Source organism: Columba livia, chromosome 14 (assembly GCF_036013475.1).
Source record: "Columba livia isolate bColLiv1 breed racing homer chromosome 14, bColLiv1.pat.W.v2, whole genome shotgun sequence".
In the NCBI taxonomy this organism is placed as follows: domain Eukaryota; kingdom Metazoa; phylum Chordata; class Aves; order Columbiformes; family Columbidae; genus Columba; species Columba livia.
Genome location: NC_088615.1, coordinates 2,391,853 through 2,513,748, shown reverse-complemented (window position 1 = coordinate 2,513,748; position 121,896 = coordinate 2,391,853). Strand labels below are relative to the sequence as shown.

At 51.8% G+C, this 121,896-nt stretch overlaps 2 protein-coding genes across 9 annotated transcripts; both read right to left on the bottom strand.

Annotated features, from left to right (window-relative positions):
* Positions 1-377: 377 nt before the first annotated feature.
* Positions 378-71,488, bottom strand: SH3PXD2B (SH3 and PX domains 2B). 7 transcript variants are annotated; one of them, XM_065029511.1, is made up of 16 exons: positions 71,199-71,488; positions 57,850-57,930; positions 39,221-39,296; positions 30,055-30,131; positions 25,959-26,050; positions 16,891-16,916; positions 16,491-16,526; positions 12,916-12,984; positions 12,541-12,675; positions 10,912-11,016; positions 10,147-10,230; positions 8,721-8,838; positions 7,230-7,456; positions 6,640-6,689; positions 6,045-6,170; positions 378-5,115 (listed from the first exon to the last, which is right to left on the bottom strand). In XM_065029511.1, exons 1-16 carry the CDS (start codon positions 71,268-71,270, stop codon positions 3,619-3,621), a joined length of 2,871 nt encoding a protein of 956 aa, XP_064885583.1. In that variant the 5' UTR covers positions 71,271-71,488; the 3' UTR covers positions 378-3,618. The 7 variants fall into 7 exon arrangements, with proteins under 7 accessions (XP_064885583.1, XP_064885585.1, XP_064885584.1 ...); XM_065029513.1 differs by lacking the exon at positions 71,199-71,488 and adding an exon at positions 70,210-71,181; XM_065029512.1 differs by lacking the exon at positions 16,491-16,526 and having other exon boundaries at positions 71,199-71,473.
* Positions 71,489-76,417: 4,929 nt separating this feature from the next.
* STK10 (serine/threonine kinase 10) lies at positions 76,418-120,694 on the bottom strand. Of its 2 annotated transcripts, XM_065029509.1 has the most exons (19): positions 120,362-120,694; positions 109,546-109,710; positions 94,599-94,647; positions 92,125-92,274; positions 90,673-90,745; positions 89,764-89,958; positions 88,764-88,845; positions 87,925-88,059; positions 86,632-87,135; positions 85,216-85,346; positions 83,116-83,239; positions 81,683-81,862; positions 81,348-81,440; positions 81,061-81,190; positions 80,528-80,652; positions 79,811-79,999; positions 79,373-79,498; positions 78,988-79,101; positions 76,418-78,872 (listed from the first exon to the last, which is right to left on the bottom strand). In XM_065029509.1, exons 1-19 carry the CDS (start codon positions 120,515-120,517, stop codon positions 78,732-78,734), a joined length of 2,862 nt encoding a protein of 953 aa, XP_064885581.1. In that variant the 5' UTR covers positions 120,518-120,694; the 3' UTR covers positions 76,418-78,731. The 2 variants fall into 2 exon arrangements, with proteins under 2 accessions (XP_064885581.1, XP_064885582.1); XM_065029510.1 differs by lacking the exons at positions 109,546-109,710; positions 120,362-120,694 and adding an exon at positions 94,936-95,001.
* Between the last annotated feature and the right edge of the window lie 1,202 nt (positions 120,695-121,896).

The window sequence follows — 121,896 nt, the reverse complement described above, 5'->3', positions numbered from 1 at the left end:
GGGCACAGCAGCAATGGAGGAACTGGACTATTTGTGGCCATGGACCATGAGACTGACTTGTAAGCATCGCGACTTTCCCCAGCCCCATTGCAGGGGATGCTGTGGGTAGAAGCTCTTGCTGCAAATGAAGCCGGGCAAACACAGCACTGCCCTGTTCACCTCCCAGGGGACAAAAGCATTCGCGGACAGAGAAATGTCTCACCTGGGGATGGCTCCTCTGCAGCACAAGGGAGCAGCTCAGCAGCTCAGGGCTCCTTGACCGTATCAACGTTATGGCAACAAGCAGCACATGCCAGACCCTGAACCAGGTCAGTGGGCAGAGCTGCCATCACTCTGGACAGGAGAGCAGCACATCTCCAGAGACAGCCAGACACAGGTTCACCAGGGTGCTTGAAACCAGTCAAGCAGTTTCTTTTTATTTCTTAAAAAAAGAAAACCAACAAACAAAACACCCCCCCCCCACCACAAAAGCCCCCCAAAACACTGACAAATAATAATAATCAATAAAAATCGGTCCCCTAACAGTGAAAGTATAGATATGGCATTTACACAGCTATATCTATCTTCCATTCTCCCCCCCACCACCCACCCACAGTAATGTAGATTTATACGCGCTTACATAATATCGTGACACACGGACAGACAGACGGGCTTTGAGAGCCTGCGGGAAGGAGCGGGGCGCAGCGGGGGCCTCCAGCCTGCCGGGATCGTGCCAAACTGCAGGACCCCCGAACACCCAGCTCTTCTGCCCCAAGCCACGGTGATGCCTCCCCCACCAGGAGCCCCGGCTTTGGGGCTGCGCTGGTGATGGACAAGGAGGGAGGTTGATCTTTGGCTGATGGGGTGATGTGCCCTGCGGTCAAGCTCAGCGTACTGAGCCTCCTGGCCACCCTCTGCCTCCTCACGAGGTAGTCGGGGAGCTTGGCCACTTCTGATGCGATACGAACAGAGATGAAGAGCATCCTGGCAGAGGGCACATGCGGCCTCCAAACCGGGGGGCATGTGTCTGATAGGGGTACAAAGCCCTGCCAGCCCTACGACTCTTGGCATCTTCCCGAGAGGAGCCGCTGTCCAGCCTGTGGTCCCTTTGCATTTGGAAGAGTGGTAGGAAGGGGTAAGGCTGTGGGTGTTGGCACCCTACCGAGGGTCACCCCCTCCTCGGGCACCCACCCTTCTTGGAAGCTCTTTGGGAACAAGGGAGCGATCCTGTCACACGCTCAATGAGCCAAATACAGTACTTGTGTCAGCAAAACGAAGCACTACCAGTTCTGAGGTTCAGTCTGGGAGGAAAGCAGAAATAGCCCTCATTCATAGTATTGAGGCCACAGAAATAGCATTGTCCCCTCTGAGGAAAGCTGAGGGCAGTGAGGTCTCTGAGACAGAGAAAGGAGAGACTTTTCTGAGACATTCAGCAAAGAGAGAGCAAGGACAGTGCCATGGAGAAAGGGCACACAGCCCTTCCACACCTTGCATGAACCTGCCAGAGAAGGGGATGCAGGTCCAGCCCCCTCCCCAGATACGGTGGGGCTGGATTTGGCTGCTGGGCAGCTCTGATTTAACTCATCCTGTCCCCATTCCGTTCCAAAGCAAAAGGGATTTACTGGCCCCAGAGATGCGCCGAGACAAGGCAGCGTTGTTCGCCCAGCCCACCCTGCGAGTCTCCCGGGAGCACATCAACACCTTGCAATGTGCCATGCAAGAAACTTTGCTATGGCATCAGGTTGCAGATGTATTGCTTATTGCCAGCTCAGGTGAGTCAGCCTGATGAGAGGCTGATGTGCCACCGGAGAAAACCGCAGGTGGGAGGGAGAGAAATCAGCAGGAAACTGGGGTGTACGCGTTCCCACAGCTAAAAATCAGCCTGGGGGCTTTGTGGTTATGAGGCCAGACTGGGATGGGTCAGGACTTCTCCATCAGATCAAACCAGGGCTGTGACAACCTGCCCCATCTCCTTCCAAGACTGACCCTGGCCTGAGGCACCAACATTTTCATTCTGTACACAGAGACATCTTCAACTCCATGTTTCCAGGGAAGAAACTATGGGACAGAGAAAGAACTGAGCACTTGGGGGAGTTGAGAGCGCTCCTTTAATTCTACCAGCCTCAAATTAGAGGGAAAACTGTATTTTTTTTCAGCAGCAAAACAATGCGGCTGTGGAGCTGCGGCTGCAGCACTTACACTTGCAATTAGACTAGAAAGGGCAAAGGGGTTTGGTCAACAAGAAACCATGAGAAGCACTGGGTTTAAAGCTCTTCCAGAGAGACAAATGTGGCCCTGAATCTGCAAGTACAGAAGGGAAGAAAGCGGCAATGGGGAATAACAGCTCATCCACACTCATCTTCCTGCTGGGTTAAGCAACACTGCGGGCAAGACGAGGCTTGGCAGGAAAGTCAGCATAGAAAAACTCCAAGTCCTGCTTGACCTGGAGCCCCCCAGCCAGCCCGCCACGCAGGATGAAGCGAAAGCACCTGGAAGACAGGCAGATGGGGTGATGAACAAGGCAGGGAGCCCCTGAGCACCAGACTCACCTCACAATTGGTTGTGATGAGGAGCCAAACTCCCACATTCTGGATTGCACTTGGTAATATCAGCACCTACGGAAGGACCCACCTCCTGGCTGCTGCCCGTCAGCCCAGGGAGCACTGTGGGTCCCAGGAACGGGTGGTCCCCCTTAGTCCAACAGGCAGGGCAGTCTGCGTGGGAAGGAAGGCAAAGCGGCACCTTTCCAGGGCTCTTGGGGGTCATTTTGGTCCTCTGTGCTTTGCATAGTATTCTTCAGCTACCAAAGCAAAACGCCTCTTGTCGTTTGGCTGCAGCACTGCAAGGGAGAAGCCTGCATAGCGCCCTGGATCAGCACAGAGAGGACCTGTTAAATATCTGTGTGTGTATTTTTCTGCATCATTTTTTCTACCAGGAGGATGTTGAAGGTAACACTTGTCGTAAAGCAGGGAAGGATCAAGGGATCGTCCCGTGGCACGGACAGGGATAGGGAGCAAAGCGCAGCCCTTAACCGGAGCACAACGCCTGTGGCTGCACCAGCACAGGGAGACACAGGGACCCTGTTCTCAGCAGCCACTCCTCCTCTGTGTCACACTCCCCACGGCTCTGCTACACACCTGGACTAAGCAACATGACCTACAACCTTTGACTGTGACCCTGAGCCTCAGGGAAAGGCAAATCATGTTGTGCAGCCAGATTTCCTTTGCCGGTACCATGCCACGCTTCACTTCTCTCCCTGGTTACTGCCGCATTTCTTTTTAATTCCCTGTACGGATGGAAAAAGTGTCTATCAAGGTCCATCTCCCCAGCACAGAGAACCACAGTAACCACTGTATGCCACGAAGCTTGGCCAGAGCATCCCCAGCTGCATGGCTGGGCTGCCAGCACGGCCACGGGGATGAAAGACTCGGGGGACATGGGGAGGAGGGTGGGTTGGAGCACACGGGTGAGAAGGCCGAGCTGCCTCCTCCAACAGCCACCAGCTGGGATGTGTGGGATCTCAATTATTATCTTTTTTTTCTTTTTTTTTAAGCCAGCCTCATGTAAAACTATAAATTAATCTGCTAATTAAATAGGTGAGAGACCAGGGAACCTCTAGCTGTGCAAGCAGAGGAGCCGCTATGGCTTCTTCCGTAGGTAATTGGAAGGGATCCAGCCCTCCCAGCACGGCCCCCCAGTCAGGACCTTGCAAAACCACCAGCCACTGCTGTTCTTCTCACGAACTTCAAACAAAGTCCCTTCTTTAAAGCTGTTGGTTTCCTCATCACCTTCAAAATCCGCCACTGCCACATAGAGAGCATCCCTGGAGATGTCCGGACTGGGGACAGGGGCTGAGGTCCTCTCCTTGGCTTCCCCTCTCTCCACTGGCTTAGATATGACCTTTGGGCTTATGCTGCCTTTCACTTTGGCTTCGTCTTGGATGGAGGCAGCGAGGAATGGCTTGGCTTTCGGAGGAACCAGCATGGGCCTCCCCGGCACTGGGGATGACCTGATTTCGGGTGCTTCCCGTGCTGGGGCCCTGAGCTCCGCCATGGGGCCAGAGGCAGGAGCCCCTGTTTTCTTGGGAGGGGGGGGTCTGCGGGGTGGCACAACAGGGCGCTGCGGCGGGGGGTCCCTGGCACCGGGGGTGTTTGCTGGGCCCAGGGGAGATTTGGGCAGCACCTCTTTCATGGCGTGGCTGTCCACCTTGGGCAGGGGTTTGCTCTCCACGCTCGGTCGCTCCTGAAACCTTCCAGAAGCCTCTGAAGAGACCGTGGCATTAGCCAAGGAACTTTCGCCGGCAGCAGCGTCCTGCTCAGAAGGTTTCTCCGGGCACTTTGCAGGTCTGAGCTTGCTCCGCAGGCTGCAAATGTCAAGTTTATCATCAGCTGGGGCTGGGTCAGTCCGGGGGGCTGCAGCAGGTTTTGGCCTGATCTGCGGTCTTGACTTCAAGAATGGATTCTGGGCAATGGGCTCAGGTTTCTCCTCCACGGGCTCAGCTTTTGGCTTGGTTGGCTTGACAATGGGCCGCAGGTTTGGCTTCTTCACCTCCTTGGCTGACACCTTGTGTCCGCATTCCAGCCCCATTTCGTTTTTCAGCTGGAAGAGTTTACCCTTCTCTGGTTTCAGCTCAGGCTTCTTGCTGTCCTTTGGGGCCACCGATTGCTTGGGTGGGATCATGGGCAAAATCATGCCTGGGGGCTTGGGGGGAGGCCTCTGCCTCTCCAGTAACTCGCCTTCTGATTTAATGATGGACTCCTTCCTGGGTGGCAGGCTGGGCTTCTCCTCTGCGTCGCGGTCCAAGATCTCCTCATAGCCACTGGTGAGGGCCAGGTCCCCACTCTCGGGAGCCTCCTTCCCCTTCCAGTCTTTGGCCCACTTCCCACCGCAGTCCGTACCATTAGGAGGAGCCTCTGGCAGGGGACGGCATGGTCCCGTCACCTCCTCGCCGGTGCTGCTGTCAGCCGTGGCGTCGCCGAGCCGGAGCTGGGCCATCTCGTTGGGGAGCGGGGCCAGGAAATTCGGCCTCGACGCGTTGCTGGTTTTCTTGTACTTATCGATGAACGTGGCGGGGGCCCAGCCTTCCTTCTCCTCAATCTGAATGTACCACCAGCCGCTCAGGTTCTTCTCAATAACCTGCCGAGGGGAAAGGAAACCTCAGACATCCACACAGAAGCCTCCTCTGCACTAAAGGGGATGCTTGCTGGCTCTGACATGATGTCAGGGTGGCATGTGGACCCAGCACCTCCCTGTCCTGGTAATCAAAGGCCATGTAATCACAGGACTGGCCTCCCAGCAGGAGGGGAACCTGCTTATGACCTCTGCCAGGGAAGGAGACCTGCGTGCCATGGGGTCAAGGAAAGACACGCCAACATCACAGAGCTGTGGCTGAACTGTCACCATCCCGCCCAGGAGCCAGGACCAGGATGCCGGCTGCTGGCGGTGGCCACTGTGCGGCACTGTTGGAGTGATCAACCGGCAGTGATGCTGCACGGACCAGCAACCGTCCAGCCTCTGTGTGCTCCAGAGACAGGGCTGGGACCTGGGAGGAGCTGACTGGGGCAGCCGTAAAAGAAAAATCCTCTTAGAGAGGCACAATTTACATTTTGAAAAGCAAAATCCCATCTGCAAGAGGGATTCTGCCAGAAAAAGTGGGTGTGCCAGAAGAACAATGCTTGGAAGGGCTTTTAACTTCACACCTGGCCTAATTAAGTAAAAAAAAAGCCATCTCTACCCCCATTTGTGGTGTGGTTTTAATTTCCATTAGCTCAGACAACACAGCAGCCAAATACCTGGGGTACAGGAGGCCACCGAGAGCACCAGGGACTCCAAAGTCTCATGAGCTCATATGGGTTTCTCTCCCACTCCAGGAAAGCTTTGGGATGTTAACAATCCACGGAGGCAATGAGATGCACCACCATGCCCAGTTCCCACCCAGAACGCCGTGGTGAGCAGATCTTCCCTGCCTGGCAAGGGAGCTCCTGCCTGAAACAGGCCCCGGGGCAAAGGGAGTCAGGAACGCTGTGCTGACAGGAAGATGCAAGAAGGGAAGACGACAGTCTCACCTCTACTTTCATTCCTGCCTGGAAGCTGATGCCGTCAGGGATGGTGGTCTGGAAGTCAGCGATGGTGTAATATTCCTCTTCCACTTGAGGAGGGACAGGAGGTTTAGGCAGGTTCAAACCACGTGGCTATGACAAGAAAAGAGAAAATCCACCAGTGTGTTTCTGCACAAGGTGTGATGGAACATCCGCATGACCCACCAGCCTGCAGGGACACCAGCCAGCACGGCCAGGCCAGGGAGACCAGCTGTGTCCATGCTGGTCCCTCACCAACACAAACCAGCAAACTGTTTCCAGGCTGAGCAGAAAACTGCTCAGCACCAGAGCTCTCGCTGACAGCAGAATCACCCTCCCTCTGCAGCCTCCCACCCAGCCTAGTGAGACAGACTGGCCAAAAGTTCATTGAAAGATCACATGCAAAGAGAGGAGATGTAAGGCAGCAGGGGACAGCAAGTGTGCTCCAGCCTTGACCAAGAGCAGAGCCCATGGCACAGGGGCAAGATCCCAGGCGAAGAAGAACCAGCGACCAGAGGTCCTTACAGCGCTCCTCTCTAATTCCCTTTGCCACTGCTGCTCTCTCACATCAGCTGGCACTTACTATGGTGAGGTCTCGGCGAGGAGGGGGTCTCTGCCTCATCTTTGGTGACTCTGTGGAGAAAGAATTTCAGATACTGTTGAGTTTCTGGCATTTGGTTGCACGTGTGTTCATGAAAGACGAGTGCAAAAGAAAACAGAAAGGCTAGGACCAAGCCTGACCCACGAGCACAGAAAGCAAAGGAGGAACCTGTCTGCCTGCTGCCCTGATGGCATGGGTCACCCAGGTTTTGAAGGCATCCCAGCTTTGCATCAGGTGCTGCTGTGGTCACCATGTGAAACTGGTCTTTAATTGCAGGCCTGACCCAAAAGACCTGACCTGCAGAGGGGTTAAAATGCCCCAGCTTCTGAGAGAAGAGCATCTCCAGCTGAATCTGCAGTCAGGGAAGGGTCCTCATCACATTTGCTGATGCTCAGCAGACCCCTGGGCAGCACCGTGCCTGCACAATGCCACCTCCAGACCTTGTGGCAGAGCTCACAGCGCCTGCAAGCCTTCTGCCGCCCTCAACACTGCCTTACATCGCCCAAGAGCCTGCAGGAAAGGCTGTGCTCACACCCCAGCCACCACTGGCCTCCTCCCAGCTGGTCACTTACTGCGTCGGATGTCAGCATTGGGCAGGGGGCGGCTGTCGAATCTCCCATCCCTTTGGCCAGCGAGCCCATCCTTCTCTCGGCTCACCACGACCTGCTGCCGGGAGATGCCATCCAGATCCAAGGCACACGAATGAGCGGAGGAGCCTGACCCCAGCTTCGGCGAGAACATTTCTCCATTCCCCTTTTTGAGGTAGGAGGCGGGGGCCCAGCCTTCCTGGCCCTGGTACCTGCGGTGACAACACAGCAGCATCACTGCACAAACCCCCGTGCAGCACCGGTGACATGAGCCCTTCCCAGAGGACTGACCCGCTGCGCTCGAGCAGCACCGAGCCACCAGACATCCTGCGCCAGAGCTGGCCGAAGGTACCGCATGACCTGGGCAAAACGAGCTTGCCCAGTGTCAAACTCTATGGCCCGTGGGCACCTGGAGACCTCCAGCCGCCACCAATGCTCCCGTGCACGCCGGCTGCAGCCAGCGGGCCGAGGGCTGGGAACGACGCGAAGCCCAATTTCCTTTTGACCTCAGCAATGGAACCAGTTCAGGAATGAAGCGCACTGGCATGGGAAGCAGAGGGGAAAACCAGAGGGCTGCTGCTGGGATTGATGTATCTGTTGTCTGGAGAAAGCATAAGCCCTCTTGCCTGCATTGGCAGCACAGATCCCTCCCCTGAATTTGCACTGTTTAGGAGAGAAACCAGCCCCGTGATCTGACTGAGAAACCACATCGGCAGAGTGTCCCTGCCATGCTGGAGGGTCCTGCGCCAGTGTCAGGAACCCTCCCCGCTGGCTGGGCTGCAGACGCTACGCTGAGATGGCACCAGCTACTGAGCTTGTGTTTGCCTTTAGAGCTCCCGTGGCAGCTCTCCTCTGCCTCTCCTAAAAAGTCAATGGACGTTTTTCTGGAGCTTTGTTGCTGCCAAGACCACAGGTTCAATGTAAGGTTAAGAAAATTGCAGCATGTGCTCCCACCCTGCTCAAGTCTGGCCATTTGCTAGACCACAGATGAGAGAAAATGAGCTTCCAGGAGAAAAGAAGTACCAGCTTGGGACAATTTGGTGTCTTTGGTCTCAGCACACTCTTCACAGAGCAGAGCTGGCCAGAACAATAGTTGTTCTCCACAAGAGCCTCCTAACACAGCCAGAGGGTGCAGCCTGCCTCCAGGACACTCGCTGGTTTTCCTATCAGCAGCACACGATGTAACAGAAACGTTCACACCAGCTCCCTTTGCACTGCTGGGGCATGTGATGCTGTGATGCAGTCTGCCTCCCAGCACAGGAAATCAGGGGATTTTAAAGATGTTTAACCACAGCTGAGCTTGGCCGAAGCCCTGAGTGTCAAGTAGCCTTAGTTTTAGGGATGGAGAGCAAAGAGTTCTGGTACTCTGCCCTTCCCAACACTCGTCTTTGGAATGAACATCCCCTGTGCATCAGGTCTTTGCATTGCACAGCCCCAGCTGCTGTGCTGGGGACGAGGAAGAGGTAGGGACGGTACCTGATTTTCCACCAGCCCTCCAGGTTCTTCTGGATCACCTCCACCACAGCCCCTCGGTCCAGGTTCATTTCATCCTGGTCTCTGGCGGTGTACGGGTAAATAACGGTGTACTTCTCCTCTGTCGGAAAGAAAGCGCCGTTTCACAGAGATACTCTTTATGGAAACCTGGGCTCAGCTGAATGATGGTTAAGTGCTTTATATAAATGATAATTCTTGTTGTAATACAGGTGCAAACACACAGAGAGACACAACCATTCAGAAGAGAAATGCCAGTGAAATATATTTCAAAACAAACTCAGCTGCATTTTGAAGTGTAAGCTTTGGTGAGCTAGTCTGGCCCAAAAAGTTGTCTAAACCAGTTCCTCCTCTCCCTTAGGACTAAAGACTATCTTATATACAGCAGCTCTCTTTTCACCTGCTCTTCACAGAAGCCCTTCCACTCATCCATTTCATATTTCTTCCTTGGAGCCTTTAAAGAAGAATTGTCTTCTATACAGGGAAAGAAATCCCACAGACATCAGGAAGTGACCCCACACACACCAACGTGCTCTCACACACAGCTCTCAAACCGCTCTGCAACAGCAGCTCTAATGTGAACTTCCCCATTCAACAGTTTGATCCGCCAAGACATTGGTGGTGAGCCTAGAGGAGAGTCTGATGTCCTGTTCACTGGACTAAATGATGGTAAGCAGGGACATGGATGCTCTTCCCTTCAAGAGGAAGGGGAAACATCTTAGCAGCCATGCAGACAACATGTCAAACAGGTCCGTCCGTCCATCCATCCATCCATCCCTCCCTCCTTCCCTCCCTCCCTCTCCCTCACCTTGTTCTGTCCTCTCTGGAAGAAACCCAGGAAAGTAATTGCCTGAGCTTAAGCAGTGCCACAAGAGCATGACGGTCATTTTGGCTTTCAAAACCCACACCTCTGGATATTTATATATCCCCACCATGCAGGTTTCCTGGATTTGCCTTGTTGGAAGAGCACAGCTCTTGAAGGGCCTGATCTCCCACTCCCTTCATGCAAATGAGTCAAAGAAGAAAATATCCTGTCACGTCCAGCAAAACCAAGCTGGCTCTTCTCCTCCTGACCCCATCTGAGCCTCCAACCCCCACGCCATGGCTCAGGATTTAGTTACTCTTACAAGAACTAAGGCAGCAGCTGCAAGAAGTTTGCATACTTGTGTTGGGGGAAAGCAGAAACTTCATTCTCTGTACCCAAAACAAGCCTGAAAAAGTGAGAAGGAGCAGCTGACAGAAGAAAGAGAGGTGGACGTGAATGGATGTAATGGAAGGCTGAGGAGCACGTACAGCACACATTGAGGACTGACACAAGCAGGATTCATGACATGCAGAGCAACCAAACATGCAGGCAACAAGGCTCCAAGCACAAAACACGGGCAGCCAAACAAGTCTCTGTGTAGTCCACCTTGACCCCATCCACTGGTGTACAAGTCCCCAAGAGTCCGACGGCAGCCAACGTGCCTGGGCAGAGACCAGTATCTCCGTGGGACTGGGAAGAGCATGTTGGGGAAGCAGGAGAAGGACAAGAGAGGACATAAGGAGACAGCACTTCAGGTCCAAGAAGAGACAGGGCTGACACCAGAGAGTGGCACCGAGACTGTACTCACCTGGGGCCCTCTGAGGGTCCTCCCCAGCCTGAGCCCCCCTCCCAGGTCCATGTCCCCAGGCCAGGGGCTGAGCCAGCTACAGCTTTGAGCGTACAGTGATCAACGAAAGGGATGTGTTCTCCAGGGGCACGTCAGATCTGCTCTAAGCAAATCTGAAAAACTTGCTGTTTTCCTAACGTGAGCTCGTGTATGCTCTTTGTTCCACATGGGTTTAGAAGACACATGAACTGTCCTAGGACCTGAGCTCTGCTCCTCCGCCAGCGCAGCTAAAACTACTCCCTGGGGCTTAGAGGAGGCACTGGGACGGCAGGGCTGAGTGTTCCAAGGAAGTGACACCTTCAGCCCCTTTGTGGGAGAGAAGAAAGGCCCAAAGAGACACCCCCAGCACCCAGGTGGCCCACTCCTGCTGCAGCACTGGGCAGGCAGGACCATTACAGACATGACCCCACAGCACACGTGGGTCTGTCCCCTGCCCAGGTCGGGGAGCGCTGTGCAGTCCTGCCAGCAGCTCAGCGCAGCTCAGCACAAAGAACCTGGGGCAGATGTCTCCAGCGGCCTCTCACCTTCATCAGGCTGCATTGAGAACTCATCCTGGACACCATCCTGGGCCTCCAGGCAGGTCGCTGGCACCCAACCTTGCTCCTCCGACGTGCTCACAAACCACCAGCCTGAGAAGAAAACAGGAGGCAGCTCAGTCAAGGGCTCCCAAGGGCTGAAAACTGCCTCCCTTCCTCCAAACCACGAGCCTGGGTAGCTTGGCCCTCCCCTTGCTGCCTCCATGGGAAGCTGGGGTGACCCCAGAGCAACAGAGCCAAGCGCTACCCGAAAGGGAGCACGGACAGTGGCATGGGAGAATCACTGCTGAACACAACTGAATGTACAGCTCCCTCCCCGGGAGAGGCTCTGAGATCTGAATGGCTCCACAAATGGGAGAGGCTCTGAGATCTGAATGGCTCCACAAACGGGAGAGGCTCTGAGAACTGAATGGCTCCACCAGCCACGGCATTTGTGTTCCTTCCTTCATGGTTCATTTTCCCTCAGCCTGGGTCAGCAAGCCCAGGCTAATTAGCAAAGATGAATACACTGTCTGCAAATCAATACCTGACTCCTGCTGCGCCCCCAACTTTGTTACATTTGTGGAAATGGCAGATTTTAAAAGCTAGAAGCAAATGCAGGATTAAAACATGAGCTCTCCCAGAGGAAACCCAGCCAGCCCCACAGCGGACACAAGCAATTCCAGGCCACCCTGGGTGTCCAATCAAAATAAACACGTGCTCCTCAGTTATTAAAAGCACAATCTATTTGTGTCTTTAGGGTGAAAGAAATAATGGCTAAATATTATCCTCAGAACCTCACCAGTGAGTCGTTTAAAAAGGCAATTAGATTGTCAGGGAGGCAATCAGCAGCTACCTGCACAGAAGGGAAAACCAGAGCTGACGTTTGATAAATAAATTATTTGCCACAGCTTTTGCACTGGCTGTGCTAATAGGTTTCCCTTGCTTCAGGGTTGCTTTTATTTTCCCCATTCTCAAACATAGCTGCTGGTGCAATTAATCCTCCGGGGACCAGGTTTCCAGAATTTTAAAATCTATTTTCATTATATAACTTTAAACCCCTCTAAGCAACTCCTATTGACTTCTATTAAATTCCCCTTTACAACACAGTCCAGAAGTTGGACCCTCAACTTGATCCCTTCGCAGAGGTTAAGAGCAAGTGTAAGTTTTGCAGTGAGCGGATGGCTCGGCTGCCTGTCCCGCTCCACGGCCGCCGTGTTGGAGGCAGGAATGGCAAATGCACAATGGGGCTTTCATGGGCACCCCAAGAGTGTCCCCCGCTGTCAATAAGCAAGCCTGCCAACTCCAGGAATGGCTTTTGTCCTCAGGACCCATTGGCTGAGTTTTTCAGCCCAAAGAAGCGCAGAGTAGAGACTGCAAAAGATGGATGGTGCCTGGTAATCAGACCCTTCATTAGCAACAGCCCTGAAGTCTTGTCCATGCTCACACAGCCTGCAGCTGCTTCCTCCACATCCCACCTCAGCTGGCCATGCAAGGACATCCCTGTGAGGTGCCTGGAGACTGTTTCACTTAAGGTCTTATTAAGAAAACACTGACAATACAGGATTATTATAACCCACCCCTGCTTTGCAACAATGAGTAGACCCAAAGCCCTCTGCCAAGCCAAACTCTCTGTACCTGATTCATTCTTCTCGATGATATCCACCAACTGGCCCACGCACAGGCTGATCTCAGAGCTCTCCTGCTTCTGGTAGTTCGCCACCACCACATACTGCTCCAGCACCAAGGGGTCGGCTGATGCAGAGTCAGCTCCTGCACAGGGGGGACAAGAACCAGCCCATGTGCCGGGGTCAGCGCCAGCTCCCGAGAGCACAGGTCACCGCTCCCGAGCAGCTGCTGGCCTGCGAGCAGCTCCAGGACATCCTGGGGACCCCAGCGTGAGAGACGTGAGCCGGAAACTTGGGCAGAGCGAGGAGGAGAGGGACCGAACCAGCAGCCAGGTGAGAAGGTGAGATGGGTACAGCCAGGTGAGACCTTGCACTTGCCACCCACCTTCCTGCTCACAGAGCCGTCCAAACAACTCCACCACCGCCACGGATGCGCACAGCAGCTTGGCTCCTGCTGTTGGAGATTGGGGGGGCTCAGGGCAGGCTCCTGTGCACTGGCATCACTTGCCCCAATGCACAGACCAGACCCCAACTCAATGCACACAACCTGCAGTAAGTTTTGCTGGTCCCGGCTAAACAACCCAGACACCCAGGCAGAGGGGTGTTTGTAGGACAGAGCCGCATCCCCCCGTCATCATCGCCCTTCAGTATTTCAGTCTCCTTATAAATTGCCAGCAGAGTTTGCTCTCTCTATTATTTGCTCCACTAACTCTGCTCAGCTCCTCCTGCTGGAGATGCCAATTTCATGTCAGAAAAGAAAACAAACAAAGAACACCCCAAAGAGGAGCAAAGGGGCAGGATCCACTGTAGGCAAAGTTTTCCTTAGACCAGAAAGGGTCTGGGCACGCAGAGGAGAGCCGGGCACGGTGGCAGTGGCTGCGCAGAGCCCAGGCTGGCTGGAGGTGGCACTGTGGGCTAAGGGGACACCTCCTCTGCCAGGGGACCCACAGGGAGGCGCAGCAGGGCAAGGCTGGCTTACATTTTGCAAAACATTTTCATTTAGGAGAGTGTTCTGGCTATAGATGCACCCCCTTCACTTAGTGTTGCTGCAGAGGCTTCCACTCGCATGTGTCTCTGCTTTAGAAACGTGGTCCCAAGGTTGTCACTACCCTAACAAGCAAAGCCACCCTTTTCCCACACGTGCACAGAGGTTTGATGTGTACAGGGACACATGAAGCGATGCAGGGCTTTGTAGGCCCCAGGAGCAGACGCTGCCTGTGCTCAGCGCCCACTCCAGCCCACCCAGCCCCACTGAGCAGGGCGTCTGCTTGGGCTCAGCCTCCTGCAAAACCTCAGAGGAGCAAAATGTGCCAGAAACTCTTGCCCATGACTCCCCACCACCCCAAGACCTGGCTCTCGCCTCCAACACAACATTTTGCCTTGCAGCTTCAGTTTTGGGCTCCTCACAACAAGAAAGACCGTGAGGTGCCAGTTGAGAGAAGGGAATGGAGCTGGTGAGGGGCTGGAGCACGAGTGTGATGGAGCGGCTGAGGGACCTGGGGGTTCAGCTGGAGAACAGGAGCTGAGGGGAGACCTTCTGATCTCTGAACTGCCTGAAAGGAGCTTGGAGCATGGGGGGTGTTAGTCTCTTCTCCCAAGTAGCAAGTGATAGGATGAGGGGAAATGGCTTCAAATTACACCGGGGGGCATGTTTAGATGGGATAATAGGAAACATTTCTTCACTGAAAGGGGTGTCAGACATTGGAACAGGCTGCCCAGGGAAGGAGTTGAATCACCACCCCAGGAGATGTTTAAAAGATGCCTAGATGAGGTTCTTAGGAACACGGTTTAGTGACAGTGTTGGCTTAATGGTTGGATTCTATGATCTTGAGTGTCTTTTCCAACCAAAACAATTCTATGAGGACACTATTATATCATCCCGTTCTCTCCAGGCATGGTAAGAACTAACTGATATTTGCCAATGCTTTAGAAAGGGGATAATGTTAATTATTATAGCACGAGGGATACAGAAGAATCACAAACTGGTCATGGGTGTTCAGTGGAATTTACGGGGGCTGTGCCCTGTATCCTGAGCAGAGAGGCTCAAGATTTGGGTTGGGGCAGAAATCCCATCTGGCCCATCTCCCTATTGGCTACAGCACGGCAGACACATGGGACAATTACCTCCCAGCCTCTGAAGGGTTTGAGAAAGAAATTGCATAGAGAGTTAGGGTTCCTTGGGACAGAAAGGCAGAATGCAGCAAAGACAAATTCAGGCCATATACCAGGAAGTTTCTATGGGCAAGTGCACCTACACTGCAAGAGGATCCAGCGGCTCCCCCATCACCTGAGAGTTCTCAGCTTGACAAAAGATCTTTCCTACAGGGAAATCTATTGCAGGGCACGATCCTGCCATGACCAGAACAAGAAAGATGAGTGGAGGCGGACAAGATCTAGCAGGTCTTCAGCAATCCTAAAATGCTCTGTTCCCCTGCAGAGAAGTTCTCCTGTGCCCAAGGCAACAACCCCTCAAACTGGTTCTGAGAAAGAAAAGACTGCGACAAAGCTTTACATGAACAACGTATCTTCCAGACAGTCTTATTTAAAGGAACAGCAGGCAAACTGCCCATGCTGTTCTGCTATAAACAGCACTCTGCAGAGCTCCAGGTGAGCTGGCCCAGTGCAGAGGATCTGTTACCACTAATGAAAGCTTCCTCCACACCAAAACCCAGAGGTGGGGCACCAGGCAATTAAAAATAGCCCTCTATAAGTGAACGGTGGATGCTAGGACTATCTGTTCTGCTAGCTCAATTAAAGGTTTGTGCTTCAAGCAATCAGAGGATCTTCCTAGCCCCTGAGAGAAGAATAACAGCTATAGGAAGAGATAAGTACTCTTCTTTCTGCCTCCCTTGCTATGATTACACCCATTGCTCTGAAGTTATTTGTAGTTTCAGCAGGCAATTCTGGATCCTCCAACGTACCTATTAAACCAGCAACAGAAGTGGTAAACCGAGCTTGCAGGAAGAAGTAGGAGTTAATTTCAGGAGCGTCTTCACCTGGCATAATTGTCCTCAACCACAAAAATACACCCTGAAGTTAACAACAAAACATCCTATTTATGGGCAGACTTGTTTTCTTAAAAATAGCAATGACATAAACCTTCCCATCTCAGATGAGAGACAGCACTAAAGCTCTACAGCTGGAGGGGCTCGGGGGAGCATTCGTCCAGTCCAGAGCCCCCAATAGAGTGAGTTTTGCAGGCAGCTGTAGGCGGGAGCACAGACTGTGTCACCTCAACACCCCTCCCTTGTGAGCCTGCTTATGCAACTTATGGCAGTGCCATCTCGCAGGCCAAAAACCTTTCCACAACCTATTTCAGCAGAATCTCCATCCAGCAAGGAGTCAGACCTTCCTTCTCAAAGACCCTCATGCTATGTTCATGCCTTCTGCAGCTCCAGTAGCTGATATATGCCCTCCCTAATCCACAGACTGATGGCTCTTACCCTCCTCTCTCCTTCTCCTCTCTCTGGGGAGCTCACATAACCACTAAAACACACAAACTACGATGATCCCATCTCATGAGGAGCAGGGGTTAGAGCATCACAGATCCAGCCACCCACCCAAAGAGTCCCAGCTGGTGCAATCATGAAGCAGAACGTCCCGCTGCATTGGGAGACTTTCAGCCTCACGCTGACCACCACGCAGCTCAGACCCTCCTCTGGACCTGGGAAATTGTGCATCCCCATCCTCCTGGCTGCAGACCAAGCCTTGCCCTTTGCCCAGGATGTGTGAGCCAGCCCCCACGAGCCACCAGCGGAGCTGAACCCACAGCCAAGTGCCCATCCCGAGCCCGCCACACCTCCTGTCCACCGCTGCCCCACGTCCACCAGCCACCACAGAAAGCTATGGGTGATGTGACAGCTTCTTGCAAGGGGCTTTGCCCACCCAGCCCCAGCAGGTGTCCCTCCCAGCGAAAAGCAAAGCGAGAGCAAGGTCCAGGTAGCGAGCGGCTGTTACTACCTCTCTGCAGGAAAGAGGCCGTTCTCTGGATAAACCCTGATGGAGGAACAAAATGACGGGAGAAAAGGCATGAGGCGGGGAGGGAAACGAACTTGGATGTGGCAGCAATGGTGGCAAGGACTCGATTAACGAGCAAACAGGGCGGCCAGCACAGCACAGAGAGCTGCAGGTGTCTGTCCCACCTTTGGGAGCACCGCGGGGGGACCTGAGGTCAGGACTTGGAGGCTGCAGTGAAACCTCAGGTGGACAGAGGGGGCACACTGTGTTGGGGAGCCCTGTGGGGGAACACAGCCAGAGGCCGGCTTGCCATGGGGCCAGACCCTTGCCCCATTCCAAGAGACCATGGTTGTTGGTAAAAGGAGGAGCTGGTGGAACTGGCAGAGAGGAAAGGAGTCCTTACCAGACCTCTTCTTTCCAATGGGCTCCCTGAAAAAGAGAAGGAAGAGCGTCAGCAAAGGGATGGAGCAGTTGGGTTGTTGGCCAAGTGACAAATCCACCCAGAAGAGCATAGCAATGATGGCCCTAGTGGGGCCGCTGACCTCCCTCAACCAGCTAACCTCCCCACAGGTGACATGGGCCATCACCCGCCTTTCAAACAGCCTGTTTCTCCCCTCATTTAGTAACTTAATGCTTTCATCTTTCCTGGGGTGAGGCTTGGTTCCCGGCCTGGCCTCCTTGGTGCCTTGGTCTGACAGCCATGACTCCCACCATGTCACTTGGCAAAGGCAGGCAAATTGAGATGATCTGGCAGCAGAGCCAGGAGCAGGGGAAGCCCAAACCCCCAAAACTGCTCCCAGCATGGACGACAGATCCCACAGAAGTGGGCACCACTTCATAGACAGTCAAAGAGGGAAATACTGAAGTTCCTCTGTGCCCTGCACCTCTCTCATGGCCAAGGATGGGGAGTGGCTGGGGAAGGGGCAAACCCCAAAACTAAACAAGTCATGAAGGTGTTGTAGAGAGGACGAACACCAGGGCTGTGCAGTAGAAAAAGTGCCACCAGCACAGAGCAAGCAGGAGCTATTGGTGGTTACAAGGAGGCAATGAGGTAGCTCCAGCCAAAGTCCTCCCACTATGGCCAGCACTGGCCACACTGCTGATGAGATGGGTTAGAAAACACAGGTCCTGGGTCCCTTCTCTTACATGAATTTTCCCAAGAAATAGGGTGGCTGAACAGCCTCAAACCCACGGCATAAACCCAACCTTCTTCAGGCACAATGAAATGTGGGGCATTTCATGATCCAAAACCAAGCACCAAACCAAAGAAAATACGGCCAAGACAAGCTTCAAAAAATCATGGGTAACAAACCAAGACAACCAAATGGCCTGAAAACCAAACAAATGCACCAAACCCATTCCCAGCCCAACCACAGCGGCCCATGTTGTCGCAAAAGGGCTCTCAACACTTTAACGTAATGCTCCACTGTGGCCTTGCAACGCTGCTGCAGCACAGGGTGGTGGAAACCTGTGCCATGGTCACTTCCCGAGGAGCTTTGCCCGCTCCTCATGCTCACACACATGACAGATCAAGACCAACTGGCCAAGATGAAATATTCTGGTGCCAGAAGATACGCATTGATCCTTGTCACCTCCAGCAAGAATAACAAGCACAAAGCAGGCTCTGGAGCTTCCAAGGAGCAAAACATTCACCTCACGGTAAGGGGACTTTCCTGAGGCTGCAGAGCTGCTGGCTGCTACTTGGATCAGCCCAGATGGACCTCAGGAGCCCCTTCATCTGCTTATCAAGTCCACTGGCAAAACAACCTTTCCCTTTCCCCTCTCCCAGCTTTGTTTTCAGGCCAAGTAAAGAAATCCCTCCATGCTCGGCAAGAAAGCCAGCCAGAGCTGGGCTGCTCTTTGTTCTCTTTCAAGCTTATCTGTGTTTTCAGACCATAATGACTGCAGACATTGTATTCCCCTGGAGCGATGGGTGACTCTGCCCACCACCCTGGCAACACATTCTGTTCCTAATGCCTGAACCTCCTGGTGCCTCCCTCTCTTTGCACCTTAAACCTGTGGTACTCATCCACGCAGTTATCAATAAAATTAAATAAAATGCAAGAAAGATGGACTAGAAACAAATGGGACATTGTTATCTAGAAACTGGGGACTATCTGTTAAGTTCAGAAACCACAGCACTGTGCAAAGACCTGAACACCATCTCCCAGATGCAGAGAACAATGAAGGAATCTACTAGACAGAACAACCCAAAGACATTTCTAAGCAGAGACTGCACAGCTGAGCTAAATCAGAATTTATCAATATGCCCCATCCAATTTACCCCCGCTCAGCGGTGCGGTGGGGAAGTGAGGTGAAGCAAGGCCAGATGAGCAAGCTGGGCATGGCACCCTCGTGCTGACAGGAGGGTGCTGATGGAAATAACTGTTCTTTTCCCCCTGCCATCTGCTAAACCCATTACTGTAACTCATCCTCCTGTTTCCTTTCACCGCTCCTCGGTCTGAGTGAGGGGGCAAGGAAAGACCTGCAATTTCACTTTGCTGCTGGCACAGACACAAAGAGCTGCAGGTCTGAAGACCAGCTGCACCAGCCCACTGCCTCAGAGGGGACGAGAGCTCAGACAAGACAGGAAACAGCAATAAACTCCCGGCAGCATCTCCTCCTCCTCCATTCCCCATGGAGCAGAGAAAAGCACGCAGCAGAGCCTGCATGCACAGCCTCCTGGAAACCGGTGGCTCCAGAGGAGGAGAAGAAGAAAAGGCCACTCTGCCTTCCACTGTGAAACTCATTTAGCTCCCACCTCTGCAACGGCCAGGCCGTGCACATGAACCAGGCAGTCACAGCACAGTTACAAAGCACCGATCCACAGCTGTGACTGCGTGCCGCCAACCAGCCCCACAAAGCTTCCCAGGCGGTAAAACCCAGGACCCGTTCTCCAGCTGCTTCTCAGGACTTTCCCAGCTCCTGGTCAGCAACACTGAAGATAAAAGCTCCTGTGTGACCAGAGTGTCACTTAGAGCACAGTCTCAAGGTGCAGCGGCCTCAGTTCACCATCCTTCAATAACCCAGTGCAATCCTGAAAGGAAACTCTTACACATGGAGAACTCCTAGCACTAATTAACACTCCCCACGGAACTTTTTCTTTTAGGAAAAGAGAATCAGGTTTCTCAAGCATCTTCTCTAGTGTATCAGACAGCATCCCTCTGGATGCAGTGATGGGAAGGAGATGGGAGAACAAGCCTGTGACAAGGGCTTGAGGCAAAGCTAAGAGAACAAACAGAGACTGGCTGTTCTTCAGCAACATGTAGGTGAGCTGTTGAACTCCTCACTGTAGGATACTGTGGACACTGAAAGTCTTAATGGACTTACATGAAGCAAGAGAGGGACAGTGAAGCACCAGCAAAAGGAAGACAAGTCCAGCAGCTGCAGAGCCAGCCACACAGGAGCCACAATCAACACACAAGATGAGATGGATCTGAGGTCACCATTCCAAGAAAACACCTCCCACACAAAAAAACTTTGCTCTTGTAAAAAAATATCCTTCTGTAATACAGTAATGCCTTCAAAATAGCTATGAGGAGGTAGTTTATCTTCTAAGTATTCAGCGAGCTTGGAGATGTTAGAGGTTTTAGCAAAGTTTATGCAGATGAGACATACTGAGAACTGGGGTACAACAGAGTTCTTGTTTGGGAGAACTGATGGTTCGCAAATGCTCCACCGAGCGCTGAATGGAGCCCCTGTCCCCCGCACGGCAGTGCCGGTGCTACCCCTGTGTTTCACCACTGGGGAGTCGCCCAAGCTGAACCTTTGGTTTCAGAAAGCTTCCCCGTTAGCGCAGAAAATCAAATACACTGTCCACGTAAAGATCTTGCGCTGGCACAAAGTGTATTTTTGGAGATTGGCTTCAAGCCCTGTGATGCTTCTAACCTGCTGTCACCCAGGAAAGACAGCTATCAGTCAAGAGGGAGGGAGATCACTACTTTGGAGCTGAGATCTGGCCCAGGCTCCTGGTGCATCTGCATGTAGGGACGAGGAGAACTGCAAAACAAACAAGTCATTATACAAGCTGCCATTTGTCTGGATAGCAGGACGTGGCTCAAAAGCCACAAGCGTCCTTATCCAAACCAACATCCATCAACTCAGGGATCTCTAGTTTACCAGCAAAAGCTCCTGGAATGGCTTCCTAGAAGGGGCAGCTACTCCATCAGGAATGCGAGCCTCCCCTTTATCTATTAAATCCCCTGTCATCTGGCCCACAACTTCACGTCCCTATTACCCCCCAAACACCACACAAGGGTGACAAAGAAAACTTCTGCTCCTGGCACAGCCCAACGACAAAGAAAGGCAAGCGCACAAAAAGCTATGGGGAAGCAGGAGGAGAAGAGACTTGCTTCTGGAAGACACTGGCTACGAGTTTGCACTTCTCATTTATGGAAACAAGGGAAAGGAGTAGATTTGCTCCCCGTTGCAATGATGGAAACATGCTTCTCTCCAGCATCCTCTTCTGGCGCTTTGGACCAAACAGAAATCTTTCACCCGCTGATGGCTGTGAGCACGACAGCTCTCAGCAGGACCTTTCCATCAGCCCACACGGGAAACAAGCTGGCACAGTCAGGTCCCATCAGACCTAAGTCTTATTTTAGCCCAGTTCTCCCTGCTCTGATTTATTGGGGCTGGTGCCTGCCTGGAGTCCCTGTCAGTCTGTGTGAGGGAAGCAATCCATTACTGCCACTGCCACCCCCACCCAACCGCACGTGGCCAGGGCTTCAATTAATAGAATAACGATGGGCTGCTGAGGCTGCTGCAGGCATAACCTCGTTAGCGGCGTATGCTTTCCTCATCTGGTCGGGTCCCAGCTCGTTATCATTCACCTCCCAGGCTGGATGGCACAGGCAGCCTGCAGCCATCACAGCCCTTTGCTGATTCAGCAGAGCTGAGATTCAGCCCCATGTGGGACCTGGGTCCTGCCGTCCCCCTTGTCCCACCAGCGGTGCTTCCCCTGGCATGCAGCAGGAGCAGTGGGGATGTTCCCCTGTGCTTGGTCCTCCACTCCAGCAATGAAAACATCCGCAGCAGCAGAGCTGAACTGCCCTTCAAACACCCCCAAGTCCTCGCCCTTTAGCCAAGGGCTGTTCGGGAGAAATAGCAGGAATGCAAGCTGGGGATGCGAGCTCTGAGGGTGCCCGCATGTACAGAAAGGAAGGAAGGGAATAATTTTTAAACGCTGTCCCAGGCTTTGGCTGCCATGAGCAGCCCTACTGCAAGTGGGGTTTGCCCAGAGGAGCTGCAATGCTGCAGCCAAAGTGACAGGGACATTTTGCTGGTGCCACAGGGGACCAGAGAGCTCCGGCAGGCCAGGCTGGTGGGAGCAGGGAGAAAAGGAGCCATTCTGCAGCAAACTGGGAGCAAGAGGGGAGGAGACGCAACCCCCATGCCGGGTGGAGGGCAACTGCAGAGAAACCTTTGCTGAGAGTGCAAATAAATCTCATCCTTCATAAGAATGAAGATGCTTCAGAGAAGAGGAATTTAGGCCTTTTAAAGACATCAGGACCTCCTGAAATTGGGTAGCTTCATACTGTGAATCCACTACCCCCAGAAGGAGCAAGGAGGGGTGCTTGAGGGCATCTTTGGAGCATGTTAAGAGATACTAAACTTGCTCTCCAGGTACCTGTGTCACACTGGAAAAAAAAATCATGTTCATAAGCTAAAAGGTTCAAAACAACAACTTTAAGTGTCTTATGGTGTGCTCAGCTACCAAAAAGAAAATAATGGAAGGTGCTTTTAATGAAAGAGGCTTCTCACGGCCGGGGTACCTCCCATACAGAGAACAGCAGCACGATGACGGCTCCTTCCCCAGCGCACCCCGCTTGCACACCGTGGACAATTATTCAATAACCACCTAGGATCTTGCTTCACTGTGGAGTTAACCCGGGCTCCCGCATGTCGCAGAGCCCAAATTCAGTTGGCGAGGAGAGCCGGCAGCTGAATGCCTTGACTCAGCAGTGGCTTTGTGCCCAGCCATTCAGACTTCCCCAGCCTTATTCCAGAAACACTCTGCTGCCGCTAAAAACAGCTTTACATTGAAAAAGGGTGGATGGGGGGTAAAGGGGATGCACACAGGAACTTCCCACCTCAACAGCCGAGCATCCCGTTGCTGGGCAGATCTGCTGAGATACATGGGGAGCAGGAATCTGATGATTCCTCTCCTTTGAAATTAGAGTCTTCACAGGGCTTCCATCCAACACCAGGCAGAAAAATCCCACATCCGCACAGATTGCTAACTTTCCGGAAGACTTCTCTTTCTATAACCATTTTTCTTCTCCCTCCACCCCTCACCACTGCTCTGCGGAGTCACCGCTTCCCGAAAGTAACCAATGTTCGGATTACAGCTCCACTCTGACCCACCACCAGGCAGCCCCTCGAGGTGGGAGCAATTGCGTTATCCAAGTCCAGAGCTTGCTAGATGGGGATCCACATCACAGAAGCCACTGATCATCACTGCCAGCAGAAACAGCACAGCCTCAACCCGCTCTCCTGTTTGAAGTGGTAGCTCCAGGCAGGAGGATGCTGGAAAGTTGGTGGGTGTGTGCAGAGAGGATGGAGAAAGGGTTTCACCTCCCTCTTCCACTCCCCGACAGCTGGAGAGTCGTGTCTCAGCTCTGCTTTCAGCTGTGATCTACCACCCAACTGGAAGCGATGGGGGAAAAAGGATGCACAAAGTCAGCATTTGACTCTTTCCCTCTCCGCTCAGTCCTTGTCCATATTTGCACACGCCAGTGGCAGGGCTGGGGCTTGCAGTGCAGCCGAGAGATGGGGAAGGGCTGGAGAACTCAGGTTGCAGCCCTGGTAGCTCCAGCAACCTCTTTTTCCTTGGTGCTCCCAACACTGGCAAAGGGGCACTGGAGGAGCTGCAGTACGGGGATGCAGAAGGAAAGCCCTGGCCCAGGGAGAGCTCCAGCGCTGGGGAAAGCAGACAGCATGGGCTGTCCAACCTCCTCTTCCCATTCCCAAACACTGCCAGATCCAAGGACTAAATTCATCCTTTGCAATTGAACTCAGAACTCCACAGACCACAGTCAACTGTGGCTCCTGAAAGTGGTTTCACATTTTGGCGTGGTGCGAGTTGGGTGCACCATCTACCTGTGCCCCAGAAAAAAGCAGAGGGTGCATCCAGCAGCACCCAAAGGCACATCCCTTTCCCACCACCAGCCCAGGTGTCAGCAGGAGAAGCCAAGGCGAGGGATGGGGAGTTGTAAGGGTCACAGCCACAGCTTGGCTTGGCACCAATGCTGACCAGTCCTTTCTCCATCCCTCATTCCCTCCTGTCAGCCACCAGGCACAAAGAGCTGCTTTTTTTCTCTTTTTTCCCCTCTGTTCATAGCCTGGCTCCCTTTCAAATTCTGGGAGAAAAGTATTTATCTGCCGGATGAATGATGACATCCAGCCAAACCCCAGACACGCCATCACGTCTCATCCAGTCCAGCCGTCTATCACAGCTTCATCTCATTATTGGTAAGCAGGCATCCTGCCAGCACTCGGGGCTCAGGAAAGGGCTCCCACCAATCTCTCCAGAGGAGAAAGTCAAGGACTTTTATTAATTAGCATTTTGAATTGTGGCTAATAAATACCCCTCTGGCATTCAGGCTGAGATAGGAAACAAAACAGAGGTGTCCTTGAGATGCTGTAGCATTTTGCTGCTGGAGGCAAATGGACAAGAGTTACCTCCTAAGTCGTTCTGTGTGCTGCAAGCTCACAGGCAGCAGGAGGGAGTGTGACCTGGTACTGGATTCAGTGATGCACCACCCGCTCTCCCATCCGGCACTGCCATCGCCACACTCACAAACACACGGCAATTTTGCAGCGAGGGCAATTTTGCACCCGGGAGCTGCTCAGCAGCCCCAAAGCATTCTGCGGGAGGTACCTGAGGATGGACCCACAACACAAGCACATGCTTGGGATTGGACTTCACACTGGTATCTCTGGTCCCCTTGCCTGCTGGACTCAAAGCAGAGGGACAACAAGAGATACGGCACCGATCACGGCTTGGCCAGTGGGCCAGGAGCTACAGCTTCAAACACTGCAGAGCTGCACCGCCCTGGGGCTGACGCTCAGCACCCGAAGGTCTCCACATCTGAATGTGCTCCTTGTTCTACCCACAGCCCCCACCCCACCTGATTTCTGGCTCAGCCTATAAGACAAAATAAAGGTGAGGAAACTGGGTATGAGCCTGAAACGGCCCTTCAATCCACCACGTATGACGGCACCTCACCTACAGGCAGGTTCAAGCAGCGGCTCCCTTTGCAATGCAGCTCACCACCCTCTCATGCAGGACTCCAAAAGTTGTGCACACGCAGCCCCCCGCATCCCAAACCAGCCCCAGGGACTGTCCATCCCATGACAAACCCCCACCCAATGTCCTTGCAAGCTCATCTTCTTCTTGTCAGACTCGCTTGCCCCTACGTGGCTGCCTTTGCTGAGGGATGACCGCCAGGGCGGCAGGTTAAGTGGTGAGCAATAGCTGGGCAGGATGGATGAGAGCACCAGCTGACAGCAAGCAATTAGTTAATGGACTCCAGGGCTCTCAGACCAATCTCAACGAGTGACTGCAAGTGGCAGGACGAATGATAACAGGACAAGCAAATAGAGACAGGAGCCCACAGTGGAAAGCAGGGATGGGGGGAAGGGGGAATTAAGAGAGGGAATGAAAAAAAATGGAAACCTAAGGAGAAGATAAGTCCTCAGGAGCACAACACTTAGCTGGGGACCTGAAAGGCTCAGTGCTGCTGCTCAGAGCAGAAAAATAAAATCTCTTTATCAGCCTCCACACCCTTCCAACACAGAATTATGTCAAATCAGTTTACTGCCTTTCCTCTTGCAATTAATCAAGCCTCTTCCATTGCTCAACCTTCAGTAGAGCCGCACATCATGTCACATGCAGCATAAAAAGAGAGAGCAGCATAGCAGGAGATGGAGGCGGCTGCTCAGATTTATGCTGCTTGTGATTAGTATGAGATGGGTGGCTCCTGGCCAAAGTAGCTCATAGTCACAAGACTTATAACCACATCAAGTTGCGTAAGGCACGCGAGATTCCTTGCAAACGTTCCTTGTTTTGCATGGAAAGACTCTGGAATGTTGTTACGGATGGGGCTCATGGACACAGCTACGGGAAAGAGCCTTTCGAAAGAGGCAGAGGTCGTTAGGAACCATGTGAATGAGGCTTTTCAGACTGACCACGTTTCTGAAATCAGCATTTGTGAGTAGAAAGTGGCTTGGGATGAGACCAACATTTCATGGGGTCCCTGAGAATTGTTTCTACTTTTCCGAGTGGGCAGAGGTGCCCACCTCACGCTGCGCAGCCCCCACTCCCTCTCCAAGAAAACCTCCAAATCCCAGACCTGTGACTCACGGGGCAACCACTGATCAATGTCAGATTCTTATGGATACCAGCAAGTCCAAGGCAGTTTGTGTTTCATCACCACTCTGGTGGTGGCAGCCACTCAACCCACTTACTCTTTGGGGGGTGTCAAGTCGTCCGGTCGTGTCTCAAAGAACTGGAGGACCTCCTCACACTGGGAGATGTAGGGAGGCAGCTGGATCAGAGCCTGTGGATGAAACAAGAGACACCGGTGACGGGAAGCAGCAGGACTGTGAAAGGAGCCCAGTGAGGACAGGCCCTCAGAGTACAGGGGACCATGCCGTGGCATCAAGCTCAGCACCCAGGTGGTGCCCAGCACACAGGAGTGCAGAGCCAGACTGGGGACAGCTACTGCAAGCACACACTGGAGCAAGATCCAGACAGCCCCCAGTTACACCCACCGCACTGCCCCAGCTGCAGCTGAAGACTGAAGGAGAATAAGCAGAGACTGCCCAGGCCCTGCTGAGCCCAACTCCAGCCTTTCGGACAGATGTGCCCTCGCAGGGTAAGAGCCACAGGGACATCCATCCCAGCATCCAGCCTCGGCAGGGCTCAGTCTCCCAGCCCTGCTGTGGGCATGGAACCACCGTTCTCAGGAAAGGCTGGGCAGTTTACATGTGGCAGACTCTCAGTGCCATCAGTCCTGACCTGCACAACCCCAAAATGCTCCACTGGGAAACAGCAGCTTGGGAAGAGGCAGGGAGAGAAGCAACAGGAGGCAAAAGCATGGACACACCAGCTTGTCAGGGCAAGGGCTGGAAGGCTGCCACGTGTGCTGTCAAATGGCAGCAGCCAGAAGCTGCCTCTGCTTTTCTCCCTCCCCTGTTGCAAAAAGACAGGCTGCCACGGTGGGGCTTGCAGGGTGAGAGTGAGCATGTCTGGGAGCTGGGGGCAGAGTCTGGGACAGCAATATTTGCCATGGGCCAGAGCTCTTGTAGGTCCTTTCCAGCGTGGGCTGCAGTGAGGGCTGGGCAGGGAAGGCACGATGGCAGCTGCCCGGCTGAGAGCCCTGCCCTGTTCTGCCCTCTGCTCGGCGGTGATGGAGTCACAGATGATGGTGACTGCAAAAAGTAAAAAAAACAACCCATGCAATTGAAAAAATGATGATTTGAAATCAGGGAGCAGTGCTGCAGCTCGATCCGGAGCAGAGGTTTAACCCATTCTCTATATAATTCCCCCTCTTCTCCATTTGCTGTCACAGCAGTCTCGTGACAGCAGTGTGGGCAAACCAAACCTCCGCTCATTGCTGTGTCGGAGACAAAGCCACATCTGCAAAGCCCCGGGGTTACCACACAGATCAGATGTGGCTCCATACTGACCTAATTGCTGGTCCCCAAAAGCCCTTCCAGCCGTTCAGCACAGTCACTCGCTGCCAGCACAGCAGACAGTCAGACCACTAATCACAGGCCAGCTGCGATCGAGATCATGTGAGAGACAGGCGAGACAAAACTACTCGCACCATAGCTTTTGGGTCCAGAGAAGGGCTATTCAAAGACCTAGTTTTGCGTGGATGCCATTCCCACGTGGGTACCACTCCCCAGTCCTAGGCATCCCATGATCTACACCATTTCTCCCATGCCAAAACCACTCTAATTTTGTGGCCTGGAGAAGGTTCCGTGTCCTCCGATAGCAGGGGATGATCCCAGAAAACACCCCATGCTGGAAGGATGAAAGGCAAGACCCACAGCTCATTTCTCAGGACACCATGAAGGAAGCCCACCTAGAGCTGGTTCAGCTGGCATGGCGGTGGCCGAGTCAAACAGGCCACCCTGCAGTCTAGCTGGCCATGGTCTACAGCAGCTACGGCCACCAAATCAAAAACAGTGGCACAAACAGTGTGACCGTCTGTCCCACCTCTGGCTCTTCCACCCAAAGGAGTGAACTGGGGAGGGCCTTCAGAACGCGGCTTCAGCCCATGGTGTTGGAGCCACAGCAAGTCACCTTACCCGCCCTGCTGCCTGCAAGCCTGAGGAGAAAGGTCCTTTACCAGGGACAGATAAGCCTTATTGCATTGAAATCCATTTCCCAAGGAGCGAGAAAGGATTATTCTCTAGCAGCAATTTTTTTAGTGGTCCATCCAGTCTCGTTCAGGTAGAACATCACAGCATCTCAACTTCATCCACCCTCCAACTAACACTTTCTCAAAATCCCTTAGCCAAGAGGAAGGCGGTTCCCACACCAGGGGAAAGACCAACAGATATAGAACACAAAGAGAACAAACTGGAGAAATGAGAAGAAATTTAAGGCCTCCGCTCCCCCTCCTTGTCATTCCTGCGGTCATCTGAAGTCTCATTTGGTGAGTGGTCGCTCTTACCAGTTGCTCTGATTCTTTTGCTGCTTTTCTTGCACCTTACCTTAAATTACCACATTTTTCAGGACGGTGGGACATGGAACAGAACCCTTCAGCAAGAGCACTGCCTTGTGGAAGCAGTGGCTCCCTCCCTTGCTCCTCTAGCCTACTTCCACCCCAAATCTCACCCACCTCCCCAAGGATAAGACATCCTACTTCTCCCACAGGAGATGACAAGTAAGCAAAAACTTCCTTACCCAGAGGAAACCTGTTCACAACATATTCACCCAACCCTCCAATCTCACTCAGCAGGGCCAAGCTGGAGGAGATATTATGTATTTCTGTTCTGCACCACCGCTCTCCAAGTACACGCGACGTCCACCTCCAATGACAGGCATGTCAGTAAGAGCCTGCTGGGACGCTGCGGCTGCCATCTGCAGCATGATGTGCCCAGGAGGGACATCTCTCTGCTCCTGCTGACTCCTTGCTCATTCCACGTCTCTGCAGCCTTTGGTCCCACATCGACCTCCAGCTCAGCAGCTTTACAGTTAAGCAGCAGCAACTGGAAGGCCAGGCACAGTGTGTGGGTTATTACTTGGTAATGCATTAGCAGGGGGAGGAGATAGAGGCTCTCTAAGTGGGTCATATAACATCAGCCATTATGTTCCAGTTGTAAAATCAAATGGATTTGTTATATTTTATGCCACTAATGGCCTCATTCTGAAAGAGACAGCTGCAGCATTTTATCACTTCGGGACTTTTTCTTCCCAAAAACGAAAATTTATGGTTGTGTGTGTATGTATGTAGCTGGCGCAATTTCAGTGACTCAGAAGACAGGGCTGGATCACACCTGGCTAAATTCAAGCTGTTACTTGCACCATCAGCCTCCTGCACACTCTTTGCAGCACCCAGTCCACACACCTTGCACTACATCTCCATCACTCTGCTCTCATCTGCTGTCATGACCCACAGTGGTTTTCACCCACAGCCCCACTACAGAGCTGTCAAGATGCATTTACTAATTCACCTTTATGCTTGTGCTCGTTATTGCAGCCACGACATCCCTTCCATAGGCCTGGCTGAGTCCCAAAACCCACAGACTCTCCTACCGTGCAAAGTCCCAGGACACAGTCACTGCTACACCTCTCACACATAAGGAATGTGATGGACATTTCACCATTTCTTCATCTTCTCCCTGGAGTTTTGCAGTCTTTATAGATGTTTTCAATAGCACTCAGACTGGATTTTGGAGGTAGCAGTCCTACCTCCAGACCATTTCATGGCTGCTGCAAGCACTAGTGCACTTTTTGACATGAAAAGATGCAGCATACTTGATTTTTGTGAAAATAATTTTTTGTGGACTTCAGCATTCTGTTTCCCACCCCACAAAGAATGCCCTAACATCATAATTTGCTTCCCAGAAAGTTCTGTGTTTTACATAGAACAGCAGGTCCGCTCCCAATAGACAGGAAAGGAAAAGCTCCCTGAGGAACCGAGTCCTTCAGGACTAGTCCTGCACACAGCAATTTCGCCCCAAACCACCCACCAGGCAGGACACAGCCAAGCAGCCAGGTCCTTTCCAGCCCATTTGGAAAGCTGGTTCTGGTTTGCAGCTTAAGCAAGGAGAAGAGGAAGGGAAAGCACAGCAGCAGGTGCAGGCTGGTGTGGAGTGGGGCCACCCTGCAAGCCCAGGACCCCAGACCCTCAGCATTCATCACACGGAGTGAAAAGCAAATCAGTGGGTGGGTTTTCATCACAGAAAGGATTTGGTAGTGAGGGACGGCCCACACTCCCCATCTTCCCAGCACTGCTTGGCACACCACTATATATCATCGGTCAAATAGGACTGAGCATGACCAAGGTGGCTTCATGACTGACTGACACTAGAAACCCCCCCTTACCTTGCAGTATTCATCAATGGGTATCAGGCGCTTGACCGCAACATCACGGATGTGACTCCGGCGGAAGAGGATCTTCCCTAAAACAGGAGAGGTGGGGAGAGAAGAGCAGGTCAGCACAACGCCCAGCAACACTCTCTTTTGCATTGCTCTGTCAGGAGCTACTCCCTGTGCATCCTCTTCTTGTCAAAAGCCCGTTCCTTCCCATAGATTAAACATCTTATTGGAATAAAGCACATTTAAAGCAGCAAGCATGTTCAAGGAAAGATAAGAGGAAACAATTATCAGCAAGCTGCATCCCCATCTTCTCTCACCAATGTGGCAATGACGGAGGAACAGCTGCTATCCAAGCACATGCCTGATCCCTTACAGGCTGCCGGCATGCAAGTCCTGGCTATGCAGGTCCTAGGCAAACACCAGCAGTCACCAGAGAAGCAGACATCCCTGTGACCACAGGTAAAGTTAAAGAACGGACCCTTGTTGCTGGCCCCATGCTGCTCAGCGTACCCGGCTCTGGTGCAGGCAGAAGCCCAGCCAGAGGGTTTCCTTCTGTGCAGCTCCCATGTCCAACAGGTCCTCGAAGCCGCAGTGTCGGGACTGCAGCCCTGAGTCAGACCTGTAGGGTTTTCCTTCCTGTCTGGGGTTTACTTGTGTTCTCCATTAACCAAATCCTCCTGCCACTCCATTTCCTCCCCTCTGGCTTGTGGCACAGGCCTCTGTTCTTTGAAGACTAATGGGTCCTAAATGCTTCAAGCTGCTTTCACAGAGAACAGCTTCTCTGGCATTTAAGGAGACAAAAGCCATTTGCAGACAGTGAAACACACACCCATAGAGACTTGGTGATCAAAAGCACTGGTACATGGAAGGATTTCCCACCCATACTTCCCAAAGCACCAAGAACTGTCACTGCTTTGCAATACAATCACCTGGAAAATTGGGTTTTGGGAGCAGGATAGGTGGTAATGAAGTTGCCTCAAGTTCCTCCTGACATCTTCTGTATCACAGGAAAGTCTCATCTCTTTTTGTCCCTCCTTGGGTTTCCAATCCCACCACCAAAGCCAGGGAGAGCAACTGATGTCTCTGTCCATGCAATCCCTTCACGTACCAAAGGGGTTGCCATGAGGCAATCCAGAAGCCAAACTTGCCACACAACCAAATACCAACACACGGTCTTGGAAGCAACAGAAGAACAGGGAAAAGCCCTCTGGAGAGTGACAGAGCCCTTGGCCACACCATGGCCAGCTGCAGCCCCACAGCAGCACTGCTGGAACCAGAGGCTGGATGCTACCAAGCTAACCGAGAACAGAGCGTGTTAAAACGGCCACACGCTTATCACAATTTTAAAACCAGGGCTGGATCACCCTCCTGTTTCTCCCTGACTTGTCCAGGATCTGGAACACACATGACTTGCACAGCCTGCCAATGCATCTTTTAAGCGGAGATGAACTAAGCCAACCCAACTTCAGCTTGCAAGGAACATGAAGGAGAACCTTATGGAGGAGCCAAATCTCCTGCTAGGCTCAGTTAATGCAGAATGCCTTTGAAACTGGACTGTCCAAGGGAGCGCACAGCAATCACGCTCAGTACGAGCTCTGTACTTGCCCTCCAGTGAAATGCGAAGGGTCAGACCAGTTCATACCAGAAGGATTGCTTCTGATTTACATCCTGCTGACAGCGAGGGGCTGAGACATTCATGGTGGGAAATGCTCTGCTCTGAAATGCATTCCTTCTTGCAGCCTGCCAGAGCCAAGCCTGGCAGTCTTTACTATACAGTGAAAAAATAAAACACCCCTCTATTCAATCTGTCTTTTAGATGTTGAGGGTGAATAGCCTGGGAACACAGAAGTCGTCGGGAAAGACTGAGAGCAACAACCAGGTCAGAGCTCCTTTTCCTGCCAACAGCAATTATTTTCCATTCGACGAGCAAATGATCAACAGTTTTCCCTTCTCATCAGCAATCACAGCATATTTGCTGCACAGGGCTCTACTTGAAAGATGATTTTTAATAAGATTAATGGATCACAATAGTTTCGATGGCAATTGTAAGGAATAGATGTTTTGGTTTTATGTCTGTCAAAATGAAATCACTAATGGGTGGGTACACTACAAATGTATGAAATAATCAGCTCTGGGTGTGAGAATATTTAGATGTTTAACAAACAGATGCTAGTGAATAAGAAAAATAATATAGTTTTGGGGAATAAATATATCACAGCAATTGAAGGGATCTTAAATTAGCCCAGGCACAGAGCACATGAAATCCAGAGCAGGAAATCCAGCTCCTCTCTTGATCTGCTCTAGATCTAGTATTTTTCAACAAGGAAGTTTATTTTCTCACAAAAAGCTGGGTTTTTTTTAATCAAAATGCCTAATTAACACCATTGCACACGTTTCAGTGCTGCCAAGTAGGGCTATATGAATCCTTGACTTGAAAGGCAAGAGAGAGCAGGAAACCACTTCCCTCTGGAAGAGAAAGATGGGCAACTTGCTGGGTCAATGAGATGCAACGTTTTCCTGGACACATTTTCCTTAGACCATATCTGCAAAATGGGAATAACGGAGCTGCCCACGGGGGCTTTTCACATGGCTAAAGACCATATAACGCAAGAGAAACACATGACATTATTCTTGTCACATCTGCATCCCTTGCTGCTGCAGCTCAGGGGACACAGGGCAGGCAATGCTGCCTGTCACCTACACCTCGTTCTAAGTGTTCTTTGCTTTACACTTTCTTGGCTGCCTCCAGGAGCTCGTAACAACTCTTAGCCTGGGACTGGGTTACTGTCCTGCTAATTCTCCAGGTGGACTCTCCTCCTTCCCGCTGCAGATGCTCCTTCATGCTGAAGGGGAGGAGAAGGCTCAGGATTAGCTCCTAATGGAAAGACATGGCAAAGAAATGGATGGATAGGCCAAAGCAAGAGGGAAGTTAAGTCTGATGACTGCGGTGGGTAACTGCTGTGCTGGTCCCTTCCAAGGAGCAGCCTGACACACAGGTACTGTGCAGAGAAGGGCTCGGTCGCTGGCGCAGCTAAGGCAAGATGTGCACAGCAATGAGGAGAAACATCTGCACAGAAAGATGCCAGCAGAAAAGAGGGGAAGGTCTCTGGGGTTTGGTTTTCCACACTGAAGACTCCCAGTTGGCTGGACTGTTCAGTCAGTAGATCTGCAGCATGAGGGATGCAGAGCGACAGCAAAGGGGGAGCAATCTCACTGCCCTTGTGGTATCCAGCAAGAGCAAGGACAGCCTCGGTGCAGTTTGGATCCTTGACTCCTGGATGCCTGCAAACTCAGCAAAATTTCCTCCAATATGAGAAAAACAACTACCACCTCTACTTTTTGTTTAGGAATATCATTTGGAGAGACTCACCTTACTCCTAACATCCGCATGGCAGTGCTCCTGCCCTCAGCCTCACTGTCAGCATGGGGAATATGAAGGGGAAAACACGTGAAGGAAAGCAATACCACACATCTCACTGTTTAGGGAGGTTTTCCATCAGCTGGTAAGGTCAGCACTGCTACAGGCTCCACTTCACCAGCTTCTCGCTCTTGCCACACACTGAGGCACTCAGAAATTATTAGATTTTCTTCTTTACATACATCAGGTTATGCATGAGCAAACAGAGCGGTGCGTCTCCCTCCCCGCTAGCGCAAGAAAAGTCACTGCACAACTAAGAGCAGTAAAATACACCGTCCTTTATACACACAAACACAGCTATGAGTAGACTGAACATTTGTCACCTGGGAGTATGTCAATTAAGTTGATTTTGAAAAAAGAAGACAGAGATAAGGCAGCACTATGGAGTGGCTGCCCTGGCAAGTCTCCCTGTGCAAGAAGTGCCCAGACTCCAGGATGTGCTGCCTCAACCTCTTAATACCTCCAGGGAACAAGTGGTGCCTCCAAAGAGGACAACGGCTCTGAGCACACTCTGTGTACCAGTTACAATTTAGAAAGTGTTCTTTCTTCAGTACAATACACAACACTTTATTCCAGTGAATATATTTATTATACATTACAGGAACATAACTGGAGGTGCCCCAAAGCATTGCACGTGCTTTGCTTGCTGTACCTTTGTCACCCCACTTTCTCAGCAGAAGTTAGGAGCTCTGCAAGCATCTGCTCTTTCAGCACAACCTGGCAGCACTATTCTTCTTCACCAGCATTTTGACTGGAGAAGTTTGACCAACATAACCTATCCTTTAGAGGGAATAAAATTGAGAGAGCCAAAATAAATGCAACTCTTTAAAAATCAAGGCAAATGAAGTGTCTCTGGAAGCTGCACTGAAGATGCTCTGTCTGTCCACTTTCCCCTGGAGCCAGAAAGCTTCTGCGCTCCCTGGACTGGAAGAACCCCTCCTTTGTCAAGGCTGCATTGCTTTGTCTGATCAACTGAGAGCACAGGGTGCAGCGGCAGCTCCGGAGCGGGGGCTGCAAAGCGACACGGCCCCCGCTGCCTCAGCCATTCAGCAAGGTCTGCAAAGTGTCAGGGGAGAGCTTGGGGAAAGGGCTGATAAGGAATCGGGGTCTCCGGCAGTCTGAGATAGAGCAGGCAGGCCACAGGAGGGGTTAGTCTCTCCAAACAAACAGGTAAGGCTCTGCAAATTATTCCCTCCTGTGGGAATTCTCCAGGCAGAGCTGAACTTATACCGGGGAGTAACGAGCTGAAAAAACCAAGGCAGAGGCACCTCGACAGCCAAAAGCTGTTACTGGATATCCAGCATGTTGGAGGGTCAGAGAACCTGAAAAAAATCACCCTGCTAAGCACAGCCATGAACCAAGCCAGATATTTCAAGAGTGGAAAACCGTCTGTGCCTCTTGCTTTACCCCGAAGGACTTTCCCCCACTCTCCTCCAGCTCCACAGCCACGGAAAGAATTCACTTCTCTGCACCTTTCAAATCACATCCAGATTTTCCCTGGCACAGGTTCCAAACTCACTTCAGAAAAAGGCAGCCCCAAATGTACACATAATTAATCCCAGCCCATGGAGCAGCCAGCTACGTGGGCTATTCCTAGGATGGGGAAGCAGGCGTGGGAGACGTTTCCAGGAGCCCGGCACTTCACATCTGTTTGGCAAAGTCTGTGGGCAAACCCGGGTGAAAAGGAGAGGGACCAGCAAAGTGCCTCTGCGGCTGCCCTGGGTATGGTGCAAGCATGGAGTCCCATACGTTGTGGAATGAAGCCAAATTAAACAGTGCCCCTATCGAGACAGCCCCTTCCACTCTCACAGTTTGAGATCCTGCTGGGGCGGGAGCAAAATGTTCCCAAGGCCTCTGCTTCTCTGGCCTACAAAGCCATGCAATGGAGCAAAACAAAAGGCGGTTTGTTTAAAGACAGCTCAAAGGTCAGAAGCAGAGCATTTGCTTCAGTGCAGCACTCTGCCTGGGTAATAGTGTCTGCATGTCAGCAAGGTTAGCTGAAACCCAACAGACGAGGCAACCCTACTGATGATGGGCTGCCAGCCAGCATGGGGCTGCTCACCCATCAGTGCTGCAGCAGAGATGCCTCTTAAGGCATCTTACCAGAGCAGAAAATAGTAATTAGGACTCTTGCCCCATCTCCAGCTCTGATGAAGACACAGTGGGACTGGGGAAAGTCAGGTGCTGTGGCTGAAAGGGGTAAGTTGTCCACTTGCTTCAAGGGGTCTTTGTGGGGAGCTATCGGCAGCCCCACAGCTGTTCTGGGAGAAAAGCCCCAAAGCACGTGGGCAGCACTGCTGCTCATGCTGAGCGGATCAGGTGGCTGGGAAGGGTGTGGAGAGGAGGCATCACTCTGCTTTTGGAAACGATCTCACCGAACCCCCTTTCTCCTCCTCCCTTCTTGGGAGTTCACTATTGTCTGTAACTAAAGCTTCCTAAAAAGCAATTTTACGGCCAAAGTTATCTCAGCCTCAGGCAACCCCTCCTTGCTGAGGCTCACGTTCCAGCGAAGCAGACTGGCCAGGATCTGCTCCAGGCCACTCGGGCTGTACGAAGTTTGGAAGGCTCCGCTCTCCTTATAAAAGCTGTTTCCTGAAAGATCTGGCACAGCCCTTAGGCGGCAGGCCCAACTGAGCTCATTTGTTTTCTTAGTTCATTCTTTCCTGGGGTCTCCACACCATCATCTCCCTGCCAACACGCACGTAACCCTTGGTGTGAACTCCTGCAGGCGAGGACGGAGCTGCCCAGAACCATGTCCCCGGGGCCATGCAGTGACAGGTCTCTTCTCTCTCACAGCTGCTCCTGGGATGGCAATCGGTGCCGCGCATGGGCTGGGTGCCACCAGAGCTGTCCCGGGGACTGTCCTCAGCACCACACAAAGCCAGGCAGGTTGTGCCGGTGGCTCAAAGCCAGCAGAAGTAGCCTAGAGTCCACTTCAGATCCCACTCTGTGGCGGCAGAGGTTTTTCAGGCACGGGGCAGCAGCACCACGATGTCCCGTCAGGCCAAACTGGACCCCACCAAGCCGTGCTATGGGATGAGGGTGGTGTCAACACCTGGGAAGGGACAATCCCTGGCCCCAAACATCAAGTGCAATTGCTCTGCTTTAGAGGACCCAGCGTTATGACTCCACTTCAGAAGAGCTGAGTGGGCTGAAGGACTTGCACTTACGAGAGTATTTTCTGATACCATCAAAAACCTACTTCAAAAGATCAGAAGTCTCTAGAAATTTCCAAGAAGTCATATCCTTGAAGCAAACATTAACAAAGCGAATCAACACAAAGCAAACAGAGTTCTTTGTGGGCTGGATGTTGTAACTACAGAGTAATCATGGAACTCTCTTCCCATTCCAGGAAACCAGCCTGACAGACAAACCCAGATGGCACCTTCTCAGGTCGCGGTGGTGACTCCGAGTTTGGGACACTTAGGGGTTTGCTAAGAAAGCCAGAGCTGCAGGAGTTACAGGGTCACAGGAGACGTTTTTGAGAATTGTAGTGGCCACAACTCTAATGTTACATTACAAAGGGCTTCCCAGAAAGCAGCGTACTTTCAGTAAACTACTGGAGCCAAATCTCCACTGGTAATGAAATTCAGATGCTAAAAATGTTGTTCAAAATGGGACTGGGAGCAAACTACAGTACTCTCAGAAGCTGAACACAAAACTCTAGCAAGTCTAAGCATACCAGAGCCATGTTTTGCAGCGTAAGAGACCCAGGGTGTTTGCCCTGAGCTCACCTGCACGGCACTCCCAGGCAGACAAAGTTTGGGTTCAGCTCCAAGTAACAAAACCCATTGCCATTCCCAAACCAGGAAAGCCAAGAATGCTCCAAAAGGGAACCATACTGCTTTGCACATCCTCGAGTACAGCCAGCAACTATGAAAAGAGCCTTCCCTTACCCCCAGGTGAAGTCCTCGTTCGGAAGCAGGCACAGCTTGCGAGCCATGTCACCGGGGAGGGCCGGCTCGCTGTCCTGCTCCGCAGGAAGCCACCAGCTCCTGACAGCCCTGTGATGCGCAGCAAAGGCAACACGATTCCCACTTCTTAATAACACAGCCTTCCTGAAGCAAAAGGACTTCTGAGGCTGCCCCGTGAGGACAGGCAGATGCAAGATTATCTGTCCTTCCAGTGGCTACCTCCTGCTCACAGGTAGGACACCATCCCGTGCTGGAATCTTCTCCCCACAACACCCCTTGTCCTGTGCTGGCACCTGAAAGTACAAGTGGTAAAGCTGCAGGTGCCAGTTGTTATGTATTAATAGTCTCTCTTTAGCTATCACAAGCCACCACAGAAATGAAATGTCAAGAAAAGTATCTGGAAGAAGCACGGACTAGCAGTTTTCCAAGCAAACATGTGACTGAAAATGGTATTATTTAATCCTGTCTCAAAAGGGCAAACGTCTCTGCAGAGGACACGCACAAATGCACAAGTTCCCCTAGAGGATGGTCATCCTAACTCCCCAAAACTGCTTTCTTACACAAGAGCCAGGCTTCTCTTTCCAGCAACTCCAACCCCTATTTTCCTCCAGCGGAAATCCCGGTGACATGCCTCTTAGCGAAAGGAAACTATTTCAACACCAAGAAGAAGGAACAAATATTGATGAGTGTGCTGCAAGAAGCAGTGCTCCGACCAGGCCGCCCGAGCACGACTGCTCCTTCCAAAAATAGCAGCATTTTGGTGGGAATGTTCTGCAAGTGCAGCACGGCCAAACCGTATGTCCAATTTTTCCAAGTTATGCCCTTCGCCAATTTGGCTTCTACTTTTTCTCCCCACTCCTTGCTGGCAGGAGCACTTGCACAGCAAAGGCTTTTCTGCTGTATTTATGTCAGGTGTGCTTTGCTTTTGCTGATGTTACAGTGCAAGGACATGTTCAGAGTTCGAAATCCCTCCACGGGATGTTTCTAGAAAAGCCAGGAAGCAGAGCACAGCACAAAGAGCTGCACTAAATGGATGTGACAGTCGCTGGAAGTGATTATGGTACTATGACATTTCTAAAAATGCCCATCAGCTACTTGAGGGTAGGCATGAAGACAACTGTGTGGTCAAAGCCATTAGGGATGGGTGCATGAAGCACCCCCAAGGTCCACTCAAGCCGGGTATTTTTGCAAGACACATTCGGGTTCTGTTTTTCCCCGTGGCAGCAGCACCAAAGGGCTGCCACAAGCAATCCCTTGCACCACAAAGTTTGCCATGGACCGGTGTGTCTGTTCCTCGGGCACACACACGCTCAGCCACACGCTGGGCTGGCACGGCACACGTCATGCCCCAGAAATCCTGGCTGTAGGCAACCAGTCCCCATCATCAAGGGAGGAAGCCAAGGCTTTCAATCGTCTTGATTTAACGTGTGGAATTAATTGTTATTTCCTTCTTTCTGGATGGCCCTTTGAGTTGCACGGGACAGGAAAAGCAGCATATGAGCAGTTCCTGGGGAGCCTCACACCATCCTCACCCTGTGCTGTGCTGGCCTGGCCCCTTCCGAAAACAAGCAGGGTGCGGGGGGTTGCCACTGGCAGAAGCTGCGCAAGGGGGGCTGCTCAAAGTCCTCCACTAATGATTTCTGGAGAGACGGAGAATAACTGAGGAGTGTAACACTCACTGGGCACATTGCTAACAAATACAGATGTCTTAGTGGACATAGCACAGGCCAAGAACTCATTATTGCTCAGATGGTTCAGGAGATAAGAGCTAAAGCACGTGATTGGGAAAACCTCCTGCCATGCCACAACCAGCATGGGTTTTCTGAGCCCACTTGCCTACCTGGCAGAAAGGGGATGATCCTTTGCTTGGGGTCCTTCTGCCCTCCTTCCATCGGAAACTTGTCCAGCATTTGCATCTAGAAAAGGAAATGCAAGAGGGGTGATTAAAGTCAGTGATTAACTTGCACGACACAAAGTCAGTCTCCCCAGGAAGAGGTGAAGCCCCTTCCCCAAACCAGTGGTGTCCTGAGACAACAGTACACGGCACCATCAGCTGGGGCACAGTGACCTGCAGCACCAGGGGAAACACATGATCTCAGCGTCACCTCCACTATTTTCAAGACGTTTCTCACCAAGGAGGTTTCTCATCACTGTCATTCTGTTCAGCACAGGTGATTTATGGAACCCGCACTTCTCCAACTACTAAGTTGCATCCTGATGGACCTCAGTCACTAGATCTCATAAGCTCCCAAAAAAAAGGAATATTTTAAGCTCATGAACTCAAGCTCGCTTTTGTGACATATTCACAGAAACTACTCCATGAAACTACACCATGAAATGATGCCACAGAAACTACATCAGAAACTAGTTTCTCCAAACTAGACACACACAGAGCCCTCAGCTGCTCCTCACAGGACGCTCCTCCCAGTCCTTTCACCAGCTTTGTTGCCCTCCTCTGGGCGCATTCAAGGACCTGCACATCCTTTCTAGGCATGAGCCGGTGGTTGAGGAACAACTGAAAACCTACTCCAAAGAAAACAACGCCAGTGCTGGCTGTCACCATGGCAGGCCGTTTGCATTAGCTGACTTGGACCCACAGGACCAACCCATGTTTGCCTGCAAAAGGCCATGAAGTTTTGTGTCACGTTTGGGGAATGCTTTGTGCTATGCAGGCTTTGGGAGATATTTTATGGGATCTTCAGCATGCAACCAATAATTTCCTGACTGATGCGACTGTACTTAGCACATTTAGTCAGCAAAGAGTTGTGATAACCAGCTCTTGCTCTTGCTGGGTGCCTGCACTGGTGCTTCAGCACATGTACACAACCTCCTTTCAGCTGCTATGATGCTTAATACCAACGCCCTTGCAGGATCCATGTCCTCAGCATTTCCTGTACTTGGTCTTGCTGGAAAACACCATTTGGATTTGGTTTTGCACTTTACACAGAGCAGAAAAGAGCAAAGAGCATGCCCAGTCATCCATCCAACTGCTCAGATATTCTCTCCTTTGGAAGGAAGGGGAGGGAGATGCAAATTCTCCCTTGTTTTCTCTGGGGTGTGGATCTGAGCTCTGTTTCCCATCACCTGAAGAGCCGCCTGGTCCACTGGGTACCTGATATGGGTCTTGCCCTCTCCCATTGGAGCTATTGCAATTGCACTCCGCGTAAATAATTCAGCACTTCAGGAAGCACTGGAGACAACCTGCCCAGGGAGTGTCCTGAGCACCTACAAAGTCTAAACAGCCATTCTCCTCTGGCACAATTAATATTTGAAGAATTCCATGCAAAGAAGAAACTGTGCAACCAGAGAGCCCCAGCCCATCATCCCATGAGAGGACAAGCACCACCGAGCAACCGGACACACCAGCCATGCTCTCCCTGCACCATCAGGAGCTCCAGCACCACGGGGAGTCCCCACACCCCCAGGGATGTGTCCCCACTGGGCTCCCTGCTTTTCATGGCTCTTGTTCTTTGGCATTTCCATTTCCACATGCTTTTTACAGGTGGTCTCTGCTCCTAGCTGCGGGCTGTGGACTCCTCTGCTGCTAGGTACGAGCTCATTTAAAGCGCTGTAATGCTAAAGCTAAGCCCTTCTTGTCAATACAGTCCTCTGCACACGAAATATTTGCCTTATTTTCTCTTCTTGGATCTCGAATGCACCAGGATAAAATTATTGAGACTTGGTGGAGAGAGGGCAGAAGGAAGGAAGTATTTTTCCCACATTTTGAGATGAAATAAAAACCTCCCTCAACACTCCCAAAGACAACAGGAAAACCAGAAGAAGCTCTCAAATATTCCCTTCAAAATGAAAACAACTCGACACCAGGATGACACTAAGCACAAAAACACCCTGTTTGCAGCTTCTTATCAAAACATGTTTTAAAGGGTTTACAACAAAGAAAATGAGCACAGATTTGGCAATAACTGGGGACTGCGGTGACATTAGCAGCAGCCACACAGCGAGCTCAAGCATGTCCGAGGGGGGACTCGCCTCCCCGGGGCACCACGGGCTCCCAGGACAGCACCACTGCCTCCCTGGGCACACAAAGCCCTCCTGCTCTTCCCTCAATCCACTAAAATAAAGGATGACACCGCATCCTTGTTACCCTGCAAAAGCCCCGTGTTGTGCCACGGCGGAGAGGTGCCTCTGGCCCCGCTCCTCCTGCTGGGAAGAGCTCGGGAAAGCTTGTGACTGGCGAAGGGCGAGCAAAACAAGTCGCAAGCGCCGCACATCTGATTGCTGTTAAGCAACACAATGCTTGAGTCATTGGAAGCTTTCCCTTCCTCTCCGTTTTGAAGGCAAGCGGAGGATCTCGCGCTCCCGGGAGCACTGGGAGCCTCCAAGGCACAAACGGTGCGAGTTGTTTTCTCCCGTATGCACGTGCCTGGGCTGTGCCTGTGGCCAGATCTGTTCTCGACCATGTGAACCCACCAAACCCAGCCAGAACTTCAGCCCAGGCGTTTTCCATTTCCTTTTTCTTGACTGAAAGTGCTTCTTGCGGTGGCCGCTCAGCAAGCCAGAGGTGGTGTGGGGACCCTGCAGCCCAGCCTGGAGCCACCAGCATCACCCCAGCCTGACCAACCCCACATCACCCTCCACAATCGGTACCACTGTGCCCGTGCACTCACAAGCTGCTATTTTTCTCTTGTTGGATAGAGGAAAAGAGGCCTCAAGGTGCCTGGAGCACCCTCTGTTACGCACAAAACAAGGAGAAGGTGAGAAAGGAGCAAGGCAGAGTGGTCGGTCCCACAGATCCCACCCAGCCTGGTTGCCACATCATGCAGTTTCAGAGAAGGCACAAGCAAATACTAGTTCATCAGTTTTCCTAAGCATAAGCCTGTGGTTGTAGAATAGCTAAAAACCTACTCCAAAGCAAACAACCCCAGCGCCGGCTGTAAGCACGGCAGGCAGCTTGCGTTAGCAAGACACAAGAGCACATGTCTGCAGAAATCCAGCCTGTGGGTCACGGGCTGACGGTTCTTCCGTAGCGCTACACGCCATAAAGCTGCAGTGAGGAAAAGCACAGAGCAGCAATGGGAAAAGGTCAAATCCAGAGCTCAGAGATGTTCAATAGACCTGAAGGAAGCCAGCTGGCGGGTCTCCAGTTTTTGAGGCTCCTTGTACCCTTCCTGGCCCATCTTGCCCCTGCTGATTTTGCAGGATGGGGACTACAGCACAGGTTGTTACAGTGCTCTGGACCAGGAAAGCCAAGGAGAGCACGCACAGCTGTGGAAAAAGGGATAGGAAATGGGTAAAAGTGCAGCAACCCCACAAGCCCTGGAGGAGGGATGCACCGACAGGCATCAGAAGATGGTCTGCAGAGACACAGGCAACGCCAACAACAAGGCAGAGCAAATTTCCTTGGAGACCATCGTTCTTCCCAGCCTCCATGGGGAAACGTGCTCTCCAGCAGGTGAGGAACTGAGGAGGGAAGGCAGCTGGCACACGGAGACTCCCACAAATCATCTCAGCAGCCAGGGTTTCCGTCCAAGCTCCAAACAAGCCCGCTCACATCACAGTCCCAGAAGTGAGGACTTGCCCAGCCACCTACTTGCCCAGTGAGAGGGGGAGATGAGGCAAGAGGGAGACAGACACACAGCCCTTTGGAGCACTGCAGACAGACACACAGCCCTTTGGAGCACTGCAGACAGACACACAGCCCTTTGGAGCACTGCGGACAGACACACAGCCCTTTGGAGCACTGCGGACAGACACACAGCCCTTTGGAGCACTGCGGACAGACACACAGCCCTCTGGAGCACTGCAGGCAGACACACAGCCCTTTGGAGCACTGCGGACAGACACACAGCCCTCTGGAGCACTGCAGACAGACACACAGCCCTCTGGAGCACTGCAGACAGACACACAGCCCTTTGGAGCACGGCGGACAGACACACAGCCCTTTGGAGCACTGCAGGCAGACACACAGCCCTTTGGAGCACTGCAGACAGACACACAGCCCTTTGGAGCACTGCAGACAGACACACAGCCCTTTGGAGCACGTCTTTCCTTGCCGAGCATGGGAGAACGCAGAGAAGCCAAGTCTGGCTCTCAGCAACACACTCAGCCAGATCAGGAAGAAAAATGAAGGAATAAAGAAACAATAACCCTATTGTTTCTCCCCTTCCAATAATATTTTTTAAGCATTTATGACAGAACCTTAAAAAAATATATATATATTGTAGCAGATGCAGTTTAAAGCATTCTGCTGTTCACTTATCACGCAGGAAGCGGTTGTCTCACACTTTTCACCCTGAGCCAGGACGGGGCTCGGATGCCCCAGCAGCACATCCAACCTGCAGCACATCAGGATAAAGGATGTTTACCTGCATTTACGTCCACTGCCAATCTATCCTATCAATCAGCTGTTTCTCATATTAACCCAGAAATGTATGTGCAGTGGGGCTTTCTGCAGTGAGCCACGGCAGCGGGTCTGTGGGAGAACACTGTCCATTAATGGGACAGCGCTAACGCCGGCGGGGCCACCCGGACAGAGGGAGCCTTTCAAAAGCAGCTTTGTATCGACAGCTAACACACTGGCAGACAGCTTCTTCATTAACAGGAAACTCATGAGATAACATCCTAATTGGATCAATTAAGAGTGCCGAGGGCTGCAGGGGATTCCGGGGAGAGGGAATGCATGTGCTCAGCAGTATTCCCGGGAAGCAGAACGTTCAGGAAGGGCTTTGCCCAAAGAAGAGCTGATGGCGTAATGCCAGAGGGATACACCAGGTCTAAGAGCCTGTGAGTGCAGCCTATCACTACCCAGCCAGAATCAAACTCCGGGAAGCGTCTGAAATAAAACCAAAAACAAAATGCAGCCCTCAAGACAAACTCCCGTAGGTAAGAAGGTGTGTCATCACCTTGCCTCTTTCCCTCTGCTTTCCACAATAAAGTGGGAAAGTTTTCCCCTCCAACATATAAAGGTGAGGAAAAAAAAAAATATATTCTTTTTAATATAATCTGATCTGGTGGAAAGAAAATGCCCGGCTGAAATGGTAAACACAGAGGTCCTGCATTCCCCCAAAAACAATGAGCCAGAAGGGCGCGGGATTGCTCTTGCAGCAAGTCCTCTGCACTGGGGGGACTGTGGATTTGCTTTTGCCAAGCTGCTCTAAAGCCCAGGCCCTCCCTCCATTAGTGAATGTCAGGGTTCGCACGGCACGAACCAGGGCTGCAGAGGAGAACACGTCTTTGCCAGCTTGTGGAGGGGATGGTTGTTCACGTCACCGAAGAGCAAGATGTACCAGCACGGGCTGGGGGCTGATGAAATACCCAGGTGAGGAAAGCAAACTCTGCCACTCTTGCACAAGAGCCAGGCCATGGGCTGTGATTGCAGGCACGGGCTGAGGGAAGCTCCTCTTGCTTTTATCAACAGGATTTGCTTTGCCTGCGTGATGGAGGTTTGGCATAAAACCACATTCTTCCTTCTTGGTCTAGCAAGCAAGAGCTGACCTAAGCCACGTATCCACCAGACATGCCTGTTATCCAGAGCAGAGAAGTCAGCTTTTTACACCACCCGAAGAGAAAAGGGAAAGAGGGAAAAAATAAAAAGAATTTTTGAAATAAAAATAGTTTGACAAAAGGCTTCACAGTCCGGCTGAGTGCGTGGCAGGAGAATCACAGGAGGCTCTTTGTCCTCCCCACTGAGAGAAGGCAGCGGCTTGCCATGGGGGAAAGATGGGTCCCAGCCATGCCTGATCTCATCCCACACTCCCAAACTCCCCATTGACCCCGTCCCTCCTGAGACGGGTAATGTGAATGCCCTGCTGTCCCCATAGGGACAGGGATGTTCACATGCGCCATTCACCCTGATCTCCACTCACTGGGCACTAGTCAGGTCTCTTATAGGAAGAAGAGTCCTCTTCCAAATTTGATCCACCAAGGGACAGCATCCCACTGATCTGCAAATGCAGTGGGAAAGGGACGTGGGTCCAGCAATAATCTGCCATCACAGCAGCACCCCGGGGATGTGGCAAGGGACATGGCTGCGTGCTGAGAAATGGAGACGTTGCAGACGTGCCCCTGCAGATCAAAGCAGCCTTGTGCCCCGAAGCCAGCTGGTTTGGGGAACATCTGCCAAGCAGATCGTCTGGGAAAGACAATGACATCTGGCAGCGGCTCACAGGCTACTGATGTTTAGGCTCTTTACGATCATACAAGAGGCACCTTCCCTGCATCCACGTGGAATGTCTATGAAAAAGGGGGAATGAAAACACAACAGCCCAGAAGACAGAAGGAACAACATGGAGCAAGCTTAGACCCCAAATGTTGGTGATGCCGAGTTCAGGAGATCAAGCCAGGGGAAGGACTTCACTGGTGTGGCAGCACATAAATGCTCGTTCCATGGCCAAAGTGAGCTGTTCAAAGACAGTAATGAGAGCTGAAAGGGGGCACAACTGAGCGGTCTCTTGATGATCACAGTTTCTCCCCAGTCCCTGTTTTTCTGGTGCAAGGGATGAGGAGTTCAAGTGCATTTCACGCATTACCAGGCAGAGGCAATCCTGACCTCCTCAGCACTAGGAAATGGCATTACAGAAGCTGGATTGTGAAAACTCAATAGAAACTTTAAGCATCGCCCAGCAACAGACAAAAAAGAATTAACGGAGGTCGGAGAAAAAAGGGCTGCACGACTTGGCAGCAGCTGCCACTGCAAGAGAAATTTCCTATGAAATCACAGGAAGCGTTTGGCATCAGTGTCTGTGAACGGCTCGTGAGAGCGGGGAGGGCAGGAGCATCATCCCCCCGTGCCGCCCACAGCCCCGGGACCGAGGCACCTCCAGGTCTGGGCCACCCCGGGGTCCCTCCCGTAAACTCCACGGAGCAGGTGAGCTCTGACAGCATGTGGGGACTTGGAGGACATGGCAGCTTCACGTCCACAGGTTTGGTCCGAGTGCAATGGTTCTCCAAAACCAACCCGGCAAAAAGCTCCCACTGCCCAGGATGGGAGATCTTTCCAGCCCAAGCATTTGCTGATTCTCTGAGAAGAAACCTCAGCCATGCTCAGCTTCAGCAAACACAATCGAGACCGCGATGAGCACCGCACGCTCCCCGGAGATGCCGGGATTCCTGGCCAAGGAGGCACTTGGCCCCAAGAGTCTAACCCTGAAAAGCCTGTATTAACCTCAGTGTAATGAGCCTCCTGTTTTATAATTACAGCCTTGAAACTTAAACTCCCAGAAATCACTGAAAGATCATAATGTTTGTTTATCTGTGATGAGAGGATGGGAGTTTCTAGTCACCGATATCACCCCTGCAACCAAAGCCATGTGCTGTTTGCAGCAGATGGGGAAATGAAAGAGTCATGGAAGGAGAAATAAGCTCATCTCCATCTTCTCCTATCTGAAATAAGCTCAGCTCATTGGTATCTCTCTGGTTAAACCAGGCCCTGCTCCTGTAGAGATTTCTGTGTCTGTTTTGTGCTCATCTACAAAGTGCATTTCCAAGAGCTTTAAATTAAAAAAAAACAATCAAGTTTTAAGACACTCAAAGTCTATGTCTTTTCAAAAGCATCAAGCGGCTCCGGGTGCCCACTCTGAGGCACCCAGAATGGAACCAGAGGGCAGACAAAGCTGCACCTTCCCAAAGCCCAGCTCCAGGAATCAGGTGAGACATCCAAAGGTGGGGGGATCCAGAATCATCTCCCATGTTTAGATGGCCCAAACAACTCCTGAAAACCACTTATTGCTTCCCCTCCTTTTGTAAGCCTGTCAAGAATATACTTGGAAGAGACTAAGGAGAGAGTTTAGTGTTCAAAAAAGAAAAAGCAAGCATTTAACTTGGAGAAGAGCACCAAAAGATCTCTTTAACACAGTCACCTCACGGAGCTGCAGAGCCCTTTTGTCTGCTTCTTGGGTAATTAAAATATACTGCTTTTTACATTTGATTCATCGGTGCTGAATCCTGGAAATCATCATTCTCTTTACAGTACTTTACTAATCCATTTTCCACTTCATTTCTGATAATTGCAGCTTCTGGAGGGCATTAAGCCAGGTAGGCAGGCCCCAGACTGCACAGATGAGCACTGAAAGCTGCAGCTGTCCACGCAGGCACCAGGAACATGGCATTAACACCATCAACCAACCAGCACAGCATCCATAATTCACCATGGCGACCCTGCCATAGGAAATGACTCTTGCTGGTAGACGTGCTTGGGAACAGAGCAGCAACTCCCGGGGGGTGACGCTGGTCTCCACCGCTTCCTCTTCCCCATCCCGTCCATGGGAACGTCCCTCCAGCGCAGCTGGGGCTGTGTCACCCTGGGAAGTGCCCCTGGAAGGAGCTGGGGAAGAGCTGTGCCAGCTGCCCCACAGAGCCACCATCACAACCACCCATGGAGCTGTCACGGCAGCAGCAGCCCTAGGGAAGCTGCAAAGATGGTTCAGGTTCACCCACATCCTCCTCTCTAGCATCCCAAAGTAGGTCTCTGAAGTCATGAGATTTACATTCTATTGTAGAAATGGAAGCAACAGTGGAGAAATATCAATACTTCTACCCTGTTAAGCAGCCAAGGGATGGGGCTGTGCAACAACGCTCCAGTCAGATTTTGTTTCACATCTCACACGGTGCTTCACACCAAGAGGCAACCTTCAGTCAAGAGTTTCAGTGACCGGTCACGGAGAGACTCCATGGGCACACCACCCCAACCCAAGCTGCACGCTTGGCCAGTGACTTGGCCTTTGCTTCGCCCCCAAATGATCCCATTTCTCTTCAACCCCTCCCTTCCCAAAACCCTTCTCCACGCCAGAGGAGAAGCAGACCAGCGTACATTCCTTCCCCGAAATTAATGCAAAGTTTTAAATCTGTGGCAGGCCCAAACGTGATGAGACAAAGGAGAAGGTATTTGAGCTACAGGCAGGGTTGCAAGAGCTTGGGAGAGAACTGCTGGTCAGAAACACCAGCCTCATGACCCTCTTCTTGCATCAGACTTCTTGCTAACCATCTGTTCTCCCTGTTGTCCCTTCCCTAAATACAAACCCCATCTTCCAAGCAAGCACAGTCAGCAGAAAGGGCAATATGGAGAGACTTCTGCTTCCATGTGACGGAGGACTTCATTCTGCTTGGCTTCATGGGGGTGCCCGTGAAGAGCAGCTCCACAGCAGCCAGTGCAATTATGCAGGTGGAAAAGGAGACACTGCAAACCCCCAGGGTTTAACTGGCAAAACCAGGGTCTCCATATGAAACAGATACGCCTTAATCCTTAGCATGACCATGCGCCTTTTCAACCTCTCCCACCTGACAATAAAACTCCCTGTCTAACAGAGACAGAAGCACTTTGCCTAGTAAAACATACGTGGTTTGGGTAATTTAATATGGTATCAGCACTGAAAAGTGACATTTGAATGAAATATTTTTCTTGCCCAAACCCTAAATATCCTATGAAAGGCAGTATTAAAACAATACATTCACTGGCCTTAAATACACCTCCAAAATTTAATCTCCAAGATCTAATTTCCATGCTGCCAAGCAAAGACAGCCATAAACATCATTTGGAATTCACTGCTCGGTGACTCACTCCTGTTTCAACGGCCTGGAGATACCACACCAGTAAGGCAGAAAGGCTCAAGGAGGTGGAATTAAGGCAGGGAAAACTCCTCATGTCACCAGAGCACAAAGGAGAACGTTTTCCAACACAGGTTATCACTCATATTGCAGTCATATATAACACCAGAATATAAAAGTTATGAAAAAAAAAAAGGGGGATACAGCAGCAACCCAAGGATGTGCTGGGAAAATGAGAGGAAGGGGTGCCACGCATCCCACAGCACCCCAAAAACCCCATGGTGCTGAGAGGCAAAGCCTCAGCTGCTTGAAAGGAAACCGTGGAGTCACCACGGCAGGGACGGGCCGGCTGCCGGAGCCCTGCAGCATCCACCCGCTGGCACCACGTCGTGCTTTCCACTCTCCGTTTTCTGGTTAACGAGGTTCCCTGTCCCCAGCTGGAAGGCGTGAATCACGGAGGAAGGGCAGATCCCGCACACCCATCCTTCTGATGGAGCAGCCTCCTGTGGCTGGCACAGACCTGCCTCCCTCGTCCCTCCTGCAGGACACCTGCCATGTACCCGGGAAAAGTCTGCGCTGGATCCCAGGGGTGGGAAGGAGGAGCCAGGCGAGCCTCGGGGCACAGACCATGATGGGGCAGAGTGCTGGGAGGGGAGAGCGGGTGGTCAAATTCTTCACTTGTCCGCAGGCTCGCTGAGCCCCAGGGAGATCACTGCAGGACAGCCCCACAAGCACATCTCGCTCTGTCTCTCCCAGCTCTTCATTTCATCTCCCACTCACCATAAAACTGCACAGATGCTTCCCCTTCTTAGATGCTCACAACGTGTGTATGGCACACGCTATGGTCAGTACTATACTGTATGGATTTAGTGATGTAAATGGGTCCCGGACACTTTACTAAAAACCCAGCACTGTGAGATACAGACTCCTTTGTGCTGATTTACTGTTATCAGTTCCTCAGCTCCTCCTCATCAGTCAGCTTGAAACTGGCTTGTTTCAGACCCAGGGCTGATGCCACATGATACAAATTGCAAATCTTTGCACCAGAAAGCTGTGCCACATTTCATGAAGAGCACAGCGGGAATGCTGGTGTTCATGGCAGCCCCCAAACCCATACAAACCTCATCAAACCCCCGGCCATAGGCTCCATAGGCACCTCCCCAGGGACACAGCCACGGGCAGGAGGGGTCTGCCCATGAGCTCCTGCCCTCCTGGGGATCCTGCTCAGCCCTCCTAGGAATGGGGCACCTGAATTTCTGGGCCTTTTTCATTAAATAGCTGGAGAGTGGAAGGGCCTTGGCTCACCCGTGAGACAGGGAGAGGAGCGTAACCCCTTGCCTCACGTTACAGGATGACTTTTAACACATTGCCAAAAGCCTCATCAAATAAAACCACCCTGGATTATCAGCAAGAGATCTTAGCTCTGTTCCTGAGGAGTTGAAATTGTTTTAACTGCTCCATCTTCCTGCCTCCACGGGTTACACTCGGCAACGGGTCCCCTTAGATGGCGCCCACCAAACGACGTTACGCGTGGGACACATGTCCCCCAAGGCAGGGAAGCAATGGCTGCAAACACCGAACACGGTCTCCTCTGACTGCTCTGCCAGGTTTCCAGAGGGAAGGAGATCAGGGGGTGCCAACAGGGATGAAGGAACGGAGCGTGAGCTCAGGAGCCGGTTCCCCTTCACCGTGGGGCCACCATGGCAGGGCCAGGCGATGAGCCTGGGAACAAGAGGGGACTGTCTGATGGGAGCAGGCGGAGATGAGAGCCGGGAGCTGAGCAGGAGCCCCCGGAGCTCAGAGCAAAGCAGCAAGAAGCAGAATTCAACCAGAGGCAAGGGTGGGGTGCATCACAGAAACCTGGCGAGGGTGCAGAGACACCCTGCAGAGATGCACGCCTGGAGCAAAGGGCAAACGCTGGCCCTCGGCTAGGAACAAACCAAAAACCATCAAGCACCATTACAAGCAGCTGCTCGAGAACCAGAACCAATTTCCACCACGGACACGCGCTGGCCGTGCCGCCGGGTGTGCGCTGGCCCTGGGAACTTCCATCCCACAGCGGGGCCGGCGGCGCCGTTCCCCGGGGCAGGGGCGGCTTTGGGCAGCTCGCAGCCCCGCTCGGCTGCCGGCACAGACCGCGGCGGCTCGGCGGGTACCAGCCAGAGCCAACCGTAACTCCGCTGACCTGCCTTGGCAACAGCGCGCACGGGAATGTGCTGGCTGCTGGCTGCCAAATGCTGGAAAGCTATAAATGGGAGACATTTGGAGAGGGGAAAAAACGAAGGAGCCAACTTTTAACTGGGCTGAAGTGCATTTGGCTGTACGTGTTCTTTGTGGAGGGACTGAGGAGGAGAATTATTAAGATCTTTGAAGCACTGCTGGAAAAATACCGGCTGTTTCTTCTACAGAGATGAACATTTAGTGGAAAGTGTTTCTTCTCTTGAGTTACATTATGGCAATTCACCTTTTCTATAGTTCTGCATACTGCACCTAAGCTCACAGCTCAGTGCACAGAGGAAAGAACAGTCACTGGTGTTTTGTAGCAGCAACCTCACTGTAGAAAGCTGTGGGTTTTCTCTTGTCCTTGGTCACGCAAGGGCCTGTCTCTCATGATCCAGCTGCCTAATAGCAAGATCCTGGTGATTTATTTTTGTGTCGGGGTGAAACCACAAAGTACATTGCGCACGCAACTACACAGAATTTTGCTGAACTCTGTAAACCCTGGAGGAAAAAAGAAATCCCCGAAGTGTTGAAATAAGATCCCTGTTACGAAATAGCTATGGAAAGCCCTGTTTACAAGCCCTGGACACAAAAGACATCCATCTCCCACAGACACAGGGTAGCTCAGCTGCCTCAGGGCTTTTGTCACCAAAGATGCCATCAGGACTGGGCTGGACCCAGAAAAGGGGTGAAATCCAAGTGGTGCCTCCGCTTGTGTTCCCACCTGAAGGAGCCTTGTGCTGTTTGGGACACGTCACTCAGCACCTCTGCCCCTTGCTTTCCACATCTGGAGAATTAAGATAACACTTACTTCACCTTTGTGAACCACAGGTCCAGCTTAAAGAGCAGAGGAGGAGGAGGAGGAATGCAGGCAGAGGAAGGCAAGCACAGAGCTTGCAGTACTGGAAGCAACACACAAGGCTCCTTTTAATTTTACAAGAGTCCAAAGGCCTGAAACAGGCTGATGAGAACAATTCTCCTCTGTGTGCCAGCTAGTGTCTTCTGAGCCCATTTTAACGTAGCGCTTTGCTAAAAAACAGTCCAAATAAATAAGATACTGACTTTCCCCCCTTCCCATCTTTGCCTGGTGGCTGCACACACACAGCAGGCGAAGAACCCCCTCCAGAAAGGGCTAACCTGCGTTCCATGTCGAGCCGACACACACAGACCATTGCCTTTTGCCAGCTTTCTCATAAAAGTAGAGGCACCACTTCAACAGCCTATTTTCTGTGCGTTTGTGTTACACACAAAGCTGTTGGCCCGAGCGCTTGCAGGACGGTCTCCAAGATGACATCGCTCCAGGTGGGTCAAAGCTGAAAGTTTCCAGCTAAGAACCTGACGGATTTGTTAAACATATGGAAGAATGAGAGGACTGGGAAACACACTCAATGCATGTGCAGAAGGGAGTGGGTGAGAGAGCCAGAGCCGTTTTTAAGGTTGCTCAAAATCCTCATTTTTTCTGTCTCTGAATTGTGCAGCAAGCGTGCTTACTCCAGCCTACGGCACGTCTCCATCCCTTGGCTCTAAATTAAACAGCCGTGCAGATAAGCAGCCACACAGCATCACCCTCTCCCATTCCAGCCTTCAGCTGGGACAAGGACTGAAGGCAGAACTTCTGACTGCAAGGGGAAAGCCCTGGGGTAACCTGTCCCCAGGGAGGATGCTCCTGAATAGTAATTTCATTGTTAAGGGCTTGCAGCTGCCTGCCAGAGGACAAAATACTGCTTGGGTGGTGAGAATGCAGGACAGGGTGTGAATGGCAAAGCCTGATCCAAGGGGGAGGTTTCAGACCCGGTTCCGTCACAGCTGGTGAGTTTTGCTGTCCAGGATGCAAAATAAAGCAGGACTGAAAAGAGCCAGGGAAAGACTCCTGGTTGAAGAAAGAGCAGCTGCAGTAGAAAGGAGGGGAGGTCTAGGACATGGAGCTTCTGCCCGGGAAAGCACGGGGGTCTGGTAGTAGCAAAAAATGTGCAAAAAGGTCTGGATTGGGCATAAGGACATTTTAGGAGCAGAGTGAGACAACAGTGGCTCTTGGTCACATGAAGACTTGAAATGACTACCATCGTGGCTGATGAGCTCATAATTACAGAGTGGGGAAAAAATGTTTCTTTTTTGGGGTTTCCATAAAAAACACAAAAAAGAAACAAGCCAGTATCTGTTCTTTAAGTAACAGCGTCTCTCCTGACAGCCAATGGTTTCAAGAGGATCCTTCCAAAAGACGTGTTAATCCCCCGCTGGGAGGTGCATCCAATGCGGTCCAAGGGAGCCCCGCAGGCACTGCACGGCTCTTCCCGCTGGCGGGGCTGGAAACATCTCTCAGGCACACAACACCCCATGTTCCGCCTCTGCCCCCTGAGACGGCCGCTCACACATCTGATTAGCAGCCACCATTTCCAGCGTACCTGCCAGCTCCAATTACTGTCCAGAAGACAACTGGCATCCTTGCGAGCATCAATCTCACTGCCTTTATTTCTTAGGAACGGCATCCATCTGCTCCCAATAGCTCACATCTGGCATCCTGAGTGTTACGAAAGAGCCTCAGTCCTATTTGAAGGAAATTATTCCTCCAGTCAAGAGATTCATGCAAAACTGAGTTTAGTATTTGTAGTTAGAAATTTACTACCAATCGTACAGTTACCCCCGGTTTCAAACTTCAGAATTACAATTTCATCTAGGGTTTGTTTCTTAATCCCTAAAAAGTTAGTCTTATGTAAATTGCCATGTGATGGAAAATGCTTATGGAGAAAGCAAGGGAGAGGAGAGCAGGCAGGAACCCCAGCTCAGAGGATCTACAGCAAAACCGCTCCTGAGCACCGCCTGGTCCCCGCAGGCATCCTGCTGTAACAAGCGGTGTATAGGAGGCGGAGGAATTCCTTATTTTAAGCATTCCCTTCTCAATTTCACTGCCTGGCCTGAGCACACCGATCCTTAGACGTGAGCAAAAGGTTCTTCACCCAGAGGTGCTGGACACTGAACAGGCTCCCCAGGGAGGTGTCACGGCCCCAACCTGACAGTGTTCAAGAAGAGACTGGACAACGTCCTTGGACCACAGTGTGACAGGGTGTCCTGTGCAGGGACAGGAGTTGGACTCAATGATCCTTGTGGGTCCCTTCCGACTCAGGACATTCTATATTTCTAGATATAATTTCCTGTGATGAGCCCAGAGCAGGAAAGGTTACAACCCTCACGTTTCCCAAGGGATGAGAGAGATGAAGGCCACCACTTTGTCTGCAAAAACTGGACCAGGAAGAAGCAGCTTGTGCCTTGTGCTGGGACACACAAGCTGAATTGCAGAGTGAGTGTTGGTCACCAGCCCTTAGAGAAGGGGTGACAATCTTCTGCATGACCAGAGGTTGTGGTCAAAGGAATTAAAATGGGTAACTCGGCAGAAAAAGGAGGTCTTGCCACCCTTGGAAGAGAAAAACAGGACAGTGCCTGGAAAGGCTGCGACAGTGATGAGCTGTAAACCAGGACTTATGCAGAAGAGGGCCAGGCTTGGGTATCAATGACGGCCAAAGGGAAGAGCTCTGGAAGCTCACAGCACTCAGATAAAACCTTGAACACTCCCAGCTGACAACAGCACAGCCCACGACATCACTGCGACCAGCACGGTGGCTTTGACATTCCCCATTCCAGGATGGAGGACACGCTGGTCTGACATCTCCGCATCCAGAGGCAGAGCCCAACGCTGGGAGAACTCCAGGCTTCACCCGTTTTGGCTCAGCTTGCGGTTTGTGTTTCGAGTGTCATTCCTGCCTGGCTGGGGAGGGAAGGACACTCTGCCCTCCGGTTGCACTGGGAACAGGCTCGACAGCGAGGCCATCGGGAGAAAGCACGCACGTGTTTTACTTGGCCCTACTCCTAAAATAATTGTTTGGCCACAATGGAAGGTGACAAGCGATTCAGCTGTAGCCCCACAGGGAACATCAGGAGAAAATCCCCAACCGCTTGTACGGCCATGGTTGGGCTGCTCCGAACTGCAGCATCGCAGCAGCCCCCACCTGGTCCCACCAGCCCCTGCTCCTGCTATGAGAAGTTCTCCTATCTCCTACTTGGACCAAATGGCTTCCTGGTCCTCCTGCCCAGGCTTAGCAGGAGGGCCACCAACAGCAAAAGAGGGTGCACCAACCTTCAGCCATATGTGGCCAGAGCTGATATTGGGAAGAAAAAGAAAATGAATCTGCTCAGCTTCTGGGAGGAGCACGGAAAGCACAGCCACAATCGCTGGGAACATAGATGTTAAGTTAACAAATATCTCTACCCAAATATGCGTGTACTGAGATTGCTCAAGGTTCTAAGTATGAATAAATCTGGATGGATTTTCACTGAATCACATGAAAGATTCTTGACACAGGGACCACCTGCAACTCAAGTTTCCAATTCTTCCTCCAACGCATCAAAAAGATCATCAGAACTGGACCTGGGAAAAATATTCTTCCCTCTTACTATATTTTCAGAAGCAACCGAACCATTTTAGCCAATCGGCTGTTTTGTGGGTTTTTTTGTTGGGTTTGGGTTTTGTTGGTTTATTTTAAATAACCAGAGGCACGAATAATTTCCAGCATGGAAAATTTCTGCCTAAAGAGCTAAAACTGGCATAGAATCATCCAACAGTCATATACCAAAGGCCTCCAGCAATGGCAACAGTCAGTGCTACCAAGCCTACCTAGAGCATTTTTTCCACTGTGCTAAGAGGATCTGTTTCACTCCTCGCCTTCCAACCCAATTTCCAGTGTACTGCACCGCGAGTTTAAAAAAAGGACACCAGGAAGCATGTGCGATAAGGGGGAAGGAAGGGAAAAACCACAATTTCATTCATTCTTTCAACAGAGCCAAAAAGGAGTGGTTACTTTTTGTTTTCTTTTCTTTTTTTTTTAAAGAAAAAGCTGCAGGGAACAGGGAAGGGGGGAAATGTTTGCTTCAAACTTTCCCATCTGCACAATGAGATATATGAGAGATATAGATATAGAGATGATATAGAGATATAGATATATAAAGTACCTTTGCTTCTAAAGGTGCTCCAGATTGTTTTGCAGAGCCAGTTCGAGTCGCTGGCTCCACACAGCCTCCAGTGATGGTGCTTTCCATCTAGGAGTGTGCACAGCTCCAGCCACCATCGAAAGGGAAGAAGAGAGGAAAAATGGCCACTATTTCCCTACATGTCCTTCCACACAAGGAGCAAAGCAGCCCAGGGAAACAGCACAACTGGAGGCACCAGTTTATCACATATAAACCCCGAAAGCCTGGCCACCACCTTGGAGCACCAGCGAAGACAAGATACTGCGGACAAGGAAGCACCGAGCTCCATTTCCTTCCAGCCCTGGCTGCTGCCCAACAGCTGTTCCCTGTTTATTTACTTTACTATTTCCTTGGTTACACAAGCAGCTGCACACAGCTTAACCCCTGCCTGTGCCACCCCACCTCACCTCGCCTGGCATGATGCTGTGGGACAGCAGCACGGAGCAGGGTAAGGACACCCAAAGCCAGGCTCTCGCTGGCTGGCCAGGGCTTACTCAGTGTGGTCGCCCTCATGGCCACGTCCACAGCTCCGCAGAAGGTGCCTTGTGGCACAAGGGACATGGCACCATGGACGTGAGCAGCCATCTGGCACAATCCCAGGCTTCGCTGGCTGACCTGAAGCCAGCTGACCAGCTGAACCTGGGAAAGCCATCTGGGTTCCCACCGGGTTTGCTTCGCTAGGCAGGCCCAGACGCACTGTAATTTTAGCCAGGTATTTGCATCTGGATTCAGTGATTTCTAGAAAGGCACCCTCATTCCCAGGCAACCCAGCACCCTTCAAATGAAGCACACGGTGATGCTCATCTTCACGTGAGCGGGTTGTTGGAGGCAGCGGGTGCCCAGCGCCTCTCCCAGTCCCATGCACAGGCTGGGAGGGACGTGCCAGTGACTCTTCTGGCAGCTGCTGCTGGTCCATAGATCACTTCATGCATTTTCCTTTCTCATCTGCACAGAGCCTGTTCCAGCAGCTCAGTTTGTGTTTTGGCTCATAAAGCTCAGCCAGACCCCTTGGCTCATCTCCACCAAGAAGGGGGTGGAAAACACCCTTTGCCTGCTTGCCCAGAACACCAGCTTCGGTTCTCTGCAACACAGCCTGTCCCAATTGCCTTTCCAGCCTCCTCCTTCCCTCCCAACTCCTCCTTCCCCCCTGCACCAGGAGGGAATTGCTGAAGCAGCTGCTGGCATTGCACATTGCACCTCACCATGCATTTCCCCAGTGCCTGCTCCCCAAAACTCGGGCCAGCAGGACAGGGATCCAGGGAACCATCGCTTTCCAGGAACAGCCCTGCTGTGCTGTGATAGCAGCTAGGAAAGGTACAGTATTAGCTCCGCTGGAATGGAATTTGGGCCTAATTTTAACAAAATCCCCCCCTCAAAGCAAATAAACGCAGCAGAAACCCCACCACTTACACAGATTTCTGTTGGAGGAATTCAAACACTTCCATGCAGCCCCGTGTGCATTTAGTCCAGGGAGTGACAGCAAAGCCCTAACACTGGCACATGCAAAAGCCCCAAGAGCTACTGGAGCAAAGAATCAGCTTTTAAGGTTGCCTTGTTCTTGCTTTTTTTCAAAGATGTCCAAAATTGTCTACAAGTTTCCTCAGATCAAAACATTTTCCGGTAGATTACAAAAGGCGTGCTTAACCTAAGACAGAAACCACGCACCCCAACTGACCACAGCTTTCATCCCTCCCAAGTCAAAGCCCCAGGAACTGGCAAAGTGCTTACCTGCAGGTCAAAGAACTTGCTGTACCGCCGGTATATGACTTCTGTGGACCCATTGGACCAGGTGACTTTGATAATGTACACCTGTGGGGAAGAGAGGAAGAAATCAGAGAGGAGTGACCCAACAACCCGCACTACAACCCAAATGCTGCTAAAGCTGCCAACACAACCCCCTCAGTTGGTTGTCAACCAGAGAAGTTCATAGGAGCAATCAAAGTCATTTCACCACTACCAGAAAACATATAAGATTAAAGTATTAAGCTCCGTTGCTGCGGCTTAACTGTCGGCTAAATGCTTATTGATAGTTGGGCACTAAGACAGCTCCCTATCTTAAACAGGGGCATATATTGGATGTGAAAGGGCAGCTTCTATGTGAAAACACAGTTAAAGTCTCTCCAGACACAGACACATTATAAATTAAGAACTGTGCCTTGGCCATCCCACCGATTGCTGCAGCATCAAGTTTAATGTCAAGATGCCAAAACCACAAGCCCACAGTACCCGGCACCACCAGCCTGGGTCCCGGGGATGGCACTTGCAAGAACTCAAACCCTCAGGGTTCAAATCTCTGTCTGTTCTTCCATGAGCAGCTCTGAGGTTCTGTTTACTTACACTTGATGGGGTGTAAATTACCCTCCTGTTCCTTAAAATGCTATACAATGAATCCTAGCAATTGCAGCTTATTCACAGACCATATGACCAGGCTTTTACTGGTGATGAATGCAAAAATAAAACCCAACCCAGTTTTTTTATTCTTCTATGAAAGACAACAAGCAAATAACAGAATTGGGCAACTATTTATCTAATGTACTCGTTTGTTTCTCACATAAACCAAAGATGACCCTTGACAAGATGCCAGTGTAAGACTCAAATGATGCAAACCTCAGCCTTTACTAATTGATAACAGATTGACTAAGCAGAGTGAGGGTATGTTCATCTTTTTCTTCTAACTCTCACATCCTGCTTATTTCTAGCACAAATTCAACAATCAGTTCACTGAAGAAGGAACAAAACATTCCGAAGCTCAGGTGAACGGACCTGCTAGAACTTCAGCTAACATAATGAAGTGTGATGGCTCTTAGGATGCCAGGATAGAGAATTGCAGAATTGGCTGCGTGTGTGACTAATAGAAAAACATTATCTTTTTTTGAGGGTACAAAAGTACATCATGTATAAAGAAAACCAGCTCTTTGCTAAGGTAAATTATTTTTTCACATTCCATTTCACAATAGCTACCGCATTTTGATTTAAACTTCCAGATATACTCCGCACCCAGTGACTCAAATAGCCTATAGTTATGACACATCTGCAGTAATAAAGCAACTGGATGTAAATAAATAAAACAGAATCTCTTAGAGTTTCACAAGGTTTCCCGCAGAGACACACATTTTTGCAGATGCTGGAAAGTGACCAACATCCTGGTCCAACATCCAAGCTCAATCACCAGAAGACTCAAACAGATAGCACAACGCTGAATTATTTGAGCTCAAACCTACTCAAACGCTGCACTAAACATGTAATTGAAAGGGTTGACCTAGCGTGACCTACCGAGGTGAGGAGACTCCTGAGGAACTACAGACTCTTCCAGGGAAATCACTTCCAAATTAAGACAGAAAGTGAGACAGCAAGATGAAGCAAGTTCTTACTAACAAAACAACCAACTACAGCACTTTCAACACAGGAATTAAATGACCATTGGTCTTAAACCAGATGATCCGCCCAAACACCACTACAACCGATTTGCTGGCTGGTGGTGAGCTGGTTGGGTGTCACAGGCACCACCAATCTCTCCCAGACAAAATCCGAATCTCTCGGTATTGCGTCCCAGGCCTTATTCAGCTAACCACAATCCCCTCCTTTCATTCACAAACTCTTTGTTTTTCAGCTGAAGGACCTGTGCTTTCTGCACGCTAACACAAGGAAGACAGATGGAAGACAGCACCTGTAGCAGCTGTGGAGACCTGGATGGACCATGAATAGACTGCTCACTTACCACCAAACGTGGCTTGACAAGTACTGTGCATGAAGTCAGGCACAACACCCATTCAAGAACATGCTTCTAGACCTCACCAGGTCAGGGACAAGTTGGCTGACCACAGTTTACAACAAAAGCTGATAAAGTTGCATGACGTGGCCTCTGAAATACCTGACAGTCGCCACCACACCGTCAGCAAGCTAAGCGTTAACCTGACACTAATCAAGCATCCAAGATGCCTCTACCCTCACCCCAGGACTTGCCAGCAGGCCAGCATGAGCTCATTTTGGTTAGAAACTCAGCTGATATCCCAGATTTCTTACCAGTCTACAGCACTTCACGGGGTTATATCACTGCTGGCTGCCTGCCTGGAGAAAGCCTTCCACTGGGGCAGGACGAAGAGCCAACATTTCTTCATTGTTTATTTCTATCCCGCCTTTATTTGGAGTCAACAGCTTATTAGACTGGGAGTTTAATCAGGATGTGGATTTGCTCAAACCAAAATGAATTCAAAGCTCTTGAAGGTAATAGAGCTGAGAGATTTGAGGGCACAGCATGCTTTATTATACCTCTGCAAACGAAGGAAGGAGCATTTCTCCCAACCCATAAGCTCACTCCCATTTTGCTGAAATGCAGATCTCGCTGGAATCTGGATAAGTTTCTTGCACATCTCATGTGAACAGCACAAAGGTCTCCAGGGGTATCTCCTCACCCACTTGTGTAAAGCAGAAAATATAGGGAAGCTCACAGGAACGGGAGCTCCTCGATATCTACAAAAACACTGCCTCAGTAAAGCTGGCTGCCTCTCTCCTTGTGAATATCCCTTGTCCTTCACTCTGATGGCCCCATCCCACCAAGGTGTTCTGCTGGCCAAAACCATCACGGATCTTGGTCTCTGACAATACCCAAATCCATCCCTGTTGTCCTAGGGACAAAAAAGACACCAGAAAGCATAACTCAGGTGCTCTTCTCAGCTAACAACAGATGCACAGATTTGGAAGGGGATGAGCAATGCAGTTGGCCACCCAGCAATGGTTTGCACAGGAAACAGAGATGATGAGGCACCAAGCTCCCACAGACACCCACCCATCCTTTCTCAGCTGCTTTCGGAAGACACTTTAAATGATCAAGACAGTTTTGAAAACATTGTACTTGGTCTGAAGTTTCACCTCCTGGCATGATATTGTACCACGTCCTGCCAGGAGCACCCACCATGAAGCAGTGGCCCAAAAAACCTCTAATTTTGTCCCAGTAGGAGCCACCCCATCACCTGCTCCTGCAACCCTCCATCTTGTAGAGGCTGTTCCAAGAACAGATTTTTTTCCCAGCCAAGCTGTGTGGGTGAGGGCATATGGAAACAGTTACCTCATGGGTCTCCTCCAGCTCTGATTTCTACGGTCCTTCAAATAAATAACACAGAAAAACCACCAGCAGGCCTCTTCCATAGCACGAGCGATGGGATCTCCCGGGGCTGCAGCTGGTGCTACCTTGGGGCCACGCACCCACGGGGAGCACAGCTGGGGACGGGGCCGCCACCACCGCTGCTCGCATCCCACTCCGCTGTGTCCTTGAGGGTGGGGAGAGCGGAGCAGATGGCGGGGAGGTGGCGGGCAGCCAGATGCAGGACGGGGGCTTTGCAACCCCATCATGTGGGCTGGGCCCCTGGCCAAAGCCAACAGGCAGAGCTATCTAAATATTTACAGCCTCACCCGGGCCAGCGGCGGGGTCTGCATCGTGGAGGGAACTCGCTGACTCGGTGAAACCGGGACCCGGTGGCTCCCCTCCCTCCGGAAAGGAAGCCTTACCCTGCCCCGCTCCCAACCCAAGAGCCTCCATCCCTCGCTCAGCTCCAGCCTACGTTCCTGCACACGTGTCACACACCAAACCCCGCTGCAAGGTCTGATTCCTGAAGGCAAGCGGCCAAGCTGGGCTTTGGAGATGGAGAAATCACCGGGGCTGAACCCTCCTTAGCTTCATTTGAGCCACGGGTCAGGGGAGCACAGCTGAAACTCACACTCGTGCTTCTGAAAACCTCGAGATGCAGCTCACTGCATTTGTCCCACTACAGCAGGGCATAGAGGAGGGGTACAGAGTTTTCAGGGTCACTCAAATACAGTAGAAAATCCTGCTTTTGGCATTAAAAGAACCCCACACGTGCACCCTCGCCCTGTGAAATGGTCGGCCCACGCTGCAGCAAGCCCATGGTATGGAGCAGGAGGAGTTCCTGGCAGGACAACCTTGCCAGAGCTGCAGCAAAAACCAAAGCAAGGAAACAAGACTTGCCCTTCACTCCCCAGGGGCTTCTCAGGGGTGCAGAGGCCCCAGAACAGGTTCAGAGATGTAGGTGGATGTTGTTTAATGCTGGAGGAGAGAAGCACTTCACATTTATGCCGAATGCTCCCCATGTTCCTGTCCCTTGGAGTGCAGAAGCAGATCAGATCCTTCACAGAAAATGGAACCCAACAGACGCAAAAGGATGAACTCGGACAGACAGCACAGGGATTTGGCTCCCAAACTCCCTGGTCCCTCCAAACTCATGAAGTTACAAGTAGCTGGCCATGTACCAACTACTTTAAAATTACCAATTGAGTAGTTTACCATCAGGATCACCACTGCCCAACATTCTCCTTGGCCGTGTTTGAAACTGGGTGCCCTAAACAGAAATATAAGGACGGGGAAAAAAGGCCCAGGGGATCCTGCAGCCCACCTGGACAGGCACCGTGAGCTCAGCATCCCTCTGGTGTAACCCTGTGCCTGTCACTGCTCTCCCCCTCCCCAGCATCTCCGGAGAGGCAGTTCAGAGGGAAAACAGGCTGGTGGAAAGTGGGGCTGAAACCCTTCGTAAGGGAGCTGTCAAAAAATGGCAGGTTGCTAAAAGAAATGCAAATGGCACCGGGCCAACTGTAACAGAGCTGTCAACGAGAGCTGCCAGTCAGATCGCATGGCAGCAAAGGCTCTGCAGCCCTGGGGGACACACGCTGGACAACCACAGCAAGTGAATGGCAAGGGAGATGCTGGACATCCCTCCAAGCAGGACAGAACCCCAGGCAGGGAGCAAACTCCCATGTGGGCATCACCAGAGGGGCTGGAGGTTGAAGGAGCCACCTCAGCTGCATATCAAGAGTGGCTGGAGTCACAGGGACCAGAGTGCGGGAACAGAGGGGACAGGAAGCGAGCACGAATTATCTCTATCTGAAAGGAAAGCCAGAGATTCGGGGTTTTTTTCTCTTTTATTTCCGCTTGAAGCAATGAAGTGGCAAGCATGAGCTCAAGGAGCTGTCAGGCCCCATAGGGATTTTTCCAGGGACTGATAAGAAAGCCTCAGTGCTGCAGATAGCAACAGCTCCTGGTGACTTCCACCGAGGGCTCCGGAGTCCTGAACAAGCCCTCAGTCCTGCACCTTTCCCAAGAGGCACATTGTCTCATACGACAACATGGCCAGAGAGAGGGGATCAACAATGTGGCCAGAGAGAGGGGATTCAAACTGCTGACTTGAGGCAATGGAATGGAGAACAGATACAAAAAAAAAAAAATAAATAAATAAACAAAAGAAAAGCAGTTTCCCATTCTGGAAACATGAGGCCGTGTGACCTCCCGGAAGAACCAATTCTGGACGCCTTGCATAAACACACTATGGACATGCACAAAACACAACATGAGAAGCAGCCTGGACTGCTTCAATTTGAGGAGGAAAAAGGCAGTCTGAAGTTGCAGGAAAACCTAGAGCTACGGTTTCGGCCTCTCTCCTCCCACAGAAGGAATATTCCCAAATCTGCAAGGAATTCTGTGCTGGGGGGGGCACAACTAAGGCTCTGGGGAGAGTCCAGCTGCTGGCTGGCACCCTGCACACCACTGAGCGAGGCAGCAAGTGCACCCCGAGCTCAGCACCATCCAGCTGTGCCAGTTCGAGCCCAGAAGCAGCACAGCCGTGCAAGCCAACAACCCACCAGCAGCCCTGCCTGGCACAGCACAGCCCCCCGGGCACAGAACAGCCCCCCCAGGCACAGCACAGCCTCCCCCAGATGGCTCTGCAGCAATTCCTCAGCTTCCCCAGCCCCTGGCACACCGAGACCTTCTCGTTTCCACATCAGCCACACCAGAGGCACGTGAATGATGGCAGGAGAGAACGCAACACCACGGTCACTTGGGGAAAGACCTCCCTGGGGCTGCAGGGACACCAGCTCTGCCCACCCACCACTGACGGGCACCAGCACAGGTCCCCAGCCCTTCGGCAGAGCTCCCATGGCAAAGCCAGACATAACAGCCTCCAGCAGAGGTAGAGCTGTCTGTGCAGAGCTGTTTCCAATGGGTTTGCGCCTGTGTGGTCTTGAGTCCAGAGAGACCATATACAATAAACCTCTCTGTGGAAAACTCCACATATTTAAAGCATCTTTTGACAGCAAAGGGAAAAAAAAAGCATCAGTCTCTCTATTCCACCCACACTCCCCCTGACCCTGAAACACCGGGAAGCGACACAAGAGCCGCACACCCTGATTCAGCCGCCACCACCAGAAAAGACCGCTGAGAATTATAGAATGTCCCAAGTTGGAAGGGACCCACAGGATTATCGAGTCCCACTCCTGTCCCTGCACAGGACACCCGTTGTCCAGTCTCTTCTTGAACACCGTCAGGTTGAGGCCATGACACCTCCCTGAGGAGCCCGTTCAGTGTCCAGCACCTCTGGGTGAAGAACCTTTTCCTAATGAGAAATTCAAAGGGGCAGAGAAACCAAAGCAGCTGAGGGATCAAGCCAAACCCGAGTGGGTTTAATATAGAAAAGGGAGTGGGAAATTGTAAGAGGAAAAGAAAAAAGGGAGGGAGGTGGCTGGAAACAAAGAAAGTTCTTGGCAGAAAGCTGCTGTGCTTGGCCCCTCTCCATCAGCCTTCACCGCCACAGGCGTGCAGGGCTGGGGAGGGGAGCGCGGGAGCTCTTGTGCCATGGAACGCCAAAACTTGGAGCCCCCAGCTCTGTCCCCAGCCACCTTGTCACCCCCTCATTCCTGCTCTGTGGACAGGGAGAGCTGGAAGAAGGGTCATGCTGGTTTGGACAGCACTGGGAAAGGCAGGGGGAGGCGATCCCAGCAATGACTGCAGGGCATTTGGGGTGCTGCCGCGGTCCCTCTGGCCTTGCAGAGGAGAGGGGCGGATGCAACAAGTCCAGGCTGGGTAAGAGGGATGCAGGCAGCGGGAGGACAGGCATGTCATCATCACCACAGCAAACAAGCCAAGTCACCCTGCCCAGGCGCCCAGCACTACAAAGCAGCCACTTCCCTTTGCTCTGATTCATCCCTTCAACTGTGTCCTCCCTAAAACCCCAGCAAGTGACAGCTCTTCCCGCTCTGCTGTTGCACAGCTCACCAGGGCACAGCGCTCCCCGAGCACACAGCCAAAGCTGCTGGGGTGAAAAACGCATGCACACGGGGTTACGTCAAGCACAGGGACCCCAAGAACAACCCACTGAGTCCCGCTCAGCTGTGTAGCAGACCCCTCGGTCAAACAACACCTGCACCCGCTTGTTTGCTCTGAGTCACGCTGAAGATCAAACATATGGATTCGTTTGTTTCCTATTTCCCACTGCTATGTGAAACGGCTGGAAGATAAAGATGCTCTCCAAAGCAAAGCTGTGAGGGATCAAGGTCACCAGCCCTCTGGGCAGGCAGAGGCGATGGACGGCCCCGGTGCTGAAGTTCATCGCTGGAACAGAGTACGAGCAGCAGCGTTCCACACGGAGCTGCATCCGTCTCCATGGCCACATGCCAGGCAGGGTTTGGCCCTTCCACTGAACTGCGACATTCAAGGTTTTCAAGAGTCTTAAGTAACATGACTAAGGAAGAAAAACAAAGGAGTTTGCGTTTGGGTGTTGGTTTTCATCCACAAAGCTAACAGCTCTCCCTTGAGCCCCAGTTCTCCTGAGAGGAGAGGGGGAAAGAAGGGTTGGTCGGCTCTGTAATGCTGTGCAGCAGAGCAGAGCCAGGCACAAGGATGGGTCCAAATTTCTATGAGCTATGGGCTCCAAATGCCCTGCCTGGAGCAGGAGAGCATCAGCTTCTGACAGGAAAGGGGATGAGATACAGCAGAACCACAGGATACAGCAGTAAAACACCACTAAGGATGCTGAGAAAGCCCTCAAACCTCTCGAGGCCACTGATACTCAGAAACTCCTCACCACGGCAAAGACTCCAGCTTCCTGGGTTCAGCCTTGATTCATACATTCTCATTTTGCTTTTGCTCTCTTTCATTTCTGGTTTTGTTAACGGCCCCTGCATAGGTTTCACACTATTCATCTTAACCTCCTGCTCCCTCAGTCTAAACACACCCAGCTCCTTCGGTTCCCCACAGGACATTCCCACCATACCAAGAGCATGGTCACCCTCCCCAGAGCATGCAGTACGGGGGGAGTCATCCTCTAATGCCCTTTTTAAGCCAAGCAACTGGTATGATTCACAACGGCAGAAACAATGCAGCTGTACAGGGCGATTCTGTGCCAGGTCCCCACAGGGCTCTGCTCCAGCTGGGCAAGGCAGGACCAGGGGACCATGACATGTGGGTCCATGGGGCATACGTTCTTCAGAAGACAATCTTCTGCTCTATATGTATAAGGCAATGAAGAACCACTGAATCTGCAGATCAACAGCTCTTGTCCTCTTGCCATTTGAGCACTCTTCTCTGAATGTTCCATGATTAACTCTAGATAAGCAACGGCATTGGATTGGACAACAAATTAAACCATGAACAGCCTCACCACTACAAGTAAGAGGACCAAAGAAGACACCTACCATCACATCACAAATTACACACCAAAAATATAACACACCTACTTTTTTAGTGTGGTTTTCAAACTCATTTTAAAATGTCTATAAATGCTGTCAATTAGGCACCAGATTCCAACACTCGCTATTAATTACTTTTGCAAGGCGGCTGCCACAAATGAGGTGGTTCAATATGCACGGGTATTCACCTTGCTTAAAAATTGCAATCTGGTTAACTGAGCTTGCAAAATAAATGTGCATGCTGCATATTTTGTTTAAGTTTCCCTTTTTCAAAGTGATATGTGTGGCACAGAGGCTGGGAAAGGAAGTCCTGAGAACATAGTCCAGGTTTCCAATAAACTAACACAACCAAACAGCATGCTGCTCTCTCTTTCCAGACGGATGTATATATATATGTATACATACACACACACATATATATATATATAAAATTTTGGCTTGTGCTCTAGAGCAACCATTTAAAACTATACAAACTATGGAAATGTCCTTGGTGGATGTAATTATTCAATGGCATTGTTATTAACACATAGAACAACATACACAAGTTGCAGCTGTATTAAAATGAAAGGTACTAAAGTTTACCTAAGGGCAAAAAAGCCCAACCAAAGTCTGGATTTAGTAGGGCAAAGCTTTATTTTAGGGCTTCTACTAGAGAATAACAAACACAAACTTATAAAAAGATCCCATGTGAAGTCCTTTAAAGGAAAATTGAGTCTGTTTCAACTATGGCTTTGTTTTGGGTCTTTTCTGAATAAACATTCATTTATCAGAATTTGAGACTTGGCCAGACCATAGAAATGACAGTCTGCTACTCTGTCGCCCAGAATGATTATTTTTAAACTTTGCTCTTGGACTTTGCCTTTTCAGATTTGCGGTGTGGCCCTGGAGTCCTCGCCAGCAGTGTCCCTGAGGGGCACGAGCTGTAATCCCTTAACACAGGATTGTGTGGGAAACGTCACTGCAGGGTGACCCTCCAGTGGGCGCCCGAAGGACGGGAGTCCCCTCCTTCCCTTGGACGATGGGCTGCCAAGATCACAGAATCCCAGAACATCAGGGGTTGAAGGGACCTGGAAAGCTCATCCAGTGCAATCCCCCCATGGAGCAGGAACACCCAGATGAGGTTACACAGGAAGGTGTCCAGGCGGGTTGGAATGTCTGCACAGAAGGAGACTCCACAGCCTCCCTGGGCAGCCTGGGCCAGGCTCTGCCACCCTCACCGGGAACAAGTTTCTTCTCAAATTTAAGTGGAACCTCCTGTGTTCCAGTTTGAACTCATTGCCCCTTGTCCTATCATTGGTTGTCACCCAGAAGAGCCTGGCTCCATCCTCCTGACACTCCCCCTTTCCATCTTGATCCCCATGAATGAGTCCCCCCTCAGTCTCCTCTTGTCCAGCTCCAGAGCCCCAGCTCCCTCAGCCTTTCCTCACACGGGAGATGCTCCACTCCCTTCAGCATCTTTATGGCTGCGTTGGACTCTCTCCAGCAGTTCCCTGTCCTGCTGGAACTGAGCAAGAGCCTTGCAGGGGCACCAGGCTGACTGCAGGGAGGAAAGCATGGGAGGAAAGCATGCACGGGGAGAGCACACCCCGCTGATTGCAATTTAGCCTGACCCCTGCCCAGCAGTGCTCACTGCAGTACACACCAAAGGGTTTAATACCTTGCTGAAAAGAAAAGCAATCAAGAAGCCATTCCCATTGTCCCTGTTCCCCAAGCAGGTTTAAACGCACCCAGGCTGCCTTGGAACAACCCACCCAGCTCCTCCTGCCCTCCGGTCAGGTACTGGGCTGTCACCAGGGTAAGGAGGATGGAGAGGAGATGGGACACATGCACTGTTGTCCCAGTGTATCCTTTCAGGGGAGCACGGTCACAGACATGCTGTGAGAAGCAGCACGACAGCAACACATGGTACGGACGCTGCCTTGTACCAGGATTTGAGCCAGTGCCGTCCACAGGCACACACGCAATCAAGGGCATGGGGCTGAGTTCAGGTCCCCAGCTAAACCGCAACACCAAGCTCACCATCTGTTTGAGCTGGCACCTGGCTACCCAAACCGTACCTGGCACCTTGCTGAGTCCTTTCCCAGCACGAGCCCCACAGTTCGGAGCAACACTGTGCCTCCTGCTCCAAATCAGAGCTGACAAAAAGTATAAGTTTTTGTCCCAGTCAATGCAACTCTTTTTGTATCAATTACCAAGGTGATGGGTGAACCACCCCGGCCTGAATAGAGCTGGCCTTTCCTATAGCCCCTCCCCACCATGAATGTCAATAAGGACTTTGAAACACCAGTTTGATCTCACTTTTCTGAGAAACTGGAATTTGGGACTTTCTGCTGTGGCCTCGCTGCAGCCAACAGAACTGCATCTTTGTCCAGCAAACAAAAGCCTCTTGCTGGTGCAGAGCGCAGCCCAAGCCGTACGGGTCAGTCGCCGGTCAGGCCAGCACAGCAGCAATGGAAGGGAAAGTCGGCGTGGTCCTCTAGCCTCACTGGGACAGCCAGCAGCTGCCCCAGGGGATGGGGAGCACGTTTATGTTCAGCAATGAGAAATCAGAGAGCAAAGGTTTAACATCTACACTCCGTGATGGACTTGGATTTGCAGTGTGCCAGCAGATATGGTCTAAAGTAAGATGACTCAGCCACGATTTGCTGCTCCTCCTCTGCCTCTCTTTGCAGGAGAAAGAAAAAAAAAAAAAAAAAGAAAAAAAAAAGACAGTTTTGATTCCATATAATTAACTGGCTTTGTGAATCTGCCTAGTTCCTATTGATTCCCTCAAACAAGGCAAGCGCTCCCATTCACTCCAGCACTGCCTTGGGGAGGCTACTGCCTGCAAGCTGCCTGCCCCTTCCTGGGCTCAGCCCCGCTGCAAGCTGCGCTGGCTCGCGCTGCCGGATTTCGGTCCAAGACAAGTACAGGGAAAGGTTAGAGGCAGAGGACTCGAGCTGCCAGTGAAGGGGGGAGCAGGCGGCTGCGCTGCACAGCTGGCTGCAATGAGCTCTGTGCAGCCACCTTCTCCCACCGCCACAGGAGCTTCTGCTCTGGGCCCCCCACCATAAGTCTCTCTTTTTAAAAAACATCTCTGTCCCAGTTTTCCAGCCTCACAGGGGTTATTTGTGCTATGCCCAACTCCACTGGCCTCGCTTCTCAAGGTGGAGGACAAAGAGGCACAGTGCCCAAAACAAAACATGTCTGGTACTTGAGGTGCACATCCCAGCTGTGGGGACACAGATCTGGATGGGTGCAATGAGCCCCCAGCTCCAGCAAGCAAATGGGAAGGTGTAGAAGGGAGAATGGAGAAGCAGCTGCAGGCGAACCCCATCTGAGCCCCGTTACGGGACCGGACAGCGGTGCAACAGATCCGCCAAGACAAACAGCAGCGTGTGCAGCTCAGCAAACCTCCTCACGCACATGCTCCTCCAGATCGGATGCATAACCCAGCTACAATGAGTAAGTCTGGGATGGACACGGCAGGAAGGGGGGCATGTCTGGAGCTGGGGCCAGGCTCAGTCACAACTAATAAAGCCACAGACAGGGCAGGAGAGGAAGAAGGAGTGATAAGGGGTTGGGCAGCAGCCGCATCACATCCGTGGATGCAAGGAAAGGGTAACAGCCCCCCTTTACCTTCTCCTCCATCCTCGGCTAGAGCTGGCCTGTCCTCTCCTTTCCTTCAGCTGTTGCTCACTGCCACAAACCAGCCAGGTTGACCCAGAGAAGGCCCTGATCTCCCAAGAGCTCAGGGTGCTCGGCTCCACCAACACAACATTCTCCGGCCAGAGTGAACACCACAACCTCACAACCCAAACTACCACAAACAGCGTGTCACTGGGTCACCCCAGTCTAAGGCAAACAGGGTGGGGAAAACATTCTTGTCTTTGTTTTACAGTTGTTGCCAGGATTCATTCACAAGGTCTCCACAGATGCTGGAAGCATACCAAAGTTCAAATGATAATAATTTAAAAAAAAAGCCAACCTCTTCAAAAATACAAAACCCCACAACTGTTTGGAAGATGCCCCGGACCATGCAGGAACACGCTCCCTGTGCAGCTCATACAGAAGGAGTGCAGGGGACACGGGAACACCTCACAGGGACAGCAGCACCGTCCCAGGCACAGAATGAACCACCCGGGTGGTCCCTCCCTCGCCCGGGACGCTGCAGCCAACAGGTTTCAGAGCCCCTCCGCCAAACACTGCTCCCTCACGAAAGCAAAGGCACTTCCTGGCGGTGCCTCCTCCTCCCTGAGCTGCTCTCGGAGCCCCTCCAGCAGAAACCCACCCGCAGCCACTCCCGGCGGGTCCCGCACGGGGTCACCACCGGCGCTCTCCCTGCCCGTCCCCCCCGGGACCAGGGGTTTCGGGAGGAAGAGGCAGCGCCTCCCCCCGCCGGCAGGGGAGAACCGGGTGATCCCCACGGGGAGACGCCGGGGGTGGAAGCGACAAATCCGGCAGCGCTGCCCTTCTCTTCCCTCCCGTCCCGGGGCTCCGCGGCCGCCTCCGGGCCAGCCGTGGGGCAGCGGGGCCGCCCGTGGGCCGGCAGCGCCCGGCCTTTGTTTGCCCAGGGCCGGGCGCGGCGGAGCGGAGCGCCCCGAGCCGAGCTGAGCCGCGCCACTCACATAGTGCTTGTTGGGGATGCGCCGTTTCTGCACGTCCAGCACCTTCACCTCCGCGATGCTCCGCCTGGGCATGCCTCTGCCCCTCGCAGCCCGGCGCCAGCGGCGAAGCGGGGAGCGGCGGAGGCGCAGGGGGAGGCACTGGCGCAGGCAGCCGGGACCGGAGCCTGCAGCGCCGCGCCGAGCCCAGCCGAGCCGCCCGCCCGCTGCCGGGGGCGGGAGGCGGCCCCGGCCCGCCCCGGCCTATCCCGGCCGGCGGGGCGGCCCCGCCACCGCCCGCTTAAAGGGGCGACCGGCACCACCCGCCCCACGCGTGTCCGCTCCACGCGCGGCCGCTGACAAGGGGTGTCCCGCCCCGCGGTCCCCCCAGCCCACCATGGAGGGGGAAGGCGCCTCGGCTGTGCCTCGGGGAGGGCAGAGTTCTTGGGAGGGCTGTTTGCCCTTGCGGGGAGGTGGCTGCGGGGCCGGGGAGGATCTGGGCTTGCACATCTTGCTTGGCGTCAGGGGGCTGTGCCTGGGCTCCCTGATTCGTCTCCTCACTCTTGTCCCATAACAACGGTTCCCACGGTGGTGTTGACTTGATCACCAACAGCCACAACCCTAAGGATCCGGGAAACGAACTGAGCAGAAATCAGCAGTTTAGTTGGCTGTTGGTATGGTCAGATCAGCAGAACTGTCTTACCCAGGACAAGCCGGATACCCCTGGGAGCTGAGCCATCGCACTCCAGCTCTCCTTCCTGGCAGCCCGTCCCCTCCTGTCCCCAGCTCTGCCCTCCATGCAGCAGGGCAGACAAGGCAGCAGCTGGGCACATCTCCACATCAATGCCACCCACGGCCTCCGTGTTCCCAGCAGCTCCTCAACATGTGGCATTAGCACAGCTTGCTTCCCCCGTGGGCTGTTAATTACATTATAAAGTTACCCAAGGCTCACACTGGCAGGTCATTAGCTTTCACATGAATTTAATTTAATCATAAACAACTCATCTCACTCTTTAGCAGCTCCTTAAACATGGGTCCTTTGTTTACTGTTAACTTTGCTACAACCACCCCAGAGGATTAATGGAGGCACAGGCAGGCTGCCAGGGCTTCATTGGCCCCCCTGTCCTTGCAAAGGGCTCATCTTCATCTTCCTCCCCCTCAGCTAAGCCCAGGACCACAGTGGCCCTGCGGAGTCAGCTGCAGGAAGGATGCTAGGTTGTCTGAAGGGGACACCACACCACCTGTGACCCCCTGACACCTGCTGGCATGCCACCACAGGGCTGGTTCACTAATGGACCAGTTGCACATCACTCCCCTCTCTGCCCTGGCTCTTGCCGTCCCTCCTCAGTCAGACACTTTAGCACAGAGCCAGATGGTAGATTTGGGAGGGGAGGAACAAGTTCTGCCCATTCTTACAGCCACAACGCCTGTTCCCTGCTGTCCCTCCCACCAGGCCATCCCAGCCGCTGTGCAGCACCGTGCTGCTCTGCACCTCCATCAGCAACCTTCATGCCAGCCTCCCCCTCCCCTTTAATCCTGGCCCTGCAGCCACAGCTGGGAACACACAAGGGACAGGATGAACACCCTGTGGTGACACTGTGAAGGGCACCTCACTCTTGAGCTTGAAGCAGCCTGGAGGGACACAGATGGTGCTTTGCTGCAGGAAGCTTTGTGCCCACCTCCCCTTCTCAGGGGTACATGAAACCTTTAGGTATTCCCTTGCTGATAAGCCACTTCCCAGTGCCACAAGGTTCCCACATGGAGATGCGTGCCATGGAAAGGAAAAGGAGAATATATGAATGGGCTCACCTACCTTCTCCAGGAACCAGACCCTGGTTTCCTGCTGTCACCCTTCCAGCTCCTTTCTGTGTAGTGCCACAGATGCAGCCCCGCAGCACATGCTGCAGGGCTGCCGGTCCATTTCTTTATCTCTGCTATAAATCATGTGCACCAGACAACCAGCTTGTTACACACAGGGGGTTACTTTATCTATGTCTTCCAGTGTAAACCCACTCCAGGCCTGCAAACGCTGGCAGGGAGCCAGGCAACTGCACAGAAATCAATCAGAAGTACTTAAGCATCAGCATCCCTGCCGCAGCACTGTAACCTGCTGGAATGACTCTGTCACGTTTGGACCTCAACAGCACCAGGCACTGGCTGCAGCCTGAGAGCACCCAGGAAACAGCAGAGGTTGGAAACAATGGCTGCTGTGTTTAATTAATAAGTTTGATGAGAGCTGTTGAGAGGAGCAGAGCCTGCTGACCTGATGGGAGGATGTACAGCCTGGCTTGGGCTCTACTGCACCTTGGTGATTTATCAAGGAAACTGCCAAGCTAAGGGAGCCCAAACAAGAGTTTTGTCATTGTCCTGGGAGTCCCGTGTTTGGCCCACACCTCTGGTGATGTGTCTGCAGGAGCAACAGAGATCCAACAGCAGCACTTCCTACAATGGGATTTGTCAGCACAAGGGTACAGGTGCAGCTGAGGGGAGTTTTGGAATAAATGAGTCATCTCCTGCTGCCCTAACCAAAGGTTGAAGTATTGTTAAGCCAAATAAAATAACTACACAGGTGATCTCACCACCTACTGAAGAGTCAAGATCTCCTTGACCCATGTACACTCTCCCTTCTCTATCAGGATCAGCCGAGCAACTTAAAACAAGAAGGCAAATGAGTTCTGAAAAGCCAGCTGTCAGCTCAGATGTGCAAATGGCTTTCTGCTTGGCTGTAAGCAGGAGCCAGTTGTTTGGGCACAGCTGGGCCATACCTGAGGTCTGTTAGGTACCAGATCAAATGGAATGAGAAAGCAGTGCCCCACCATCACCCCTCAAATGTCAGAAAACACTATCTGCAGTCCTCTGGCACAGACTGTTGCTGCTTGTTTTTGAATTTAAGAATTACAAGCAAGTGCCAGGTGACAAAATGTTCCTGGTCCTTGCATACAGGACAAATGCACCTGTGTCCCCTGAGCTCTCTCGTGAGGATTAGTCAAAAACGATGCTCCTACCACAACAGAGGGCAAATCTCTCCCACTGAAGCCCAGCAGAGTAGCAGTTACTCTTCACCCAGCTCAGGTTGCTCAGAGCCCCATCCAGCCTGGCCTGGGATGTCTCCAAGGATGGAGCATCCACCACCTCTCTGGCCAACCTGGGCCAGTGTTTACACTCATCGAGCAGCAGAGGTCTAGTGAAAGGTGTACCATGCTGAACGATGAATCCAGGAAAAAGAGCGAGCAAAGATTTCAGTGCAAGGGGACAGCTCAGCTCCAGCTCTGTGCTTGTGCAGAGCAGCTCGGCTCCGCAACCCAGGGCGGCGGTTTCAGTGTGCATGCCATCTAGTGAACAAGAGAAAGAAGAGCAGACATCACCCCTGCATCCCTTGCAAGCCTGGAAACCAGGCCCAGGAGCGTCCCAGTGGGTGCTTGTGAGGGCACACGGGATGGCAGGACAACGTGTCCCAGCCACCTGGCCCCATCCCACCCATAAGAGGGACAACAACAAACCCCATAAGTGAGGCAGAGCCACCAGCCTCTGGAGAGGCTTGTTTTGCTCAAGTCCTGTGAGTAATTTGGCATTTGGAGAACTAAACCAGTGGCCCGTGCAGTAGGACAACATGCAACAGCATTTGGTTTAACAGGGTGCAGGGTTCTTTTGAAGGACACGCCACCCTGCCCTCCTGCAGCGAGGGAGGGAGCGCAGACCCAGCAAGAGGAGGAAGGCAGCCAGGCACAAGTCCCAACCCCATGACTGTCCCTGCCTGCCCTGACTTTTCTTCCCCAGAGGGTTTCATTGTCCCCATCATAGCACGAATGCTGCAAAAGCCTTGGGGCAGCTCAGAGGAGGTAACAAGGAAAGCTGGGAACGCTACAGCTGCTGCAACACCCGTAACTTTTCAGGGCTGTCATCTCTACTTTTAAAAATGAGGAAAGATTTTCACTTTTGCTCTGTTTTCAGCATTACACCAGGGTAGGATAGTAGGTAATAGTTATTTCTGGAATACACAGTACTTCCCACATATTTATAAACATTAAGTATCCTCAGTGTTGAAGCTGCCCTCAGGCACTGCCAAGGACATGCAGATGAAGTTAAATACTCCCATGACATCCTCTGCTTCACTGGGAGACATTGAATGAGGCCACTTTTGACCAGTGTGTCCCCAGGGGACAGTTCAGTGCTGGTACATGCAAATGAAGGAGATGGCTAATTGTGTGTCCTCAGCTACTTCATTTCTTCCTGTCTCATGGAGCAAGGAGATGGGCACCCTCCCGCTTCGCTCTTGTCCTCCTCTCACGCCAGGGCTGCCCATGTAGACCCCACCACCACCTTACAGCAACAACTCCCTCTTCCTTTCACCACCTCACACCTGAACCCATGGCCTGTGGTATTACCTGACCAGGGTGGACACAGGTAGCAAGACAACTTCCCACATGAAGCCCGAGGTGGAAGTTGGCAGAGCAACCTTCCAGAAAATGAGGGGGAAAAACCTACCAGCTCCCTGGGCTCATGTCAAAGCTGCCCTTGCACACTGTGTGTCGTTGCTTGGCACTGGGGTATCTAGATGAGAGAAATCACAATTAAACCAGCAGGTAAAAATCTCCAAGCACAAAATGAAGCCCACACATACCCTGGGGTTAGTTATAGATGAGGTGGGAGCTTTTCTGAGCAGCCCGGGAGAGCAAGCAGAGGTCTCCCCCTGCACTGACAGAGGAAGATGTGATCTGTATCTTGGTCTCCTAATGCATTTCCAGGATCCAAGCGCTCCTCAGCTGTGGGCAGAATGGGGAGGAGACAGGGAGGCATTCCTAGGACCCCCTTGACCCAAAAAAGCAAGGGAGCTGAGGCATTTGACTCGTGTCTTCTGTTACAGCCAGACAAACGAATAAAAAAAGGAACAAAAAGCTACACAGAAGTGGCTTGCACTCCTCAGATGTCAGAATGCAATACTCCCTCTTCACCAAGCAGGGTCAGCCGAGCACTGTTTTAATACATAAAGCCATGGAGAAAACTCCTGTTCACTAAGGTCTATCAGAGTTTCACCTTCTTGCAAAGACGTTATTGCCACTGCGCTGCAGCAGAAAGTGCTTCTGAAGCAACCAGTTCTGTTTTAAAGAACTGGAAGTTCAGCCTTGCAAGGTTCACATGCCAGAACTGGCTCTTGAGGCTTCTCTAAGTCAGCAAAACCCAGACTAGGCGCTGAGCTGGTCTGAGGCCACAGCCAGTGATCACGCAGGAAATCAGACACTTGCCCAGGTTGCTCAGTCTGTTACTTTATTAGAAGGGTCTTTACATCATCATGGTGGCCCCACTGAAGACACTTTACAAAATATTAAAAACCTCTTTTATTCAAAGCCACATTTGAAAAAATGGCATCTCCCACCCCCCTCAAAAATAACATGAGTTTATTCATGGTTACTTCTGAACAGGACAAAGAAATTCCTCTTTTGAAAGGGAGAAGAAAAGATAACCACCCACTAAACATGACAATCAGAATATGTGCTCCCCTGCCCTCTTCTAGGGGAGGGACATGGTACCAGAGCCCCGGCGCACGGAGATGGAACAGACAACGAGCAGGGGACAAAACCATTCCTACCCTCCATCACGCTGCTAGCTCCAGATTGAAAGAAAGCCAGACTGGAGAAAGAGAGAAGCGATTTACCTTCGGCCGGAGGAGGCACCTAATGAACAGCATGCTGCAGGACAGCCCTCTGCAAGTCATGCGTAACACGTGAAGGGACAGGCACCGGGTGCTGATTTCTGTGACAACAACCATTTCATAGAATACATCCAACTGGATCCTAAGGGGACCAGGAACATGAACCGTGCAGCTGCCAGCACACATTTCTAATACAATTTAAAGCTCAAATCAGCACATCGTTCAGGAGCAACCTCCTGCGTTGACTCATTTTACATCAGCTCCCAACCTGGTGCTATTGCATCTGAAAGGCGTAGTCAGCGCTTTCGGAGATGGGACGCATGGTCTTCCTAGAAGGACAGGCTAGTTACTGAAAAGTTGCTACACAGCCTTGTAAAGGGTCCCAGCCCTTAAGATCTCCATCTAGGCAATGTTCATTAATAAAGACATCAATGGTGTGGATTCCAAAGAAACTTGGAATAGCCCAAATAGATGTAGCCTTGTTAGTTTGCAGGAAGCTTATGAATATGTATCATGAACTCTAAATGGGTAGTAAATGTAAGGGCACTTCTCAGAAGAGGTGTTAAAGACATGGGGGCTGACTCCTTCACCCAGGTACCCGGAAGTGTAGCACATCACATTACCACCTTTTCCTGCAATGCCACTGTCTCTAAAGCAACAGGGACCCGGGGCCGGACCTGCAGCGGCTCTGCCGCTCTGCAGCGTGACTCCAACCTGAAAGCCAGGAGGACCATCCGAAAAACTGCGGGACATCACAAGGAGATGAGACGACAGTGGAGAAAGCAATGCTGAGATGAACAAGCCACCACGAGCTGTCTTTGCATCCCCTCTTCCCTTACACGCCTTGCTTCAAGACTCCTTTATTCCTTCCAAATGATGCTTTGCAGCCCGTAGCCCTGACTGCAGAGCGGCCAGGCTGGCTGACCCACATGGCCCACATATATTTAACACTCAAAAAGTAATCTCAAGCACATGTGTGATGATGAGAGCCCCGGCAATAATAGCCTTTGGCCTCTCATTTGTCCTTACCAGAAGGCACACAACTGTGACTGACACCATCCTGTGTCACCACAGGATTAAGCACCATTATCAACCTCCCGCTCTGCACAAGCACATACACTTCTTTAAGAGACAAAAGCCTGCAGCCAGCTGAACAGTTTAATTATGCTATAGTCCAGTCTCTCATAAGATAGTATTACTTAAGTGCCAGAGGGACTGTGGTGCCAGCAATCATGGTAAATGAAGAAGCAGAAGCATCTTTGGAAGGACATCCAGCTGGTCCCCTTTCTGTACAGTCTGTACAAGGAGGAAGAGGAAAGAAAAAAACCTAATCCTCCTTCCTCAAAAGAAGCAAAAAAAATCCTTATCACTGTCTCTCCCTCAAACAAAAAAGGGCCACAGCAGATAGAAATAAATCTAAGGCAAGCGTTGAGGGGGCAGAAGGCCAAGGTTAGCCCAAGACAATACCAAAGCTGCTCTGCCCCAGACTAGTCCTTACAGAGGACCGAGAGAAAGAGCAGGCACAGTGGAGACAGAGGCTGATAACCCCTGTGCAGAGGGCAGGAGCCACTGCCTGCGTCTCCTGTTCGGAGCAGTTATTGCTTCAGTCTTTGCCGACAAGCCTGGTGAGCGCCAGGCTCAGGCGAGAGGCGACGCACCCAGCTCACAGTGCAAGTACGATTGCAGAAAGGGTCCTGCCCGGCCTCCCAGCGTGGAGTTGTCTCCAGCTTCCAGAAAAGCCACCAAAACTCGCAGTCAGCATCCCCCAGTGCAGGACAGACACCACATTTATCCCAGACGGAGTGAGGGGACAGGAAGGTGCTGCTGTGAGAAGAGGCTGCTGGGATGGTCTTCTAAGTCCACATTGCCCAGGAGGACACAGCCGGTGGCCTGCCAGCTGCGAGGTGTTATGAGCTCTCTGTGGAGCCAAATGGGATGAACTTGGCGTGTTTGGTTGGCGATGCTGGCGTCTGTCCATCTTCCTCCTCGCTCAGCTTGAAGAACATCTCCTGCTCACGCTTCTTCTGGTTCAGCTCATCCTCCAGGGCCTTAAGCAAAAGAGAACACACACAGAAGATGTATTTGAGATTGTACTGAAGCTACAGACGTTGTCTCCTCCAACCAGCCAAGCAGGACACTCTGCCCATGCCAAGGAGGCTCTACCTTTTTCCGTGGCCTCAGTTTGTCCCGCCACTCCTTCATGTGCTGGTTGTGGTTCTCATCCAGGGACTTAAGCTTCTGGGTCTCATGCTCAATCAAGAGGTGACACTTTTCATTCTAAACACGGATCACAAATCAGAACACTCATTAAGCAGCTGGAACTGTAAATTCAGAGGTTAAACAGGACTTGCATCAGCCAGAGGCATTCAGAGCTCTGAGCTCCAGGGCACATTTGTATGTGGCCATAAAAACCTCCCAGGGCAGAGCAAGGGGACATCAGCTCTAGTTCACTGAGACCTCTGCAGCCGCTTCTTACAACACGCCCCTCGTGCTGAAGCAGGAGCAGAGCTCGGGCAGCCCCGGGAGGCCGAGCCCCGAGGGACGGTACCTGCAGCTGCTGGAGCTCGTTCGTGTTGCTCTCGCACTGGGCCTGCATGTCCTTCATCTGCGTCTCGTGCTTCTGCTGCTGGTGCAGCCGCTCTGCTTTCTGCCTCTTCTCTTCCTGCTGAGCAAACTGGAAGAGAGAAAAGCAGGTGTCCTTGTAGGCAGCATTGCTCTGATCTCTGAAGCCGGTTAAGAGACCAGCCAGCTTGCACTACTATATAGGAAAGAAAGAAAAGCCCTGAGGATGCTTCCCAACACTAGGCACAATGCGAGCAGCACTGAAAACCACACCTCTTGCCACAAAAGCAAAGACCTCTGACTCCCTGCAGCGGGTTAGTAACTTGGGAACCGTTTCCTTTTTCCACTCTTCCTTCTGCCAGAAGGGAGAGATATTTCCCCCCCAAGCCAAGCCCGAGCCCTCGTATTCTTTGCAGGACCTGACCTGCTTTATCTTCTCCCGCTGCTCGGCTGCGCTGCCGCTGGAGTGGATGTGAAGGCTCTTCTTGTACATGGCCATGCGCGTCTTCCCTTCGCTCCGCTGGATTTTGGGGAGCCGGGCTTTCTCCTGCTGCTGCCGAATTTTCAGCTGCTCTAACATGCGCTGGTTGTATCGTTGCATTTGCTCCCTTTCCTGCAGCGGCAGAGGGACAGCTGTCAGAGGAGAAGGGACACCTCAGGCCAAGAAGAAAGTGCTGAGGGTACCCAAAAGAGCTGGAGAGCAGACTTGGGAGTGGCATGGAGGCGGCTGTTGACAGACAAACATCTTCAAAGGGACAAGAGGTGAGGGCAGCTACTGAGCACGCTGTGAAAGGACAGGAGAAGGGGGCTGGAAGGAAGGAAAAACATCTCTGAGATGCACCAGTCTTCACTTGTTGCTCTGGGAATAGACCATCCCACATACTGGACAGTGGCAGATTTCCAGAAAAGCCCCCAGAATTCACAACTGATTCTTGTAGGTCAAACACATACAGCACAGAATATACATCGCAAGCAAGTAGGCTGATCTGAGCGTTATTCTGGTCCCTTTTCACTAATAACGACCAAATATTTTAACTCCTAACCCACTCTCCATGCCCCACTTACAGCCTGGAAGGGAAAGGTCCCTTTGGGGACACCCAGGCACCCGGCTGACCAGCACCCAGCAAGGCACTAACTTCACCTTCTCGTGCTTCCGGAGCAGCTCGTGCCTCTGGAGGAAATACTGGTCCTTCAGCTGCTGCTTGATAAGCTGGTGTTTCTCCTGTTGTTGATGCTCTTCGAGATCCCAGATGCATGCCTCGCGGTCTGAGGAAGGGAGAAGGGTCAGGAGACAACCCACCCTGGCCCCAGCTTGGTCACACACAGCGTCCCCAGCACAAATGAATCCTACACACGGGAACAGTACAGTAGATGTGGGGGGTGATCGTTCACCTCCTGTTTTCCAGAAGAAATAAGTTGCGAACCATATCGGGGAATAATTTCTTGCAATTATGAAGCCTAATTGGCTCGTATTTGTAAAGTGCTTTGAAGATTAAAGCACTAAGTATTATTATTGTTAAACATTTAGACAGGATCTGGCGAGGCTGTTTTTTCTAAATCCAACCCTGCCAGCTTGCAACTGTGTCACAGCATCTGCTGTGTGGGAAGAACCATTGCTGGATAAACCCATCCATACAGCATTTGCTTTCCTCCTTTTCAGCCTCTGCCACCCACCTCTCATGAGCTGCTGCTTTTTGTTCAGGCACTCGCGTTCCTTGTCACAGATCTCTTTTTTGTTCTGGGCAGTTATATTTTTCATGGCCAGCTCCAGGTCCTCCTTCTGCTTGGCCAAAAACTCCTGTTCCTGGAAGAAAGCAGCAGTGCCACCATGAGCCCTCCTGCTGCTGCGACTTGAAAAGCATCTGGTGGTATTTTAGAAACTGCCAGTTCCTCAAGGAGAAGGATGTTTCTACTACGCATTCCCCAGTCCTGCAGCCGTGCCAATCTTCTCCCAGCCTTACCATGGTTTGTTTTTTCTGGGCGAAGTCATCCATCTTCACCTTCATGTTCCCTTTGCGCTGTTGCCGTGGCAGCTTCTCAACCTCATTCTTGACCTTTGGAGAGGGAAATGAGATTTATCAGCAGGTAACTTTAGGCCAAGAATAACCCCACCTAATGTCACTAAACAGATGGACCCTAGGAAACACCCAAATATACCACAGAAAAGCAAGAGTTTCTTGCTAAGACACCCAACAACCGCTTCCCTCTCAAGTTCTGCTACGGAGAAATGCTGAAGCTTTCCTGGAAGAAACAGATGCAGGAAACCAGCCTCCCTCCATTCTACCCCCATATTTACCTCCTTCTTCATCTGCTTCAGCTGCTCCAGGAACTTGACGTGGTCCCGCTCCTGCTCCAGGCGGATGCGCTTGGCCTCCTCGCGCCGGCGCAGCGAGTGATCTTGTTCCATCTTCTCAATCTGCTGCTTCTGCTGCCGTTCGAGGTTTTCAAGTTCAGTGTCATAGAACTTCTTTTTTGTCTGTACGGGAAGGAACAGAAGTCAACCTCAGCGTCCCCTGTGTGTTGTTCCCTTTCAGAAGTTTAAAAGAAAGAAAAATAAAAAGAAGAAAAAAAAAAAAAAAAAGGGTGGGAGAGGGTTGTCCTTGCATGAATTGAGCCACTTTACTAAACACAGAGGAGAGAAGTTTCCAAAGAGCGCCCCATGAAGCACACAGGGCAGAGCCAGCCCTAGCGTGAGCACAAAGCACTTTTGAATTTGTTCTGGCACATTTCAAGCCTTTCTCCTTGCTCACACCCTGATCTCCAGCATCCCACTGGGACCTGCGGCCCTGGGCAAATATTTGCAGGCAGTGAAGCTCAAGCATCACAGTTCTTTCTCTTCAGACCAGGATTTCCACATTGGAGGGCACTGTGCTCCGACAGCACCCTTGTGTCCAACCTCTCCATCCTGGCGAGCAGCAGGGATGGAGCACACGGGTACCAACGGGAGTGGGCTGCAAACTGCCCCAGGGAAAGGGCAAAGGAAGCAGGTTCGGGGCTTTTGCACATCACACCATATGGCTAATAAATCTCACAAATGAGAAGTGACTTGCTAAGACAGGAATTCACAGACGTGGCATGTCAAGACTTTAGAAATATAACAGAACAGCCAAATAAGTGATGGCTCCCAGCCTGCTGCGAGGGAATGGCGCTACCAGGCACATACTAGGTGAATTAATAAAGGGGTATTTAAAAGATGGCTCACAAAAACTTTCCAGGGACTTGTTTACAAAACTATCTTACTCAAACATAAGTTGTCCACAGAGGTATGCAAGCCTAGTCTATTTATTTTATACTCAAACTGGATAGCTTTCCTGCTCTTACATTCTGTCCGTACTGCTTTCTTATTTAAATGGTTTTTAAATTCAAAACACTACAGCACTATAAACTGTTTCTCACAGTAGCCATGAACAGACACACAAAGAAAGATCATTGAAGAGGGAAAGTCCAGAACAACCCTTCTCCTGCTCCACCACACCAGGCAACGGCAGCCAGCGCTTCCCAAGCTGCAGGCTCCATGTTCATAACGCCCACAGAAGGCTCTGTGCCCCACAAACACATCCCACCCCCAAATCCCAAGGGGTTCCCTTGGTGGTCCTGCTCCCTCCGAACACGATGCCCCAGGACTGCTGCAACCCTGAGAGCATCACCCTGTGCGAGGGTTTGCAGGACATCTGCAGGGGAAAAGCAAAACCAGCAGGTATCAGGAGATCCCCTTCCCTGCCCAGGTACCGTCATTTCTTGCTCAAAGCGCCTGAACATCTGCTCCAGCTGCAGCTGGTGCTTGCTGTTGAGCTGCGCCTGGTTTCGGTGCTCCTCCTTCTGAAGGAGACGCAGCTCCCGCAGCTCCTGGCGCCTGCAGGGGGTTAAAATGGAGAGAGAGAGAAATACAGAGTCAGACGAGTTCACAGGCATGTGCTTCAGCAGAGATGGCAGAATCAATAACCGGAGCACTTCAGCGGGGAATGAAAGCCACACGGCCACCCCGTAGTGCCCTGCCGCTTGCTGTGAGCACAGGCAGGAGGTAAATGCCAACTGACTGATGTGCTCTCAGGCCCCATGACACCAGAGAACTGTGAGGAAGCAGGATGCTAATTGTGTTAACTGCTGGCAAACCATCAGTTTTCACAGGTAAAGCTCATTAGCATTCACAGCTTCTCAAACAAGCCCTGTCAAAGCTCCTAAGGTGATGCTGCAGGCACAGCTCTCCCAGCCAGCAGCCAAAATGCTGGTTCTGCCAGCCAGGTTAGTGCACGCTGGTCTTCAAAACACAGCTCAGGCCAAGCTGCTGTTTCCTCTGCCTGGCCCCTGTGTTCCACATCCCTTCTTGCTCACACCTACGTGGCAGGCAGGGCAGTCTTCCCAAATTCTGACCTGTCTACCACAACACTGCATCACTCCCCTCATCCAGCATCACATCCAGTGAAAGGGAGACTCAGCTCAGACTGTCACGTTTGAGCCTGTTTGCGATGTTTGTGCCCAATCGGGCAGGAAATCACCGATGTACCAGGCAAAAGCAGCAGCAGTTTCCCCATGCAGGATCCCCACCGTGACCTCCCCTGCTGTGCATTAGCCTTACACATCCCATACAACCCTCTCTGGGGGCCCCTGTGGGATAAGCACTTTGGAACGATTTCTTCTTTCAAAACAAACTCGAGCCCCATTAAATCAACTGGCGCAATACGATGTGCTCTGTTCTGATCTCGCCTTCAAATCAATACCTCGGCATGCTCAAAGAGACAGAAAGAAGCCTCTTAAGTGCAAGTCAGGATGCCAGGAGAGTTGATCGCACCTCCTAGCCAGTCCCAAGGGAATAATCACTTCTCCCAAGAGGTATTCAGGGACTTGATGTTTTCTAGCCCAAGCCTCTCTGTCCTTTCCCCACCTCACAGATGGAGCAGGCGCTACTTAAAAATTAAAAAGGAGCCTCTTTTCAGGGATGCCGCCACAGCTGGGAGTGGATCAGGAGAAAGCAGCCGAGCCTGCAAATTCCTTGTGTGCTAGTACGCATGCCCCCTGTGTTTAATTAGGGTTATATGCACTTCTCACACAAAAAATGAGTAGCTAAGGAGCTTATGCATAGATCTGATATTAGGGCCTAGCAATAAGGCTGCTGCAGGGACAGTGCTTGGGGCAGATTATATTCACAGAGTCCTTCAGAGCAGCATAAGAGCGCTTAGAATAGGGCATCAAGCAAAACAATTTGTATTTTAATTGTTTTAAGGGCTTGTTCGTTTCAGTGATGCTACTCATAGTAACGGACCTGGAAACATAAGTTTCCCCTCCCTGAAAATAGGTCACGGAGGTTTGAAAGCTCTAAGATCCACAGAAGAGTCACAAAGGCTTGCACAGGGAGGATACACCCGTGAATATTAAGCGATGCTCAAGGACTTTACAACTCCCTTGGCCTTTCTGTTAATGAAGTCTGAGGAGATACAAGAACAAAAGGAAGAGGAGCATCCCGAGAAGATTTCTGTGCTTATTTCCACTGAGCCAGCACATCTACAGCTCTGGAGACACATTCAGTCATCCTCAGAGGACAGAGCCACAGCACAAGCTTCCCTTGTCACACCCTTGCTGAACATTGTCCCCAAGATGCATCCCTCATTCCTCTGCCTGCAAACAGAGCTCAGTTAACATGGTACAGCAAGCCCTCTGCCAGCCAAGGAAAGGCCAAAAGAAGTGATGTTCACACTGGACAGTTGTCCTGTCCCAGTGGGAGCAAGGCAGAAAATGAAAGGGCTTTAGGTCGCTCCTGGATTTGCTTGTGTAGAAGAAAACCCTGCCCTGGCTTGGCGCCCTGCCCTCCCTCCATCCCAGCAACCCACTTGCCTGAGAAATCTCATCTCTTCATCCTTCTTTTCATCCTCACTGATGATCTTCGAGGTGGTGACGCTCACCTCCACTCCATCCACCACAAACTTGCGGGTGCGTTTCAGCGTCTTCTTGTGCATCCGGGAATCCTGAGTTCGGCAGGGGAGGAAAGCAGGAGGCCATGAAGCAGCTCCCTGGCTCATTGCCTCAGAGCAATTTTGATGCTGTTGTTAATGAAGAACATAAGCAAGGAAACCACAGCAAGCCAAAAATCACCGGCAGATTTGAAGCTGCCATTCACAGCACACAGGCTCTGCTGCCACCATCTGCAGGGTCAGCAGCCTGAGCCTGGCCAAAGGTCCAGGGACTCAGTTTCCTCAGCAAAAAAATAAAGATATGAAAGACTTGAACCATGCAGCCCTACAGGAAAAGCACAATGGTGAAATGAGCAAAGCCATGCCGACCTGGCTGGCTTTGGCTCACAAGCATTCCCAGACTCCAGAAAGCCTTAGCAAAAGCCAAGAAGCCTGGGAGGTCTTTCTGCAAGTCACTGCTGACACAAACCAGGCCAGATGTATGGCAGGTTGGAAAAACTGAGACAGGCACCAGCCCAAATAAACTCTCTCCTTGGCCTAGGTAGAACAACAGAGTGATGAGTAACATATGAAGTTTAGGAAATCCCATTTTGGGTTTCGTACTTGTGTTTGCTCAGATTGCTCATGACTGCACAAGTCAGGTGAGTGGCAGAGTTACCTCACACTTCTTGGGGACCCAAAGTAACTACAAAATGTCAGACTTCCATTAGGTTTCAGTGGCCTGGGACAGCAGGGGATGTGCACCTGCAGCAGCTCCACTGAGAACTTCTCCTCCCTTTGAGGACATGCCACATTCCCATGGCACAGCTTAACCCAGCACCATATGAGCAACTTCCCATAGACAGGGAAATCAAACGACCAAAGGCTTTGCCTGAAGATGGGCTTCTAGCCTCCTTGCTGGCCTTGTGTTTATGTGCAGAGCTCCAAGCTTGGACACTCATATCACAAGCAGCCCTGTGAGCCCTCCTGGCTGTCTCATCCAACACAACTCTGTACTGGGGTGACACCTGCATGGTCTTTAGCATCACGCTCAGGGATTAAAAGCAAGATTCCTGGCCCCTCTGTCTTCATGCAGCTTCTGTTCTCTCCTACTGTACCCATTCCCTGCCTCCAGGCACATGGCAGATGAGGGCCAACCCACTTTCTCCTCCTGTAGTCAAAGAATCAACCCCATCTAGAGTCCAGCATGCTGCGTCCTCAGGAAGGAGTTTAAGGGACATGTGCACAATGAAAGGAAACTGAATTCCAGGGAATTGGATAAAAAGGGAAAAAACCTCAGCACCTTTCAGCACAGGTTTGCTGCCCTTTCTTCTCCACACCCTCTGCCCACCACTCTCACCTTCAGGGAGATGGAGCCGCTCTCCCTGTTGAGGGACAGGTCAGCAGACAGGGAGATGGTGAGGTCCATGCTTTCCGAGGCGGAAGTGCTGCCAGAATCCGAATCCCCTTTGGACCGGCTGCCAGGGAATGGAGCTGTGGGATCCAAGCTCCCGTTGGCAAGCTTCTCCTCTGTGAAGTTCTCCAGGTGGCTGCTCTCCGGTCGCTCCCCGATGCTCTTCCTCTCCTTGCTGCCTGGCCTGGGCTGTGAGATGATGTCTGGCTTTCCCTGAGTGGCCGAGGTGGCAGAGCTGGCAAGGGTTTTTGTGGAGTCGTTGCTCTCCAGTTTGTCATTGTCTCTACTTATCCCTTCATCCAAGACTTTATCGCTCTTTAAATCTGTGGTCTCTTTGCCAGTCCCGACAGGCCCGTTCACTGCCTTGGGCAAGGAGGAGTCTGGAGGCTTCTCCCCATCAAAACTCAGCTGACTCGCCTCAGAGGGGTCCCGCTTGTGCTTACCAGGGGGCTGGAAAGACAATGAGGGGAAAGTGTTTGGCTTTCTACTGCCACTTTAACGCAACTGCAAGAGCTTCAAATCCTCACACTTCAGAGCAAAGTCACTCACAGCTAAAGAGCTATTGGGATGAAGTCTTCCCTTTTAGGACATCCACTTTGGGATTCTTCTATCTTTCTCCAGCTTTGTAGTGCCAAGGACTATGGACACTGGCTGGGAGGAAATGGCACAGTGCGGGAGCTCCAGAGCCCGCAGATTCTTAGAGGCAGCCTAGGAGTCTGCATATTGAACACCTTTTCCCCATGGCTAACTCCACCATGGATTAATCACTGTCCTTTGCCACCGATGAGGGAGGTCGAGGCATGTTTCTCAGCAAAGCTGCCCAGGCAGCCTTCAAATGTCCCTCTCAAAGAGCCCAGCCCAGGGACAGACTTGCCCAGCTCCTTCCTAGGGCTGGAGGTGCCTCACCGCTGCACCACGTGCTGCTGCTGTTGCTTCTACTCCAGCCTGTAGCTGGGCCTACTTTTCACTTTTTTTTTTTGCTGTTTTTCCTTCTTTTTAAAAATTTATTTATTTATTTAAACACTTTCTGCAAGGCCCCCCTGTGAGTCAGCAGCTGGACCACCCACCAGCATCACTGTTTCTCCATGTCCCCGGCAGCCACCAAAAACCAGCCGCTCCCTGACCAAGCAACTGCTTCTCCCTCCACCTGATGGGGCGCAGAATAGCTGTAAAACAGCTTTTTGGAGCCTAGAGAAGCTGCTGGGCTATTTCCCCCAGCACGAGGCCAGGAGTGCTCACCGAGGCAGACTCCGACGAGTCATCGTCTTCTGCTTCATCGCGACTGTCCTCAATCTCTTCCATCACCTCAGCCTTGGCCTCGGCCACCAGCTCACGCAGGGCCCGGTTGCTGGTCACCTTGCTCACAAAGGGATGCTAAAAAGCCAAGCACAATGCACATGTGTGAGGTGGCCAAAAAACGGACATCATGAGTTCACAGCCGAGTGAGTGCACGGGGATGGTGATGGCAAGGACAACTCCTTGCTTTGAAACAACTGCAAAGACCTAAGGACATTGTTCTTGTCAGCATCACCACGCTTAACCCCCTAGATGAATTTACAGATAGGCACTGCACATATGAGGGAGAACACGATGCTGAGGTTAAGCGCCAGCTCTGCACACAGATGCTCAACACACAGTGCTCTGCAAAGCTGCTTTATGTCAACATCTCCCAAACAAAAGCACCAGCTGCATTTAAACAAGGGTGTCTGCAGTCAGTGGGGAAAAGCATTGTACAGGTTTTTGGGATCGCTTTGGAAGGGGACAGGAGGAAAGGAGTTGCATTTAAATCTGGGATGATCAGGTATAATCCAAGCTGGCTGCCACGTTGGCATTTTTAAGCAACAGGCAACATTTCTATTCCAGCTGGTGCTCATAGTGGCTCTGCAGTTTGCTCCAAAGGAAAAAGATTGCTGCTCCTTTTTGGAGCATTTTAGTGGCTGAAAAGTACGATGAACTTCCTAAACAAGACAAAAATCATCTGATACCAGTCTAGGGTTCATCCACACTTGTTTTGTTTCCCCCCCTTAAAGAGAATTGCGATGCACAGACACGGGCGGTTCGCACACTCGCAGACCGACCTCCAGCAGCTGGGCAGCACTGGGCCGCGTCTCTGGGTTCTTGTCCAGCGCTGTCTTCAGGAAGTCTCTGAACTCCAGGGACCTTAAAACACAGTCGTTGGTGAGAAGCTCAGAAGAGGGAAAGGCCTCAAATGCCACAGGGGTCCGCTCAGTCTCTTGGGAGGTCACCATTTCGCTCCCAGCAGGGGAAGCCCGGTGTTCACTTATTCCAAATATTTGTAAGAGAACCAGCAATGTGGCCAAGTGAGGGACTAGATTTTGCCTTACCTGTGATGGCAACAGATGGCAGGACTGAATGCCAGCCACTGTGCCTCACAACCAAGGCACAAAGGTAGGAGAGGACACCAGCAGCCATCCTCCAAAGGGAGCCATGGGTGGAGCTGCTGGTGGACAAGGATGCTCCAGGACCCACCAAAGCAGCTGCGGTGTGAAAGGACCGCTGTGAACATGCAGGAACCCCATAGGAGGGCACCCTCAGCCTGCAAAGCGCAGCTCAGAGATACAGAGCATGTCCCTGATCCAATTCTGGCTTCTGAGTCAGGTCAGAGGAACAGCTCCCACCCTGCCCGCTGGGCTTGTGTGGGGAGCTCCTTCCTGCTACCTGAACCGCTGTAACAGGGCTTGTGACCCCAGCGCTCGCTCAGTAATTTGTTGTTATCACACAGTGGGTTTTGTCATTATTAGAAAAAAGAAAACCAAAACCCCCAAAAAAACCCACCACCACCAACAAAATAAACTACAAAAAACGGACTGGATTTTTTTAAATGTAAAAGAGGCTTTCCAGAATCCACGGTCACAGCGCAGGCAATGCAAAGCATCCTGCCTTCAACCCGCAGTGCTCTCGGGCCCCCCAGCACACAGCTGGGCTAGAACACAGCTAGAATTGACATTAGGTTCTAAAATTAAACAATACCGCTATAAAAGACTATTTTTTCTCTCTTGAAATACTGCATAAGTTGAGAGGCGCACACTCCAGGCTTTGCTGGCCAAAACCCCTCACCATTTGGACGGGCAGCTGAGCGTGGGGGGGTCGGACTTGGCAATCTTCAGCAGGACTCTCATGGGGTTGAGCTCATGGTGGGGCGGCTCGATCTGGGCCATTTCAATCAGCGTGATTCCCAGGGACCAGATGTCCGCCTTGTAGTCGTACGGAGTGTCCTTCATGGTCTCGCACATCACCACCTCCGGGGCCATCCTGCAAGGAGCAGAGCAAGGAGCAGGGACGGTGAGGGAGGACACCAGGTGAGCCCTGCAGCAACAACTGAATGAATGTTTTAAATAATCCACAGCATTGCACAAAAAACTGTCTTTCCTCCCAGCTCTGGGTTTCAGAAGAAGCAGCATCTTTTCCAAGGGCACCAACCCCCTCCCTCTTCTGCAGATCAGCCAAGACAGCCCAGGCAGCCCGTGGAAACCCCCAGGCCATTGACATCTGGCACGGATGTTGCCTCAGACAATAAATTAATCCTTGCCGATTCTGTTCCTTCAGCAAGTCGGGTGATTTAGAGATTGCATTTCTGGAGCAAGGAGTCGTTCTCATGTGCTTGGAGCTGCTTCAAAGCCCACCCCACCCCCTGGGCTGGGGGGAGCAGCGAGCGCACACACGCGAGCACACGTGTGTCCCCCAGTGATCCGAGTCTGGTGGCCTCTCAGCCAGCTCAGGGCACTGTGACACTGGGTAACGCTCTTGCACCACCGAGGCTGCTCACAGCTCCCTTCACGCATGGGACACTCTCACACATGTAGACATTAGCCCAGACCCCTTGTTAGAATCCTCCCACTCACGCTTGGTGATGTGCTACGGTCCAACACATCCCAAAGGCCACCAGCATCTCATTTCTGAGCAAGCCTGATTCTCAGAAAAATGAAGCTCCTCACGAACACAGGATTGCTCACTGCTCACACTCACCAGTAAGGGGTCCCAATGAACGAGTCTCGCTTCTGCAAGGTCTTCGTGTTTTTGGCAGACACTCCAAAGTCAGCTGCAAAGAGCAGTAACGTTAGATGCTGTAGGAAAACTGAAAGACCCTTTTGAATTAGCACACTTGGCTGAAACACAGATTTAAAAGCAAACACACATTTAAGGCAAGAACATGATACGATGTGCTGCTGCCTCTAAACTGAGCATCAGAAATTAAGTTCACTTTTGGACACGCGACAACCAGGGACCTTCCCCTCCCATGTACTATAAGACAGGGGCATAACAAGCCACCCCCCCTGTAATCCAAACCCTACACATCTAGTGGGAAGACAAGATCTTTTCCATAAACAAACAAAAGCAGTTCCATGGCAGATTACTTTCCAGGACCGCTATTTCATAGCAAAAAGCCTCATTTGACACCAGAAACACTGAAGTGCTGTCATATTCTCTCTCTCAGCCCAAAGCACAGCAGCTACTGCGTGATGCCTTTCCCTGAAGCCAACCCAAATCAAATCAAATCTGTAAGACCTGCAGTGGGTACCGAGCCTATTCCAGGTCACTTTGCTCTCTGAGACACCCCTGGTGACATCCAGGTGCCATCCATCTGCACCCCAGGTGCAGGGTGTCCCTAGCTGTGGGTCATCCCTGGCCCAAGCCACCAGAGTATTTCTTATATCAGAGCAGAGCCCATGGTCACAGGAAGATTTCCATCTTCCCAGACTGGCTGGTCTCCATCATCCCAAGTCAAATCCCAAGAATGTCCCACAGCTGCCAGCACACCTCACCAGGGTCCAGAAAGAGATCTGCCCCATTCTGACTGGACCCTACAGACAAAGCTGCCTTCTCATCCCCCAGCAGGCAGGTGGACGCCAATTTAAATCAAGCCCACAGTGAGCTGGCAAAGCAACTCTTTGGCAAAATGTGCCCTGTCACCAGCAGACCTGCTCTGGAGATAAGACAAATTCTTCCAGCTCCCAACCCTGCCAGCTGGCACCTTGCACAGGATGCTCAGCAGGCCAAAAATCATAAAATTGAGTTCAAAGAGGGATTAAAGGAATTCATGAAAGGAAAGTGCATCATGGGCCTCAGCACGGCTGTGGCTCGGGCAGTCTCTGTGCCCGGCTGGGGGCTAAGCACGGCACACAGCTCAGTGGTGGATTTGTCCTGCCATGGAAGAACATGAAGTTTTCCCCCATCTTTTTCTGCCTGAGCTCATCGTCCAGCAGACACGCAGCTGGTGTCCTGCAGGCAGGGCGGAATGGAGCATCCCTCATTCCCCTATACTCGGGCATAGCCGAACACTACAGCCCAGCTCCAGCAGCACAGGGCTATCGCCAGCATCACGTAAACAGTGCCAAAGCAGCACCATCACCCATGGCCACGCTCCCAATGAGCTCGGCCAAGCGAGCACCTGCCGCACTCCCGTGCCGGGCAGCTCACCGAGCTTGATGTCCCCGTCCTGGGTGAGGAGCACGTTGCCCGCTTTCAGGTCACGGTGGATGATCTTTTTGCCATGGAGGTAATGGAGGGCTTCCAACATCTGGCGGCAAATCACTTGAATCTGGGGTTCGGTCAGGCCCCGGTCCAGCTCTGCGGGGAGGGAGAGAACTGTTCAGTCAAGGATTTGAGCGATGCTTCACCTGAGCAGCAGGAAGGCACGGGCTACCCAGCAGACCATTGAAAAACCACTGTCCTAATGTCAAAGCAGTGGGATAGCAATGCAAATCAGCTTGTTAAGGTAATTTATTCCCTAAGTCAGCACTCACAGTCAATGCCTGCCTGCTTGGAGCTGCTGGTTTATAGCTCCATCTCAGGGCTGCCCGGCTGAGGCATCTGGCCCGGGAACAGTGGACGAGGGGGATGAAGAGGGGGACCCAGGCATGCCTGCCAAGTTCCCTGCCACTTTGGGAAATGGGTCCCCACAAACAAGCTGAGTCTTGCCCGGTGTGAGGACGATGCTGCAGAGGCAAGAGAGCTGAACTCAGCTACAGGCAGCAGCAGGGTCAAACACAGGCCTGAACACTCGACAGCTCCATATGCTGCTGGTGCTCACATCCCCTGGGTGTGGGGATGCTGGGCGATCCCTCTGCTGCAGAGATGCAGTGTACCCCCTGTGTATCAGGTGGGACACGCCACCTCCCAAAGCAACGAGCAATAAACTGCTCTCCAGCGTCATCCCTACCCACTGCTCTGACCTGTTTTTTCAGGTAACACCAGATACCAGCATATCAGTTCATACCCCGCTGTCTGTCCCTATTTCTGAAGCTTGTGGGGACACACGACCACCAGCGTGACCTCCCTGCTGAGCTCTGCCCGGCCACCTTCACCACCCCAGATTGCTTTCCAAGGCAACGGCTCTGCAAACCATCAAACTTCCAGATGGTTAGCATCGTCTGAGCTTCCCTCCCTCCCTCCGCAGCCCCTTGCGGCACAGACCCCCCTCCAGCACAGCGGAGCACGCCGGGACCACACCAGCCTTAGCTCCAACCGCCCAAACTGCACGGCCAGGAGGGGGCTGGCGGATGGACCCCAGCAAGTGGGACAGACGCTGCTTCAGAGCCAGGATCTAAGCCGCAGCCCGGGGGATGCAGGGTCAGCCACTTTGTGCCTCCTCCTCTTCCTCACCAAGATCTCCCTTGCTCTGGAGCAATGTGATGATTTTCACTCTCCCTGGAGCATCTGGCAAAAGTGAGGCTTGTGGCGCAGTCAGGCCACAGGTTTTGTTCGAAATATTTCAAAGGCAAATTCCAGTTGCTGGTGGAACAGGCACGTTCAGCAACTCCCAATTTAATAATGCCTGGAGCAATTCTGAGCTCCGACCCACAGCTCCTCCTGCCCCTCGTTCGGGGGGTGACAGCACCACAGCCAGGCCACTTGGTTTTCTAAGCACCACCTTCCCATTCCAGCTCCCACATCCTCCAGAGACCAACTGCCACAGACATGGCCCCACGGACACTCAGGGGGTTTTGTGTCCCTAGGAACAGGGCAGCCCTGCAAAGGTTTTCCAGGGTAAGGCATCATTTCCTCCAGCACTTCAGCAAAGGTAATTTCATCTGCAGTGATTTGGACCAGCTTTAAAAAAAGATCCCTAATGGAGGCATCAGTTTTAGGGGCTGAATCAAAACTGAGAAATTTGCGTCCATGCTTTTCTTGGAAATAAAAGGAAAATGAGGCCTTTAGAAATATCAAAGCCGAAAGGGAGTAATCCCCAGGAACACACGGCTCCGTCCCAAGGGCTCCAGGCAAGAGGACACCAGAACGCTGTGTCTGCCACACAGGGGGGACGTCACCCCCGGCACAGAGGGGCTGTGGCACCAGCTGGGGCTGTTCTGGGGAACACCCACATGCTCCTGGTCCCAGGGGCTCTATATGAAGGGAGGAGTTAAAAACGGGAAGATTCCTGGAATGACTGCAGGCTGCGGTTTATTCAGAGGCTAGTGCTGCTTCACCAAATGACTGATACCATACGGAGAAGTCAGCAAGGAGATCCTGGGAGATTCATCACGACAGACACCCAGATTAAACATCTCAGCCCCGCTGCCGTTCCCGGGAAGCTGTGGGAACGGGATCCCGAGCACCCAGTGCCTCTGGCAGATAAATATTTAAAGCCACCTTTCCCCTCCAGTCAGAGTCTCCCTTCTCTCCAAACCTTGTGATCTGCTGATCCCAGAAACATTTAAATCACAAAAGGACATCAAAGTAGCTCAAGAAACACCCCAGGGCTGCCACACCTTCTGCTCCCAGTATGAAAATAGGCAAACTCATGGGAGAGGAACAGTAGCTGGGGAAGCTGGGGCAGCCAGGTTTGCCATCTGTCCAAAGGCTGCCCCTGAACGTGTGCCAGAAGGCTGGAAATGCCTTGTGGGCATCACCCCAAGCACGGAGAAGAGCCCCGCACCGCGCACCACACTCACCCAGCATGGTGGCATCCACCGCCCCGCCTGGGCAGAACTCAATCATGATCTGGGGAAACAAAGAGAGAGGAATTAAACTCAGGTCTGCGTCTCACTCAGCAAAGCCCACCGGGTAGGGAAGAGGAGACAAAAGCGTTGGGTTTGCTTCCCTGCCTGGCAAAGCTGCCCCTTTACCCCATGCAGGGATGCCGAGGGTTCCCAGGACACAGCCCCAGCACCAACCATCACCCCAGCCCTGGGGCCAGGTCCTGCACACCCATCGCAGCAGCCACCAGGGACGGATGGTCCCCATCACTGCGACACCCCCGGCAGTCGTGCTTGGCCTCGCACCCCATACCTGGACGCCCACCCCGAGCAGCCAGCTTCAGCTCCGGCTTCCCCTCTGTTTACATCTCTTCCCATCGCATTTTGGAGCGAGGGCTGCTCCAGAGACGTGGCCTTGCCAACAGGATGAGATAGCTGTCATAGTTGGGAGCTGACGTAGCCGGGAGAAATCAGGAGTTTCTTTGGCAAATGAGGGCTGGGAAGGGCTGCTGGGTCTTCATTTTTTTTTTAATTCTTGTTTTCCTCCCCTATTGCTCAGTGGTTCATTGCTCTCTTGATTTTGAGCAATTTGAGGGGAAAACATGTCAATAAAGAGGTCAAGTGCATTCATCAGATTGTTGCTGTTTCTCTCCCAGAGATGTGCCCAGAGTCCTGCCAGTCCCCAGCGCTCGCCTGCCCAGCACCCTCTGCCCAGCTCAGCCCCACAGGGTGGGCAGCACCCACGTGGGGGACCCCAGGGCTCAGTGCCAGCCCCAGCTCCCCTTCAGGGCAGATGAGGCTGATCAGATAGACAGATTAAAATTTCAGGCAGCCAGGGGTTACAAGGGACAAGAGACACATCACCTCCCCAACAAGCTTGTCTTCTTGTCGAGGTGACACAGGGCCACATACCGGAGAGGTGAAATGCCAGAGTTTGTTTTGAGGACAGTGACTGAACAAACCAAAGGCAATGTTTACCAGCATGGCTCTCTAAACCCTTCAAGTGGAGGTCATGTCATTAAATGCTGCTCTAAGCACTGCAGCAGGAGCCAAGGGGAGAAGGTTCAAGCTCCCTCCTCCCCACGGTCTAATCCTGCAGCTCCAGGCAAGGAACATCCCACCCTTTTGTCCTGCAGTTCCTACACGTGAACAAGAGAAACACTTATTATCAACCCGGACCACGGTGGAAGACACAACTGCTTTGTTTGGAGGAGAAGGGGGAGCAGATCAGGTGCTGGGAGGCAGCAAGCCTTCAATCACTCAGCAAGAACTGGCCCGGGTTCAAGTGTCGGAGGGGAGACAATGCTGAGAACAGAAACCCAGGCAGGCTGGGCAGCACGATGCAGTCACCGTCGGAGGAAGCTGAGAAGAATAACCAGACGCCAGGGCTGGGGAAGCATTTGAAGCAGGCTGGGGAACAGGCAGATGGAGAGGAGCAACTGGGGAGACACTTGAACCATTCACAAACCAGGAGAACAAATCTGCGCTGGCTTGGAGCTGAGCAGGAGCCTGGCAGGGATGCAGCCAGCGGGGCCAGCAGAGCCCTCGTACAGATGGGCCATGTCAACACACCTTTTCTTGCCTGAGTTTGTACCTTGAACCAGAGTATCAGAAGCTTCACTGGCAAATGGAAAGGCAAGAAGTGCCTCCTGCCACTGTCTCCCCAGGCACAGAGACTCCTGTGCCCAATCATCACCCAAACGCAGCTCTAGGAGACTCATTGCAACCAATTAGTTTTATAGCATTCCTCATCATGTTCATCAGAGCGGACTAACACCACCAGCCCTTCCTGGGGCTCCACAGAGCTCAAAGTGCCAGAAGCAAACCTCAAACAAGCCCAATACCTATGCCAACCTGCCAACAGGGAGGGCCAGGGCTTCCCCTGGCTCTGGGAGGCTGAGGGGACACATGGGGCTCTGTGGGCACAGCCAGCCTGGTGACGGCACCTCCGCACACTGGTACCACGATCCTTCCCTGCCAAACCATCCAACCTGCCGCTAGCCCAGACCAGCCAAGAGCGAGCAACCGCATTAGCCGAGCCCATGGCACAGGGTTTGCAGCAGCTGCAGAAGGACAGGGCAGACCTGATGCCCAGTAAATCCAAGTATCACATCTTTGCACTGCTCTGGGGTTTTGTTCATCTCACACAAACAATCTCTCCCTGCTCCTGCCGACCCAGGTGCCTCAGGAACTCACCTGCCTAAAGAGTCGGGGGGTTTCCAGGTTCAAGCAACAGCCTCCCTTCTGTTCACTCAATAGAAAAGGCCTGATAAGAAGCTCATCTGTGCTACCACGCTCAGCTTTGAATCTAAACAGTCTCAAAACTTCCAACAATCCAGCCCGAATCAGCTGCTAACACGGCCTCTGCCAGGTGACCTGGCTGCTTTCAGTGCTAATGTTCAGCAAGCAGCTTTATAGCTTTTGCTTCTGTATGTCCCAACTAAATGAAGTCCCCTGGCATCTCACACAGCTTCTCTTACACAGGCTCCAGATGGAAGAACTCAGTTTTAATTTGGGGGGGAGAAACAGCCACCCGCTTGGCAGAGCCCCCAGGAGCCCAATGTGCTGGGTGTGTGTCCCCTCAGGCAGATGCCATGCTGAGGTTTCCTACCAGGGACGCAGCTGGCACAGCCAAAATGTGCTCTGGTCACACACATTGAGCTTTTAAACGGGGAAGGGCCAAGCACAACGTACCCTGCTCTGTGTCGTGTGGGATGAATTTTCCTCTCATGAAGTCTCATTTGGGTTCGTAGTCTAGGAATGGGAAATTAGGGAAATGAGTCCATCTGAAACAGCATGACCGTGTATGTTTATGCAGGCACAGCAGGCTGCAAGCCAGGCACTGGGAATATGGGAAATATGGAAAACAAAAATATGCATTTTCAGCAAGGGCAGAGATGCCAAAAAATAATTATGGGTGTGGCCAGATAGTCTGAACATCCAAAAACCTAATGGGCTCATTTCAGCCCAGAAAACCTGATTTAAACAAACGCAACTGGCAATCCCACAGCTCATACACCACACACGCTTCCTTCCAGGAGCAGGGCCAGCCTGAAAAATGTTTTAACACTGAAGCAGGTGGGAAGACGGGCCCGCTGGCAGCAGCACCCGCTCTCGGTGTGAGCTGGGGGTGCAGGGGCTGGCGGGAGCGGAGGCTGCGCAGGCACCTCCTGGACCTGCAGCGGGGACCGTGGGACAGGCTGGTGGGCACTGACACCCTGGGACAGGCAGCCTGTTGCTCCTGCAATGAGGATCAGGTTGGGAGGATCCTGGAAGAAAAGTGCTGACAAGAGCCTGTGCATCTGTGCAGCCAGGAGTCTGTGATGTACCCAAGGATGCAAAGAGTTTAACTCTTTGCTTAGGACTGTTTCCACGTGCTTTGATGTACAGGCTGACTACACCTTCACTGAGGTGTCCTCAGGCCGCAGCTGGAGCAGTCACCGCTCTAGCGACTGTGCTGATCTTGGCGCTGTATTTCACCTCCCCACACCACACTGGGCTGTGCGGTGCTCGGCTGCCCACAGCAACCCCCCTGCAAGAGCTGGGACCCGGCACAGGGCTCACTGCAGAGCCGCAGCAGCACTGCAGAACACAGATTGCACACATCTGGTCCCAAAAAAGCCCCTGTGGTCTTATGAGACACAGATACAAGACCCATGGGGGTCTCTGCCCCAATGCTGACATCCTGAAAGTGGCTCCCTCGCACTAATTAGAGCCGGGGGGAGCACCCACACCTCCTCCTCCTCCTCCCAGCCAGGGTGTGCATTGAGCAGCCTGGAGCAGTGCTGGAGCAAACATCCTGTTTGTAACGATTTCCTCAGCACAAGAAACCCAGGGACTTCCTCACCAAAGGCCGCCCAGCCCCGCTGGGCTGCGGGGGGACACGCAGCAGCAGCACCTCCTCAAAACTGCTGTAAATCCCAGGCATTATGCACTACTGGCATTTTAGTTTTCAGTCCACAAGCAGCTGCCACTACACCTTGCAGGCTCGTGCAAAACTCACTTTTAGCTCCCGTTAGCTATCTGAGCAACACGACCGACGGACGCTGCCTCCCAGCACGGCCAGAGCTCCCCGGTCTCAGCTCCAACGCCACGGCCAAGAAACGCAGGCACGGCGCTGGGCTGTGTGCTGCTCGACGGGGACGCACGAGCTGCACGCACAGGAACACATTTGGGCAGCGGATTTATAGACAGAGAATGGAATCCACTGTCACTACTGCTCAAGCCTTCATACCAAACTTTTAGCACTACTATTTAACAAAACGGGCCCTTTTCTCTTATACCATTAGTGAAACAGCATGAAGACGTCTGCATGCAGAAGCCACATAATCCTTCCCTTTCAAGAATCTTTCGCACGAGCAGAATTAAATTTAGACTTAAATTTGAAAGTGAAAGTCCACTAAAATTAAAAGGCTTTGCTGGTGACCTTGATTCTTCCCATGGCTCATCCTAATCCTGCCTCTAGGCACCGCACGCTGTGTCCTGAGTGGGAGCAGGGCACGCAGAGATGCTGGGGCCCTTTTTTGGACTGCTCGAGTAATAAGTGACTGCCTGGGAGGAGAAGCAGCAGGGTCCAATGAGCCTGGGGTTGCCCAGGAGAATATGTACAATACAGCTACGGTTAAACTAAATGCTCTTAAAGATGCAGGACTAAGTTGTACCTGAGCGAGGGGGTACCACACATTATTAAAAAAGCATTATACATCTCTGCAGCTCAAGACAACCAATTGGACACTGCACCAGGAGAATCCCTCCAGCACTGTACACCAGGTGAGGGCTGGACAGACACCAACCCAGAAAACAAACCTAGGATGGATTAAAGCCCAGTGCAGATTCTAGATCTGATAAACCAGAGCGGCATCTCCTGCCCAGGTACCAAAGTCCTCCCAGGTAGGACTGAGAGCCTGCTCGCTCCTCCCATCCTGCCCCTTGGGTGTGTTTGAACTCCCAGAATGTTCTACAACATGAAAAAAAAAAAAAAAAAGGAATAAAAAAAGCTTATCTTGAAGGGTATTTTTACCAAACACGGCACAGTCGCCAAGGGTGGAACAGCTGTTTGTCCCTGAACTGAGGTTCGCAATTGAAGCCCAATTAAGAGGACGCACCCTCAGCTCGGCGTTACTCACCCCATTGGCATGTCAGAGGGCAGAGGCCCATGAACTGTTCCCTCCGCAGCAGCGCTGCAGAAATGCCTCTTCCAGTCAGAAAGGGAGAAAAAAATCAGGCCATCAGCTGGGAAAGCGGGGGGCAGCTCATCCCGGTGGTGGGGGCCTGGGCAGCCCGGCATTTCCCATGGGTGCAGCTGGCTGCACAAGGAGACCCCCAGGTCTCTTTAGGATGGGGGAGCCCTTGTCGCTCCCAGGTCACTGGAGGTGGTGTGTGCCTGCGGGCTCTTCCTGTGGCTTTGCTGTCATTGCAGTTGCATGTTGAATAGCCCAGCTGCTTTGGTGTCAGTGGCGCTCCAGAACTCCCAGGCTGCTACTGCATGGGTGCACAGCACGCTGTGCTGTAACCACCCAGCCAGCTCCCTTCCCACATGAGCATCAGCACCAGTGGGCATGGAGGTGTCCCTGTCTGCCCCCAGATCTGCCCTCCTGGCACAGAAAATGCTTCAAAATTGAAGTACTTCAGTAATCTCCTCATCTGCAGCAGCAGGTTTCATTTTGTTTGTTTAAGCGGCTGCCTGCCACCAGGGAGAAGGTAACGCACAGCATCCTGTGGCCATGGCAGCCTCATCGCCCATGCACAGCCTCTGCCACTTCCATGGGGCAACTCGGAGGTGTCCTTGTCGCCTACAGCAGAGAGCAGCCTCTGGCACAGCCACCAGCTCTCCCGCCTTGTATTGGCACAGAGGGAATGGGGAGATAAGGAAAGTACATTTGGTAAACGGTGCTCCATTTATATACTGAGCTGGTGAAGGGAAATGCTTTCCAGGTTGCTTCCTTGCCAGACATCGCACATGTTCCACCTCATCTCTCTCCAGGATGCTGAGTTGGCACAAAGCTCCCAAGGTGGATGCTACTATTAGCAAAGATCGTTTCCAGCTTGGTTTTCTCCAAGTTTGAGCAGCATACAGAGAAGGAGCAGGGTGTCCCTTGGGCGCGCTCGCCGTCACCGGTTTCGGTCCTTCCCCATGCAGAGCTGCCATTGCAGAGAGGAGGACGGCAGGGCCTTGGGTCACTTGGTTTGTTCAGCCTGGAGAAAAGGAGACTAAGGGGAGCTGCCATTGCGGTTACAGCTTCCTTGCAAGGGGAGGAGGAAGGGCAGACACTGAACTCTTGTCTTTAGTGACCAGTGACAGAACCCATAATACACATGCCACGAGAACTAAAGAACAGCGGCAACAGCCACTTCTGTTCACAAACTCTGCATTTTGCTGTAGCACCAAAAGGACTTGGACAAGGTCAGGAGCATCTGGAGGGGGTGCAAGACCCACACAAAACCCACAGAGGGTACGTCCCCAGTCCAGAAATGCTGGCTGCAGTGAACACGAAGCGGAGCACAAAGAACCCAGACAGCTATTTGCCCCAAATCCCCTCAGCCACCCCCTGCAGCCCCATCCCCTGTCCCTCCAAGCCCATCATGATCCCTGGTTTGATGGACCGAGCCCATCTTCATGGCTCCAGCAAAGACTCTGGACACATTTCCACTTCCAAGGACTAAGAAAAGGGCTTCAGCTTCCAAGTGACATAAACCCCACAGGACAAAACCGTTCCTTGCTCGTGGAAAGAACATAGTGATATATTTAGGCACAGAAACCACATTTAGTCACGGTCAAGGGGCATGTCCTTTACTCTGTCTGTTTGACATCTGAACCCAAGTTTTGGCGTTAGCTGTGAAGCCAACGAGCGATGCCGGATCAGCGCTCCCAGGAGCAGCTCCCCACTTCCCCTCATAGCACATGCAGGACTGCCGGGGCTGGTTTTGGGGAGCATCACCTTAGTTTTTAAATACCCTTTGGTCAGATCTACTCTTCCCTTTAAAATCAAGGGCCGTGCTGACCGGTCACGTTGTATTTGCAAGAGTGTCGAGTGTCCCCGTTGTCTCGGCCAGCCTGCCCTGCTCCGACTGAAGTCCAAGGATTAAGCTGACAGAGCAGAGGGAGGAGGTGAATCACATTCCTACACCCACTTAACCTGGCACTTTCCTCACCACCCTCCTGCCCAGCGCTTTCACCCAACACATGCCAGAGGGCTGGAAGAAAGCAAGGAACACATTATGCCAGCATCGCTTATAAACCAGACGGGCTGATCGAAAGCAAGGCTGAGCTGCTCCAGCTATGTGAGACAGGACAAGCCCCTCCAGCAGCCCGCTGTGCACCGAGGATGCACACCAGCCGTCCCAACCTCATCTCCAGAGCCCCACAAGGCCAGCGTGCCACCAAAACAAAGGGGACAAACACCCCGAGAACCACCAGCACCCGCAAAATCCAGTGGCTCTGCGCCCCCCTCCGGCTGCCACTGGCCCTCAGCACACACTGCAGAGGCCATAAAACAATGCAGAAGCCACCAAAAGCCGCTTTGCTGCCACAGTGGAGCACAAATGTCAATGGCTTGTCTGACATGGCAAGTATGCTGTAGGTGGAAGCAAAATAATTAGCTCTCTGTAAGAGAGCGCTCCAAGCTTGCCAATTTTTCCTTACAGACAAGGGCACTATTCAGAGACTTTAAATGTAATAAACCTTTTCTCCTCCCTTTTCTGAACAAAATAACCTACAGAGAAAAATATTTGAAATTAGGGAAAAAAAAACAAGTTTGTCTCCATGAGCAGTGAGGGAATGAAGATGCAGGACAGTGCATGAGAAACCCAAGGCCTATGGCGTTTCGGAGCAGCAAGGTTGTATTGAAAACAAAGTTGGTATCACTGCATGCTGCTCTCAAAATGCAGAGCTCCCTGCCTGTCACAGGGTGACCAAGCATGAGATTTTTCACATCTAAATCATTCTGAGATGACAAAATATTTCCTTGAACTACCCCCCCCACAGTTTGGCACAAGTATTCCCATTCCTACTGAAAATTTGGCAGAACAAATCAAAACTCCTCTCAGGCTAACCAAATGGTTTTGATGCCGCAAAAAGCAACTTCTGCCTTGCTAGAATCACGCAGGGCATCGAGTTTCTTTTAACGAACAAGGGTTGATAGCCAACCCCTTTGAATTGACCATCCTAACCTGCTGAGCTGTCTCCCAGAGGGATGAGAATCCAGGAACACCCATGGCCAGCAAATGTAGACGGGTAGGAGATGCAGAGCAGAGAGGATCAGAGCTATAAGAAACAGAAAAACACCCAGGGAATGGCTCTCTGTCCAGGCATAGGGCAGAGCCTTTGCTGCTCTGAGCGCTGTGACTGTGAACCCCCTTTTCTCACCAAGTTAATTGGCGTTTAGAGGCCACTCAGTCCACCAAGAGCATTTGTTACTGGATGGGCAGCAAAATGCAGAAAATCTTTTCAAATCTAAATAGCTTCTTCAGTAGGAAGACTTAGCAAACTCAAGCGCCCCAAGTTCGTGCCATTATCTAAAAGAGATGATGCATGTCAGAAGGGCAGAACTCATCGTGAGGGCTGGAGTTTGACCCAGGACAAGTTTCCTGATGTCATTTATTAACACAGCCTCGAATCCTTGTCTGGCCAGGACAACGACTCCTTGAAGGGGTTGTAAAGGACTTTACAAGTTTTCCACTCCTGCCCAGCATCTCCCTAGAAACAATTCTTTGTTCTGATTATCTCCAGATTCACAACACAAGGTACCTGGATCCATCCCACAAGACAAGAGTAGCGCAATTTAACTGTTTCAGTGAGGACTTTGAAGTCAATGGAAACCACCACCCCAAGCCATAAGGTCTGCAAAAGACCATCCCTTCCTCCCAAATGACAACTTTCAGGCTATATCTAAAATAAAGAAGTGTGAAACTGCAATCTGCCTCTTGTTTCAGAGCACAGGCTGAAGCTAGGCTTCAAGGCACTGTCTCCTATGCACAGGTAGTTCATAAATATTCATTTATATGCAGACATTGTTCCTTAGCATTTCCCTTGGTAAGTCAGCCCAGTGGGAACATGGCTTATTGTGATTCATCTGTAAACAAAATTTTAAAGTGCTTTGAAAACTGATTTGCCTATGGGCTTCTTGTCTGCTGCCTTCTTTTCATAAAACTACAGCCTTATGGTTATAACCTTGGACTGGGATTCAGCACATAAGACTCATTCCCAAGTACTATGTACCTGCTGGGTAAACTTTAGGCAAATTCTTGTCTGTGACTCAGCTCCCCCTTCTAATAACTGGGATAATCACACCAGGTCTCTTTTCTAAAAGCGTTCCATGGTGTATAGATGACAAGGGTATGTAATCACAAGGCATTATTATTGCTTCAATAGCCTTTTCTTGCAATGTTATCCTGTATAAAGGATGGTAGACAAAGGCTTCTATTCTAGCTTGTGTTGTCATGTTGCTGCCTGTACAAGTGCACTTGAACTTGGCTGAGCTGTGGTGACTTGCCTTCCACATAAGTCATTCTGGGTGCTTGATCAAAATCACTCTGTTTCCATCCCTGCTTTAAGGGAAAGCCCCAGTTTTACCCAGAACAGGATTTCCAGCGACTTGCCAGGAGTGTGAATGCTAAAGCTCACGTTCACAAGACAGAGCAGATACGTTGGTCCCAGGCACCTGCTGCCCAGCTTTACAGCAGAGAGGAGGCCAGAAAAACGCCTTAGACCTCCAGAAGTGCTCACCCACTCAGGTCACTTATGGTACTCTGAACAGCAAATTGCTTGACCCTGGAAAACCAGGGAAGTATCAGAAAACAAACAAACAAACACTGAGCTGCATTGCTTCTCCCAGTTCTCAGCCCTGGATGTGCATCCAGCTGACCCTAAGGACAAGGAGGGGATGCAGGGATGTCCCTGCCGCGCTCCCAGGCTCCTGGGGCACAGCGATGCCCGTGCCTGGTGTGCACAGACGTCTGCTCACGTCGGCTCCTTGTCTACCCACCCTGCAGAAGTCACTGGGGTTGTTTTGCAGTTCTGCCCAAATCGTAGCCTGGTAGGAATCTAGAAACCGGTCCAGCAAACACCCCCCCCCAGGCCGGTTTGCCCAGCAGGGCTTATTGTGCAGCAGCTTGCGGGTACCAGAGCATGGGGACTCTCGGGGTGCAGCCAAATCTGGCATGGGTTTCAGTTTCTGCAGTTTTGGGGAAGGAGGAAGAGGAAGCAAAGGCTTGCTCCTCTAGGAGGCTGGCCAGCTGTTAACAAAGCTTCCAGGTTTGAGATCACTTTGTTTTTCCAGGTCTCTTCTCCGCTATGTGCACAGTTCAACGCTTGCGAGCTGCAAACAACTGCTCAAGCAGTTTTGGGAGGGTTGTTTGGTACAAAGCGTCAGGAAAACAAGGCCAAGCAGGAAGGGCCAGTTTAGACTGCAGGTCTCCTGCCAAGTGACATTGTACAGGCACACGAATAGCCCTCGGATTCCTCGGGGACGGATGACTGAGAAGCCTGGAGAGCCCAATCTGGTCCAGCATTCGTGTGAACGGGTCCCCAAGGGCATCCAGCCAGGACTGCTCACCCTGCGAGACTTCCCTGCAAGCTGCAATGACCTCCCTTTGCTAAGGAAAACTTCAGGGAATCTGACACTGTTATCAGCTTGCTTTTTTGTTTGTTTTAAACAAAAGGTATTTCCAACTTGAGAGAATTAAAAGCTGCAGATGCTTCACATAGCCCAGCAGCCAAGTGCATGGGATAACAAACATTTCTTTATGATACAGGATTTTCAAGAATGCCCAAATCTCCAGTCAACATCCATATCAAAGGGGTAGCAATCCAAAAAGTCCCCGGCTAAACAGGTCAGGGCCTGCCCACAGAAAATGCAAAACGCTTTTTTAAGGGAAGTACAAAGACCAGCCACAGAGCTGGTGTCTCTCTGCAAGCCGTACGAGTTCGTACCCACGCAGCGGGCCAGCGAGAAGAAACTTTAAGTTGATTAAATTAACCATCCCCGAAACGCTCCGGCAAGGCAGCGTTACCTGCACGGTACAGCGATTTTTGCTTTGATCTCCAGGAAACATCTGTTTATTCAAAAGCCCGTTTGCTATAGCAACCATGGTTTGTAGCAAAGGAGGGGGAAGAGAATTCCCCTGCGCTTCGCTTGAAAAGTTGTACCACTGCTGGCAGAGTCCTGTGGTTAAATAACTGGGGCCAAATAACATTTCGACTAGTTTCCAGAGAACCCTACAGACTCAATGCTGGAGCATCTCGGCAGGTCCTGCAGGAGGGAGCCCAGGATCCCTGTCCTGCTCTGGAGATCGTCTGCTGGGGCGTGTTGGGCTGTCCAGCGGAGATGCCACCATCCCCTGGGGCAGAAACCGCCCGCAGGAAAGCTGGAACCCATCACTGCAACGAGACACCCCTCCCCGCTCCTCCATCTGTGAGAGCAGACGCTCAGAAGCAGCAGAGATATTCAGAAGCAGGACATCGAGAGTTCCTCCCTTCCTCTGAGGTCTCGGTCTTTTTGTGTTGTTTGAAAGGGGAAAAAACCCCACCACACAGCCCTCAAGAGGGACACAACAAGAGCCCTGTTGTTTTTCCTTCCCACGTACTAAAAATTATCAGTGCAAATTAAGCACCATTAAGCATTCAAAACTCTTATCTTGGTCACAAAATAGCTTTAAGAAGTCGGTTTTTAAAGTTGCCTGTATATTGGGTGAGGGGGTTTGACTTTGTGTTTTCAAGTCCTACATCGCACTTCAGAAAGAAAGACTTTAAAATGTGACCCAGCCGCAAGGACTCAAACCAGACCTTTTCTTATTCTCTTTTTTAATAGCATGAGATTCTCAGCTTTCATTTGGTGCCCCCGTTTCCAGCAACTGGGATTTATGCAAAAGAACATCAAATGCCACAGGGCTCATAATAAAACTAAAATCACAAAAGAAGATCACGAAAGCTGCCACCACTGCAGCTTTGCAAGCCTCCCTGGGCTGTTTTCAACCAGCACAAGACTGTTTGGTCTCTGCAGAGAAAAGGAGATAGGGGAAGAAAATGGCACAAGATGGCTGGGGAGGGCACAGCATCTCTGCGGTGTATTTATATGCCAAGGAAATTCATGCTGGGTGCTGTCATCTCCCCAGTGATATTCCTGGGGACACACTGGGCTCCTCCAAGCCTTGCCCATGGTTTGCAGCGAGCTTCTGCTCTGCCATGCACAAGAACTGGGGTTCTCCTCCTCCAGCTTGATGCTGATCAGGTACAAAAGCAAGAGGAGTTTGCTGGTTTAAGCTTTCATTTTAGTGTTACGGATTTCAAGCAGCTGCTGTAGGATAAGCCACTTCCCTTTGCACAGAAAGCTTTTTTTGCCCTGTAAATATCGCATGTCACATTCTGGTTACTGATGCGCAAAGCCAGACCCCGGCAGAGAGGAGCTACGAGGACCTAACGCAGCTCGGGGGGATGAGGAAGCAGCCGCCACCAAAGGGCAGGTTTCCGCACATATTTTCCTTTTTAGTTCAAGAGGCAAAGAACAGTCAACAGACCGATTTAGCAAGAGCCCTTCTCAGCGCTGAGCCCCCCTCGGCACCGCTACCGAGGCTGCTCGTGGCACAGACCGAGACGCACATTATTTGGAGCCAAAGAGCTCCTGCCATCCAGGACGTCGGGCACGCCTGGACCTCCTGCCAGCCTGTCCATGTGCTCCCGCTCCTGCCCCTTTCTCACTTTCAACATGGTCCTTCCACACCGGGCTGCGAGGACCAGGAAACCCCAGCGGATCTCCGACCCACATGCACCCACAGCAGCTTTACCCAAAGCCTGAGCCACTCAAAGCGAAGTCCATGCACCCATTGTGCAGATGGTCCAGGAAAACACTGCCTAAAATAACCACACAGATACGAATGGGATATGGACAAGACAATGAAAGCCGGTGTTTGTATTTGGAGTCAAATTTTCCCCAGCAGCACTGGTGACCGAGAAGCCTTTGACTTTAGGGAAAACCTGGTAGCAACTAAAAGCCTTCCAGAAGTATAAGAGCCTGGCTTATTTAGTTCTCTCAAAGCCAGTAAAACCCTACAGCGTTATTAAGACGAGCCTGAACAACGAAATGCAAATGCCACTCAAATAATCAAATAAAGAGAATGATCCTCCTCCCAAAACAATTGACAGGGCTGTAGCATCTGCCCTCATGGGAAAGCCTCGTACAGGAGGCTCTTGTTCCAGTAGCTTCAAAGAGGCTGTTCAATTTTAGTAGGTCAGCAAGCATATGACATTACAAAGCAGTTCTTAGACAAAAGAGAGCCGAGGAGGTCTGCAATCCATTTTCCCTACAGGAAGGAAGGCAAAGCTTCCTATTGCAGGGAGGAGGTGGAAAGGGAAAGGGGAGGGGGCTGACATTTTAGAGAGAACGAACAAGGCCAATGTAGAAAATTCAGGCAGAGAGCAGGGAGGTAAAAACAGCAGAACAGGGTGGAATATAAACTGGTCCCACCCCTCGCCCAAGCTCGGTGCCTGTTTGCCTTTTTAATTTTGCCGAGATTAGTTGCAATCTATCCAAATCCCAAGTTCCCTCCTAGGAGAGATGTTTGCCTTTCACCTCCTCAGAAAGGTACATATTTACTTTGTTCTTTAAAGCACCCAGGGCTCAGCATCGTGGTTACTGGCCATCCAAATACCACGTCCCTGGACAACTTGCAGCCCGGCGCCCTCGAAGCAAGCAGCATTGAAGGAAGCGCTCAGCGCTGGGTACCGCAGCCCGCTGAGGGGGGTGTCACAGAGAACCTGCGGGCTTTTTGGATGGATTTTTAAATAAGAAGGGACACCGACCCATGCTGACACTGGAAAAGATGCTTGCTGAATAAGCAGACATTGTCCAGTAAAACAGCACCTCTCCAGCACCGCGTAACCGAGGCACGAACTCGGCGTGGATTGTTACTCCACAACAGCCCCGTGGCTCAGCCTGCGCTCCGGCCTCGGCTCTCCTGGCACGACAAGCAGGGGCTGAGGGCTCTGACTGCTCAGCTCACAAGTGCAAGTCTCAGAAGCTGAGATCTCTTTTTATTTTAACTCTAGTAAGATTACCCTGGGAGGCCACGAAGGCATCTGAAGCATTAAAAAGAGGAAGGAAAGAGTGACAGAGCTGAAAGCACCCTTGGACACTCCCCTGACTTGCCAGGAGTTACAAGAAGGAGCAGATGAACTGGCCAAAAATGTGGGTTTGGAAATCCTCTTATTCACCCGATTTCTACTTTCTTGACACAGGCACATCTGCACAGTTATTCAGGTCTAGCATGGGGCAAGCGTACAAGGGTTCACATACCCACCCTCTCCAGCCCATGCAGAAGGCATGGAACAAAACACCAATATATATACACTTGCCAGGCTATGGGAAAGAGATGCAGGAACCCGCTGTTCCAGCCGCAGCACAACTAGCTGTTGCACTAAGCCATGGGATTGCATTTTATGTCCCTGCGCTCCACCATCGTGGGAAAAGGAGCTCCTGCTGTCAGTTGCCTCTGCGCTATAGAAGCTGAGCTAGAAATATGGCACAAATCAAAACCCAGTGTCACCCTTCCATCTGACCTTTCAAAAGAGGGGCTGAGGTGGTAGAAGAGATGCCCTCATCAGTGCCGCATTTTCTACCTTTACCAACTCCCCACGGTGGAAAAAAAAACAAACCAACTCCAGTTTTCACTTCACAGTGAAGTTATCTTGCTCTTCCCTGGGCTATTTATAAGCAAACTGTGTTCTAACTAAAGCTGCTTATCAAAGAAAGTGGGGAAAATCCAGGCACTGATCACACAGGGAGTAGAGCACAGCTGGTGAGTCATTTCTAACCCACGCTGATGCTTCGAGCTGCTCCAGAGGTTTTCCTTCACTATAAACTGGCTGTTTCCTCTGTGCAGAGTGTGAAATGCACAGCTGTACGTGTCACACACAGCAACGGCCCCTTACCCAGAGCTTGCCATCCCAGTAAAACGCTCCCAGCAGCTTGACGATGTGCCGGTGATCGCAGGTCGCCAGTATTTCAATCTCCACCATGTAATCCTCCAGTTCATCTTCACTCTTTGTTTCAATGACTTTGGCAGCCGCTAAAGCACCTGTTTCCTTATTCTTAGCCTGCAAGAAAAAAACAAACACACAACAGCATGAGTGCCAAGGCAAGGAAAGCCAAGAGCACACGTACTTGCACAATTCTCACTCCTCCGATTCACATGCTTCGTACCAGCCACAACACGAGCGTGGAAACTGGCAGATGCATTTCTGCTTCCTAAACATGCCCATAGCTTCCCAGAGGAGATGAATGCTGCAGCAGGGCCAAAGCATCCTCCTGCCTCCCTCCAGCCTCCAGTGCCTACATCACTGCTCGGCATGGGGAAAAAGGGGTTTTTATAAAACGTCCCACTGTGGATATTACCACCAGAGGAGCTGGGCCAGCTCTGGTTGTGACCTTTCTTACTGCTTTGCAGTTTACATATCTGTGTTTGGAAAACCTAAGTGGGAGCTTACAGTAGGATGAATTCCTCGTGTAAACACTGCAAGCCCTGCTGAACAGTTTTATATGGCTTAGGTGATAGTATAACTGTGTACCAAGGACCAGGGGGAGGGGGAGATGGAAATAGGGAAAAAACCATAACAAACGGAAGAAAAATAAGGGACTCCTGAGTTTCTGCTGGGTTTTGAAGACTTGTTGCACTCACACGAGTTGGAATGGGCAGCTGTGTCTTTACCACAGGGGACAAACCCATTTCCACCTGCGCTGGCTGCCCAAATGCAAGACAGCAGCCTGTGCTGGTTGCAGAAGAAATTCGGGTGTTTGGGGTTTTTTTTGCTCAGGTTTCTTACCGAGTTGCTCCCAGGTGCCCAGAGGAGGGCACGCAGAGCAGGGTGCAGGGGGGATGCGGAGCACAGCAAGCCCAGGGAAAAGCGCAACGCTTCCAAACGGGAGCAAGAAGTGCCCCACTGTTTGCTCTGCACTTACAACGTTGGGAGAGGTCCAAGGAGGGGAAGTAAATATTGTGAGAAGAGGTGGGGCTTCCCCTGGAGCTCAGCCACCGCACGCTTCCCACCGGCGGGGTCCCGGCCAGCTCAGCCCTGCCAGGATGCTGGGGCCCCGCAGGCACCTATAAAAACCCAGGAGCAGAGCACATTCCTGTACCCCACAGCATCATCTCCCACTGGGAGCTCTGAAACAACCTGCCCTCACCCCTAAGCCTCGGGGGCCACTCCAGCAGCCATGCTGCCACCTCTCGTCCCCCACCCAGGCTCGCTAAGGCACCCAGGGGTGCAGGATGCTGAGCTGGAGGAACGTGGTTTTGCAAACTGGGCTGCAAGCTGTGGGTGAGGGAGCGGCCGCAGCCCATGTGTTCATTATTCTGCTCCTACAACTAGCAGGCAAGCAACCCAGGAACCCCCGTAATCGCTTCCTTTCTAGATAAGAGCCCATGTACACCCTGCCGGGCATCCAGTCGCTTAAAGATGTCCTCAACAGAATTAGCTGCTGCCTTTCCCCACCACTTTGCACTGTCCCTATGAGCATGTTTTCCCAGCTATCTCCATCTCCTTGACCATTCTAGCAGGGGACACTGCAACGTTTGTCCCACACCAGAAGGAGATGCCCACGGGCTAGTGTGGGCACTCCTAAACTGAGCTCAGCAATTCACGCTTGTCATGGCAAGAGCTTTGGAAACCCAAGGAGCTTCTGCCTGTTTTTCCACCTTCCTTTGCTCTCTGTCTGTTCGTTCTCCAGCCCTGACACAGATTTGTACAGGCAGCGTCAGATTTTGGCCAAATACACCACACAGTCCCCCTGTAACTCACATCTGACAATTCCCTTCAGCTTCTCTGCTGGTGTTTTCCCACATACATATTATGACAGAGGTATTATTCCATGAAGGTTTGTTGGGATGCTAAGCAGGATAAACGCATATGTTGCCAGCCCTGGGAGCTGGTTTCAGACACCCCAGGTTTTAGGCTTTAAAGCCCTTTTCCTGATTTCTGCTTATCCTTGTGCAATAGATCAGAATCTGCCCTGAGACATTATCACAAAGCAAAACACGTGCTGCTCCGACCTCAAAAAGCCAAGGTAGCAATTAGGCAGAAGGAACCAGCACCTCCAAGGCTGTAACGTGCAGACCCAGACGATACCCCTCATGGCGAGGGGGGGACACAGCACCAGGCTGAGCAGAGGCAGCATCTGCGGGAGCTGCGGGCAGCAAGACAAGGGTTGTCACCAGTTTCTGCAGCTTCACACCTCATCTTGCAGCACAGGAAATGAAAACTTCTCTCGTGGTGGGTGTTTTGGTTCTTCTTTAAATCCCAAAGAGAGGAAGAGGCGATGATTTGGTGTAAAGAATAACACGAAGAATTACCAAGAAGGCACCCCAGGTTGACTCACGAACAGCGAGTTTGTTAGACGGTCACATAATTTAAAATGCAATCCTGCAAAATACACAGTTTGAACTACAAATCCAAAATCTTCTGCAAACCCTTGCCTAATTACATGGTCTCCAACACACCAAAGTCCATGTAGAGAATGCGGAGATGGGGAGAGAGCCGTTGTTCTCGGGTAAAACACCCCCAAATGCAAAGCCCTTTTGGAATTCATGGTGTTTCCCATTTTTTCCAGTGAAATTTGTGGACCAAAGCAAAAGAACCACCCAGATGGTGAGAACCCAAGTGCAGAAACTGTTTGTTGCCAGTCCACGACCTGCAGCTGGTCAGTCAAAAGCACACCTAGTTTCACCTTTTAGCTCCTGCACTCCTGGACATTTTAATGCTATGGATAATTTGCCCCTGGAGAGCTAATTAGCACCACAATAAAAAAAAAATGAAGCAGACAGCTGCCAGCATAGCGCCCATGATGTGCTACTGAACATTAGATTCATTACAGTCTTGGCATTTAAAACCTGAAAAGCACTGATGGCCACTACCAGCCCTTGTGCAAATGAACGCAGGGCGCAGACCACGGCTGACAGGTGTATGCAGAACCAGGACAGGAACATGCATTCCACAAAAGGAAACACAGCGAACAGAAGTTATCCAGTAAACCACCTTCAGAAAGCCGTGCCAGCAGCCAAGCTTCAGGATACACAGCAAAGAACCTTGCTGGTGCCCTCTGGAGCAAGAGAAGAGCTGGACATGGTGCTGCCAAACACTCTGGGAATACCAGGGAACAGGGATGAACGGGATTGCCCCCAGAAGGCGGAGGCTCAGAGAAAATGCTGCTCGGCTTATGGATTTAAGGGGCGAGAGGTGCCTGTTCAGGTAACAGAAGAGGCTGTTTGGCCTTTGCCTGTGACTCACCCTCCGAACGATGGTGAAATCCAGATTGCGACAAACACGGGAACTATTTTAAGCCTCTAAAGAACGCGTTACCGGAAGGCACGGCCAGTTTCTAGGCGAGGCAGAGGAAAACCCTGCGTGAACTCACGCTCACTGGTAGGAAGAACAGAGCTAGGACCAAGAGCACCCCGATTGCTTCGCCTAGGCTTGCTTGTCCACAATCTTCCCAAGCCAAGGGACAACCCTTCCGAAGCTGCTCTGCAATCATGTGCCACCACCTTTTTGGTGCGAGCTCCTCTGCCCATCCTTGAATGCCTGCTCTCCATGCCAGGAGAGCTGATGCTTCAGATATCGCTGAGTTAGAGAACCAGGAGTAAAAACCCTGGTGCTTTCAGGGGATGCTGCACTTGGCAGTTGGTAGTTCTGAATTCCCCCAAGCCCCCCATATTCACAATATTCCTGTTGTGTGTCTCTGTATGCAAGCAACTGCTCACTTCGGTATTTCTCAGGGAGTACATAATGATTAATTCCCCCGTAATGATTAATTGCCCTCTGATGAACTTTGTCTGAGCTCTGTGCATCAATAAACAAACCCAGGATAGACAGGCTTGAGTCAGTGCTCACATTATTGCCAAAGAATCAATGGGAGCTGAAACACGTTCCGTGTCTGACAAGCCCCCTAGAGCCAACTTCAGTTTGTCACCATAAATGAAGCCTGTCTTGTGGGGTTTTTTTGGAAATGCTGAGGGTGTTGGTCTCCCAAGTAGCAAGGGATAGGACAAGAGGAAACGGCCTCAAGTTGCACCAGGGGAGGTTTAGATTGGATATTAGGAAAAAATTCTTCCCAGAAAGGGCTGTGGGGCATTGGAACAGGCTGCCCAGGGCAGTGCTGGAGTCACCATCCCTGGAGGGGTTTAAAAGGCACTTAGACGCGGTTCTTAGGGACATGGTTTACTGCCAGAGTGAGGTTATGGTTGGACTCGATGACCCTGAGGGTCTCTTCCAGCTGAAATGACTCTATGATTCTAATTCAGCAGAGCAGGTGGTGGCCGACGGGCGCAGCGGCAAGGCTGGTACAGCCCTGGCAGAGCCCGCGGGGTCTGTCCCGTGGGCATCGGGCCGGGCAGGGCCCCAACCACCCCGGCTGCACCAGCTCTGCTGTTCCAGCAGCTGTGCCAACACTTCTGCGAGGGCCGGGGGGAAGTGGAAGTGGTTTGCAAAACAAGTCAAAAAGTATTAGTTAAAAAAAAAGCAGAAACACTTTCCTCTTATTTTACAAGCTTGAGCAAGCAACATCACCCAAGAGCTCAAGCTATGGCAAAGGACTTGTTTTGTATGTAGACATGCCAAAAATGTGCGACCCAAGCATGGCACATATACCTTTTCTTGCCTTAAAAGCTCAGCAACGGCCCAGCAGAAGGGGGTGAGAGATAACCAGCCCAAGCAGCAGTACGTTGGTCAAGGAGCAGAAAAGCTCCACGCAATGGTTCAGACCTTGCAGCCAAACACAGCAGCAGGGGCCAGAAGAACAACAAGAGGCTTCTTCACTGGTACAATCCACTATAACCCACCTACAGAAACTGAGGGGAGCTTGTGGTCCTGGTGAGAGTGAGAAGTGAACAAATTTCCACGCAAGGTTTGAAGAGATTAAAGATGCACATGGATCCAACACCTTCAACCTACACAGGCTTAGAACTTGGAAGCACAAAACATCCTTCAAACCACTGGTCCCCTGGAAGAGCACAGTGATCCAAGGGAAGCCCCCCTGCCCTGGTCTCCATTGAGTCAGCGCCACAACACTGTGCTAGAAAAGCATCAGATAAGCAAGACCTTTGAAGATAAAATAACAAACCTGATCTCCATAGCACAGAAGTGCCCAGGGAGGACACCCCAGCAGCGTGACTGCGCTCATCAAGAGAGAAATGCAGGGCAGGCAGCAACTCAGCACCAACAGATGCAAGCGCTGAGGTCCACCAACACCACCTGGCTTTGCTGGGCTCACAGCTTCCTTTGCTATCCCTCCTGACTACTGAAATACCGCACAAACATTTTGGTTGCTTAAACAAGGACACGGGCTATAAGAACAGGAGCACAGGTAGGTGCCGGGGAATTGCACAAGAAGGGAGAATGTCAGGAAAGTCTCCAGGTGCCGGATGGGCAGAGCATTCTGTCTCGATGAGCAGATGTCTGGAGGGTAGAAGCGAGGTGCTTTTCCATCGCCCAGCCAACAAAACCCACAGGAAACAGAAGCCGGTTGAGGCTGCTCCAACGGCACTAGCGCCATCAGCCCGCTCTTCACCAGGGGCACGTGTCCCCTTCCAGCCCCGTGTCCCCAGGCAGCACGCACAGGCTGCATTCTCCCCTCTGCAACGGCAGCAAAGCCGCTCCGGCCACCGGGCGATGCCGGGGGGTCTGCAGTGCTGAGCCCCACGTGCCACCGCTCCCCAGAGGCAAGCCTGTTCAAACACACCTGCTACTTCATCATTTCAAAGACTATTTTAAGTGGCTTTACTCTTCACAGCTGAATCCCTTTTGGCTCAGGGTCTCGGGCTGCGGGAGGCTGGCAGTGCTGGGGGCGCAGGGCAGCACAGCCCCTGGGGACCCCCGAACACACGGTAAGTTTAGCTTGAGACTCATGAGGAAAGCCCCAGATTTACAGCCAACACCACCCCAAGGATGAGAAAAACACCCATTTTTTCCCCCAAGGAAACTGCACACTCAAAAAAGAAATGAAAATAACAAGATGTGCTGGACAGGGATTTTTCTAAGGAACAGTGATTGCCACATGCTCGAGAGCGAAAGGCTCAGAGCCTTCATCTACGCTTTCTCTTCCACGCAGCTGCCCCCGGCTCCCGCTGCCAGCAGGGATGCCAAGATCTGGGCCATGACACTGAAGTCATTATCGAAATATTTAGGCCATGCAGAGCCATCCCTGTCCCCAACACTCAGACACAGCGGCGGCTCCGCAGAGCGCAGGACCAGCTTCGCTCGGACGCCAGCAGGGATGCAGCATCACGCGTCTCACCGAGTTTAAAGCGAACATCAAGTTTAGAGTTCAATCAAGTTTAATATTGTTGGGCTCTATAAGTAAGGAAGTGGTATCTTCCCATTCCTCTTTTCTCCCCAGCTGAAACATTCTAAGATAACCCTTCAGCTATTTTAAGGGACAAGGCCATAATCTGATCTTACCATTGATCTTTAATATTTTTTGTGGCAATGGTTACAGTCAACTTAAACTTTTCCCTGCTCCTCTCTCTCCCTTTTTTTTTTGTAAAGCTGACCCAGCAAATTAGCATCTCTCTGTGACACCCTCTGCAGGAATTACATGTTAAATCCCTCGTGAATCAAACTGAAAAGAGCTGAGCCCGATTCACTTGAGCCAACTGGTGCAGAACCAGAGCGGTGCAGGTTCAGCTGGCGAGCAGAGAGGGACAGGGACGGTCTCGTGACTTCAAACGGGCCCATTGCTGTGAAAGCCAGCCTTACAAGGCAGCTGCACATTTAACAATTAGCCTTTTATTGCCCAAATTTCAAAACAGAGCATTTCTAGTCCATAGCGTGTGCAGCACTAATACCACCATAATAGACGAGATAACCCAAATTCAGCTTTATAAGCCATGTCTTAAGAAGAAAGGGGACCAACAACATAAAAGGCAGGCTTACAAGTTGCTGTGGCACAAGGGCAAGTTCAAGCGAACAAACCCCTTTTCTGCCGTGATGGGGGCTGTGAGCACTAACACCACCACAACACATCAGATAACCCAAATTCAGCTTTTTAAGCCGTATCTTAGGAAAAAAAGGAGAACAACAGCAGCCTGTCCCCACCCTGCGAGGAGAAAACCTTATCGGGGAGCCGGTGTCCCCATCAGCGCGCCCTGGAAAGCAGAGATAGCATTTCACAAGAGGCGTGAGCGCGGCAAAACCATCCCACCGCCAGAAAGGCGGCGAGTCCCGGGGCTTCTTCCAGCAGAGCCCGCGCTTCGGAAAGGTCACATCCAGCCCCTGCTAGCTCCTGAATTCTCAACGCCCAGAAGAGCCCTCACTTATCTGTTCCCACTGATATTAATGCAATTACCTGCAACAACACTGCACCGGTTAATGAGTTTTGCAGGACTGAGATGCTATTTAGCAGCTCCAAGTGCCCAGCCCACGGTGCTGGCTTCGCTCTGAGCATCTGCACATCCCCGAGACCAGCAAAGCTGGAGATGTCCCTGCTCATGGCAGGGGTTGGGCTGGGTGACCTTTGGTGCTCCCTTCCAACCAAACTATTCTGTAAATAAAAAACAGCTCATGGGGGTGCTGCTGCTGCTCCTCCCTCCCTGCACACACAAACAGATGTTGACTTGGAACCAGTGAAGCCACAGCCATACACTTACACAAATTTTACCCTAGGTGTTTTCAAAGAAAAATAACTCTGCCCTTTTTAATGCTGCTCGTAAAGGGTCGGAGTTAGGAACTTGTATTTTCACAGACCCACGACCCCAGTGGTGCTGCAGACTGCCCAGGCTTCACACGCTCATCACAGCTCCCAGCTGCTGGCCTAATGACTGACTTGAGAGCATCGATTTAATGAGCTTTGGGTAACAAATGAGGTGGGTAACAAAGCATATTTGGCACGCAGCGTGTTGCTATCTATGGGCTGTTATCACTTCCTTATCATAACCTTACCAAAAACAAGACATTAGTAGAACGAGAGCTAGAAAGAAACAGTCTCTCCCCACCCCCTTCCTACTTCTCAGCTTCATTAACCTCTGCAATGTGTTTCGCTGCTTCCTCATACAACCAGGTCCTATTTTGCTGAAAAAGGTCTTTGTATAAAAATAGGGAAATCCCATTAGTTTCCACCAGCTGCAAGTTTCTTAAGGTCTGCTGTATACATTTCAGGCTCCACTATGGATTTGATTCTTTTTAATTAACATATATTTAAATCACGCCTGTCCTACTTTTTTTAAATGCTGTGTCAAACCAGTTCAAGTTTGCTGAGCCGAGTGCATGGGGTGACCCAGCCACCCTGACAGCAACACCCACCAATAAAACCACCGAGCAGCCGAACCCTCCTTCCGCCTGCTCTAACCTGGCGCCGTAAAAACAAAACCCGCTAAAAAGAGCACGTTTCTTCTTTTCTCCACATCTAGATTTCCTTTTGCAGTGCTCGGGGACAACGGGCTCTTCGGAGCGAGTACAACCCGTGGTGCGCCGGGCAGGATGCGGCGTAGGCGGGTTGTGTCACCTCCCCGCGTTTCCGCGTGCGGAGAAGGGGCGGAAGACGGATGGGAACTTAATTCAAACATCCTGAAACTCTCACAGCCGTACAAACACCGCCTGGCTCCAAACCATCGCTTTTGTGTGAGAAGCAAGTTGAATTTAAAGCGGCTTCGAGACAATGATTAAAATTGTTCATTGTACCTTGGCTACCTATGTCCTCCTTGCACACAAGCAGGTTTGTTTGTTTGGGGCTTCTTTGTCAGCTGAGGAAAACAGGAGGACAGGCCTTTTCCTTCACACCTCCATCCTATTTGCACCTAGGGTAGTGCTCCAGATTTAGAGACACAGAAAGACAATATGCAAGTTAAATCTGAGCATGGCAGGATGCTACATCCCAGCAATAACGCTGCTGACTGTTATCGGGGCTTCATGGTGTGTGGCACCAGGATAATTTGGGATTCTGAAACAACCAAACAACATCTTGCACAAGAACTCTTCAAAAATCAACCGCGTCTGGTCACCAACCAGGATGGAGAACAGGCAGAGCACGTGGAGAACTAAAACTTTACTAAGAAGAATAGAATAGCCTTGTGATTTCTGCCACGGTGTTAACCCCCGCCCCCAGTCAATCGTGTTAAAACATCTCAAAAACAGACAGCTGCCTGAATGTACTAGTTATAGATGGAGTGAACTTCTGTTTATAAACACATAGCCCTCGCTGTGTCGTTTACTATAACGCACATTGTCTTTGGGATCAAAGAAGATGGAGGTAGTTGGCGATAGGAAGATGTTATTCCTTGACATCCTTAGCCCACAGTACTTAGAGTTACTCTGATAATTTTGTTATTGGTGTGAGGCTGGAGTTAATAGCAGAGGCATTCAGGTATGATAACAGACATAAAAACCAAACCAGCCACTTATAAAGTAGCTTTATTCTGAAAGTTGCCTGCTTTGCATACATTATACATGTCTAAAATAAAAGAATAACTGATTTCAATCCTTTCTAAGTTTTTATTTGTCTCAGAAGCCTATTAACTTATTTTACAATGTTTACTTCGTTCCTGTCATTGCATGGGAAACTTAAGCAAATATAAGCAAATAACTATCGAGCAGAAGAGTGAACGTTGCTACACACGAATGGGTTTCCAATGCACACCACCAAGTAAACTGGTAACAGAAGCACTGATCACCACTGGTGCTACTTTTGGAAGGATAAATGTATTAGGGATTTAAATACGATCCTTAGGAATTGCATTTTATTAGGTGGTAGGATCCTTCGCCACAGAGTTCCACTTCAGGGATACTTATGGCCAGTTTCTTAGAGATTTTCTATCAAATAACATGATAGAGACAAGTAAATACAACAAACCCCAGGACACCGTGGTAAAACACCTCTGTCCTGACCCGCAACCAACCAGCTCCCTTCCTGGCCTTCTCTTTAGTTACTACTTATGTCTTAATTCTGAAGAGGCAATGCCTTCTTAAATGAGACCATCAAAAACCAGCTGCCCAACAGCTAATTCACAGCCCCAGTCCTCAATGATGCAGGTGATGGGGGTGTCCCAGAGGGGCTGCACCCCCAACCTGCTCCTCCAGCCAGCCCCAAACACAAGTCTCCTCCACCAGCTGCTGCACCGCAGTGTTTCGGAGACAGTATCAACGAGAACGCCGTTGCTTCAGAGTGCAAAGTACAGCGAGTCTTTGGCGTTTAAAACCTCCATCCTCTAACATCAAGTTAAACATTAATAGCGCTGGACGTGTCCCCACTCTCAAGGAGATGGGCTCCTCTTCTCGCTCTGAGTTTCCTGCCGGCGAGGACCACAGGAATACAAATAATGTCACCCCCGGAGGCTCGCAAAACTTGGAGGCAGCCCCGAGACTGCTGACTTCCAAGAAATCTCCCTCCATTCATTGCACCGACAAGCTTGGCAAGGAACACCTCGTCGCCTTACAAAAGCATCGCTCTGAAAACAGGCGATATAAGGGGAAAAGCGGAAAAAGAAACGAAAAGGAAAGGTTGTCTCTCGCCTTTCGCCTGCCCCAAGCTAAGCGTTGCCCTCCCGCACCCCCGGACGACTCGCTGCCTTTGCCCCCCGCCGTCCCAGCGTGCGGGATGCGCGGAGCCGGCCCCGGGTCCCACATGGGTTTTACTCCCCGCTGCCCGGTTTGCTCAGCGAGCGGGGATCCCGCCGCTGCCAACGGGCCCCCGGCCCGCGGGAGGAGGCACCGCCACCCCCGCGGGGCCGCAGGTGCTTCGCCCCCCTCCCCAGCTCGGACCCACCTTGTAGACTTTGCCGAAGGCGCCGTCTCCCAGCTCCCCCACCACCTCCCACACCTCGCCGGGGTCCAGATCCCGGCGGACGTGCTCGTACTCCTTGGACCGCCGCTTCTCGAAGGTGGAGAGGCGCAGGATGCGGCGGAAATTAGCGAAAGCCATTGCGGAGCGGTGCGGGGCTGCCCGGCGGCGGCTGGGGAGCGAGCGGAGCCGCCTCCCGCGCCCGGCCCCGGGGGAGGACGGAGCCGCTGCGCCCGGGGAGCGGCGGGGCGGGAGCGGGGTCGCCTCCAGCCGCGCACATGGAGCCGGCGCCGCTCCACCTGCCGGCCTGGCCCCCGCCCCGCGCCATTGGCCGCCGGCCGCGCTCCGCCCGCCCCCCGGCGCGGGTGGGCACGGGTGGGCACGGCTCGGCTCGGCTCGGCTCGGCTCGGCGTGGTCTGGCACGGCCCGGCTCAGTTCGGCCCCGCTGGCAAGTCATGTCCCTGGCGGGGAGTCATAGAGTCATAGAATCATTTCAGTTGGAAGAGACCCTCAAGATCATCGAGTCCAACCATAACGTCACTCTGGCACTAAACCATGTTCCTGAGAACCTCGTCTAAACGCCTTTTAAACCCCTCCAGGGATGGTGACACTGCTCTGGGCAGCCTGTTCCAATGTGTGACAGCCCTGTCTGGTGAAGAATCTGAACATCCGCTGGTGCCACTTGAAGCCATTTCCTCTTGTCCTATTACTTGCTACTTGAGGGAAGAGACCAACCCCCTCCATGCTCCAACCTCCCTTCAGGCAGTTCAGAGATCAGAAGGTCTCCCCTCAGCTCCTGTTCTCCAGCTGAACCCCCCAGGTCCCTCAGCCGCTCCCATCACACTTGTGCTCCAGACTCCTCACCAGCTTTGTCATCTCTGCGCTCTCTCTAGTACCTCATCTTTTTCTTATGATGAGTCACTTTCCTCCCCATCACCCGTGCCCCCAGCACAGCAAGAAAGAGGCCAGACCATCCGGGGATAATGCCAAATACAAATAACACTGGAGACCTGGTAGGAAAGGTCTGAAACTCCTCAGCAGCTGCTGTCATGTTCCTGCCCGCTCAGCCCAGTGTATGGAGCGTGGTGAGTGAACAGCATCTGTACAGCTGCGCTGCTGGGGGCCGAGCAAAGAAACACATCTCCACATGTAAAAACACAACCCTCAACTCCCTTGGCAACTGAGGGACATTTCCTTCTTCCCCCAGTTCATCTCATGCGAAAATAGCCAAACACAAACATTTGAAAAACTCCCAGTAGCAGGAATTCGAGTGTATTAGCACCACGGGCACCCGCCATGAATTTGGTTTAGAGAAGATGTGACCCAACTGGTGTCAAGTGTGAAGGTTCCGCATCCTCGTCCCTGGCACAACTTCAGATCCTCTGAAAAACCAACTTGAAATCAAGTATTAAATGGGGACATCTAGGGGAAACACCCGACGGTGCAGCCGTGCTTGACAATATCTCTGGTGTTAACACCGGACTTAGTGGTAAACGGTTGTCCGGGCAGACATCAGTGAT

Bases quoted from the DNA above. Each gene is read 5' to 3' on its own strand.
- STK10 (XM_065029509.1), bottom strand. From the start codon at position 120,517: ATGGCTTTCGCTAATTTCCGCCGCATCCTGCGCCTCTCCACCTTCGAG. The intron at 81,441-81,682 runs GTAAATATGGGG...CCCTCTCCAAAG, and splicing joins TGAAGCAGATGAAGAAGGAG to GTCAAGAATGAGGTTGAGAA. The intron at 81,191-81,347 runs GTAAGGCTGGGA...GCTTTCTTCCAG, and splicing joins CCCAGAAAAAACAAACCATG to GAACAGGAGTTTTTGGCCAA.
- SH3PXD2B (XM_065029511.1), bottom strand. From the start codon at position 71,270: ATGCCCAGGCGGAGCATCGCGGAGGTGAAGGTGCTGGACGTGCAGAAA. The intron at 57,931-71,198 runs GTGAGTGGCGCG...TCTTCCCCACAG, and splicing joins GCATCCCCAACAAGCACTAT to GTGTACATTATCAAAGTCAC. The intron at 11,017-12,540 runs GTACAGAGAGTT...TTTTCTTCTCAG, and splicing joins CATCGAGAAGAATGAATCAG to GCTGGTGGTTTGTGAGCACG.